Source organism: Oncorhynchus clarkii, chromosome 6, assembly GCF_045791955.1.
Source record: "Oncorhynchus clarkii lewisi isolate Uvic-CL-2024 chromosome 6, UVic_Ocla_1.0, whole genome shotgun sequence".
Taxonomy (NCBI): domain Eukaryota; kingdom Metazoa; phylum Chordata; class Actinopteri; order Salmoniformes; family Salmonidae; genus Oncorhynchus; species Oncorhynchus clarkii.
In genome coordinates this window covers 87,408,707-87,550,486 of record NC_092152.1, presented here as the reverse complement: position 1 = coordinate 87,550,486, position 141,780 = coordinate 87,408,707, and the positions used below count along the sequence as shown (strand labels likewise).

Here is a 141,780-nt window from a genome sequence, read left to right as displayed (position 1 = left end):
CAGGGTCGACGTGTTGGGTAACAGGGTCGACGTGTTGGGTAACAGGGTCGACGTGTTGGGTAACAGGGTCGACGTGTTGGGTAACAGGGTCGACGTGCTGGGTAACAGGGTCGACGTGTTGGGTAACAGAGTTGACGTGTTGGATAACAGGGTTGACGTGTTGGGTAACAGGGTCGACGTGTTGGGTAACAGAGTCAACGTGTTGGGTAACAGGGTTGAAGTGTTGGGTAACAGGGTTCGACATGTCGGGTTACAGGGTCGACGTGTTGGGTAACAGGGTTGACGTGTTGGGTAACATGGTTGACGTGTTGGGTCTCAGAGTTGACGTGTTGGGTAACAGGGTTGACGTGTTGGGTAACAGGGTTGACGTGTTGGGTAACAGGGTTGACGTGTTGGGTATCAGAGTTGACGTGTTGGGTAACAGGGTTGACGTGTTTGGTATCAGGGTTGACGTGTTGGGAAACAGGATCGACGTGTTGGGTAACAGGGTTGACGTGTTGGGTATCAGGGTTGACGTGTTGGGTAATAGAGTTGACGTGTTGGGAAACAGGATCGACGTGTTGGGTAACAGGTTTTGAAGTGTTGTGTTGGATAACAGGGCTTGACGTGTTGGGTATTAGTGTTGACTTGTTGGGTAACAGGGTTGACGTGTTGGGTAACAGGTTTTGAAGTGTTGTGTTGGGTTACAGGGTTGACGTGTTGGGAAACAGGGTTGACATGTTGGGAAACAGGATCGACGTGTTGGGAAACAGAGTTTGAAGTGTTGTGTTGGATAACAGGGTTTGACGTGTTGGGTAACAGGGTTGACGTGTTGGGTAACAGGGTCGACGTGTTGGGTAACAGGGTCGACGTGTTGGGTAACAGGGTCGACGTGTTGGGTAATAGAGTTGACTTGTTGGGTAACAGGGTCGACGTGTTGGGTAACAGGGTTGACTTGTTGGGTAACAGGGTTGACGTGTTGGGTAACAGGGTTGACGTGTTGGATAACAGGGTTGACGTGTTGGGTAACAGGGTTGACGTGTTGGATAACAGGGTTGACGTGTTGGATAACAGGGTCGACGTGTTGGGTAATAGAGTTGACTTGTTGGGTAACAGGGTTGACGTGTTGGGTAACAGGGTTGACGTGTTGGGTAACAGGGTCGACGTGTTGGGTAACAGGGTCGACGTGTTGGGTAACAGGGTCGACGTGTTGGGTAACAGGGTCGACGTGTTGGGTACCAGGGTCGACGTGTTGGGTAACAGGGTTGACGTGTTGGGTAACAGGATTGACGTGTTGGGTAACAGGGTTGACGTGTTGGGTAACAGGGTTGACGTGTTGGATAACAGGGTTGACGTGTTGGATAACAGGGTTGACGTGTTGGGTAATAGAGTCGACTTGTTGGGTAAGAGGGTTGATGTGTTGGGTAACAGGGTCGACGTGTTGGGTAACAGGGTCGACGTGTTGGGTAACAGGGTTGACGTGTTGGGTAACAGGGTCGGCGTGTTGGGTAACAGGGTCGACGTGTTGGGTAACAGGGTCGACGTGTTGGGTAACAGGGTCGACGTGTTGGGTAACAGGTTTGACGTGTTGGGTAACAGGGTTGACGTGTTGGGTAACAGGTTTGACGTGTTGGGTAACAGGGTTGACGTGTTGGGTAACAGGTTTGACGTGTTGGGTAACAGGGTCGACGTGTTGGGTATCAGGGTTGACGTGTGGTGCTCGACCCGTTCAGTTTTCTACCAGAAGATGTCCAAAAGCAGCTCACCTGTTTTACACTGTGATTTGACTATTAGATGTTCAATGTTTATTTAGAAAAACATATTTTAAAAAGAAGAGTTTCACCATTTTAAAATGAGAGTTCAGTTCACTTTACCTTAAAATGAGGGACCGTTTTTAAAAAAAAATTTTTTTTTAAGTGAATCACTAATCACATTAAATAAATAATAGTCTTCAGAAATGACTGTCAAATCGACACAATAATTAGGGCTTTACAATGATGGTGACAACGTTGAGAAATGTTGGAGTTAGGTGTTGAAAATCTTCCTGGGAGTCACAGCCCACTGGGTACAGAACCTCATTTCAATGTGGATAACTGGGAGTCACAGCCCACTGGGTACAGAACCTCATTTCAATGTGGATAACTGGGAGTCACAGCCCACTGGGTACAGAACCTCATTTCAATGTGGATAACTGGGAGTCACAGCCCACTGGGTACAGAACCTCATTTCAATGTGGATAACTGGGAGTCACAGCCCACTGGGTTCAGAACCTCATTTCAATGTGGATAACTGGGAGTCACAGCCCACTGGGTTCAGAACCTCATTTCAATGTGGATAACTGGGAGTCACAGCCCACTGGGTTCAGAACCTCATTTCAATGTGGATAACTGGGGAAATATTTGGTTGAGACGTTGATAAATGAGATTATAACTTATATTCACCTACTCAAAAAGACAGATAAAAGTTAGTACATTGGAAATTCAACTATCACTGTGCTTTCAACCATCTAAAAACATACCGAATTCCAACGGAAAAACAATGTCTGATTTTTAAAAATGTAGTTGTCACCCAAATGTCTATCACTGCACTTTCAACCATTTAAAAGCACAGCAAAGTTCAAACGGGAACACAATGTCAAATATTTGGTTTACACAGGAGGACCTACTTTTCCATCTTCATCCTCTTCATTTTGTACATTAAAAGGCAATCAGAGTAACTGAACAGCTGATGCTTTCCAAAGTACCGATGGAGTTGGGATGCTCTTCAAAATACTGCGGTCTTTTCTGTTCTAAGGACCAATGATTCATTCTTTATTTTTTGATGGATGGATACATTCTCAATTGTCATTTGAAATTACACATAGATGAGGGAAATGGAGAAATAGAGACTATGTCATAAGAGTTATTCCATCTCATTCATCTGTCAATGGGAGGTTTACCGTAAGGTGGACGGAGATTTTTTCTTTAATGAGTCCGATGCAGAGGATAAACTACTTTCCAGAGACCGGACAAATCCTTGTCATTCGATGAAGAAAATGCAGAGATACAGAGGGAGAAGGTCGGATTCAGAGGCGAGTGAGCAAATCGCCACTACCATCGGTTCTATTGGCCAATGTGCAATCACTGGAAAACAAACTCAATGATCTACGGTCGAGACTAGCCTACCAATGGGACATTAAAAAACTGTAATATCATATGTTTTACCCAGTCGTGGCTGAACGACGACATGGATAATATAGAGCTGGCTGGGTTTTCCGTGTATTGGCAGGACAGAGCAGCTACGTCTGGTAAGATGAGGGGCGGGGTGGTGTGTTTATTTGTCAATAACTGCTGGTGCACCATGTCTAATATTAAAAAAGTCTTGAGGTATTGCTCACCTGAGGTAGAGTATCTCATAATACGCTGTAGGACACACTATCTACCAAGAGAGTTCTCATCTATATTTTTCGTTGCCATTTATTTACCACCACAAACCGATGCTGGCATTAAGACCGAACTCAACAAGCTGTATAAGGCTATAAACAAACAAGAAAATGCTCATCCAGAAGCGGCCCTCCTAGTGGCCGGGGACTTTAATGCAGGCAAACTTAAATCCATTTGACCTAATTTCTACCAGCAACCAGAGGGGAAAAAAAACCTCTAGTCCACCTTTACTCCACACACAGTGACGCATACAAAGCTCTCCCTCACCCTCCATTTGGCAAATCTGACTATAATTCTGTCCTCCTGATTCCTGCTTACAAGCAAAAACTAAAGCAGGAAGTACCAGGGACTCGCTCAACTCGGAAATGGTTAGACACTACAGGACTGTTGTGCTAGTACAGACTGGAATATGTTCCAGAATTCATCCAATGGCATTGAGGAGTATACCACCTCAGTCACCGGCTTCATCAATATGTGCATCGATGACGTCGCCCCCACAGTGACCGTACGTACATATCCCAACCAGAAGCCATGGATTACAGGCAACACCCGAACTGTGCTAAAGGCTACAGCTGCCGCTTTCAAGGAGCGGGACATTCATCCGGACACTTATAAGAAATCCCGATATCCCCTCAGACGAAACATCAAACAGGCAAAGTGTCAATACAGGACTAATATTGAATCCTACTACACCGGCTCTGACGCTCGTCGGACGTGACAGGGCTTGCAAACTATTATAGACTACAAAGGGAAGCCCAGACGCGAGCTGCCCAGTAACGCGAGCCTACCAGACGAGCGAAATGCCTTTGTCGTGGAAATTATTACACAGTGACACTCAAACAGTGTTATACAGGGACACTCAAACAGGGACACAGGGACACAGGGATACAGGGACACTCAAACAGACAAGTTATAGTTGCATGATTTAGCATAATTAATTAATCATTACCGTTTTGTTTCATAACATGTGACAGACCAATACTGTTTCATGACATGTGACAGACCAACACCTCACGAGGCTTCTTTCTCTCTAAGCTGAAACCTTGAAACTGAGATATCTTTCGTTTGTTCTCAAAACACGGTTGTTCGTTTTCAAAACACGTTCTGGGCGTACTGCCAAATTGCAGCTACTGTGATAGGTGATTTGTACAGTCAGCCACTTGCATGAACACAGAAATTGCTTTATAGAACAGCACATGAATAGAACGCAGACATTATTTACAAGAAAAGGCAAATGAAGAGAACACAGAAATTAGTAAAAAGTAAAAAGCACAAAATGTAAATGTCCCTTACATTCCATCCTCTTATCACTCGTGTGATAATAATCATAACATTTAAATGTAAGCGTTTAGATTTTAGCTTGATTAGATTTTTTTGATATTAATTAGGATCTCTTTTAGTCCACATTTGGACTAATCTAACCAAGAGTCTTCTATATCAGAATATTCTATACTCTATTAAAGTAAGGGAAATCAACACAGAAAAAACGCAGACACGTCATCATTTCAAACCCTTCATTCTGGGTTGTACAATCCACTTCGTATGGTAATACTATCATCAGAATAAAGGTAATACTTTAATGAATGGGAGTTAGTATTTAAAAAATACACAACAAATCTGTAGATTCAGAGGGGAATACATTTCTTGATGTTGTTACCCATTATTTTCCATATTTCTTACCACAATCGGGTTGCATTGACCTACGTTTTCCCTAACTGTCCCTGGGATATCCACGCAGTCAAAATATAAAACCCAGTTGTTTAATAATTCTGCTAAGACCTTCTAAAGGTTGGTGCTTGCTCATCAGCTCAGTGTTACACATAATGTAAACAGGTTAAGGGTTTAGATGACCTTACCCTCAACTTGTTAAAGGAAAACCACAGGGGACAAAAGGAGCGCCTATGTGAGAATGCGGTTCATTGACTACAGCTCACCGTTCAACACCATAGTGCCCTCAAAGCTAAGTGAAGCACCCTGGGACTAAACACCTCCCTCTGCAATTGGATCCTGGACTTCCTGACGGGCCACCCCCAGGTGGTTAGGGTAGGCCACAACACATCTGCAATGCTGATCCTCAACACCGGGGCCCCTCAGGGTGCGTGCTTAGTCACCTCCTGTACTCCCTGTCCATATCACCAACAAACTATCATGGTCCAAACACACCAAGACAGTTGTGAAGAGGGCACGACAACACCTTTTCCCCCTCAGGAGACTGAAAAGATTTGGCATAGGTCCCCAGATCCTCAAAAAGTTCTACAGCTGCACCATCGAGAGCATCCTGACAGGTTGCATCGCCGCCTTAAAGCGCTACAGAGGGTAGTGAATACGACCCAATACATCACTGGGACCAAGCTTCCTGACATCCAGGACCTACTGTATATACTAGGCGGTGTCAGAGGAAGGCCCCAAAAATTGTCAAAGACTCCAGTCACCCAAATCATAGACTGTTCTCTCTGCTACCGCACAGCAAGTGGTACCGGAGCGCCAAGTCTAGGTCCAAAAGGCTCCTTAACAGCTTCTAACCCCAAGTGATAAGACTGCTGAACAATTAATCATATGGCCACCCGGACTTTGTTTTTACACTGCTGCTATTCGCTGTGTTTATCTATGCATTGTCACTTTACCCCTACCTACATGTACAAATGACCTCGACGAACCTGTACCCCTGCACATGGACTGGGTACCGGTACCCCCTGTATACAGCCTCGTTATTGTTATGTCGTTTTATTGTTACTATTTATTTAAACAATGTACTTTAGTTTATTTAGTAAATATTTTCGTAACTCTATTTCTTGAACTGCATTGTGGGTTAAGGGCTTGTATAAGTAAGCATTTCACAGTAAGGTCTACTACACCTGTTGTATTCGGCACATGTGACAAATAGTTTGATACTGCAGGACATCCTGCATATGATAACATCCTGTATATGATAACATCCTTCATATGATAACATCCTGCATATGATAACATCCTGTATATGATAACATCTGCTGGTTCACTGAGTAAGACATCCTGTATATGATAACATCCTGTATAGGATAACATCCTGTATATGATAACATCCTGTATATGATAACATCCTGTATATGATAACATCCTGTATATGATAACATCTGCCTATGATAACATCTGCATATGATAACATCTGCCTATGATAACATCCTGTATATGATAACATCCTGTATATGATAACATCCTGCATATGATAACATCTGCATATGATAACATCTGCCTATGATAACATCCTGTATATGATAACATCCTGTATATGATAACATCCTGTATATGATAACATCCTGTATATGATAACATCCTGTATATGATAACATCTGCTGGTTCACTGAGTAAGACATCCTGTATATGATAACATCCTGTTTATGATAACATCCTGTATATGATAACATCCTGTATATGATAACATCTGCTGGTTCACTGAGTAAGACATCCTAGACCTGGTTGTGTTCCAGATGGAGCCCTATCTCCTTTACAGGGCACTACTTTTGACCAGGGCCTATAGGGCTATATAGGGTGCAGGGGGCCATTTGGGATGCATCTCTATGCCTACATCAGTCAGAGATACTCGAAAACACAAGCCACATCCGCTGTGATATGTGATTGGAAGGAAGCATTTGTCAGTGATTCCATGAAGTAGCGTTCTGTTCTGTTAAATCACGCCACACCAGGTTTCTTTACCCATGAAGTAGCGTTCTGTTCTGTTAAATCACGCCACACCAGGTTTCTTTACCCATGAAGTAGCGTTCTGTTCTGTTAAATCACGCCACACCAGGTTTCTTTACCCATGAAGTAGCGTTCTGTTCTGTTAAATCACGCCACGCCAGGTTTCTTTACCCATGAAGTAGCGTTCTGTTCTGTTAAATCACGCCACACCAGGTTTCTTTACCCATGAAGTAGCGTTCTGTTCTGTTAAATCACGCCACACCAGGTTTCTTTACCCATGAAGTAGCGTTCTGTTCTGTTAAATCACGCCACACCAGGTTTCTTTACCCATGAAGTAGCGTTCTGTTCTGTTAAATCACGCCACACCAGGTTTCTTTACCCATGAAGTAGCGTTCTGTTCTGTTAAATCACGCCACGCCAGGTTTCTTTACCTAGTTGACATTATTCTCGTCAAACAACATCAGTGTGTCATGTTAGTTTATTTAGTTCACAGAGGGAAAATGAGGAGTGAACGAAAGTTTAATTTACTTTCAACACAGCTTTGTTTGTGTGTGTGTGTGTGCGTGTGTGTGTGAGTGTGTCTGGGTGTGTGTGTGTGTGTGTGTGTGTGTGTGTGCGTGCGTGCGTGTGTCTGTGTGTGTGTGAGTGTGTCTGGGTGTGTGTGTGTGTGTGCGTGTGTGTGTCTGTGTGTGTGTGAGTGTGTCTGGGTGTGTGTGTGTGTGTGTCTGTGTGTGCGTGCGTGCGTGTGTCTGTGTGTGTGTGAGTGTGTCTGGGTGTGTGTGTGTGTGTGTGTGTGTCTGTGTGTGTGCGTGAGTGTGTGTGTGTGTGAGTGTGTCTGGGTGTGTGTGTGTGTGTCTGTGTCTGTGCGTGTGCGTGACCGTCACATTTACCTATTCATCCCAGACAGATAGACCCATGAAGGGGAGAGTGGAAGTGCACTGCACCAGGGCACGTGGAGAGAGGACATCTTTTGTGAAATGAGATGCAGCCCTTGATGTTTATTTAACTGTAGGTGGGAAGGTAGAGAGACGAGCGTTAGTTTCGATGTCAGTCTACGTCAGTACCTTTTAGGGCGGTCTCTATCGGTGGCCCTGTATATATATATATATATATGTCTGTACCTCTGTCTCTTAACTAAACAACACCAGCAGAGAGAAACACTGATCTAACACACTACTGTACACCTCTCAGCTGACAACTCTATTGGTACAAGGATGCAGGCAGAGGAATACAATCATAGAGGTGAGCTGGGCTTCTTCTCCATATAGTGCTGAGGAAAGCTACAACCACCTAGCTAGATTGTAGGTAGTTATTGTAGGTAGTTATTGTAGGTAGTTATTTTAGGGAGTTATTTTAGGTAGGTATTGTAGGTAGTTATTGTAGGTAGTTATTGTAGGTAGTTATTTTAGGTAGTTATTGTAGGTAGTTATTGTAGGTACCGGTAGGTATTTTTGGTAGGTATTGTAGGAAATTATTGTAGGTATTTATTTTAGGTAGGTATTTTAGGTAGTTATTGTAGGTAGTTATTGTAGGCAGGTAGATGGTTGGTGTTGTAGGTAGATAGATGGTTGGTATTGTAGGTATTTATTTTAGGTAGGTATTGTAGGTAGTTATTGTAGGTAGTTATTGTAGGCAGGTAGATGGTTGGTGTTGTAGGTAGATCAATGGTTGGTATTGTAGGTAGTTAGATGGGGACAATGAAAGGCCACTATAAAATATACAGTTTTGTCATACTGTACAACGCAATGCCACAGATGTGTCAGGTTTTGAGGGAGCGTGGAAATGGCATGCAGACTACAGGAATGTACACCAGAGCGGTTGCCAGAGAATTGAATGTTCATTTCTCTACCATAAGCCGCCTCCAACGATGTTTTAGAGAATTTGGCAGTACGTCCAATCGGCCTCGTTAACCACGCCAGCCCAGGACCGTAGGTCCAGCCACGCCAGCCCAGGACCGTAGGTAGTTATTTTAGGTAGTTATTGTAGGTAGGTATTGTAGGTAGTTATTTTAGGTAGTTATTGTAGGTAGGTATTGTAGGTAGTTATTGTAGGTAGGTATTGTAAGTATTGTAGGTAGTTATTGTAGGTATTTATTTTAGGTAGGTATTGTAGGTAGGTATTGTAGGTAGTTATTGTAGGTAGGTATTGTAAGTATTGTAGGTAGTTATTGTAGGTAGTTATTGTAGGTAGGTATTGTAGGTAGTTATTGTAGGTAGGTATTGTAAGTATTGTAGGTAGTTATTTTAGGTAGTTATTGTAGGTAGGTATTGCAAGTATTGTAGGTAGTTATTTTAGGTAGTTATTGTAGGTAGTTATTGTAGGTAGTTATTTTAGGTAGTTATTGTAGGTAGGTATTGTAGGTAGTTATTGTAGGTAGGTATTGTAAGTATTGTAGGTAGTTATTGTAGGTATTTATTTTAGGTAGGTATTGTAGGTAGGTATTGTAGGTAGTTATTGTAGGTAGGTATTGTAAGTATTGTAGGTAGTTATTGTAGGTAGTTATTGTAGGTACCGGTAGGTATTGTAATTATTGTAGGTAGTTATTTTAGGTAGTTATTGTAGGTAGTTATTGTAGGTAGTTATTGTAGGTACCGGTAGGTATTGTAAGTATTGTAGGTAGTTATTTTAGGTAGTTATTGTAGGTAGTTATTGTAGGTAGTTATTGTAGGTACCGGTAGGTATTGTAAGTATTGTAGGTAGTTATTTTAGGTAGGTATTTTAGGTAGTTATTGTAGGTAGTTATTGTAGGCAGGTAGATGGTTGGTGTTGTAGGTAGATCAATGGTTGGTATTGTAGGTAGTTAGATGGGGACAATGAAAGGCCACTATAAAATATACAGTTTTGTCATACTGTACAACGCAATGCCACAGATGTGTCTGAGATGGGTTTTGAGGGAGCGTGGAAATGGCATGCAGACTACAGGAATGTACACCAGAGCGGTTGCCAGAGAATTGAATGTTCATTTCTCTACCATAAGCCGCCTCCAACGATGTTTTAGAGAATTTGGCAGTACGTCCAATCGGCCTCGTTAACCACGCCAGCCCAGGACCTCCACATCCGGCTTCTTCACCTGTAGGATCGTCTGAGACCAGCCACCCAGACAGCTGATGAAACTGTGGGTTTGTCTGACACCAGCCACCCAGACAGCTGATGAAACAGTGGGTTTGTCTGAGACCAGCCATTCAGACAGCTGATGAAACAGTGGGTTTGTCTGAGACCAGCCATTCAGACAGCTGATGAAACAGTGGGTTTGTCTGAGACCAGCCACCTGGACAGCTGATGAAATAGTGGGTTTGTCTGAGACCAGCCACCTGGACAGCTGATGAAACAGTGGGTTTGTCTGAGACCAGCCACCCAGACAGCTGATGAAACTGTAATAAAGCTCTTTTGTGGGGGAAAAAAATATTCTGATTGGCTGGGCCTGGTTTCCCAGTAGATGGACCTGACTCCCAAATGGGTGGGCCGACGTCTCGCTGGTCCACTCATCATGTGGGTAGACCCTGTCATGTGAAATCCATAGATTAGGGCCTAATTAATTTATTTAAATTAACTGATTTCCTTTGGGGGAAAAAAGTCCTTGAACTGTAACTCAACTGTAAAATCATTGACATTTTTTGCATGTTGTGTTTATATATTTGCTCAGTATAATATGCTATCTCATATTGTGTAATCTGTCTGTTGTTTTGTTATACCCTGAAGAAGACCAAAACACAGTGATGTTAATCCTCTTACATCTATTTCTATAGATCTCAAAGAGTGGTTGAACATTGTTTGTGATTGATATCCTATATAATATAATATGCTAACTAATATTGTGTAATCTGACTGTTGTGTGTTGTCCGTCGTCCAGGTAAGGAGATGGTGGATTACATCACTAGGTACCTGACCACCATCAGAGAGAGGAAGGTGACCCCAGGCCCAGAGGTGAAGCCTGGCTATATGAGAGAGCTGCTGCCAGACAGCGCCCCCACTGACCCGGAGGACTGGGACTGTATCTTCAGGGACATAGAGAAGGTCATCATGCCTGGGGTACGTTATGTTCACACATGATAAACTCAGCAAAAAAAGAAACGTCCCTTTTTCAGGACCCTGTCTTTCAAAGAGAATTCGTAAAAATCTAAATAACGTTGGACAGATCATTGTAAAGGGTTTAAACACTGTTACCCATGCTTGTTCAATGCACCATAAACAATTAATGAACATGCTCCTGTCGAACGGTTGTTAAGACACTAACAGCTTACAGACCGTAGGCTATTAATGTCACAGTTATGAAAACTTAGGACACTAAAGAGGCCTTTCTACTGACTCTGAAAAACACCAAAAGAATGATGCCCAGGGTCCCTGCTCATCTGCGTGAACATGCCTTAGGCATGCTGCAAGGAGGCATGAGGACTGCAGATGTGGCCAGGGCAATAAATTGCATTGTCCATACTGTGAGACGCCTAAGACAGTGCTACAGGGAGACAGGACGGACAGCTGATTGTACAGGATCGGTACATCCGAACATCACACCTGTGGGACAGGTACAGGATGGCAACAACAACTGCCCGAGTTACACCAGGAACGCACAATCCCTCCATCAGTGCTCAGACTGTTCGCAATAGGCTGAGAGTGGCTGGACTGAGATCTTGTAGGCCTGTTGTAAGGCAGGTCCTCACCAGACATCACCGGCAACCACGTCGCCTTTGGTGGTGGAGGGTCCGTCATGGTCTGGGGCGGTGTGTCACAGAATCATCGGACTGAGCTTGTTGTCATTTCAGGAAATCTCAACGCTGTGCGTTACAGGGAAGACATCATCCTCCCTCATGTGGTACCCTTCCTGCAGGCTCATCCTGACATCACCCTCCAGCATGACAATGCCACCAGCCATACTGATCGTTCTGTGCATGATTTCCTGCAAGACAGGAATGTCAGTGTTCTGCCATGGCCAGTGAAGAGCCCAGATCTCAATCCCATTGAGCACGTCTGGGACCGGATCGGAGGGTGAGGGCTAGGGCCATTCCCCCCCAGAAATGTCTGAGAACTTGCAGGTGCCTTGGTGGAAGAGTGGGGTACAGTCTCACAGCAGGAACTGGCAAATCTGGTGCAGTCCATGAGGAGATGCACTGCAGTACTTAATGCAGCTGGTGGCCACATCAGATACTGACTGTTACTTTTGATTTTTACCCCCCTTTGTTCATGGACACATTATTCCATTTCTGTTAGTCACGTGTCTGTGGAACTTGTTCAGTTTATGTCTCAGTTGTTGAATCTTGTTATGTTCATACAAATATGTACACATGATAAGTTTGCTGAAAATAAACACAGTTGACAGTGAGAGGACGTTTATTTTCTTGCCGAGTGACTATGAGACATTACCAGGACCATTGTGGATCAAACATTGATTGTTCACTGTAACTTGTAAGGATATTCTGTCCCCCAAAGTATCTTTATGGCACTAATGATGGAGTGTGTGTGTGTGTGTGTGTGCGTGTGTGCGTACGTGTGTTGGACAGGTGGTCCACTGGCAGAGCCCCTACATGCATGCATACTATCCAGCCCTGACCTCCTGGCCCTCCATGTTAGGAGACATGTTGGCTGACGCCATCAACAACATCGGATTCACCTGGGTAACTGTCTTACCACATCAAACTTCATTTACACTTTGTGTGGAACTACACAAAATTAACTCACTTAATCATCCAACTCAACTTTTGGTTTAAAGACTCGAATATCATGTTTGTTTAAAAAATATATATTTCCTGGTAACACATTAACTGTGACATCAAGTTTGTGAGTTTTTTTTTTATCTATTAAGTTACTTTGGATACAATCATCTGCTACAGAAAACCCCTGCAGGAAATCCTATAGTAGTGTGATATTATAATTGTAATTACTATTTATGATAGAATAACATGATGTTGTTGTGTGTTGGGTCCAGGCCTCCAGCCCGGCGTGTACAGAGCTGGAGATGAATGTGATGGACTGGTTGTGTAAAGCTCTTGGTCTCCCCACATTCTTCCTCCATCACCACCCAGAAAGCACCGGGGGAGGAATACTGCAGGTAGGATAGATACACCTGGATACACCTGACCATACTCACCTTACAGTACCAACTAGACAGCACCGGGGGAGGAATACTGCAGGTAGGATAGATACACCTGACCATACCTGACCATACTCACCTTACAGTACCAACCAGACAGCACCGGGGGAGGAATACTGCAGGTAGGATAGATACACCTGACCATACTCACCTTACAGTACCAACTAGACAGCACCGGGGGAGGAATACTGCAGGTAGGATAGATACACCTGACCATACCTGACCATACTCACCTTACAGTACCAACCAGACAGCACCGGGGGAGGAATAGGCAGGTAGGACAGATACACCTGACCATACTCACCTTACAGTACCAACTAGACAGCACCAGGGGGAGGAATACTTCAGGTAGGATAGATACACCTGACCATACCTGACCATACTCACCTTACAGTACCAACTAGACAGCACCGGGGGAGGAATACTGCAGGTAGGATAGATACACCTGACCATACCTGACCATACTCACCTTACAGTACCATCCAGACAGCACCGGGGGAGGAATAGACAGGTAGGACAGATAACCTGACCATACTCACCTTACAGTACCAACTAGACAGCACCGGGGGAGGAATACTGCAGGTAGGATAGATACACCTGACCATACCTGACCATACTCACCTTACAGTACCATCCAGACAGCACCGGGGGAGGAATAGACAGGTAGGACAGATACACCTGACCATACTCACCTTACAGTACCAACTAGACAGCACCGGGGGGGAATACTGCAGGTAGGATAGATACACCTGACCATACCTGACCATACTCACCTTACAGTACCATCCAGACAGCACCGGGGGAGGAATAGACAGGTAGGACAGATACACCTGACCATACTCACCTTACAGTACCAACTAGACAGCACCGGGGGGAGGAATACTGCAGGTAGGATAGATACACCTGGATACACCTGACCATACTCACCTTACAGTACCAACTAGACAGCACCAGGGGAGGAATAGGCAGGTAGGATAGATACACCTGGATACACCTGACCATACTGAGGAATACTGCAGGTAGACATGTACCTGACTGGCTACTGGAGAGAGACATATACTCTCACAGCACCACCTAGTGGTGAATGGGAATACCATTCTCTACACTCCTCTCAGAGCAGGAAATAAGAGCTCTCAGGTGTTTCAGTTCACATAAACGTAGTGCTTTTCTCTCTCCCTCTTTGTCTCCCTCCCTCCCTCCCTCCCTCCCCCCATACCTCTCTCCTCTCAGAGCACAGTGAGTGAGAGTAGTCTGGTAGCTCTGCTAGCTGCCAGGAAGCACAGGATCCAACAGCTGAAGAGGACAGATCCAGCAGACAGAGACCTGGACGACTCAGTGGTCAACTCCAGACTGGTGGCCTACGCATCAGACCAGGTCAAGATGGGATGGGTTAGGGACCCACACACACACGCACATATGCAACGTTTGCAAACACACACACACACACAAATAGTGAGTTCTGCATAATGAGAGATTGTCTGTCTGTCCGTGTGTCCGTCCATCTCTCCGTCTGCTCTCTGCTTCTATCAGGCTCACTCCTCAGTGGAGAAGGCAGGTCTGATCTCCCTGGTCAAGATCAGGTTCCTCCCTCCAGACAACCACTTCTCCCTGAGAGGAGACACTCTGAAACAGGCCATTCAGGAGGACAGGAGGAGAGGACTGGTACCTGTCATGGTAGGTCATGGTAGGGTATATTAGGGGATGGTAGGTTATGGTAGGGTATATTAGGGGGTGGTAGGTCATGGTAGGGTATATTAGGGGGTGGTAGTTCATGGTAGGGGGTATTAGGGGGTGGTAGGTTATGGTAGGGTATATTAGGGGGTGGTTGGTCATGGTAGGGTATATTAGGGGGCGGTAGGTCATGGTAGGGTATATTAGGGGAAGGTAGATCATGGTAGGGTATATTAGGGGGCGGTAGGTCATGGTTGGGTATATTAAGGGATGTTAATCAATGTAGGGTATATTAGGGGATGGTAGGTCATAGTAGGTCATGGTAGGTCATAAACAGTTGTAACCAAGATCGTAACCAAGGTTGTAACCAAACCAAAGATCATGTTAGTTTGTTTGTTTGTTTCAGCTGTGTGCCACTCTGGGGACCACGGGGGTGTGTGCCTTCGACGACCTGTCAGAGCTGGGACCAGTGTGTACGTCTGTACCCCCCTACCTCCTCATTATTATACACACCTGTATGACATACAACATGTACCACACATGACATGTATGACATATGACCTTTGTGGGACTTTGGAGAATCTCAGCGTCCTGGGTCCGTATTCATAAAGAGTCTCAGAGTAACAGCGCTGATCATGAATGGACGGGTTGCTCTGCTCCTGTGAGCCATTCCTGCTCGCACAAGCCAAGATTCCCGCAAGGCTACTTTAGACTTACTCTGAGACGCTGTATGAATACAGATCAGGGTCGCAGGTTCAAGTTCCACTCGGACTCCCACCACCCCCCCAGATTCTCTGCAAAACGTGTTTGTATTCCTCCCCCTGCCTGGCCTAGGTGCAGAGGAAGGTCTGTGGCTGCATGTGGATGCAGCGTACGCAGGCTCAGCGTTTCTCTGCCCTGAGCTGAGAGGACCTCTGGGGGGTATAGAGTACGCTGACTCCTTCGCGTTCAACCCCTCCAAATGGATGATGGTCCACTTCGACTGCACTGCCTTCTGGTGAGAGAGAAGGGAGGGAGGGAGGGAGGGAGGGAGGGAGGGAGGGAGGGAGGGAGGGAGGGAGGGAAGGAAGGAAGGAGAGAGGAAGGGGAGGGAGAGAGGGAGAGAGAATGCGGAGGGAGAGAGGAATGGGAGGGAGAGAGGAATGGGAGGGAGAGAGGGAGAGAGAGAGAGGAAGGGGATAAAGGAAGAGAGAGAGAGGGAGGAAGACCTGGTTGTCATCCCGTCCTGCAGTCTAATGACCAAAACGCCCTCTAGTGGCCTCATGGGTGGAATATTAATAATAATTAAATTAACATTATTTCAGAAAGACAGCCGGAATTCTGGTGATTCTATGTCAAACGGTTGTGTTATATTTAGTCTTCTGTGATGTATATAAAGTGTAATATTGGGATACAAACTCAAAGTGTAATACATTTCAACTCCATATCTGACAGGTGTCTTCTGTTTTTAAACCCATAACCATGTGTGTGAAGTTGAATTTGTTTATTAACACTACCAAGAAACATTGTGTGACCCTGATTTAGCCCACTGCAGTAAAACGTTTTAAAAAGAGAGGGGGGGGGGGGGGGGGGGGTAGAGAGGAGTTGTGACGACCCTCGAGGGCTTTCCAGACACGAAGTGGTGGCGGCGTTGCCCATTCATTAAATCAAATCAAATCAAATGTTATTTGTCACATACACATGGTTAGCAGATGTTAATGCGAGTGTAGCGAAATGCAGGGTATGTAGGGTATGTTAACAAAGTGGCTAGTGATACATGTATTACATAAAGATGCAGTAGATGATATAGAGTACAGTGTATACATATACATATGAGATGAGTAATGTAGGGTATGTAAACATTATATTAAGTAGCATTGTTTAAAGTGGCTAGTGATATATTTTTACATCAATTTCCATCAATTCCCATTATTAAAGTGGCTGGAGTTGAGTCAGTGTGTTGGCAGCAGCCACTCAATGTTAGTGTTTAACAGTCTGATGGCCTTGAGATAGAAGCTGTTTTTTATTGATTGGAGCTAGGCTCGTGCACGTGAAAGCCACTCAGCCAAGGCAGAGAAAATAGGACTGCTCTATTTGGGCTAACTCTGCTCAGCCCCGTGGCATCCTGTCTGGAAAGAGATGTAGTAACATGTTTTTCTACGGTGGTCCTAACAGGGTGAAGGACAAGTACAAGCTCCAACAAACCTTCAGTGTTGACCCGGTCTACCTCAGACACGAAAACTCAGACCAAGCCACCGACTTCATGGTACACACTACCCTACATTTGACTTTTTAGTCATTAAGCAGACGCGCTTATCCAGAGCGACTTGCAGTAGTGAGTGCAGACATTTTCCTACTTTCTTCGGACTGGTCCCCCGTGGGAATCGAACCCACAACCCTGGCGTTGCAAACTGAGCCACGCTCTATACTTATCTACCAATTTGCAGAATTTATTTTTAGCATTTCCTTCACGGTACAACACTATCTACCTTTTTTTATGCTCATGTGATCATCTCATCAACATTGTTGGTCCAACTTCTGCCTTTTAACACAGATCTAGGATCAGCAGTACCCAAATCCTAACATTAACCACTGTTCGGGAAAGCATGCAAAACTTCTTGAAACTGATCTTGAAACTGATCTGGATCTTGAACCTGATCTGGAAACTGATCTGGATCTTGAACCTGATCTGGATCATAATCTTACTATAGATGTTAATGTTGATTTGAATGTTTTAACCTTGATCTGATCCACTGTGTCTGTCAGCATTGGCAGATCCCCCTGAGTCGACGGTTCCGCTCTCTGAAGCTGTGGTTTGTGATGCGCTGCTTCGGTCTGAAGAACCTCCAGGGACACATCAGACACGTATGTAACCTGTCTGTCTGTCTGTCTGTCTGTCTGTCTGTCTGACTGTCTGTGTGTCTGTCTGTCTGTCTGTCTGTCTGTGTCTGTGTGTGTGTGTGTGTGTGTCTGTCTGTCTGTGTGTCTGTCTGTCTGTCTGTCTGTGTGTCTGTGTGTCTGTCTGTGTGCCTGTCTATCTGTGTGTCTGTCTGTGTGTCTGTGTGTCTGTTTCTTTCTCCCTCTGTAATTTGAGATGCTACATTACAGGGACTGACCTCTACGTTTGTGTTTTCAGGGTGTAGAGATGGCTAAGCTACTGGAGTCCCTGGTTAGATGTGACCCTAACTTTGACATGCCTGCTGATAGACACCTTGGCTTGGTGGTCTTCTGTCTCAAGGTATGTGGCCTATACTTGTGTTGTGTTGTATTGTAAATTTGTGTTGTATTGTATTGTAAAGTTGTGTTGTATTGTAAAGTTGTGTTGTGTTGTATTGTAACGTTGTGTTGTATTGTAACGTTGTGTTGTGTTGTAAAGTTGTGTTGTATTGTAAAGTTGTGTTGTGTTGTATTGTAAAGTTGTGTTGTATTGTAATGTATTGTAAAGTTGTGTTGTATTGTATTGTAAAGTTGTGTTGTATTGTATTGTAAAGTTGTGTTGTATTGTAAAGTTGTATTGTGTTGTATTGTAAAGTTGTGTTGTATTGTAAAGTTGTATTGTAAAGTTGTGTTGTATTAATTGTAAAGTTGTGTTGTATTGTATTGTAAAGTTGTGTTGTATTGTATTGTAAAGTTGTGTTGTATTGTATTGTAAAGTTGTGTTGTATTGTATTGTAAAGTTGTGTTGTGTTGTATTGTATTGTAAAGTTGTGTTGTATTGTATTGTAAAGTTGTGTTGTATTGTATTGTAAAGTTGTGTTGTATTGTATTGTAAAGTTGTGTTGTATTGTATTGTAATGTTGTGTTGTATTGTAAAGTTGTATTGTATTGTAAAGTTGCGTTGTATTGTAATGTAAAGTTGTGTTGTATTGTAATGTAAAGTTGTGTTGTATTGTAAAGTTGTGTTGTATTGTAATGTAAAGTTGTGTTGTATTGTAAAGTTGTAAAGTTGTGTTGTATTGTAATGTAAAGTTGTGTTGTGTTGTAAAGTTGTGTTGTATTGTATTGTAAAGTTGTGTTGTATTGTAAAGTTGTGTTGTATTGTAAAGTTGTGTTGTATTGTAATGTAAAGTTGTGTTGTATTGTAAAGTTGTGTTGTATTGTATTGTAAAGTTGTGTTGTATTGTATTGTAAAGTTGTGTTGTATTGTATTGTAATGTTGTGTTGTATTGTAACGTTGTGTTGTGTTGTAAAGTTGTGTTGTATTGTAAAGTTGTGTTGTGTTGTATTGTAAAGTTGTGTTGTATTGTAATGTATTGTAAAGTTGTGTTGTATTGTATTGTAAAGTTGTGTTGTATTGTATTGTAAAGTTGTGTTGTATTGTAAAGTTGTATTGTGTTGTATTGTAAAGTTGTGTTGTATTGTAAAGTTGTATTGTGTTGTATTGTAAAGTTGTGTTGTATTGAATTGTAAAGTTGTGTTGTATTGTATTGTAAAGTTGTGTTGTATTGTATTGTAAAGTTGTGTTGTATTGTATTGTAAAGTTGTGTTGTATTGTATTGTAAAGTTGTGTTGTGTTGTATTGTATTGTAAAGTTGTGTTGTATTGTATTGTAAAGTTGTGTTGTATTGTATTGTAAAGTTGTGTTGTATTGTATTGTAATGTTGTGTTGTATTGTAAAGTTGTATTGTATTGTAAAGTTGCGTTGTATTGTAATGTAAAGTTGTGTTGTATTGTAAAGTTGTGTTGTATTGTAATGTAAAGTTGTGTTGTATTGTAAAGTTGTAAAGTTGTGTTGTATTGTAATGTAAAGTTGTGTTGTGTTGTAAAGCTGTGTTGTATTGTATTGTAAAGTTGTGTTGTATTGTAAAGTTGTGTTGTATTGTAAAGTTGTGTTGTATTGTAATGTAAAGTTGTGTTGTAAAGTTGTATTGTATTGTAAAGTTGTGTTGTATTGTAAAGTTGTGTTGTATTGTATTGTAAAGTTGTGGTGTGTTGTAAAGTTGTGTTGTATTGTAATGTAAAGTTGTGTTGTATTGTAAAGTTGTGTTGTATTGTATTGTAAAGTTGTGTTGTATTGTAAAGTTGTGTTGTATTGTATTGTAAAGTTGTGTTGTATTGTAAAGGTGTGTTGTATTGTATTGTAAAGTTGTGTTGTATTGTAAAGGTGTGTTGTATTGTATTGTGAAGTTGTTTTGTAAAGTTGTGTTGTATTGTATTGTAAAGTTGTTTTGTAAAGTTGTGTTGTATTGTATTGTAAAGTTGTGTTGTAAAGTTGTGTTGTATTGTAAAGGTGTGTTGTATTGTATTGTAAAGTTGTTTTGTAAAGTTGTGTTGTATTGTAAAGTTGTGTTGTGTTGTATTGTATTATAAAATTGTGTTGTGTTGTATTGTATTATAAAGTTGTGTTGTATTGTATTGTAAAGTTGTGTTGTAATGTTGTGTTGTATTGTAAAGTTGTGTTGTGTTGTATTGTATTGTAAAGTTGTGTTGTAATGTTGTGTTGTATTGTAAAGTTGTGTTGTGTTGTATTGTATTGTACAGTTGTATTGTATTGTAAAGTTGTGTTGTGTTGTAATGTAAAGTTGTGTTGTGTTGTATTGTATTGTAAAGTTGTGTTGTATTGTATTGTGTTGTACAGTTGTGTGTTGTATTGTATTGTAAAGTGTGTGTTGTATTGTATTGTACAGTTGTGTTGTATTGTATTGTAAAGTTGTGTTGTGTTGTATTGTAATGTTGTGTTGTATTGTAAAGTTGTGTTGTAATGTTGTGTTGTATTGTAAAGTTGTGTTGTGTTGTATTGTATTGTAAAGTTGTGTTGTGTTGTATTGTATTGTGTTGTAAAGTTCTGTTGTGTTGTATTGTGTTGTATTGTAAAATTGTGTTGTAAAGTTCTGTTGTGTTGTATTGTGTTGTATTGTGTTGTAAAGTTCTGTTGTGTTGTATCAAATACTGTACATCTCCCATTGAAGAACTTTTGAACAGGATTCACCATCTCACACAGAACACAGTATAGAGATAGAACACAGTATAGAGATATAACACAGTATAGAGATAGAGATAGAACACAGTATAGAGATAGAGATAGAACACAGTATAGAGATAGAGATAGAACACAGTATAGAGATAGAGACAGAGATAGAGATAGAACACAGTAGAGTGATAGAGATAGAACACAGTAGAGAGAGAGATAGAACACAGTATAGAGATAGAGATAGAACACAGTATAGAGATAGAGACAGGGATAGAGATAGAGACAGAACACAGTATAGAGATAGAGATAGAACACAGTATAGAGATAGAGATAGAACACAGTATAGAGATGGAGACAGTAGAGATAGAACACAGTATAGAGATAGAGATAGAACACAGTATAGAGATAGAGATAGAGCACAGTATAGAGATGGAGATAGGGATAGAGATAGAGACAGAACACAGTATAGAGATAGAGATGGGTCTCTGCAATGTCCACATAGCTAGTTCTTACATGTCATGGTCACCTGTGAACACACTGTATAGGTCAGAAGTCAGTATGTTGCTCTGAGCTGGATAATGATTGACAAGGCTTGTTCATGGCAATTGGCAACTGCTATTACAGCGAGGAGTTCAAAGGTCATTGCAGGTTTAAGCCTATGAGGTAACAGGTATGTGTGTTATTATGATGCTCAAGGTTTATTTTTTTTATTTAACCTTTAATTAACTAGGCAAGTCAGTTAAGAACAAATTCTTATTTTCAATGACGGCCTAGGAACAGTGGGTTAACTGCCTTGTTCAGAGGCAGAACAACAGATTTTTACCTTGTCAGCTCTGGGATTTGGTTACTATTCCAATGCTCTAACCACTAGGCTACCTGCCACCCCGTAAAGGGCAGAGCACTGATAGAGATCATTCCTTCACGTGGATAACCTGGGTGTGCCCAACCCACCTTTAAGGCTGGGAATCAATCTGAACACAGTCCTTGGACAATGCGCCACTTAAAGCTTATTTCTGGTTGAGTCTACATACGCAGCATTTTAATGAGGTCTCTGCTAACGTGGGAACATTGCCTTAAAAGCAGCATTGTCTCCAACCTGAATAGATTGAATTCCAGCCTAAGTATTGATCCCAACTCCAACCTGATTGGATGGAATCCCGGCCAAAGTATTGATCCCAACTCCAACCTGATTGGATGGAATCCCGGCCTAAGTACTGAACCCAACTCTAGTTTGAATAAAAATTTAAATTTGATCACAAATAAATGGGCCTATTTTAGGATATAAATACTGAGCTTACTTACATAATGTCAATTGAAATCTCGTCGCACTGCCTCTCCTCAAACTTACGTGAATGAGAAAAGGGCCAAACACAAGCTTCTCTCAACTGTCAAATCTCTCTCTCTGTCTCCCCCCACCCCTCTCTCCCCTTCTCTCTCTCTGTCTCCCCCCTCTCTCTGTCTACCCCTCTCTCCCTCTCTCTGTCTCACCCTCCCTCCCTCTCTGTCTCACCCTCCCTCTCTCTCTCTCTCAGGAAGGGAATGCTCTGACTCAGGAGTTGCTACGGCGACTGACGCGGTCCCGCACCATGTACCTTGTCCCCGCCGACATCGATGGGAAACGCATCATCCGCTTCACCGTGACGTCACAGCTGACCACCTCAGAGGACATTATCAGGGACTGGGACATCATTCGCAAAATGGCCGACGACCTTCTGGCCGAGGAGGCCGAAAAACAGGCGGTCAGTAAAATGGAGGAGCAGCAGTCTCCAGTCAGAAAAACTGTTGAGAAGCTGTCAGAGACAAACAGTGATTCGGGGAATCACACAACAACAGCAGCAGAGGGCTTGGCTGCCTCTCTCATGACTAGGAAACCAAAGGAGATTGAAAAGGCCATCAGTGATACAGAGGACGAACCACTGAAAACACCCAAAGAGTTGGAGAACGGCCAGACACAGACCTGCCCCAAGACAGGATCCAAAGAGCTAGAGGTCGACCCGACACAGACCAGCCCCAAGACAGGATCCAAAGAGCTAGAGGTCGACCCGACACAGACCAGCCCCAAGACAGGATCCACACAGAGCTAGAGGCCGACCCGACACACAGACCAGCCCCAAGACAGGACCCAGAGAGCTTGGGACCAGCCTGGCCCAGACCAGCCAGGACCCAGAGACAGGAGCCAGAGACGGTCCTGAGGAGATCCCCTGTACTGCTGCCTTCAGAGTTCAGAGGGTCCAACCACAGCTCCGCTTGGACAGTGATAAGACTGGATTTAGACCAGATCCACCATTCTGGATGGATAAAGAAAAGTCTGGGTCTGAGAACAAGCCGAGGAGGACAGTACGCTCTCTGAGCTGCAACAGTGAGCCCTTACCTGGCCCTATTGGGCCCCTGTTTGGTCATAACACTGACCCCCTTTCTAAGCCTCTCTCTAGCTCTGTCACGGACTCACAGCCTGGACATAAAGAACCAGACCTCATCCACCCCCTAAATGACACCCAGCTCAGACGTCTCTCCTCCAGCCCAAGCCCCTCAGGCCTCTTTCAGATCCCAGAGTGGCCTTCTCCAACCAATTCCAACCAGCTGGGAAAACGGGTCCTGAGGAAGCTCACCAAGTTCTACAGCTTGCCCAGTTTCTGCCACCTGTGGGTGCAGTGTGGGCGCTACCAGGTGTGCTGCCCTGTCAGGGGACTTCAGATCGCCCCAAAGCTCAGATCTCCCCAAAACCCTGGTCCTCCTCTGGGTGTAGGAGACTCCGCTGTTGGTCTTGTTCCTCTGTGACTCCAGTAGATACCGCTAACTTTCCTGCTCTACTGCAGCCAAGGTTAGCGCCTGGGTCGTATTCATTAGGCACAACGTAGCAAAAATGTTTTGCAATGGAAAATGAAAATGAATGTTTCTTATTGTACAAGACCACCTTAGTCAAATCCATTTTCTTCCATTTGGTGCCTGATGCGTACGACCCTGTAGTCTCCCTACCAAATGTTTCCCACAAACACCTTTGTGGTTTCAGGGTGTAGAGATGGCTGAGCTCTTTCATTTATTTTAGATTTATTTATCAGATATCATTTTATTTAAAGTGACACAGCCACACATCTCAGATAGATATACAATATGTTTTGTTTGTATTTATTAGAAAATCAATCTATATTTATTTATTTACAAATGACCCATACAGGTTTCAATTTTCACATTTTTTCTCAATAGTCATAAAATGTACATCAGATGAATAATTTGACAGTTAATTTTAAAATAAGAGATTAACAGTTAGAAAATCTGTTAAAAAAATAAAATCAATCATAAGTGTATCTTTCCATCAGAAATAGAGTGGAACATCTCCTGTGTCATGGGGATGTATCCCTTACTGTCCTCCAGGTAGTATAATCGATCCTGCATCATGGATGGGTTGAATCCCTCTTCGGCTAGCTTCACCTTAATCTGCTTGAACGTTCCAGTCACAGCCAGGGAATTCTGGGATATTTAAAATAAAATAAATTACATTAAAATATATGTTTAATGAATCTTAAGTGGTTTGAGAAAATCTTTAAAAAAAGGTACAACCTGGGATCAGGGAATCTCTTCAACATGTCCCAGACGGTGGCTTTGAGTGCAAATAAAAGGTGACATTATTTCCACGGGATCACCTGTATGCGTATGAAGCGTGGTCGAGCGTAGCTGGGCAGGGAGGTCTTGACGTGCTCCAGCGTGGCTTTACTGTCAAACTCCATGTCATCTTTCAGTTTGATCGCTGCCATTCCAACCCTCCCCTCGTGTCCTGTGGGGGACGTCACAAAGCAGGATCACCAAGAGAGACAGCTGACTTTGATACATTTTCAGAAATGACTATTGATTTTGAATTCTCCCCCTTTAATGTCCTGGTCATTCACAGCCAACATGAAGAAGAACACACTGGGATAACAACTACACAATGATGTGACTGTGAGTGTTGTAGGTGTGTAGTTGTGTATTGTTATATGTAGCTATATATACTATGTCAACTGTGCGTAGTGTATATAAAACATTCTATGAATAAACCTATTCTATAAAAAATAAAATGTTTCAGGAGGTAAGAGTATCTGTTAAATCAACCTAGCTACCTCTGGCTAAGAGAGTCTGGTAAATGAACCTAGCTACCTCTGGATAAGAGAGTCTGTTAAATGAACCTAGCAACCTCTGGCTAAGAGAGTCTGGTAAATGAACCTAGCTACCTCTGGATAAGAGAGTCTGTTAATTAACCTAGCTACCTCTGGATAAGAGAGTCTGTTAATTAACCTAGCTACCTCTGGATAAGAGAGTCTGTTAAATGAACCTAGCTACCTCTGGATAAGAGAGTCTGTTAAATGAACCTAGCTACCTCTGGATAAGAGAGTCTGGTAAATGAACCTAGCTACCTCTGGATAAGAGAGTCTGTTAAATGAACCTAGCTACCTCTAGATAAGAGAGTCTGTTAAATGAACCTAGCTACCTCTGGATAAGAGAGTCTGGTAAATGAACCTAGCTACCTCTGGATAAATCTGTTAATTAACCTAGCTACCTCTGGATAAGAGAGTCTGTTAAATGAACCTAGCTACCTCTGGATAAGAGAGTCTGGTAAATGAACCTAGCTACCTCTGGATAAGAGAGTCAGTTAATTAACCTAGCTACCTCTGGATAAGAGAGTCTGTTAAATGAACCTAGCTACCTCTGGATAAGAGAGTCTGTTAAATGAACCTAGCTACCTCTGGATAAGAGAGTCTGGTAAATGAACCTAGCTACCTCTGGATAAGAGAGTCTGTTAAATGAACCTAGCTACCTCTAGATAAGAGAGTCTGTTAAATGAACCTAGCTACCTCTGGATAAGAGAGTCTGGTAAATGAACCTAGCTACCTCTGGATAAGAGAGTCTGTTAATTAACCTAGCTACCTCTGGATAAGAGAGTCTGTTAAATGAACCTAGCTACCTCTGGATAAGAGAGTCTGGTAAATGAACCTAGCTACCTCTGGATAAGAGAGTCTGGTAAATGAACCTAGCTACCTCTGGATAAGAGAGTCTGGTAAATGAACCTAGCTACCTCTGGATAAGAGAGTCAGTTAATTAACCTAGCTACCTCTGGATAAGAGAGTCTGTTAAATGAACCTAGCTACCTCTGGATAAGAGAGTCTGGTAAATGAACCTAGCTACCTCTGGATAAGAGAGTCTGGTAAATGAACCTAGCAGCCTCTGGATAAGAGTCTGATAAATGAACCTAGCTACCTCTGGATAAGAGAGTCAGTTAATTAACCTAGCTACCTCTGGATAAGAGAGTCTGTTAAATGAACCTAGCTACCTCTGGATAAGAGTGTCTGTTAAATGAACCTAGCTACCTCTGGATAAGAGAGTCTGGTAAATGAACCTAGCTACCTCTGGATAAGAGAGTCTGTTAAATTAACCTAGCTACCTCTGGATAAGAGAGTCTGTTAAATGAACCTAGCTACCTCTGGATAAGAGAGTCAGTTAATTAACCTAGCTACCTCTGGATAAGAGAGTCTGGTAAATGAACCTAGCTACCTCTGGATAAGAGAGTCAGTTAATTAACCTAGCTACCTCTGGATAAGAGAGTCTGTTAAATGAACCTAGCTACCTCTGGATAAGAGTGTCTGTTAAATGAACCTAGCTACCTCTGGATAAGAGAGTCTGGTAAATGAACCTAGCTACCTCTGGATAAGAGAGTCTGTTAAATTAACCTAGCTACCTCTGGATAAGAGAGTCTGTTAAATGAACCTAGCTACCTCTGGATAAGAGAGTCAGTTAATTAACCTAGCTACCTCTGGATAAGAGAGTCTGGTAAATGAACCTAGCTACCTCTGGATAAGAGAGTCAGTTAATTAACCTAGCTACCTCTGGATAAGAGAGTCTGTTAAATGAACCTAGCTACCTCTGGATAAGAGAGTCTGGTAAATGAACCTAGCTACCTCTGGTTAAGAGTGTCTGTTAAATGAACCTAGCTACCTCTGGATAAGAGAGTCTGTTAAATGAACCTAGCTACCTCTGGATAAGAGAGTCTGTTAAATGAACCTAGCTACCTCTGGATAAGAGAGTCTTAAATGAACCTAGCTACATCTGGCTAAGAGAGTCTGTTAAATGAACCTAGCTACATCTGGCTAAGAGAGTCTGTTAAATGAACCTAGCTACATCTGGCTAAGAGAGTCTGTTAAATGAACCTAGCTACATCTGGCTAAGAGAGTCTGTTAAATGAACCTAGCTACCTCTGGATAAGAGTGTCTGTTAAATGAACCTAGCTACCTCTGGATAAGAGTGTCTGTTAAATGAACCTAGCTACCTCTGGATAAGAGAGTCTGTTAAATGAACCTAGCTACCTCTGGATAAGAGCGTCTGTTAAATGAACCTAGCTACCTCTGGATAAGTGGATAAGAGAGTCTGTTAAATGAACCTAGCTACCTCTGGATAAGAGAGTCTGTTAAATGAACCTAGCTACCTCTGGATAAGAGAGTCTGTTAAATGAACCTAGCTACCTCTGGATAAGAGAGTCTGTTAAATGAACCTAGCTACCTCTGGCTAAGAGAGTCTGTTAAATGAACCTAGCTTCCTCTGGATAAGAGAGTCTTAAATGAACCTAGCTCCCTCTGGATAAGAGAGTCTGTTAAATGAACCTAGCTACCTCTGGCTAAGAGAGTCTGTTAAATGAACCTAGCTACCTCTGGCTAAGAGAGTCTGTTAAATGAACCTAGCTACCTCTGGCTAAGAGCGTCTGTTAAATGACTAAAATCAAAAGTCAAATCACCTGGAACCTTGACACCGTAGACGTTGGCTTCTTCGATACATTCCACCATGATCAGGTGCTCAGTCACCTCCGTGGTGGCCACGTTCTCTCCTTTCCACCTGGATGTTGACTCATATCAAATTAATTCAGACAGTAGCCTGGCATAGAACCCAAAGAGCAAGCAGAAGCAGACTGCAAACACTTCCAAGAAGTAAGAAACCTAGAGAAACCCAGCTCATAACTCAACCTGCAGGTGATTCACAGGACAGTAACATTACATCTATAGTATTAAACCCAGCTCATATCTCAACCTGCAGGTGATTCAGGACAATAACATTACATCTATAGTATTAAAACCCAGCTCATATCTCAACCTGCAGGTGATTCACAGGACAGGACAGTAACATTACATCTATAGTATTAAACCCAGCTCATATCTCAACCTGCAGGTGATTCACAGGACAGGACAGTAACATTACATCTATAGTATTAAACCCAGCTCATATCTCAACCTGCAGATGATTTACAGGACAGGACAGTAACATTACATCTATAGTATTAAACCCAGCTCATAACTCAACCTGCAGGTGATTCACAGGACACAGGACATGCAGGTGATTCACAGAACAGTATTTTTTTAACCTTTATTTAACTAGGCAAGTCAGTTAAGAACTAATTCTTATTTTCAATGACAGCCAGTGGGTTAACTGCCTTATTCAGGGGCAGAACGACAGATTTTTTACCTTGTCAGCTCAGGGATTCGATCTTGCAACCTTTCGGTTAAGTGTCCAACGCTCTACCCACTAGGTTCCCTGCCACCCCATAAATAACTTTAACCCAGCTCATTATTAAACCTTTAGTTGATAACTACTAAAGTAAAAACAGCTAAAGCATTTCTGACCTGAAGGTGTCTCCGATGCGGTCCATGAAGTAAACAAAGCCCTCGTGGTCGATCCTCAGCAGGTCTCCACTGTTGAAGTACAGATCTCCCTTAACAAACACATCTCTCAGCTTCTTCCTGTCTGTCTGCTGCTGGTTATTAGCATAGCCACTAAACGGAGCCTGCGCCGTAATCTTGGCAACCAGCAATCCAGTTTCTCCTGAGGACCAAAACAACAAGTAATGAGGTGTGTGTTTGTGTGTGTTTATGTGTGTGTATGTGTGTTCTCACCTTTAGGGACTTTGATACAGAAACCTCTAGAGTCTTTGACAGGTTCCTCTCTTTCTGTGTCATACTGAATCAGAGCGTAAGAGAAGCTTGCCTGCGAACACACATAGAACAGACAGACAGACAGACAGACAGACAGACAGACAGACATACAGACAGACAACAACACACATAACAATTTTGTTGCATTACAATAGCTATATAATACAAGTATCTAATAACAATGAAGATAGTATAGTGCCACCAGAAAACAAAGATGTTCTACTTCTATTTGAGTTTCCATACAAAACAGTGTCCTGACACACTTCATCACACTGATGTAATACATCTCACATAGACTGTCGGGACAAGGTAGTCTTTCTCAGAAGCTGTGTCTGCATCCCAACGGCACACTATTCCCTATATAGTGCACTACATTTGTCCAGAGCCCTAAGGACCCTGGTTGAAAGTAATGCACTAGAAAGTGAATAGGCTGGTATTTGGAACACAACAGCCATTATTGCCCCAGACAGTAGTCTCACTTTATGAAGGAAGTGCTCTTTGCCAATCGCTCCGACTTTCCCGACGTAGTTGATGAAGCCGACGTTTCCCTCTGTGGCTCCGTAACATTCACAGACACGGATGTCACCAAAACGCTGCAGGAACTCTGACCAGGTGTCTGCTCTAAGCCCGTTACCCAAGGCCAGACGTACCTTGTGATGCCTGTCATTATCTTTCTGAGGAGAGAAGAGGACAGCAGAGGAGAGAAGAGGACAGGAGAGAGGTGAGAGGTGAGGAGAGGTGAGAGAAGAGGAGAAAAGAGGTGAGGAGAGAGGAGGAGTGGAGAGGAGAGGGGATAGGATGTACAGGCATTTGGTTTACATTGATTAATGATTTAATACTATCAGCCCATTTATTTAGGGTCTTTAATGGTCTGAATGATGAAAGTAACAGGAGGCGTGTGTTCCAGTACCTTGGGTGAGTTACAGAGGTACCTCATGATCTCTCCTATGTACTGGATCACTGTCACCTTGTGTTTCCTGCAGTCATCCCAGAAGTTAGAGGCAGAGAATTTACGCCTCAGGACAACGGTGCTGCCTGAGAGGAGACGATAAAGCACCAACATTCAACAGAGCTCACAACCTCATGGACAAACAAACTAACTCACTAACTAACTAACTGACTGACAAAATGTTTACCTAACAAACTAACTAACTGACTGACTAAATGATTACCTAACTAACTAACTAACTGACTGACTAAATGATTACCTAACAAACTAACTCACTACCTGACTGACAAAATGATTACCTAACAAACTAACTAACTGACTGACTAAATGATTACCTAACTAACTAACTAACTGACTGACTAAATGATTACCTAACTAACTAACTAACTGACTGACTAAATGATTACCTAACTAACTCACTAACTGACTAAATGATTACCTAACTAACTAACTAACTGACTGACTAAATGATTACCTAACTAACTCACTAACTGACTAAATGATTACCTAACTAACTAACTAACTGACTGACTAAATGATTACCTAACAAATTCACTAACTGACTAAATGATTACCTAACTAACTAACTCACTAACTGACTAAATGATTGCCTAACAAACTAACTCACTAACTGACTAAATTATTTCCTAACAAACTAACAGACTTGCTGACAAAATGATTACCTAAATAACTTACTGACTAAATGATTACCTAACTAACTAACTAACTCACTGACTGGCTAAATGATTACCTAACTAACTAACTCACTGACTGGCTAAATGATTACCTAACAAACTAACTCACTGACTGACTAAATGATTACCTAACAAACTAAATCACTAAGTGACTAAATGATTACCTAACAAACTAACGAACTGACTGACAAAATAATCACCTAACTAACTAGCTAACTCACTGCCTGGCTAAATGATTAACTAACTCACTAGCTAACTCACTGACAGACTAAATGATTACCCAACTAACTCACAGATTGACTAAATGATTACCTAACTAATTAACTGACTGACTAGATGATTACCTAACTAACTAACAAACTAACTGACTAACTAAATGATTACCTAACAAACTAACTTACTGACTGACTAAATGATTACCTAACTAATTAACTGACTGACTAGATGATAACCTAACTAACTAACTAAGTCACTGACTGACTAAATTATTACCTAACAAACTAACTCACTGACTGACTAAATTATTACCTAACAAACTAACTCACTGACTGACTAAATTATTACCTTACTATCTAACTCACTAACTGACTAAATTATTACCTTACTAACTAACTAACGAACAAACTGACTAAAGCAGTCGCCTCTGAATGGTTCTGGTTAGGGCCAGGAGTTGTTCCTGACCATGAGACTGGACCAGGAAGGAATAACTCTGGGCCCTAGTTAAAGGCTACAGCACCACTAAGGCCTAGGAGTTTTTCCTGGTTGATTTGAGAGTCTAAGGTCATTATTGACATAAACAGCTTGGAACTCTGTGTCTCTAATGTAACCCTATTCCCTTTATAGTGCACTACTTTTGACCAGAGCCATATAGACCCTGGTCAAAAAAACAAAAGTAGTGCACGATAAAGGGAATAGGATGCCATTTTGAATGCACTCAGGAACTTTGGAACTGGAAGTACTAGAAGTCACCTCAGAGCCAAGTCACCTCTACTCCAATGCCCAGAGTAAAGAGACACTCCATTAAACAACCCTTAGTAAACCCTGGTCAACATCATAACAACGTTATTACACATGACGGCCCTCAAATAACATGGAACGTGTAGTCAGAGACATTTGCATTTTATATCTTCATCATCAGTGCCAAGTCAGGAGTGATTTTTACAGATAATTTCAATTATTATGTTTTTCTCTCTCCATTTGCATTCCATTTGAATGTAGTCATTGTAATTGCTAGAGATGGCATGGAACCAGTTCTGAAGCAGTTCTGAACCAGATCTAGAGAAGTTCTGAACCAGTTCTGAACCAGATCTAAAGAAGATCTGAACCAGTTCTGAACCAGTTCTGAACCAGATCTAGAGAAGTTCTGAACCAGTTCTGAACCAGATCTAAAGAAGTTCTGAACCAGTTTTTAAGAAGTTCTGAACTAGTTCTGAACCAGTTCTGAACCAGATCTAAAGAAGTTCTGAACCTGTTCTGAACCAGTTCTGAACCAGATCTAAAGAAGTTCTGAACCAGTTTTTAAGAAGTTCTGAACTAGTTCTGAACCAGTTCTGAACCAGATCTAAAGAAGTTCTGAACCTGTTCTGAACCAGTTCTGAACCAGATCTAAAGAAATTCTGAACCAGTTTAAGAAGTTCTGAACTAGTTCTGAACCAGTTCTGAACCAGATCTAAAGAAGTTCTGAACCTGTTCTGAACCAGTTCTGAACCAGATCTAAAGAAGTTCTGAACCAGTTTTTAAGAAGTTCTGAACTAGTTCTGAACCAGTTCTGAACCAGATCTAAAGAAGATCTGAACCAGTTCTGAACCAGATCTAGAGAAGTTCTGAACCAGTTCTGAATCAGATCTAAAGAAGTTCTGAACCAGTTTTTAAGAAGTTCTGAACTAGTTCTGAACCAGATCTAAAGAAGTTCTGAACCAGATCTGAACCAGATATAGAGAAGTTCTGAACCAGATCTAAAGAAGTTCTGAACCAGATCTAGAGAAGTTCTGAACCAGTTCTGAACCAGATCTAAAGACGTTCTGAACCAGTTCTTAAGAAGTTCTGAACTAGTTCAGTTCTTCACACCTCTTCATATCTTTCTCCCATATACTGCACTACTATGTTATCCATTCAGGAATTGAACCCACGACCTGGCGACTGGGAGAACAACACTCTCACCAACTGTGCCATACAGTACAGTAGTGTACCTCTCTCTATGGCTCCAGTCAAACCCATTATGAAGCCGGCGGTGTGGTAGAGAGGCAGGTAGATGTAGATGACATCATCAGAGACCACACCTGAGATGGCCTGCATTGAGGAGGCCATGTACAGCCTCTCATGTGTGATCACCGCAGCCTTCGGCAGACCTGAGGACGAGACAACAGGAAGGGGAGGAAACAGAGAATCAAGGCTGATGAAAATCTCAAATGGTACCTTATATTTTTGACCAATCAGAGTTGTGTAATCTAAAAATATTTACCTGTCTGCCATAAACATCAGTAGTATTCTATTTAATTCACACTACAGGGCCAACCAGAGTCATACTGGTCTGGACATCAGTAGTATTCTATTTAATTCACACTACAGGGCCAACCAGAGTCATACTGATCTGGACATCAGTAGTATTATGTCTAATTCACACTACAGGGCTGACCAGAGTCATACTGTACTGGTCTGGACATTTTATTTCTCACATTGTTCTTTCTAGCAGACTTCCTGCAACTATGCTGGATGCATAACCAGGCCAGTCCAGTCCAGCTTGGTTTGGCCCAGCTTACCTGTAGTTCCTGACGTATAGATGTAGAGGGCAGGGCTCTTTAAGGTGACCTTTGACCTGAGCTGTGGGTCCAGAGGTTGATCTGAGGCCTGGTGTATCCTGCTGCTGCTCAGAGTATTCACTCCCTCCGTCACACACTTCTCCTCCTCCTCACCCAGCACAAACACACTTACACTCTGCTCCCTCAGGGTGGGGAGAACCTCCTCTACCGCTCCACGCAACTCTGGGGGAGGAGAGAGTGAGGGAAACAGACAGAGCAAGCATGAGACAGAATCCTATTAATTCTGGCCTGTGCACTACTAGCACTGCCTCCCACTAGCTGCATAGAGGGAAAGGAGGATACCTAGTCAGTTGTACAACTGAATGCATTGAACTTCCACATTTAACCCAACCCCTCTGAATCAGAGGTGTGGGGGCTGATATAATCAACATCCACGTTTTCAGCATCCAGGGAACAGTGGGTTAACTGCCTTGCTCAGGAGCAGAACTACAGGTTTTTACCTTGTAAATTCGGGAATTCGATCTAGCAACCTTTCGGTTACTGGCCCAACGCTCTAACCACTAGGCTACATATCGGTTACTGGCCCAACGCTCTAACCACAAGGCTACATATCGGTTACTGGCCCAACTCTCTAACCACTAGCCTACATATCGGTTACTGGCCCAACGCTCTAACCACTAGGCTACCTTTCAGTTACTGGCCCAACGCTCTAACCACTAGGCTACATATCGGTTACTGGCCCAACGCTCTAACCACTAGGCTACCTTTCAGTTACTGGCCCAACGCTCTAACCACTAGGCTACATATCGGTTACTGGCCCAACTCTCTAACCACTAGCCTACATATCGGTTACTGGCCCAACGCTCTAACCACTAGGCTACCTTTCAGTTACTGGCCCAACGCTCTAACCACTAGGCTACATATCGGTTACTGGCCCAACTCTCTAACCACTAGCCTACATATTGGTTACTGGCCCAACGCTCTAACCACTAGCCTACATATCGGTTACTGGCCCAACGCTCTAACCACTAGCCTACATATCGGTTACTGGCCCAACGCTCTAACCACTAGGCTACCTTTCAGTTACTGGCCCAACGCTCTAACCACTAGGCTACATATCGGTTACTGGCCCAACGCTCTAACCACTAGGCTACATATCGGTTACTGGCCCAACGCTCTAACCACTAGCCTACATATCGGTTACTGGCCCAACGCTCTAACCACTAGGCTACCTTTCAGTTACTGGCCCAACGCTCTAACCACTAGGCTACATCTCGGTTACTGGCCCAACGCTCTAACCACTAGGCTACCTGCCGATCTAGACACCATAGTTCTCTACACTAGTTATTATAGATATATTAATTATTATTCAAAATAGCTGTATAACAATGATATTGTAAACGGAAACACCAAGGTAAGTGGGCTGGACTTACCTGAAGCAGCCAGGAGCACGTTGGTTCCACAGCAGGTGAAACAGTGCAATAAGGACTTGGACCTGATGTTGTAGTTGAGCAGAGCGGCTCTACATCCAAGTTTAGCCAGGGCCAGCCAGATAAACACATACATGGGCTCGTTACCCATGAAGAGGGCGACAGTGTCCCCTTCCTTCACGCTGGCGTGCTGTGAGAGCGCCCGGGCCAACTTGTTGCTCTGCTTGTCAACATCCCGGTATGTATACGAACTCTTCTCGAATACAATAAACTGTTTGTTGGGGTGTTTTTTGACCTTATCGAGAAAACAGTCCAGCATGCTGTAGAACGGTTTGCTCCTCTTGATTCTGTTAATTCGTAACCCGAGTAAGATGCAAGTTACTGTGTAGCGCAGGTCCTGCGTAAAATAAGGATTTCTGAGATAAAGGAAGAGTGGCAGTATAGCCAATCCTGCCAATATGGTATATAATAACACGTACATATTGAAAGTTAAAGTCTACTTCTTTGTGATTGTCAATAAAATGTGTCTCCTTCTAGGCCGTGCTATTTAAGAAAGTAACAGGTTATTGCAACACCTCCAGTCCACAACTCTCCACGACCTTTGGACGCATGTAGGCGTGAAATCCCCAACAGCCAATGGCGTTGCGAAGAATATAAAGTAAGGAAGTAGTAGTATATTCTATTCTTCTAATTATGACCATGGCAGTGACATGTTACAGACAGACACCTCTAGGGCATTGACCTCCATGGGCAGACTGGCCATCTGGCATGCTTTGCCTATTGGGCCAGTCTAACTTTATTTTTCGGGTCACAAGGAAAATGTTCTGGATAATAATGGTGGGGGGGGGGGGGGGCTGGAGGAGAAAATGGAAAATATGGCCCTATGTTAGAAATGCCGGAGCTGATTTCTGGTCCCAGTTTACCCCTGTTGACCTCTATCCATAGATCTATATCATTTCTCCTTGTTTGAGAGTAGACATTTTTATTGTGTTATGGCCTGTGGGGCTGTAACAGCATAGGCAGGCTACATGCCGGTCCTGTTGGGAGAGTCAGAAGGCTCAAACATCCGTTTTTATTACATTGTAATAAATCTCAGCAACATTTGTTCAATCACTGTCTCTGTGTTTATGGCTGTGGGTTTTACATTAGACCATGGCTTCATGAATACATCAACCAACATATCAGTTTTCATTATTTTATTTCCTATTTGTGTAAAAGGGTTTCATTGTTGACCCCTGTCTTCTACCAGGGGTATTCAACTGCACCAGGGCCAGACTACTGGTGCTTTTCTGTTCCACCTGATCATTCATTGCACCCACCTGGTGTCCCAGGTCTAAAATAATCACGGATATGAACAATAGATTTTTTTTAAAGCAGTGGAACTGTCTTCGATGCCCAGATATGAATTTGAGGGTGGTATACAGCCAATATCATTGCCCTGACCCCTGGTCAAGGTGTAGGCTCTACCTAGTCTATATAGATGGAATATCTGCTCTCTGACCCCTGGACAAGGTGTAGGCTCTACCTAGTCTATATAGATGGAATATCTGCTCTCTGACCCCTGGACAAGGTGTAGGCTCTACCTAGTCTATATAAATGGAATATCTGCTCTCTGACCCCTGGTCAAGGTGTAGGCTCTACCTAGTCTATATAGATGGAATATCTGCTCTCTGACCCCTGGACAAGGTGTAGGCTCTACCTAGTCTATATAGATGGAATATCTGCTCTCTGACCCCTGGACAAGGTGTAGGCTCTACCTAGTCTATATAGATGGAATATCTGCTCTCTGACCCCTGGACAAGGTGTAGGCTCTACCTAGTCTATATAGATGAATATCTGCTCTCTGACCCCTGGACAAGGTGTAGGCTCTACCTAGTCTATATAGATGGAATATCTGCTCTCTGACCCCTGGACAAGGTGTAGGCTCTACCTAGTCTATATAGATGGAATATCTGCTCTCTGACCCCTGGACAAGGTGTAGGCTCTACCTAGTCTACATAGATGGAATATCTGCTCTCTGACCCCTGGACAAGGTGTAGGCTCTACCTAGTCTATATAGATGGAATATCTGCTCTCTGACCCCTGGACAAGGTGTAGGCTCTACCTAGTCTACATAGATGGAATATCTGCTCTCTGACCCCTGGTCAAGGTGTAGGCTCTACCTAGTCTACATAGATGGAATATCTGCTCTCTGACCCCTGGACAAGGTGTAGGCTCTACCTAGTCTATATAGATGGAATATCTGCTCTCTGACCCCTGGACAAGGTGTAGGCTCTACCTAGTCTATATAGATGGAATATCTGCTCTCTGACCCCTGGACAAGGTGTAGGCTCTACCTAGTCTATATAGATGGAATATCTGCTCTCTGACCCCTGGTCAAGGTGTAGGCTCTACCTAGTCTATATAGATGGAATATCTGCTCTCTGACCCCTGGACAAGGTGTAGGCTCTACCTAGTCTATATAGATGGAATATCTGCTCTCTGACCCCTGGACAAGGTGTAGGCTCTACCTAGTCTATATAGATGGAATATCTGCTCTCTGACCCCTGGACAAGGTGTAGGCTCTACCTAGTCTATATAGATGGAATATCTGCTCTCTGACCCCTGGACAAGGTGTAGGCTCTACCTAGTCTATATAGATGGAATATCTGCTCTCTGACCCCTGGTCAAGGTGTAGGCTCTACCTAGTCTATATAGATGGAATATCTGCTCTCTGACCCCTGGACAAGGTGTAGGCTCTACCTAGTCTATATAGATGGAATATCTGCTCTCTGACCCCTGGTCAAGGTGTAGGCTCTACCTAGTCTATATAGATGGAATATCTGCTCTCTGACCCCTGGACAAGGTGTAGGCTCTACCTAGTCTATATAGATGGAATATCTGCTCTCTGACCCCTGGACAAGGTGTAGGCTCTACCTAGTCTATATAGATGGAATATCTGCTCTCTGACCCCTGGACAAGGTGTAGGCTCTACCTAGTCTATATAGATGGAATATCTGCTCTCTGACCCCTGGACAAGGTGTAGGCTCTACCTAGTCTATATAGATGGAATATCTGCTCTCTGACCCCTGGACAAGGTGTAGGCTCTACCTAGTCTATATAGATGGAATATCTGCTCTCTGACCCCTGGACAAGGTGTAGGCTCTACCTAGTCTATATAGATGGAATATCTGCTCTCTGACCCCTGGTCAAGGTGTAGGCTCTACCTAGTCTATATAGATGGAATATCTGCTCTCTGACCCCTGGACAAGGTGTAGGCTATACCTAGTCTATATAGATGGAATATCTGCTCTCTGACCCCTGGTCAAGGTGTAGGCTCTACCTAGTCTATATAGATGTAAAATCTGCTCTCTGTTGCAGACAGATAACACAGGTAGCTACAGTATGTACTTTTGACCAGGGTCCTACTTCCTGTATAGTGAACTACTTTTGACCAGGGTCCTACTTCCTGTATAGGGAACTACTTTTGACCAGGGTCCTACTTCCTGTATAGGGAACTACTTTTGACCAGGGTCCTACTTCCTGTATAGTGAACTACTTTTAACCAGGGTCCTACTTCCTGTATAGTGAACTACTTTTGACCAGGGTCCTACTTCCTGTATAGTGAACTACTTTTGACAGGGGTCCTACTTCCTGTATAGTGAACTACTTTTGACAGGGGTCCTACTTCCTGTATAGTGAACTACTTTTGACAGGGGTCCTACTTCCTGTATAGTGAACTACTTTTGACAGGGGTCCTACTTCCTGTATAGTGAACTACTTTTGACCAGGGTCCTACTTCCTGTATAGGGAACTACTTTTGACCAGGGTCCTACTTCCTGTTTTGTGAAATACTTTTGACCAGGGTCCTACTTCCTGTATAGTGAACTACTTTTGACAGGGGTCCTACTTCCTGTATAGTGAACTACTTTTGACAGGGGTCCTACTTCCTGTATAGTGAACTACTTTTGACAGGGGTCCTACTTCCTGTATAGTGAACTACTTTTGTCAGGGGTCCTACTTCCTGTATAGTGAACTACTTTTGACCAGGGTCCTACTTCCTGTATAGGGAACTACTTTTGACCAGGGTCCTACTTCCTGTTTTGTGAAATACTTTTGACCAGGGTCCTACTTCCTGTATAGTGAACTACATTTTACTATCTGGCCCTTAGGGCTCTGATCGAATGTAGTGCACTATACGTGTATAGGGAAAAGGGTCACATTTGGGATGCAGCCCTACTCAATAATCAAACCGTTATCATCCAGCCAGTTGTTGCTGTGCTGTTGCTGAGAAACTCCAACTGGAGGAATGAGGCCTCCAGTCGAGGACTGCTCAGAAACCCCAACTGGAGGAATGAGGCCCCCAGTCGAGGACTGTTCAGAAACTCCAACTGGAGGAATGAGGCCCCCTGGTTGAGGACCACTCAGAAACTCCAACTGGAGGAATGAGGCCCCCAGTCGAGGACTGCTCAGAAACCCCAAATGGAGGAATGAGGCCTCCAGTCGAGGACTGCTCATAAACCCCAACTGGAGGAATGAGGCCCCCAGTCGAGGACTGCTCAGAAACACTAACTGGAGGGCTAAGATTAAATCATACTACACCGGCTCTGACGCTCGTCGGGTGTGGCAGGGATTACAAACTATTACAGACTACAAAGGGAAGCATAGCCTCAATCTGCCCAGTGACACGAACCTACCAGACGAGCTAAATCACTTCTATGCTTAGAGGCAAGTAACACTGAGGCATGCATGAGAGCGTCAGCTGTTCCGGACGACTGTGTGATCACGCTCTCCGTAGCTGACGTGAGTAAGACCTTTAAACAGGTCAACATACACAAGGCTGCGGGGCCAGACGGATTACCAGGACGTGTGCTCCGGGCATGTGCTGACCAACTGGCAGGTGTCTTCACTGACATTTTCAACATGTCCCTGATTGAGTCTGTAATACCAACATGTTTCAAGCAGACCACCATAGTCCCTGTGCCCAAGAACACAAAGGCAACCTGCCTAAATGACTACAGACCCGTAGCACTCACATCCATAGCCATGAAAGGCTGGTAATGGCTCACATCAACATACATTATCCCAGAAACCCTAGACCCACTCCAATTTGCATACCGCCCAAACAGATCCACTTTTTATGCAATCTCTATTGCACTCCACACTGCCCTTTCCCACCTGGACAAAAGGAACATCTATGTGAGAATGCTATTCATTGACTACAGCTCAGCGTTCAACACCATAGTACCCTCAAAGCTAATCACTAAGCTAAGGAACCTGTGAATAAACACCTCCCTCTGCAACTGAATCCTGGACTTCCTAACAGGCCACCCCCAGGTGGTGAGGGTAGGTAGCAACACATCTGCCACGCTGATCCTCAACACTGGAGCTCCCCAGGGGTGCGTGCTCAGTCCCCTCCTGTACTCCCTGCCTGATCACCGACAACGACGAGACAGCCTACAGGGAGGAGGTCAGAGACCTGGCCCGGGTGGTGCCAGAATAGCAACCTATCCCTCAACGTAACCAAGAGTAAGGAGATGATTGTGGACTACAGGAAAAGGAGCACCGAGCACGCCCCCATTCTCATCGACGGGGCTGTAGTGGAGCAGGTTGAGAGCTTCAAGTTCCTTGGTGCCACATCAACAACAAACTAGAATAATCCAAACACACCAAGACAGTCGTGAAGAGGGCACGACAAAGTCTATTCCCCCTCAGGAAACTAAAAAGATTTGGCATGGGTGCTGAGATCCTCAAAATGTTCTACAGCTGCATCGAGAGCATCCTGACCGGTTGCATCACTGCCTGGTACGGCAATTGCTCGGCCTCCAACCGCAAGGCACTTCAGAGGGTAGTGCGTACGGCCCAGTAGTGTGTACTGCCCAGTAGTGCGTACGGCCCATCCAGGACCTCTACACCAGAAGGTGCCAGAGGAAGGCCGTAAAATTGTAACGACCCCAGCCACCCCAGTCATAGACTGTTCTCTCTACTACCGCATGGCAAGCGGTACCGGAGTGCCAAGTCTAGGACAAAAAGGCTTCTCAACCGTTTTTACCCCCAAGCCATAAGACTCCTGAACAGGTAACCAAATGGTTACCCGGACTATCTGCATTGTGTGCCACCCCCCCCCAACCCCTCTTTTAAGCTGCTGCTACTATCTGTTTATCATATATACATAGTCACTTTAACTATACATTAATGTGCATACTACCTCAATTTGCCCGACCAACCAGTGCTCCCGCCAATTGGCTAACCGGGCTATCTGCATTGTGTCCCACCACCCGCCAACCCCTCTTTTTTACGCTACTGCTACTCTCTGTTCATCATATATGCATAGTCACTTTAACCATGCCTACATGTACATTCCACCGCAATAAGCCTGACTAACCGGTGTCTGTATATAGCCTTGCTACTCTTATTTTCAAATGTCTTTTTACTGTTGTTTTATTTCTTTACTTAACTATACACACCTTTTTTCGCACTTGGTTAGAGCCTGTAAGTAGCATTTCACTGTGACCTGTTGTATTTAGCGCATGTGACAAATAAACTTTGATTTGGAGGAATGAGGTCCCCAGTCAAGGACTGCAGAGGTAGCTTTCCCCCAAATGGCACCCTATTCCCTATGTGATAGTGAACTCCTTTTCACAAGGGTTCATAGGGCTCTAGTCAAAAGTAGTTCACTATAGGAAATGGGGTGTAATATTGGGATGCTCTTAGAACTGTCTGGAAACCAGATAACAGTTATTACAGACTAAAACAGGCTGGACTGGATACCAGATAACAGTCATTACTGACTAAAACAGGCTGGACTGGATACCAGATAACAGTTATTACTGACTCAAACAGGCTGGACTGGATACCAGATAACAGTTATTACTGACTGAAACAGGCTGGACTGGATACCAGATAACAGTTATTACTGACTAAAACAGGCTGGACTGGATACCAGGTAACAGTTATTACTGACTAAAACAGGCTGGACTGGACACCAGATAACAGTTATTACTGACTGAAACAGGCTGGACTGGACAACAGGTAACAGTTATTACTGACTAAAACAGGTTGGACTGGATACCAAGTAACAGTTATTACTGACTAAAACAGGCTGGACTGGATACCAGATATCAGTTATTACTGACTAAAACAGGTTGGACTGGATACCAGATAACAGTTATTACTGACTAAAACAGGCTGGACTGGATACCCGATAACAGTTATTACTGACTAAAACAGGCTGGACTGGATACCAGATAACAGTTATTACTGACTAAAACAGGCTGGACTGGATACCAGATAACAGTTATTACTAACTAAAACAGGCTGGACTGGATACCAGATAAGTCATTAATGACTGAAACAGGCTGGCCTGGATACCAGATAACAGTTATTACTGACTAAAACAGGCTGGCCTGGATACCAGGGAACAGTCATTACTGACTGAAACAGGCTGGACTGGACAACAGGTAACAGTTATTACTGACTAAACAGGTTGGACTGGAAACCAGATAACAGTTATTACTGACTAAAACAGGCTGGACTGGATACCAGATAACAGTTATTACTAACTAAAACAGGCTGGACTGGATACCAGATAAGTCATTAATGACTGAAACAGGCTGGCCTGGATACCAGATAACAGTTATTACTGACTAAAACAGGCTGGCCTGGATACCAGGTAACAGTCATTACTGACTGAAACAGGCTGGACTGGACAACAGGTAACAGTTATTACTGACTAAACAGGTTGGACTGGAAACCAGATAACAGTTATTACTGACTAAAACAGGCTGGACTGGATACCAGATAACAGTTATTACTGGACTCAAACAGGCTGGACTGGATACCAGGTAACAGTCATTACTGACTAATACAGGCTGGACAGGAATTGCAGTTTTCTGGCAGTGATGAGAGTAGTTACTGTGGTTCAGAAATTGCCTTCAAAATGCAAATATTTCTCTACATCTGTCACGCCCTGGTCCTAGTATTTTGTGTTTTCTTTATTAATTTGGTCAGGCCAGGGTGTGACATGGGTTTTGTATGTGGTGTGTTTTGTCTTGGGGTTTTTTCGTACGTATTGGGATTGTGGCTTAGTGGGGTTTTCTAGGTAAGTCTATGGCTGTCTGGAGTGGTTCTCAATCAGAGGCAGTTGTCTCTGATTGGGAACCATATTTAGGCAGCCATATTCTTTGAGTGTTTCGTTTCGTTGAGTGATTGTTCCTGTCTTTGTGTTTGTTGTCACCAGATAGGCTGTTTAGGTTTTCGCACGGTTATTGTTTTGTTAGTTTATTCAGGTATAGTTTTCTTCATTAAAAAACCATGAATAGAAACCACGCTGCATTTTGGTCTGCCTCTCCTTCCACTCAGGAAAACCGTAACAACATCACCAAGATGGGGGCCTCTAAAATTGTCTCCAAAATGCAGCCAAGCCGACGGGCTGATAGCGCTCCCGGTCACGTCCAGCACTTAAGTTCATTTTTGATCCAGATAACCCCCTGATCTCATAACCACAAAAAGAGTCCACGCACCCCGATATGCTCCCACATAGCGTTTTTCAACACGTAGGTTGAAACAAAAGCAAAAAAATGTTGAATCTACTTTAACTTCTTGTTGACAGGTGGGCAGTATTGAGTAGCTTGGATGAATAAGGTGCCCAGAGTAAACTGCCTGCTACTCTGTCCCAGATGCTAATATATGCATATTATTAGTAGTATTGGATAGAAAACACTCTGAAGTTTCTAAAACTGTTTGAATGATGTCTGTGAGTATAACAGAACTCATATGGCAGGCGAAAACCTGAGAATAATCCACCCAGGAAGTGGGAAATCTAAGGTTTGTAGTTTTCAACTCTTTGCCATTCCAATATACAGTGTAAATGGGGTCATATTGCACTTCCTAATGCTTCCACTAGATGTCAAGTGTTTAGAACGTTGTTTCAGGCTTCTACTGTGAAGAGGGGGCGAATGAGAGCTGATTGAGCCAGGTGTCTGGCAGAGTGCCACAGGCTCTGAGGTGCGGTCACGAGAGAGTTCTCTCTCGTTCCATTGCTTTTCTACAGACATAGGAATTCTCCAGTTGGAACATTATTGAACATTTATGATAAAAACATCCTAAAGATTGATTCTATACTTAGTTTGACACGTTTTTACGAGCTGTAATATCACTTTTTGAACTTTCCGTCCGACGTTCGGCTGGAACTGAATGCGCGTTGGATTTGTTTAAGAAACGCGCTAACAAAAGAAGCTATTTGGACATGATGATGGACATTATCGAACAAATCAAACATTTATCGTGGAACTGGGATTCCTGGGAGTGCATTATGATGAAGATCATCAAAGGTAAGTGAATATTTATAATGCTATTTCTGACTAATGTTGACTAAACAATATGGCGGATATCTTTTTGGCTGCTTTGTTGTCTGAACGCTGTACACAGATTATTGCAGGGTTTGCTTTTTCCGTTAAAAAAAATGAAATCTGACACAGCGGTTGCATTAAGGAGAAGTATATCTCTAATTCCATGTGTAACACTTGTATTTTCATCAACATTTATGATGAGTATTTCTGTAAATAGATGTGGCTCTCTGCACAATCACCGCATGTTTTAGAACTACTGAACGTAACGCGCCAATGTAAAATGAGATTTTTTTATATAAATTGTCACGCCCTGGCAATAGAGAGACTTTTATTCTCTATTTCGGTTAGGCCAGGGTGTGACTAGGGTGGGCATTCTAGTTTCTTTATTTCTATATTTTCTATTTCTTTGTGTTTGGCCGGGTGTGGTTCTCAATCAGAGGCAGCTGTCTATCGTTGTCTCTGATTGAGAATCATACTTAGGTAGCCTTTTCCCCATCTGGGTTTGTGGGTAGTTGTTTTCTGTTTTGTGTCTGCACCAGACAGAACTGTTTCATTTTGTTCTACTTCGTTATTTTGTTTCAGTGTTCAGTTGGAATAAATTATCATGAACACGTACCACGCTGCGCTTTGGTCCTCTTCTTCAGACGAGCGTTACATAAATATGCACTTTATCGAACAAAACATACATGTATTGTGTAACATGAAGTCATATGAGTGTCATCTGATGAAGATCAAAGGTTAGTGATGAACCTTTCTCGCCCAGGGGTTCCGCTAGCGGAACACCCACAACATTCCACTGAAAAGGCAGTGCGCAAAATTCAAAAATACAATTTTTTTAAATATATGTAACTTTCACACATTAACAAGTCCAATACAGCAATTGTAAGATAAACATCTTGTTAATCTACCCATGGTGTCCGATTTCAAAAATTATTCAGAGCGAAAGCACAACATATGATTATGTTAGGTGAGAGCCAAGTCACAAACACACACAGCCATTTTTTCAGCCAACGATAGGAGTTACAAAAAGCAGAAATATAGATAAAATGATTCACTAACCTTTGATTATCTTCATCAGATGACACTCATAGGACATCATGTTATACAGTGGGGCAAAAAAGTATTTAGTCAGCCACCAATTGTGCAAGCTCTCCCACTTAAAAAGATGAGAGTGGCCTGTAATTTTCATCATAGGTACACTTCAACTATGACAGACAAAATGAAAAAAAAAATTGTAGGATTTTTAATGAATTTATTTTCAAATTATGGTGGAAAATAAGTATTTGGTCACCTACAAACAAGTAAGATTTCTGGCTCTCACAGACCTGTAACTTCATCTTTAAGAGGCTCCTCTGTCCTCCACTCGTTACCTGTATTAATGGCACCTGTTTGAACTTGTTATCAGTATAAAAGACACCTGTCCACAACCTCAAACAGTCACACTCCAAACTCCACTATGGCCAAGACCAAAGAGCTGTCAAAGGATACCAGAAACAAAATGGTAGACCTGCACCAGGCTGGGAAGACTGAATCTGCAATAGGTAAGCAGCTTGGTTTGAAGAAATCAACTGTGGGAGCAATTATTAGGAAATGGAAGACATACAAGACCACTGATAATCTCCCTCGATCTGGGGCTCCACGCAAGATCTCACCCCGTGGGGTCAAAATGATCACAAGAACGGTGAGCAAAAATCCCAGAACCACATTGGGGACCTAGTGAATGACCTGCAGAGAGCTGGGACCAAAGTAACAAAGCCTACCATCAGTAACACACTATGCCGCCAGGGACTCAAATCCTGCAGTGCCAGACGTGTCCCCCTGCTTAAGCCAGTACATGTCCAGGCCTGTCTGAAGTTTGCTAGAGAGCATTTGGATGATCCAGAAGAAGATTGGGAGAATGTCATGTGGTCAGATGAAACCAAAATATAACTTTTTGGTAAAAACTCAACCTGTCGTGTTTGCAGGATGCTGAGTTGCATCCAAAGAACACCATACCTACTGTGAAGCATGGGGGTGGAAACATCATGCTTTGGGGCTGTTTTTCTGCAAAGGGACCAGGACGACTGATCAGTGTAAAGGAAAGAATGAATGGGGCCATGTATCATGAGATTTATTTATTTTATTTGACTTTTTCTTTTATTATTTTACCCCCTTTTTCTCCCCAATTTCGTGGTATCCAATTGCTGTAGTACCTACTATCTTGTCTCATCGCTACAACTCCCGTACGGGCTCGGGAGAGACGAAGGTTGAAAGTTGTGCGTCCTCCGATACACAACCCAACCAAGCCGCACTGCTTCTTAACACAGCACACATCCAACCCGGAAGTCAGCCGCACCAATGCGCCGGAGGAAACACCGTGCACCTGGCCACCTTGGCTAGCGCACACTGCGCCCAGCCCGCCACAGGAGTCGCTGGTGCGCGATGAGACAAGGACACCCCTACCGACCAAGCCCTCCCTAACCCGGGCGACGCTAGGCCAATTGTGCATCGCCCCACGGACGTATCGTGAGATTTTGAGTGAAAACCTCCTTCCATCAGCAAGGGCATTGAAGATGAAACGTGGCTGGGTCTTTCAGCATGACAATGATCCCAAACACATCGCCCGGGCAACGAAGGAGTGGCTTCGTAAGAAGTATTTCAAGGTCCTGGAGTGGCCTAGCCAGTCTCCAGATCTCACCCCCATAGAAAATCTTTGGAGGGAGTTGAAAGTCCAAAACATCACTGCTCTAGAGGAGATCTGCATGGAGGAATGGGACAAAATACCAGCAACAGTGTGTGAAAACCTTGTGAAGACATACAGAAAACATTTGACCTCTGTCATTGCCAACAAAGGGTATATAACAAAGTATTGAGATAAACTTTTGTTATTGACCAAATACTTATTTTCCACCATAATTTGCAAATAAATTCATTAAAAATCCTACAATTTTTTTTATTTTTTTTATTTTACCTTTATTTAACCAGGCAAGTCAGTTAAGAACAAATTCTTATTTTCAATGACGGCCTGGGAACAGTGGGTTAACTGCCTGTTCAGGGGCAGAACGACAGATTTGTACCTTGTCAGCTCGGGGGTTTGAACTCGCAACCTTCCGGTTACTAGTCCAACGCTCTAACCACTAGGCTACCCTGCCGCCCCACAATGTGATTTTCTGGATTTTTTTTCTCATTTTGTCTGTCATAGTTGAAGTGTACCTATGATGAAAATTACAGGCCTCTCTCATCTTTTTAAGTGGGAGAACTTGCACAATTGGTGGCTGACTAAACACTTTTTTGCCCCACTGTAATTAAGGTCAAAGTTATGAAAACTTAGGACACTACAGAGGCCTTCCTACTGACTCTGAAAAACACCAAAAGAAAGATGCCCAGGGTCCCTAATCATCTGCGTGAATGTGCCTTAGGCATGCTACAAGGAGGCATGAGGACTGCATATGTGGCCAGGGCAATAAATTGCAATGTCCGTACTGTGAGACGCCTATGACAGGGAGACAGGATGGACAGCTGATCGTCCTCACAGTGGCAGACCACGTGTAACAACACCTGCATAGGGTCGGTACATCCGAACATCACACCTGCGGGACAGGTACAGGATGGCAACAACAACTGCCCGAGTTACACCAGGAATGTACAATCCCTCCGTCAGTGCTCAGACTGTCCCCAATAGGCTGAGAGAGGCTGGACTGAGGGCTTGTAGGCCTGCTGTAAGGCAGGTCCTCACCAGACATCACCAGCAACAACGTCGCCTATGGGCACAAACCCACCGTCGCTGGACCAGATAGGACTGGCAAAAAGTGCTCTTCACTGACGAGTCGCGGTTTTGTCTCACCAGGGGTGATGGTCGGATTCTGGTTTCATGTCGAAAGAATGAGCGTTACACCGAGGCCTGTACTCTGGAGCGTGATCCATTTTGAGGTGGAGGGTCCGTCACGGTCTGGAGTGGTGTGTCACAGCGTCATCGGACTGAGCTTGTTATGTATATAAAATCTCAGTTTACATTGGCGCGTTACGTGCAGTAATGTTTTGATTCCAAAACATCCGGTGATTTTGCAGAAATACTCACAATAAACGTTGATAAAAGATGCAAGTGTTATTCACGGAATTAAACTTATCCTCTATACAACCACTGTGTCAGATTTAAAAAAAACTTTATGGAAAAAGAATAATCTGAGAATGGCACTCAGAACCCAAAATAGCCAAAGAAATGGCCGCCATTTTGGCGTCAACAGAAGCTACAAAAAACACTATAAATATTCACTTGCCTTTGAATATCTTCATCAGAAGGCACTCCCAGGAATCCCAGTTCGACAGTAAATGACTGATTTGTTCCATAAAGTTCCATAAAGCTCATTTAGCCACTTGTTGTTAGCATGTTCAGCCCAGTAATCCATCTTCATGAGGCACTGACAATTCCTCCAGACAAAGACTCAAAAAGTTCCGTTACAGGTCGTAGAAACAAGTCAAATGATGCATGCAATCCATATTTAGGATGTTTTTGTTATGTTCTGTTAATTACGGATGTCCCCTTTAAGGATGGAGCACCCTTGGTCATGCGCAGTGTTGTTCTATGTTATTCTGGTACTAACTCGTTTGAGTAAATGTGAAGCTCCAGTTCAATTGTTTGTATTCAGAGTCTTTCTAATTACATAAATAAGTACTAAGTGTTAAGACACTACATTGGCGACGAGGATGATTACCTGCAGTGTGCATCACGAATACAGATGGAGTTCGTAGGAAGAGAGGAAGATTTTGACCCTGTAGCACAACAGCTAGCAAGCAGTAAAGACGAGGGGAGAGCTGACGAGAACGAGGCGGCAGATCAAAGACCCGTGGAGCCGGAGGTAAAGAGAATGGCTAGCATCGGGAAAATAGATGTGTTTGATGACACGCAAGAAAAATGGGCAACTTACATTGAACGACTGGAACAGTACTTCATTGCAAACGACATTACTGATAACAAAAGAGTACCAGCGTTGTTGAGTTTAATTGGCCCAAAAACACAGTTTGCTAAGAGATCTGACTGCCCCTCTGAAGCCCTCAAATAAAACATTCACAGAGATTGTGGAGATATTGCAAAATCACCTATCACCTAAACCACTCCTCATCGCGGAACGTTTTCGTTTCCACAAGAGAGATCAGAATGAGGGGGAGGGTGTTAGTACATATGTAGCAGAGTTGAAGAAACTGTCTGAACATTGCCAGTTTGGAGAGAACCTAAATGACACATTAAGGGATAGATTTGTTTGTGGACTTAAACATGAACACATTCAAAAATGTTTGCTCACAGAATCAGAGCTCAGGTTTGCAAAGGCTGTTGAAATTGCTGTGGCTATGGAAATCGCGACTAAAGATGCATTTGAGTTGCAAAGTAAAAGAAGTACTGACCTGTCACAAATTTCCCTGCACAAGTTTTCACGCAGTCGACAGCGCCCCCGTGTGGCCGAAAAATGCAACAGGTGTGACAGAGATGGTCACAGAGCAGAGGACTGCCGTTTCAAAGACGAAATTTGTCACAAATGCAGTAGAAGGGGGCACATTCAAAGAGCATGCAAAGCAAAATTCAGTCACAACAGGAAAACTGAGAAAATTAAAGGGTCTGTGAATGCACTAGCAGAGAACAGTGGCAGTGATTCAGATGAACGATTAATTGGTACAATGGAGTTAAACACAGTGACTTCTCCCAGCAGTAGCATAATATGGGTGACACCAGATATCGAAGGCAAACCCCTCAAAATGGAGCTGGACACAGGATCTGCAGTGTCTATAATTTCCACTACCGTCTACAATGAGCACTTTAAGGCTATCAAGCTGAAGAACACAAATGTGTTGCTGAAGACATACTCAGGAGAGAGATTGAGCCCAATGGGGGCGTTGCAGGTCAGAGTGCATTATGGGGGGGAAAACACAGCAGTTACAGCTGTATGTGGTGCCTGGAACTGGCCGCCTATTATTTGGCAGGGAATGGCTTTCAAAAATAAAGCTGAATTGGTGTGACTTGAAAATGCTCCACACATTCCAGTCCAAAGAGAAAGGCACAGACCAAACACTGGAACACTTGCGGAAGAAATACAACACAGTTTTCAGTCATCAGATGGGAACAGTAAAAGGCTTCACAGCAAAACTTGTACTAAGAGATGACGCAACCCCAAAATTCTGCAAAGCCAGATCTGTTCCATACTCCCTGAGACCAAAGGTGGAAGTGGAAATCGATCGCTTGCAGGATACAGGGATCCTGACGAAAGTGGACAGAAGCGAATGGGCCACACCCATAGTTCCTATTGTGAAGAAAGACGGGTCTGTTAGAATGTGTGGGGACTTCAAGGTAACTGTGAATTCAATGTTGCATGTGGACCAATACCCCCTACCATGTCTGGATGACATCTTTGCTGCACTAGCTGGTGGGAAACACTTCAGTAAAATCGATCTGAAACAGGCTTACCTGCAGCTACCGGTTGAAGAGAGTTCCAAACAGTACCTGACAATAAACACACACAAAGGTCTATACAGGTATAACCGCCTGGTTTTTGGCATTGCATCAGCCCCAGCCATTTGGCAACAAACTATTGACCAGATTTTGCAAGGAATCCCAGGAACCCAGTGTATCCTGGATGACATGATCATAACAGGACGCACCGACAAAGAGCACCTGGCTAACCTGGAAGAGGTCCTGAAAAGACTGAAAGAGTATGGTCTACAGGCAAACTTACAGAAGTGTGAGTTCTTCAAAGACAAGATTGTCTTCTGTGGACATGAGATTGACTGCAATGGATTGCACAAAACACAGGACAAAATCGAGGCAGTGGTACAGGCACCACGACCACAAAATATCACAGAAGTGAGATCTTTCACGGGACTGATCAATTACTACAGAAGATTCCTCCCAAACCTTTCAGCAGTACTCCAGCCTCTAAATCAGCTCCTGGAGAAGAATAGGAAATGGCAGTGGACAGAGCAGTGTGAAAATGCATTTCTGGAGGCAAAACGGCTCATAACATCTGAACAGGTCCTGATGCATTACGACCCTGAAATGCCAGTGAAGTTGGCTTGTGATGCGTCCCCTTGTGGATTAGGGGCAGTCCTTTCACACACACTGAAAGATGGGTCAGAGAGGCCAGTTGCAGTCGCGTCACGAACATTGAATGATGCAGAGAAAAACTACTCACAAATCGACAAAGAAGCACTGGCACTAGTGTGGGGCGGCAAGAAATTCCACACATACCTATATGGCAAGCGTTTCACACTGGTTACAGATCACCAGCCGTTGCTTTCCATTTTCAGTCCAAAGAAAGGCATTCCGGCAATGACAGCAGCCAGGTTACAGCGATACGCCCTGTTCCTTGCCAGTCATATGTATGACATTGAGTTTAAGCCGTCATCCCTCCACACAAATGCAGATGGATTATGCAGATTGCCGTGTACAAGAGAAAGACAAAGGAGGGTGGATGCAGTGGACATGTTCCATACCGCTCAGCTCGAGGCCCTACCTGTCACAAGCACAGTTATCAAACAGGAGACAAGGAAAGATGTGACCTTGTCAAAAGTGTACACCTACAACAACGTACCAAGGATGTTTGATGTGGGGAATGAGAGTCATGATACCCCAGAAATGCCAACATCTAGTTTTGCAGCAACTACATGAAGGTCATGTTGGAATTGTCAAAATGAAGCTGCTCGCAAGGAGCCACTTCTGGTGTCCAGGTCTGGACCAACAGATAGACAATTTGGAGAAGAACTGTAGTGGATGTTTGGAAACCCTTCACATGCCCGCTCCTGTCCCAGTCCATCCATGGGAATGGCCCGCAGAGCCATGGCAGAGAATTCATGTGGACTACGCTGGTCCCTTTGAAAAGCACATGTTTCTGGTTATAGTTGATGCCCATTCCAAATGGCCAGAGGTGTTTTGCACTGATTCCTCCACCTTAGCTCAGACGATAGAGTGTCTCAGAACAACGTTTGCACGCTTCGGTTTGCCACTGCAGCTGGTAAGTGACAACGCGCAAGCTTTTGTAAGTGACGAGTTTACAAGATTCATGTCAGTAAATGGAATCAAACACTCAACCTCAGCTCCGTACCACCCTGCCACCAATGGGCTGGCAGAACGCTTTGTGCAAACCCTAAAGCAAGGACTCCGTGCAGCAAAACGAGACGAAGGGACTTTGTAAACAAAACTGGCCAAGTTCCTGGCCTCCTACCGAAACACCCCACATGCCACGACAAATGAAAGCCCAGCCGGACTGATGTTCGGGAGGCCTCTCCGCACACAGCTGGACATCATGAAGCCAAACAGGCGTAATGAAGTGCTGAACAAACAAGCCAAGATGCTCTCCGGTGGCCGGGAGCGCCATCTCCAAACAAGACAGGAAGTGATGGTGCGAGACTCCAGAAGAGGAGGGAAATGGACAAACGGGACCCAGAACTTACCAGGTTCAAGTGAGCCCAGACATAATGTGGCGGCGTCACATTAACCAAATGCATTCCACGGAAAACAGCACAAAAATCGAGAGAGAACAGGCACAGAGAGATCCTGAGAGTGACACACAGGGAACTGTAGAGGACGGTGGGGCAGTAAAGAGACCCCAGGCTGAAAGAAGGGAACGTGTTGATGAAGGTGCTGCTATAGCAGAAGCTATAATGGAACAAGCACACACTGAGGATGTTCAGGAGCCTCTAGACAATCCGAGGCGCTACCCAGAACGAAGGCACCATCCACCAGACAGACTTATAAACAAACAAACAAAAACAAACTGTTCAAGTTCAAATTAAAAGATGCAAAATAACTACAACAAGTTCTGGGAAATGTTTCAGTTGTGGTTTGGTAAAAGTAACTCTGATTGTATAAGAGAAGGAATGTTATGTTCTGTTAATTACTGATGTCCCCTTTAAGGATGGAGCACCCTTGGTCATGCGCAGTGTTGTTCTATGTTATTCTGGTACTAACTCGTTTGAGTAAATGTGAAGCTCCAGTTCAATTGCTTGTATTCAGAGTCTTTCTTATTATATAAATAAGTACCAAGTGTTAAGACACCACAGTTTTAAACATTAATCATCAATTAGGTTCCAACCGGAGAATTTCATTGTCTGAAGAAAAGCATTGGAACGAGTGTAATGAGACTGAGGCTTTCTGCAGACCACTCAGTAAAAGAGCTCCTATGAGCCCTTCCTTTATAGTAGAATCCTAAAACCAGAATCCAAAGACGGTGACATCTTGTGGAAGCCCTAGGAAGTACATGCACATCCATAACTAACATGGATTTCAATTGGCACTGTTTTGAAAATCGATTTCTCACTTCCTGTTTGGATTTCTTCTCAGGTTTTTGTCTGCCATATGAGTTATGTTATACTCACAGACATAATTCAAACAGTTTTAGAAACTTCAGAGTGTTTTCTATCCAATAGTAATAATAATATGTATATATTACCATCTGGGACAGAGTAGGAGGCAGTTCAGTTTGGGAACGCAATTCATCCAAAGTGAAAATGCTGCCCCCTATCCCAAAGAGGATTAATTTGATCTCTATTTGTGCTTTTTGTGACTCCTCTCTTTGGCTGGAAAAATGGCTGTGTTAATCTGTGAGTTGGTGGTGACCTAACATAATCGTTTGTGGTGCTTTCGCTGTAAATCCTTTTTGAAAACAGACACTGTGGCTGGATTAACGAGAATTGTATCTTTAAAATGGCGTAAAATACATGTATGCATGAAGATTTAAAAACAAAAAATAATTGGGGTTGGGATTTTACCCCCTTTTTCTCCTCCATTTCGTGGTATCCAATTGTTAGTTGCTACTATCTTGTCTCATCGCTACATTTGGTGAACAATAATGATTTTCTAATTCAAATTCTCATTTGAACAGTCATATAGTGTATTACCATTAGAGACAGGAGTCTGTTCAGTCATATAGTGTATTACCATTAGAGACAGGAGTCTGGTCTGTACAGTCATAGAAACAGGAGTCTGTACAGTCATAGACACAGGAGTCTGTACAGTCATATAGTGTGTTACCATGTAGCCTGTTAGGTTCTTGTTTTTCAGAGCAAATAACTCAGACACTAGAGAACTTTCCTGCTCTACTGTAGCCAAGGGTAGCGCCTGGGTCGTATTCATTAGGCACAACGTAGCAAAAATGTTTTGCAATGGAAAATGAAAATGAATGTTTCTTATTGTACAAGACCACCTTGGTCCAATCCATTTTCTTCCATTTGGTGCCTGATGCATACGACCCTGTAGTCTCCCTACCAAATGTTTCCCACAAACACCTTTGTGGTTTCAGGGTGTAGAGATGGCTGAGCTCTGAGGTCTTTCATTTATTTAAAGTGACACAGCCACACATCTCAGATAGATATACAATATGTTTTGTTTGTATTTATTACAAAATCAATCTATATTTATTTATTTACAAATGTTTCCATACAGTTTTCAATTTTCACATTGTTTTTCTATAGTCATAAAATGTACATCAGATGAATAATTTGACAGTTAATTTTAAAATAAGAGATTAACAGTTACAAAATCTGTTAAAAAAATAAAATCAATCATAAGTGTATCTTTCCATCAGAAATAGAGTGGTACATCTCCTGTGTCATGGGGATGTATCCCTTACTGTCCTCCAGGTAGTATAATCGATCCTGCATCATGGATGGGTTGAATCCCTCTTCGGCTAGCTTCACCTTAATCTGCTTGAACGTTCCAGTCACAGCCAGGGAATTCTGGGATATTTAAAATAAAATAAATTACATTAAAATATATGTTTAATGAATCTTAAGTGTTTTAAGAAAATCTTTAAAAAAGGTACAACCTGGGATCAGGGAATCAACATGTCCCAGACGGTGGCTTTGAGTACAAATAAAAGGTGACATTATTTCCACGGGATCACCTGTATGCGTATGAAGCGTGGTCGAGCGTAGCTGGGCAGGGAGGTCTTGACGTGCTCCAGCGTGGCTTTACTGTCAAACTCCATGTCATCTTTCAGTTTGATCGCTGCCATTCCAACCCTCCCCTCGTGTCCTGTGGGGGACGTCACAAAGCAGGATCACCAAGAGAGACAGCTGACTTCGATACATTTTCAGAAATGACTATTGATTTTGAATTCTCCCCCTTTAATGTCCTGGTCATTCACAGCCAACATGAGAAGAACACACTGGGACAACAACTACACAATGATGTGACTGTGAGTGTTGTAGGTGTGTAGGTGTGTATTGTTATATGTAGCTATATATACTATGTCAACTGTGCGTAGTGTATATAAAACATTCTATGAATAAACCTATTCTATAAAAAATTAAATGTTTCATGAGGTAAGAGTATCTGGTAAATGAACCTAGCTACCTCTGGATAAGAGAGTCTGTTAAATGAACCTAGCTACCTCTGGATAAGAGAGTCTGTTAAATGAACCTAGCTACCTCTGGATAAGAGAGTCTGTTAAATGAACCTAGCTACCTCTGGATAAGAGTCTGTTAAATGAACCTAGCTACCTCTGGATAAGAGAGTCTTAAATGAACCTAGCTACTTCTGGATAAGAGAGACTGTAAAATGAACCTAGCTACCTCTGGATAAGAGAGTCTGTTAAATGAACCTAGCTATCTTGGATAAGAGAGTGTTAAATGAACCTAGCTACCTCTGGATAAGTGGATAAGAGAGTCTGTTAAATGAACCTAGCTACCTCTGGATAAGAGAGTCTGTTAAATTAACCTAGCTATCTTGGATAAGAGAGTCTTAAATGAACCTAGCTACCTCTGGATAAGAAAGTCTGTTAGATGAAACTAGTTACCTCTGGATAAGAGAGTCTTAAATTAACCTAGCTACCTCTGGATAAGAGAGTCTTAAATTACCCTATCTACCTCTGGATAAGAGAGTCTGTTAGATGAACCTAGCTACCTCTGGCTAAGAGTGTCTGTTAAATGAACCTAGCTACCTCTGGATAAGAGAGTCTGTTAAATGAACCTAGCTACCTCTGGATAAGAGAGTCTGTTAAATGAACCTAGCTACCTCTGGATAAGAGAGTCTGTTAAATGAACCTAGCTACCTCTGGATAAGAGAGTCTGTTAAATGAACCTAGCTACCTCTGGATAAGAGTATCTGGTAAATGAACCTAGCTACCTCTGGATTAGAGAGTCTGTTAAATGAACCTAGCTACCTCTGGATAAAAGAGTCTGTTAAATGAACCTAGCTACCTCTGGATAAGAGAGTCTTAAATGAACCTAGCTACCTCTGGATAAGAGAGGCTGTTAAATGAACCTAGTTACCTCTGGATAAGAGAGTCTGGTAAATGAACCTAGCTACCTCTGGATAAAAGAGTCTGTTAAATGAACCTAGCTACCTCTGGATAAGAGAGTCTGTTAAATGAACCTAGCTACCTCTGGATAAGAGAGTCTGGTAAATGAACCTAGCTACCTCTGGATAAGAGAGTCTGTTAAAAGAACCTAGCTACCTCTGGATAAGAGAGTCTTAAATGAACCTAGCTACCTCTGGATAAGAGAGTCTGTTAAATGAACCTAGCTACCTCTGGATAAGAGAGTCTTAAATGAACCTAGCTACCTCTGGATAAGAGAGTCTTAAATTAACCTAGCTACCTCTGGATAAGAGAGTCTTAAATGAACCTAGCTACCTCTGGATAAGAGAGTCTGTTAAATTAACCTAGCTACCTCTGGATAAGAGAGTCTTAAATGAACCTAGCTACCTCTGGATAAGAGAGTCTGTTAAATGAACCTAGCTACCTCTGGATAAGAGAGTCTGTTAAATGAACCTAGCTACCTCTGACTAAGAGAGTCTGGTAAATGAACCTAGCTACCTCTGGATAAGAGAGTCTGTTAAATGAACCTAGCTACCTCTGGATAAGAGAGTCTGTTAAATTAACCTAGCTACCTCTGGATAAGAGAGTCTGTTAAATGAACCTAGCTACCTCTGGATAAGAGAGGCTGTTAAATGAACCTAGTTACCTCTGGATAAGAGAGTCTGGTAAATGAACCTAGCTACCTCTGGATAAAAGAGTCTGTTAAATGAACCTAGCTACCTCTGGATAAGAGAGTCTGTTAAATGAACCTAGCTATCTTGGATAAGAGAGTCTTAAATGAACCTAGCTACCTCTGGATAAGTGGATAAGAGAGTCTGTTAAATGAACCTAGCTACCTCTGGATAAGAGAGTCTGTTAAATTAACCTAGCTATCTTGGATAAGAGAGTCTTAAATGAACCTAGCTACCTCTGGATAAGAAAGTCTGTTAGATGAAACTAGTTACCTCTGGATAAGAGAGTCTTAAATTAACCTAGCTACCTCTGGATAAGAGAGTCTTAAATTACCCTATCTACCTCTGGATAAGAGAGTCTGTTAGATGAACCTAGCTACCTCTGGCTAAGAGTGTCTGTTAAATGAACCTAGCTACCTCTGGATAAGAGAGTCTGTTAAATGAACCTAGCTACCTCTGGATAAGAGAGTCTGTTAAATGAACCTAGCTACCTCTGGATAAGAGAGTCTGTTAAATGAACCTAGCTACCTCTGGATAAGAGAGTCTGTTAAATGAACCTAGCTACCTCTGGATAAGAGAGTCTTAAATGAACCTAGCTACCTCTGGATAAGAGAGGCTGTTAAATGAACCTAGTTACCTCTGGATAAGAGAGTCTGGTAAATGAACCTAGCTACCTCTGGATAAAAGAGTCTGTTAAATGAACCTAGCTACCTCTGGATAAGAGAGTCTGTTAAATGAACCTAGCTATCTTGGATAAGAGAGTCTTAAATGAACCTAGCTACCTCTGGATAAGTGGATAAGAGAGTCTGTTAAATGAACCTAGCTACCTCTGGATAAGAGAGTCTGTTAAATTAACCTAGCTATCTTGGATAAGAGAGTCTTAAATGAACCTAGCTACCTCTGGATAAGAAAGTCTGTTAGATGAAACTGGTTACCTCTGGATAAGAGAGTCTTAAATTAACCTAGCTACCTCTGGATAAGAGAGTCTTAAATTACCCTATCTACCTCTGGATAAGAGAGTCTGTTAGATGAACCTAGCTACCTCTGGCTAAGAGTGTCTGTTAAATGAACCTAGCTACCTCTGGATAAGAGAGTCTGTTAAATGAACCTAGCTACCTCTGGATAAGAGAGTCTGTTAAATGAACCTAGCTACCTCTGGATAAGAGAGTCTGTTAAATGAACCTAGCTACCTCTGGATAAGAGAGTCTGTTAAATGAACCTAGCTACCTCTGGATAAGAGTATCTGGTAAATGAACCTAGCTACCTCTGGATTAGAGAGTCTGTTAAATGAACCTAGCTACCTCTGGATAAGAGAGTCTGTTAAATGAACCTAGCTACCTCTGGATAAGAGAGTCTTAAATGAACCTAGCTACCTCTGGATAAGAGAGTCTTAAATTAACCTAGCTACCTCTGGATAAGAGAGTCTTAAATGAACCTAGCTACCTCTGGATAAGAGAGTCTGTTAAATTAACCTAGCTACCTCTGGATAAGAGAGTCTTAAATGAACCAAGCTACCTCTGGATAAGAGAGTCTGTTAAATGAACCTAGCTACCTCTGGATAAGAGAGTCTGTTAAATGAACCTAGCTACCTCTGGCTAAGAGAGTCTGGTAAATGAACCTAGCTACCTCTGGATAAGAGAGTCTGTTAAATGAACCTAGCTACCTCTGGATAAGAGAGTCTGTTAAATGAACCTAGCTACCTCTGGATAAGAGAGTCTGTTAAATGAACCTAGCTACCTCTGGATAAGAGAGTCTGTTAAATGAACCTAGCTACCTCTGGATAAGAGAGTCTGTTAAATGAACCTAGCTACCTCTGGATAAGAGAGTCTGTTAAATGAACCTAGCTACCTCTGGATAAGAGAGTCTGTTAAATGAACCTAGCTACCTCTGGATAAGAGAGTCTGTTAAATGAACCTAGCTACCTCTGGATAAGAGAGTCTGTTAAATGAACCTAGCTACCTCTGGATAAGAGAGTCTGTTAAATGAACCTAGCTACCTCTGGCTAAGAGTCTGTTAAATGAACCTAGCTACCTCTGGATAAAAGAGTCTGTTAAATGAACCAAGCTACCTCTGGATAAGAGAGTCTGGTAAATGAACCTAGCTACCTCTGGCTAAGAGAGTCTGTTAAATGAACCTAGCTACCTCTGGCTAAGAGAGTCTGTTAAATGAACCTAGCTACCTCTGGATAAGAGAGTCTGGTAAATGAACCTAGCTACCTCTGGATAAGAGAGTCTTAAATGAACCTAGCTACCTCTGGATAAGAGAGTCTTAAATGAACCTAGCTACCTCTGGATAAGAGAGTCTGTTAAATGAACCTAGCTACCTCTGGATAAGAGAGTCTTAAATGAACCTAGCTACCTCTGGATAAGAGAGTCTTAAATTAACCTAGCTACCTCTGGATAAGAGAGTCTTAAATGAACCTAGCTACCTCTGGATAAGAGAGTCTGTTAAATTAACCTAGCTACCTCTGGATAAGAGAGTCTTAAATGAACCTAGCTACCTCTGGATAAGAGAGTCTGTTAAATGAACCTAGCTACCTCTGGATAAGAGAGTCTGTTAAATGAACCTAGCTACCTCTGACTAAGAGAGTCTGGTAAATGAACCTAGCTACCTCTGGATAAGAGAGTCTGTTAAATGAACCTAGCTACCTCTGGATAAGAGAGTCTGTTAAATTAACCTAGCTACCTCTGGATAAGAGAGTCTGTTAAATGAACCTAGCTACCTCTGGATAAGAGAGGCTGTTAAATGAACCTAGTTACCTCTGGATAAGAGAGTCTGGTAAATGAACCTAGCTACCTCTGGATAAAAGAGTCTGTTAAATGAACCTAGCTACCTCTGGATAAGAGAGTCTGTTAAATGAACCTAGCTATCTTGGATAAGAGAGTCTTAAATGAACCTAGCTACCTCTGGATAAGTGGATAAGAGAGTCTGTTAAATGAACCTAGCTACCTCTGGATAAGAGAGTCTGTTAAATTAACCTAGCTATCTTGGATAAGAGAGTCTTAAATGAACCTAGCTACCTCTGGATAAGAAAGTCTGTTAGATGAAACTAGTTACCTCTGGATAAGAGAGTCTTAAATTAACCTAGCTACCTCTGGATAAGAGAGTCTTAAATTACCCTATCTACCTCTGGATAAGAGAGTCTGTTAGATGAACCTAGCTACCTCTGGCTAAGAGTGTCTGTTAAATGAACCTAGCTACCTCTGGATAAGAGAGTCTGTTAAATGAACCTAGCTACCTCTGGATAAGAGAGTCTGTTAAATGAACCTAGCTACCTCTGGATAAGAGAGTCTGTTAAATGAACCTAGCTACCTCTGGATAAGAGAGTCTGTTAAATGAACCTAGCTACCTCTGGATAAGAGAGTCTTAAATGAACCTAGCTACCTCTGGATAAGAGAGGCTGTTAAATGAACCTAGTTACCTCTGGATAAGAGAGTCTGGTAAATGAACCTAGCTACCTCTGGATAAAAGAGTCTGTTAAATGAACCTAGCTACCTCTGGATAAGAGAGTCTGTTAAATGAACCTAGCTATCTTGGATAAGAGAGTCTTAAATGAACCTAGCTACCTCTGGATAAGTGGATAAGAGAGTCTGTTAAATGAACCTAGCTACCTCTGGATAAGAGAGTCTGTTAAATTAACCTAGCTATCTTGGATAAGAGAGTCTTAAATGAACCTAGCTACCTCTGGATAAGAAAGTCTGTTAGATGAAACTGGTTACCTCTGGATAAGAGAGTCTTAAATTAACCTAGCTACCTCTGGATAAGAGAGTCTTAAATTACCCTATCTACCTCTGGATAAGAGAGTCTGTTAGATGAACCTAGCTACCTCTGGCTAAGAGTGTCTGTTAAATGAACCTAGCTACCTCTGGATAAGAGAGTCTGTTAAATGAACCTAGCTACCTCTGGATAAGAGAGTCTGTTAAATGAACCTAGCTACCTCTGGATAAGAGAGTCTGTTAAATGAACCTAGCTACCTCTGGATAAGAGAGTCTGTTAAATGAACCTAGCTACCTCTGGATAAGAGTATCTGGTAAATGAACCTAGCTACCTCTGGATTAGAGAGTCTGTTAAATGAACCTAGCTACCTCTGGATAAGAGAGTCTGTTAAATGAACCTAGCTACCTCTGGATAAGAGAGTCTTAAATGAACCTAGCTACCTCTGGATAAGAGAGTCTTAAATGAACCTAGCTACCTCTGGATAAGAGAGTCTTAAATGAACCTAGCTACCTCTGGATAAGAGAGTCTGTTAAATTAACCTAGCTACCTCTGGATAAGAGAGTCTTAAATGAACCAAGCTACCTCTGGATAAGAGAGTCTGTTAAATGAACCTAGCTACCTCTGGATAAGAGAGTCTGTTAAATGAACCTAGCTACCTCTGGCTAAGAGAGTCTGGTAAATGAACCTAGCTACCTCTGGATAAGAGAGTCTGTTAAATGAACCTAGCTACCTCTGGATAAGAGAGTCTGTTAAATGAACCTAGCTACCTCTGGATAAGAGAGTCTGTTAAATGAACCTAGCTACCTCTGGATAAGAGAGTCTGTTAAATGAACCTAGCTACCTCTGGATAAGAGAGTCTGTTAAATGAACCTAGCTACCTCTGGATAAGAGAGTCTGTTAAATGAACCTAGCTACCTCTGGATAAGAGAGTCTGTTAAATGAACCTAGCTACCTCTGGATAAGAGAGTCTGTTAAATGAACCTAGCTACCTCTGGATAAGAGAGTCTGTTAAATGAACCTAGCTACCTCTGGATAAGAGAGTCTGTTAAATGAACCTAGCTACCTCTGGCTAAGAGTCTGTTAAATGAACCTAGCTACCTCTGGATAAAAGAGTCTGTTAAATGAACCAAGCTACCTCTGGATAAGAGAGTCTGGTAAATGAACCTAGCTACCTCTGGCTAAGAGAGTCTGTTAAATGAACCTAGCTACCTCTGGCTAAGAGAGTCTGTTAAATGAACCTAGCTACCTCTGGATAAGAGAGTCTGGTAAATGAACCTAGCTACCTCTGGATAAGAGAGTCTTAAATGAACCTAGCTACCTCTGGATAAGAGAGTCTGTTAAATGAACCTAGCTACCTCTGGATAAGAGAGTCTGGTAAATGAACCTAGCTACCTCTGGATAAAAGAGTCTGTTAAATGAACCTAGCTACCTCTGGATAAGAGAGTCTGTTAAATGAACCTAGCTACCTCTGGATAAGAGAGTCTGGTAAATGAACCTAGCTACCTCTGGATAAGAGAGTCTGTTAAAAGAACCTAGCTACCTCTGGATAAGAGAGTCTTAAATGAACCTAGCAACCTCTGGATAAGAGAGTCTGTTAAATGAACCTAGCTACCTCTGGATAAGAGAGTCTTAAATGAACCTAGCTACCTCTGGATAAGAGAGTCTGTTAAATGAACCTAGCTACCTCTGGATAAGAGAGTCTGTTAGATGAACCTAGCTACCTCTGGCTAAGAGTGTCTGTTAAATGAACCTAGCTACCTCTGGATAAGAGAGTCTGTTAAATGAACCTAGCTACCTCTGGATAAGAGAGTCTGTTAAATGAACCTAGCTACCTCTGGATAAGAGAGTCTGTTAAATGAACCTAGCTACCTCTGGATAAGAGAGTCTGTTAAATGAACCTAGCTACCTCTGGATAAGAGTATCTGGTAAATGAACCTAGCTACCTCTGGATTAGAGAGTCTGTTAAATGAACCTAGCTACCTCTGGATATGAGAGTCTGGTAAATGAACCTAGCTACCTCTGGATAAGAGAGTCTGTTAAAAGAACCTAGCTACCTCTGGATTAGAGAGTCTGTTAAATGAACCTAGCTACCTCTGGATAAGAGAGTCTTAAATTAACCTAGCTACCTCTGGATAAGAGAGTCTGGTAAATGAACCTAGCTACCTCTGGATAAAATAGTCTGTTAAATGAACCTAGCTACCTCTGGATAAGAGAGTCTGTTAAATGAACCTAGCTACCTCTGGATAAGAGAGTCTGGTAAATGAACCTAGCTACCTCTGGATAAGAGAGTCTGTTAAAAGAACCTAGCTACCTCTGGATAAGAGAGTCTTAAATGAACCTAGCAACCTCTGGATAAGAGAGTCTGTTAAATGAACCTAGCTACCTCTGGATAAGAGAGTCTGTTAAATGAACCTAGCTATCTTGGATAAGAGAGTCTTAAATGAACCTAGCTACCTCTGGATAAGTGGATAAGAGAGTCTGTTAAATGAACCTAGCTACCTCTGGATAAGAGAGTCTGTTAAATTAACCTAGCTATCTTGGATAAGAGAGTCTTAAATGAACCTAGCTACCTCTGGATAAGAAAGTCTGTTAGATGAACCTAGCTACCTCTGGATAAGAGAGTCTTAAATTAACCTAGCTACCTCTGGATAAGAGAGTCTTAAATTACCCTATCTACCTCTGGATAAGAGAGTCTGTTAAATGAACCTAGCTACCTCTGGATAAGAGAGTCTGTTAGATGAACCTAGCTACCTCTGGCTAAGAGTGTCTGTTAAATGAACCTAGCTACCTCTGGATAAGAGAGTCTGTTAAATGAACCTAGCTACCTCTGGATAAGAGAGTCTGTTAAATGAACCTAGCTACCTCTGGATAAGAGAGTCTGTTAAATGAACCTAGCTACCTCTGGATAAGAGAGTCTGTTAAATGAACCTAGCTACCTCTGGATAAGAGTAAATGAACCTCTGGTTAAATGAACCTAGCTACCTCTGGATAAGAGAGTCTGTTAAATGAACCTAGCTACCTCTGGATAAGAGAGTCTTAAATGAACCTAGCTACCTCTGGATAAGAGAGGCTGTTAAATGAACCTAGTTACCTCTGGATAAGAGAGTCTGGTAAATGAACCTAGATACCTCTGGATAAAAGAGTCTGTTAAATGAACCTAGCTACCTCTGGATAAGAGAGTCTGTTAAATGAACCTAGCTACCTCTGGATAAGAGAGTCTGTTAAATGAACCTAGCTACCTCTGGATAAGAGAGTCTTAAATGAACCTAGCTACCTCTGGATAAGAGAGTCTTAAATTAACCTAGCTACCTCTGGATAAGAGAGTCTTAAATGAACCTAGCTACCTCTGGATAAGAGAGTCTGTTAAATTAACCTAGCTACCTCTGGATAAGAGAGTCTTAAATGAACCTAGCTACCTCTGGATAAGAGAGTCTGTTAAATGAACCTAGCTACCTCTGGATAAGAGAGTCTGTTAAATGAACCTAGCTACCTCTGGCTAAGAGAGTCTGGTAAATGAACCTAGCTACCTCTGGATAAGAGAGTCTGTTAAATTAACCTAGCTACCTCTGGATAAGAGAGTCTGTTAAATTAACCTAGCTACCTCTAAATAAGAGAGTCTGTTAAATGAACCTAGCTACCTCTGGATAAGAGAGTCTGTTAAATGAACCTAGCTACCTCTGGATAAGAGAGTCTGTTAAATGAACCTAGCTACCTCTGGATAAGAGAGTCTGTTAAATGAACATAGCTACCTCTGGATAAGAGAGTCTGTTAAATGAACCTAGCTACCTCTGGATAAGAGAGTCTGTTAAATGAACCTAGCTACCTCTGGATAAGAGAGTCTGTTAAATGAACCTAGCTACCTCTGGCTAAGAGAGTCTGTTAAATGAACCTAGCTACCTCTGGATAAAAGAGTCTGTTAAATGAACCAAGCTACCTCTGGATAAGAGAGTCTGGTAAATGAACCTAGCTACCTCTGGCTAAGAGAGTCTGTTAAATGAACCTAGCTACCTCTGGCTAAGAGAGTCTGTTAAATGAACCTAGCTACCTCTGGATAAGAGAGTCTGGTAAATGAACCTAGCTACCTCTGGATAAGAGAGTCTGGTAAATGAACCTAGCTACCTCTGGCTAAGAGAGTCTGTTAAATGAACCTAGCTACCTCTGGATAAGAGAGTCTGTTAAATGAACCAAGCTACCTCTGGATAAGTGGATAAGAGAGTCTGTTAAATGAACCTAGCTACCTCTGGATAAGAGAGTCTGGTAAATGAACCTAGCTACCTCTGGCTAAGAGAGTCTGTTAAATGAACCTAGCTACCTCTGGATAAGAGAGTCTGGTAAATAAACCTAGCTACCTCTGGATAAGAGAGTCTGTTAAATGAACCTAGCTACCTCTGGATAAGAGAGTCTGGTAAATGAACCCAGCTACCTCAGGATAAGAGAGTCTTAAATGAACCTAGCAACCTCTGGATAAGAGAGTCTTAAATGAACCTAGCTACCTCTGGATAAGAGAGTCTGTTAAATGAACCTAGCTACCTCTGGATAAGAGAGTCTTAAATGAACCTAGCTACCTCTGGATAAGAGAGTCTGTTAAATGAACCTAGCTACCTCTGGATAAGAGAGTCTGTTAGATGAACCTAGCTACCTCTGGCTAAGAGTGTCTGTTAAATGAACCTAGCTACCTCTGGATAAGAGAGTCTGTTAAATGAACCTAGCTACCTCTGGATAAGAGAGTCTGTTAAATGAACCTAGCTACCTCTGGATAAGAGAGTCTGTTAAATGAACCTAGCTACCTCTGGATAAGAGAGTCTGTTAAATGAACCTAGCTACCTCTGGATAAGAGTATCTGGTAAATGAACCTAGCTACCTCTGGATTAGAGAGTCTGTTAAATGAACCTAGCTACCTCTGGATAAGAGAGTCTGTTAAATGAACCTAGCTACCTCTGGATAAGAGAGTCTTAAATGAACCTAGCTACCTCTGGATAAGAGAGGCTGTTAAATGAACCTAGTTACCTCTGGATAAGAGAGTCTGGTAAATGAACCTAGCTACCTCTGGATAAAAGAGTCTGTTAAATGAACCTAGCTACCTCTGGATAAGAGAGTCTGTTAAATGAACCTAGCTACCTCTGGATAAGAGAGTCTGGTAAATGAACCTAGCTACCTCTGGATAAGAGAGTCTGTTAAAAGAACCTAGCTACCTCTGGATAAGAGAGTCTGTTAAATGAACCTAGCTACCTCTGGATAAGAGAGTCTGTTAAATGAACCTAGCTACCTCTGGATAAGAGTATCTGGTAAATGAACCTAGCTACCTCTGGATTAGAGAGTCTGTTAAATGAACCTAGCTACCTCTGGATAAGTGAGTCTTAAATGAACCTAGCTACCTCTGGATAAGAGAGTCTGTTAAATGAACCTAGCTACCTCTGGATAAGAGAGTCTGGTAAATGAACCTAGCTACCTCTGGATAAGAGAGTCTGGTAAATGAACCTAGCTACCTCTGGATAAGAGAGTCTGTTAAAAGAACCTAGCTACCTCTGGATAAGAGAGTCTGTTAAATGAACCTAGCTACCTCTGGATAAGAGAGGCTGTTAAATGAACCTAGTTACCTCTGGATAAGAGAGTCTGGTAAATGAACCTAGCTACCTCTGGATAAGAGAGTCTGTTAAATGAACCTAGCTACCTCTGGATAAAAGAGTCTGTTAAATGAACCTAGCTACCTCTGGATAAGAGAGTCTGTTAAATGAACCTAGCTACCTCTGGATAAGAGAGTCTGTTAAATGAACCTAGCTACCTCTGGATAAGAGAGTCTGTTAAATGAACCTAGCTACCTCTGGATAAGAGAGTCTGTTAAATGAACCTAGCTACCTCTGGCTAAGAGTCTGTTAAATGAACCTAGCTACCTCTGGATAAAAGAGTCTGTTAAATGAACCAAGCTACCTCTGGATAAGAGAGTCTGGTAAATGAACCTAGCTACCTCTGGCTAAGAGAGTCTGTTAAATGAACCTAGCTACCTCTGGCTAAGAGAGTCTGTTAAATGAACCTAGCTACCTCTGGATAAGAGAGTCTGGTAAATGAACCTAGCTACCTCTGGATAAGAGAGTCTTAAATGAACCTAGCTACCTCTGGATAAGAGAGTCTGTTAAATGAACCTAGCTACCTCTGGATAAGAGAGTCTGGTAAATGAACCTAGCTACCTCTGGATAAAAGAGTCTGTTAAATGAACCTAGCTACCTCTGGATAAGAGAGTCTGTTAAATGAACCTAGCTACCTCTGGATAAGAGAGTCTGGTAAATGAACCTAGCTACCTCTGGATAAGAGAGTCTGTTAAAAGAACCTAGCTACCTCTGGATAAGAGAGTCTTAAATGAACCTAGCAACCTCTGGATAAGAGAGTCTGTTAAATGAACCTAGCTACCTCTGGATAAGAGAGTCTTAAATGAACCTAGCTACCTCTGGATAAGAGAGTCTGTTAAATGAACCTAGCTACCTCTGGATAAGAGAGTCTGTTAGATGAACCTAGCTACCTCTGGCTAAGAGTGTCTGTTAAATGAACCTAGCTACCTCTGGATAAGAGAGTCTGTTAAATGAACCTAGCTACCTCTGGATAAGAGAGTCTGTTAAATGAACCTAGCTACCTCTGGATAAGAGAGTCTGTTAAATGAACCTAGCTACCTCTGGATAAGAGAGTCTGTTAAATGAACCTAGCTACCTCTGGATAAGAGTATCTGGTAAATGAACCTAGCTACCTCTGGATTAGAGAGTCTGTTAAATGAACCTAGCTACCTCTGGATATGAGAGTCTGGTAAATGAACCTAGCTACCTCTGGATAAGAGAGTCTGTTAAAAGAACCTAGCTACCTCTGGATTAGAGAGTCTGTTAAATGAACCTAGCTACCTCTGGATAAGAGAGTCTTAAATTAACCTAGCTACCTCTGGATAAGAGAGTCTGGTAAATGAACCTAGCTACCTCTGGATAAAATAGTCTGTTAAATGAACCTAGCTACCTCTGGATAAGAGAGTCTGTTAAATGAACCTAGCTACCTCTGGATAAGAGAGTCTGGTAAATGAACCTAGCTACCTCTGGATAAGAGAGTCTGTTAAAAGAACCTAGCTACCTCTGGATAAGAGAGTCTTAAATGAACCTAGCAACCTCTGGATAAGAGAGTCTGTTAAATGAACCTAGCTACCTCTGGATAAGAGAGTCTGTTAAATGAACCTAGCTATCTTGGATAAGAGAGTCTTAAATGAACCTAGCTACCTCTGGATAAGTGGATAAGAGAGTCTGTTAAATGAACCTAGCTACCTCTGGATAAGAGAGTCTGTTAAATTAACCTAGCTATCTTGGATAAGAGAGTCTTAAATGAACCTAGCTACCTCTGGATAAGAAAGTCTGTTAGATGAACCTAGCTACCTCTGGATAAGAGAGTCTTAAATTAACCTAGCTACCTCTGGATAAGAGAGTCTTAAATTACCCTATCTACCTCTGGATAAGAGAGTCTGTTAAATGAACCTAGCTACCTCTGGATAAGAGAGTCTGTTATATGAACCTAGCTACCTCTGGCTAAGAGTGTCTGTTAAATGAACCTAGCTACCTCTGGATAAGAGAGTCTGTTAAATGAACCTAGCTACCTCTGGATAAGAGAGTCTGTTAAATGAACCTAGCTACCTCTGGATAAGAGAGTCTGTTAAATGAACCTAGCTACCTCTGGATAAGAGAGTCTGTTAAATGAACCTAGCTACCTCTGGATAAGAGTATCTGGTAAATGAACCTAGCTACCTCTGGATTAGAGAGTCTGTTAAATGAACCTAGCTACCTCTGGATAAGAGAGTCTGTTAAATGAACCTAGCTACCTCTGGATAAGAGAGTCTTAAATGAACCTAGCTACCTCTGGATAAGAGAGGCTGTTAAATGAACCTAGTTACCTCTGGATAAGAGAGTCTGGTAAATGAACCTAGCTACCTCTGGATAAAAGAGTCTGTTAAATGAACCTAGCTACCTCTGGATAAGAGAGTCTGTTAAATGAACCTAGCTACCTCTGGATAAGAGAGTCTGTTAAAAGAACCTAGCTACCTCTGGATAAGAGAGTCTTAAATGAACCTAGCTACCTCTGGATAAGAGAGTCTGTTAAATGAACCTAGCTACCTCTGGATAAGAGAGTCTTAAATGAACCTAGCTACCTCTGGATAAGAGAGTCTTAAATTAACCTAGCTACCTCTGGATAAGAGAGTCTTAAATGAACCTAGCTACCTCTGGATAAGAGAGTCTGTTAAATTAACCTAGCTACCTCTGGATAAGAGAGTCTTAAATGAACCTAGCTACCTCTGGATAAGAGAGTCTGTTAAATGAACCTAGCTACCTCTGGATAAGAGAGTCTGTTAAATGAACCTAGCTACCTCTGGCTAAGAGAGTCTGGTAAATGAACCTAGCTACCTCTGGATAAGAGAGTCTGTTAAATTAACCTAGCTACCTCTGGATAAGAGAGTCTGTTAAATTAACCTAGCTACCTCTGGATAAGAGAGTCTGTTAAATGAACCTAGCTACCTCTGGATAAGAGAGTCTGTTAAATGAACCTAGCTACCTCTGGATAAGAGAGTCTGTTAAATGAACCTAGCTACCTCTGGATAAGAGAGTCTGTTAAATGAACATAGCTACCTCTGGATAAGAGAGTCTGTTAAATGAACCTAGCTACCTCTGGATAAGAGAGTCTGTTAAATGAACCTAGCTACCTCTGGATAAGAGAGTCTGTTAAATGAACCTAGCTACCTCTGGCTAAGAGAGTCTGTTAAATGAACCTAGCTACCTCTGGATAAAAGAGTCTGTTAAATGAACCAAGCTACCTCTGGATAAGAGAGTCTGGTAAATGAACCTAGCTACCTCTGGCTAAGAGAGTCTGTTAAATGAACCTAGCTACCTCTGGCTAAGAGAGTCTGTTAAATGAACCTAGCTACCTCTGGATAAGAGAGTCTGGTAAATGAACCTAGCTACCTCTGGATAAGAGAGTCTGGTAAATGAACCTAGCTACCTCTGGCTAAGAGAGTCTGTTAAATGAACCTAGCTACCTCTGGATAAGAGAGTCTGTTAAATGAACCAAGCTACCTCTGGATAAGTGGATAAGAGAGTCTGTTAAATGAACCTAGCTACCTCTGGATAAGAGAGTCTGGTAAATGAACCTAGCTACCTCTGGCTAAGAGAGTCTGTTAAATGAACCTAGCTACCTCTGGATAAGAGAGTCTGGTAAATAAACCTAGCTACCTCTGGATAAGAGAGTCTGTTAAATGAACCTAGCTACCTCTGGATAAGAGAGTCTGGTAAATGAACCCAGCTACCTCAGGATAAGAGAGTCTTAAATGAACCTAGCAACCTCTGGATAAGAGAGTCTTAAATGAACCTAGCTACCTCTGGATAAGAGAGTCTGTTAAATGAACCTAGCTACCTCTGGATAAGAGAGTCTTAAATGAACCTAGCTACCTCTGGATAAGAGAGTCTGTTAAATGAACCTAGCTACCTCTGGATAAGAGAGTCTGTTAGATGAACCTAGCTACCTCTGGCTAAGAGTGTCTGTTAAATGAACCTAGCTACCTCTGGATAAGAGAGTCTGTTAAATGAACCTAGCTACCTCTGGATAAGAGAGTCTGTTAAATGAACCTAGCTACCTCTGGATAAGAGAGTCTGTTAAATGAACCTAGCTACCTCTGGATAAGAGAGTCTGTTAAATGAACCTAGCTACCTCTGGATAAGAGTATCTGGTAAATGAACCTAGCTACCTCTGGATTAGAGAGTCTGTTAAATGAACCTAGCTACCTCTGGATAAGAGAGTCTGTTAAATGAACCTAGCTACCTCTGGATAAGAGAGTCTTAAATGAACCTAGCTACCTCTGGATAAGAGAGGCTGTTAAATGAACCTAGTTACCTCTGGATAAGAGAGTCTGGTAAATGAACCTAGCTACCTCTGGATAAAAGAGTCTGTTAAATGAACCTAGCTACCTCTGGATAAGAGAGTCTGTTAAATGAACCTAGCTACCTCTGGATAAGAGAGTCTGGTAAATGAACCTAGCTACCTCTGGATAAGAGAGTCTGTTAAAAGAACCTAGCTACCTCTGGATAAGAGAGTCTGTTAAATGAACCTAGCTACCTCTGGATAAGAGAGTCTGTTAAATGAACCTAGCTACCTCTGGATAAGAGTATCTGGTAAATGAACCTAGCTACCTCTGGATTAGAGAGTCTGTTAAATGAACCTAGCTACCTCTGGATAAGTGAGTCTTAAATGAACCTAGCTACCTCTGGATAAGAGAGTCTGTTAAATGAACCTAGCTACCTCTGGATAAGAGAGTCTGGTAAATGAACCTAGCTACCTCTGGATAAAAGAGTCTGTTAAATGAACCTAGCTACCTCTGGATAAGAGAGTCTGTTAAATGAACCTAGCTACCTCTGGATAAGAGAGTCTGGTAAATGAACCTAGCTACCTCTGGATAAGAGAGTCTGTTAAAAGAACCTAGCTACCTCTGGATAAGAGAGTCTTAAATGAACCTAGCAACCTCTGGATAAGAGAGTCTGTTAAATGAACCTAGCTACCTCTGGATAAGAGAGTCTGTTAAATGAACCTAGCTATCTTGGATAAGAGAGTCTTAAATGAACCTAGCTACCTCTGGATAAGTGGATAAGAGAGTCTGTTAAATGAACCTAGCTACCTCTGGATAAGAGAGTCTGTTAAATTAACCTAGCTATCTTGGATAAGAGAGTCTTAAATGAACCTAGCTACCTCTGGATAAGAAAGTCTGTTAGATGAACCTAGCTACCTCTGGATAAGAGAGTCTTAAATTAACCTAGCTATCTCTGGATAAGAGAGTCTTAAATTACCCTATCTACCTCTGGATAAGAGAGTCTGTTAAATGAACCTAGCTACCTCTGGATAAGAGAGTCTGTTAGATGAACCTAGCTACCTCTGGCTAAGAGTGTCTGTTAAATGAACCTAGCTACCTCTGGATAAGAGAGTCTGTTAAAAGAACCTAGCTACCTCTGGATAAGAGAGTCTTAAATGAACCTAGCAACCTCTGGATAAGAGAGTCTGTTAAATGAACCTAGCTACCTCTGGATAAGAGAGTCTGGTAAATGAACCTAGCTACCTCTGGATAAGAGAGTCTGTTAAAAGAACCTAGCTACCTCTGGATAAGAGAGTCTTAAATGAACCTAGCAACCTCTGGATAAGAGAGTCTGTTAAATGAACCTAGCTACCTCTGGATAAGAGAGTCTTAAATGAACCTAGCTACCTCTGGATAAGAGAGTCTGTTAAATGAACCTAGCTACCTCTGGATAAGAGAGTCTGTTAGATGAACCTAGCTACCTCTGGCTAAGAGTGTCTGTTAAATGAACCTAGCTACCTCTGGATAAGAGAGTCTGTTAAATGAACCTAGCTACCTCTGGATAAGAGAGTCTGTTAAATGAACCTAGCTACCTCTGGAAAAGAGAGTCTGTTAAATGAACCTAGCTACCTCTGGATAAGAGAGTCTGTTAAATGAACCTAGCTACCTCTGGATAAGAGTATCTGGTAAATGAACCTAGCTACCTCTGGATTAGAGAGTCTGTTAAATGAACCTAGCTACCTCTGGATAAGAGAGTCTGTTAAATGAACCTAGCTACCTCTGGATAAGAGAGTCTTAAATGAACCTAGCTACCTCTGGATAAGAGAGGCTGTTAAATGAACCTAGTTACCTCTGGATAAGAGAGTCTGGTAAATGAACCTAGCTACCTCTGGATAAAAGAGTCTGTTAAATGAACCTAGCTACCTCTGGATAAGAGAGTCTGTTAAATGAACCTAGCTACCTCTGGATAAGAGAGTCTGGTAAATGAACCTAGCTACCTCTGGATAAGAGAGTCTGTTAAATGAACCTAGCTACCTCTGGATAAGAGAGTCTGGTAAATGAACCTAGCTACCTCTGGATAAGAGAGTCTGTTAAAAGAACCTAGCTACCTCTGGATAAGAGAGTCTGGTAAATGAACCTAGCTACCTCTGGATAAGAGAGTCTGTTAAAAGAACCTAGCTACCTCTGGATAAGAGAGTCTGTTAGATGAACCTAGCTACCTCTGGCTAAGAGTGTCTGTTAAATGAACCTAGCTACCTCTGGATAAGAGAGTCTGTTAAAAGAACCTAGCTACCTCTGGATAAGAGAGTCTTAAATGAACCTAGCAACCTCTGGATAAGAGAGTCTGTTAAATGAACCTAGCTACCTCTGGATAAGAGAGTCTGGTAAATGAACCTAGCTACCTCTGGATAAGAGAGTCTGTTAAAAGAACCTAGCTACCTCTGGATAAGAGAGTCTTAAATGAACCTAGCAACCTCTGGATAAGAGAGTCTGTTAAATGAACCTAGCTACCTCTGGATAAGAGAGTCTTAAATGAACCTAGCTACCTCTGGATAAGAGAGTCTGTTAAATGAACCTAGCTACCTCTGGATAAGAGAGTCTGTTAGATGAACCTAGCTACCTCTGGCTAAGAGTGTCTGTTAAATGAACCTAGCTACCTCTGGATAAGAGAGTCTGTTAAATGAACCTAGCTACCTCTGGATAAGAGAGTCTGTTAAATGAACCTAGCTACCTCTGGATAAGAGAGTCTGTTAAATGAACCTAGCTACCTCTGGATAAGAGAGTCTGTTAAATGAACCTAGCTACCTCTGGATAAGAGTATCTGGTAAATGAACCTAGCTACCTCTGGATTAGAGAGTCTGTTAAATGAACCTAGCTACCTCTGGATAAGAGAGTCTGTTAAATGAACCTAGCTACCTCTGGATAAGAGAGTCTTAAATGAACCTAGCTACCTCTGGATAAGAGAGTCTGTTAAATGAACCTAGCTACCTCTGGATAAGAGAGTCTGGTAAATGAACCTAGCTACCTCTGGATAAGAGAGGCTGTTAAATGAACCTAGTTACCTCTGGATAAGAGAGTCTGGTAAATGAACCTAGCTACCTCTGGATAAAAGAGTCTGTTAAATGAACCTAGCTACCTCTGGATAAGAGAGTCTGTTAAATGAACCTAGCTACCTCTGGATAAGAGAGTCTGGTAAATGAACCTAGCTACCTCTGGATAAGAGAGTCTGTTAAATGAACCTAGCTACCTCTGGATAAGAGAGTCTGGTAAATGAACCTAGCTACCTCTGGATAAGAGAGTCTGTTAAAAGAACCTAGCTACCTCTGGATAAGAGAGTCTGGTAAATGAACCTAGCTACCGCTGGATAAGAGAGTCTGTTAAAAGAACCTAGCTACCTCTGGATAAGAGTCTGTTAGATGAACCTAGCTACCTCTGGCTAAGAGTGTCTGTTAAATGAACCTAGCTACCTCTGGATAAGAGAGTCTGTTAAAAGAACCTAGCTACCTCTGGATAAGAGAGTCTTAAATGAACCTAGCAACCTCTGGATAAGAGAGTCTGTTAAATGAACCTAGCTACCTCTGGATAAGAGAGTCTGGTAAATGAACCTAGCTACCTCTGGATAAGAGAGTCTGTTAAAAGAACCTAGCTACCTCTGGATAAGAGAGTCTTAAATGAATCTAGCAACCTCTGGATAAGAGAGTCTGTTAAATGAACCTAGCTACCTCTGGATAAGAGAGTCTTAAATGAACCTAGCTACCTCTGGATAAGAGAGTCTGTTAGATGAACCTAGCTACCTCTGGCTAAGAGTGTCTGTTAAATGAACCTAGCTACCTCTGGATAAGAGAGTTTGTTAAATGAACCTAGCTACCTCTGGATAAGAGAGTCTGTTAAATGAACCTAGCTACCTCTGGATAAGAGAGTCTGTTAAATGAACCTAGCTACCTCTGGATAAGAGAGTCTGTTAAATGAACCTAGCTACCTCTGGATAAGAGTATCTGGTAAATGAACCTAGCTACCTCTGGATTAGAGAGTCTGTTAAATGAACCTAGCTACCTCTGGATAAGAGAGTCTGTTAAATGAACCTAGCTACCTCTGGATAAGAGTATCTGGTAAATGAACCTAGCTACCTCTGGATTAGAGAGTCTGTTAAATGAACCTAGCTACCTCTGGATAAGAGAGTCTGTTAAATGAACCTAGCTACCTCTGGATAAGAGAGTCTGTTAAATGAACCTAGCTACCTCTGGATAAGAGTATCTGGTAAATGAACCTAGCTACCTCTGGATTAGAGAGTCTGTTAAATGAACCTAGCTACCTCTGGATAAGAGAGTCTGTTAAATGAACCTAGCTACCTCTGGATAAGAGAGTCTTAAATGAACCTAGCTACCTCTGGATAAGAGAGGCTGTTAAATGAACCTAGTTACCTCTGGATAAGAGAGTCTGGTAAATAAACCTAGCTACCTCTGGATAAAAGAGTCTGTTAAATGAACCTAGCTACCTCTGGATAAGAGAGTCTGTTAAATGAACCTAGCTACCTCTGGATAAGAGAGTCTGGTAAATGAACCTAGCTACCTCTGGATAAGAGAGTCTGTTAAATGAACCTAGCTACCTCTGGATAAGAGAGTCTGGTAAATGAACCTAGCTACCTCTGGATAAGAGAGTCTGTTAAAAGAACCTAGCTACCTCTGGATAAGAGAGTCTGGTAAATGAACCTAGCTACCTCTGGATAAGAGAGTCTGTTAAAAGAACCTAGCTACCTCTGGATAAGAGAGTCTGTTAGATGAACCTAGCTACCTCTGGCTAAGAGTGTCTGTTAAATGAACCTAGCTACCTCTGGATAAGAGAGTCTGTTAAAAGAACCTAGCTACCTCTGGATAAGAGAGTCTTAAATGAACCTAGCAACCTCTGGATAAGAGAGTCTGTTAAATGAACCTAGCTACCTCTGGATAAGAGAGTCTGGTAAATGAACCTAGCTACCTCTGGATAAGAGAGTCTGTTAAAAGAACCTAGCTACCTCTGGATAAGAGAGTCTTAAATGAACCTAGCAACCTCTGGATAAGAGAGTCTGTTAAATGAACCTAGCTACCTCTGGATAAGAGAGTCTTAAATGAACCTAGCTACCTCTGGATAAGAGAGTCTGTTAAATGAACCTAGCTACCTCTGGATAAGAGAGTCTGTTAGATGAACCTAGCTACCTCTGGCTAAGAGTGTCTGTTAAATGAACCTAGCTACCTCTGGATAAGAGAGTCTGTTAAATGAACCTAGCTACCTCTGGATAAGAGAGTCTGTTAAATGAACCTAGCTACCTCTGGATAAGAGAGTCTGTTAAATGAACCTAGCTACCTCTGGATAAGAGAGTCTGTTAAATGAACCTAGCTACCTCTGGATAAGAGTATCTGGTAAATGAACCTAGCTACCTCTGGATTAGAGAGTCTGTTAAATGAACCTAGCTACCTCTGGATAAGAGAGTCTGTTAAATGAACCTAGCTACCTCTGGATAAGAGAGTCTTAAATGAACCTAGCTACCTATGGATAAGAGAGGCTGTTAAATGAACCTAGTTACCTCTGGATAAGAGAGTCTGGTAAATGAACCTAGCTACCTCTGGATAAAAGAGTCTGTTAAATGAACCTAGCTACCTCTGGATAAGAGAGTCTGTTAAATGAACCTAGCTACCTCTGGATAAGAGAGTCTGGTAAATGAACCTAGCTACCTCTGGATAAGAGAGTCTGTTAAAAGAACCTAGCTACCTCTGGATAAGAGAGTCTGTTAAATGAACCTAGCTACCTCTGGATAAGAGAGGCTGTTAAATGAACCTAGTTACCTCTGGATAAGAGAGTCTGGTAAATGAACCTAGCTACCTCTGGATAAAAGAGTCTGTTAAATGAACCTAGCTACCTCTGGATAAGAGAGTCTGTTAAATGAACCTAGCTACCTCTGGATAAGAGAGTCTGGTAAATGAACCTAGCTACCTCTGGATAAGAGAGGCTGTTAAATGAACCTAGTTACCTCTGGATAAGAGAGTCTGGTAAATGAACCTAGCTACCTCTGGATAAAAGAGTCTGTTAAATGAACCTAGCTACCTCTGGATAAGAGAGTCTGTTAAATGAACCTAGCTACCTCTGGATAAGAGAGTCTGTTAAATGAACCTAGCTACCTCTGGATAAGAGAGTCTTAAATGAACCTAGCTACCTCTGGATAAGAGAGTCTGTTAAATGAACCTAGCTACCTCTGGATAAGAGAGTCTGTTAGATGAACCTAGCTACCTCTGGCTAAGAGTGTCTGTTAAATGAACCTAGCTACCTCTGGATAAGAGAGTCTGTTAAATGAACCTAGCTACCTCTGGATAAGAGAGTCTGTTAAATGAACCTAGCTACCTCTGGATAAGAGAGTCTGTTAAATGAACCTAGCTACCTCTGGATAAGAGAGTCTGTTAAATGAACCTAGCTACCTCTGGATAAGAGAGTCTGTTAAATGAACCTAGCTACCTCTGGATAAGAGAGTCTGTTAAATGAACCTAGCTACCTCTGGATAAGAGTATCTGGTAAATGAACCTAGCTACCTCTGGATTAGAGAGTCTGTTAAATGAACCTAGCTACCTCTGGATAAGAGAGTCTGTTAAATGAACCTAGCTACCTCTGGATAAGAGAGTCTTAAATGAACCTAGCTACCTCTGGATAAGAGAGGCTGTTAAATGAACCTAGTTACCTCTGGATAAGAGAGTCTGGTAAATGAACCTAGCTACCTCTGGATAAAAGAGTCTGTTAAATGAACCTAGCTACCTCTGGATAAGAGAGTCTGTTAAATGAACCTAGCTACCTCTGGATAAGAGAGTCTGGTAAATGAACCTAGCTACCTCTGGATAAGAGAGTCTGTTAAATGAACCTAGCTACCTCTGGATAAGAGAGTCTGGTAAATGAACCTAGCTACCTCTGGATAAGAGAGTCTGTTAAAAGAACCTAGCTACCTCTGGATAAGAGAGTCTGGTATATGAACCTAGCTACCTCTGGATAAGAGAGTCTGTTAAAAGAACCTAGCTACCTCTGGATAAGAGAGTCTGTTAGATGAACCTAGCTACCTCTGGCTAAGAGTGTCTGTTAAATGAACCTAGCTACCTCTGGATAAGAGAGTCTGTTAAAAGAACCTAGCTACCTCTGGATAAGAGAGTCTTAAATGAACCTAGCAACCTCTGGATAAGAGAGTCTGTTAAATGAACCTAGCTACCTCTGGATAAGAGAGTCTGGTAAATGAACCTAGCTACCTCTGGATAAGAGAGTCTGTTAAAAGAACCTAGCTACCTCTGGATAGGAGAGTCTTAAATGAACCTAGCAACCTCTGGATAAGAGAGTCTGTTAAATGAACCTAGCTACCTCTGGATAAGAGAGTCTTAAATGAACCTAGCTACCTCTGGATAAGAGAGTCTGTTAAATGAACCTAGCTACCTCTGGATAAGAGAGTCTGTTAGATGAACCTAGCTACCTCTGGCTAAGAGTGTCTGTTAAATGAACCTAGCTACCTCTGGATAAGAGAGTCTGTTAAATGAACCTAGCTACCTCTGGATAAGAGAGTCTGTTAAATGAACCTAGCTACCTCTGGATAAGAGAGTCTGTTAAATGAACCTAGCTACCTCTGGATAAGAGAGTCTGTTAAATGAACCTAGCTACCTCTGGATAAGAGTATCTGGTAAATGAACCTAGCTACCTCTGGATTAGAGAGTCTGTTAAATGAACCTAGCTACCTCTGGATAAGAGAGTCTTAAATGAACCTAGCTACCTCTGGATAAGAGAGTCTGTTAAATGAACCTAGCTACCTCTGGATAAGAGAGTCTGGTAAATGAACCTAGCTACCTCTGGATAAAAGAGTCTGTTAAATGAACCTAGCTACCTCTGGATAAGAGAGTCTGTTAAATGAACCTAGCTACCTCTGGATAAGAGAGTCTGGTAAATGAACCTAGCTACCTCTGGATAAGAGAGTCTGTTAAAAGAACCTAGCTACCTCTGGATAAGAGAGTCTTAAATGAACCTAGCAACCTCTGGATAAGAGAGTCTGTTAAATGAACCTAGCTACCTCTGGATAAGAGAGTCTGTTAAATGAACCTAGCTATCTTGGATAAGAGAGTCTTAAATGAACCTAGCTACCTCTGGATAAGTGGATAAGAGAGTCTGTTAAATGAACCTAGCTACCTCTGGATAAGAGAGTCTGTTAAATTAACCTAGCTATCTTGGATAAGAGAGTCTTAAATGAACCTAGCTACCTCTGGATAAGAGAGTCTTAAATGAACCTAGCTACCTCTGGATAAGAGAGTCTGTTAGATGAACCTAGCTACCTCTGGCTAAGAGTGTCTGTTAAATGAACCTAGCTACCTCTGGATAAGAGAGTCTGTTAAATGAACCTAGCTACCTCTGGATAAGAGAGTCTGTTAAATGAACCTAGCTACCTCTGGATAAGAGAGTCTGTTAAATGAACCTAGCTACCTCTGGATAAGAGAGTCTGTTAAATGAACCTAGCTACCTCTGGATAAGAGTATCTGGTAAATGAACCTAGCTACCTCTGGATTAGAGAGTCTGTTAAATGAACCTAGCTACCTCTGGATAAGAGAGTCTGTTAAATGAACCTAGCTACCTCTGGATAAGAGTATCTGGTAAATGAACCTAGCTACCTCTGGATTAGAGAGTCTGTTAAATGAACCTAGCTACCTCTGGATAAGAGAGTCTGTTAAATGAACCTAGCTACCTCTGGATAAGAGAGTCTGTTAAATGAACCTAGCTACCTCTGGATAAGAGTATCTGGTAAATGAACCTAGCTACCTCTGGATTAGAGAGTCTGTTAAATGAACCTAGCTACCTCTGGATAAGAGAGTCTGTTAAATGAACCTAGCTACCTCTGGATAAGAGAGTCTTAAATGAACCTAGCTACCTCTGGATAAGAGAGGCTGTTAAATGAACCTAGTTACCTCTGGATAAGAGAGTCTGGTAAATAAACCTAGCTACCTCTGGATAAAAGAGTCTGTTAAATGAACCTAGCTACCTCTGGATAAGAGAGTCTGTTAAATGAACCTAGCTACCTCTGGATAAGAGAGTCTGGTAAATGAACCTAGCTACCTCTGGATAAGAGAGTCTGTTAAATGAACCTAGCTACCTCTGGATAAGAGAGTCTGGTAAATGAACCTAGCTACCTCTGGATAAGAGAGTCTGTTAAAAGAACCTAGCTACCTCTGGATAAGAGAGTCTGGTAAATGAACCTAGCTACCTCTGGATAAGAGAGTCTGTTAAAAGAACCTAGCTACCTCTGGATAAGAGAGTCTGTTAGATGAACCTAGCTACCTCTGGCTAAGAGTGTCTGTTAAATGAACCTAGCTACCTCTGGATAAGAGAGTCTGTTAAAAGAACCTAGCTACCTCTGGATAAGAGAGTCTTAAATGAACCTAGCAACCTCTGGATAAGAGAGTCTGTTAAATGAACCTAGCTACCTCTGGATAAGAGAGTCTGGTAAATGAACCTAGCTACCTCTGGATAAGAGAGTCTGTTAAAAGAACCTAGCTACCTCTGGATAAGAGAGTCTTAAATGAACCTAGCAACCTCTGGATAAGAGAGTCTGTTAAATGAACCTAGCTACCTCTGGATAAGAGAGTCTTAAATGAACCTAGCTACCTCTGGATAAGAGAGTCTGTTAAATGAACCTAGCTACCTCTGGATAAGAGAGTCTGTTAGATGAACCTAGCTACCTCTGGCTAAGAGTGTCTGTTAAATGAACCTAGCTACCTCTGGATAAGAGAGTCTGTTAAATGAACCTAGCTACCTCTGGATAAGAGAGTCTGTTAAATGAACCTAGCTACCTCTGGATAAGAGAGTCTGTTAAATGAACCTAGCTACCTCTGGATAAGAGAGTCTGTTAAATGAACCTAGCTACCTCTGGATAAGAGTATCTGGTAAATGAACCTAGCTACCTCTGGATTAGAGAGTCTGTTAAATGAACCTAGCTACCTCTGGATAAGAGAGTCTGTTAAATGAACCTAGCTACCTCTGGATAAGAGAGTCTTAAATGAACCTAGCTACCTATGGATAAGAGAGGCTGTTAAATGAACCTAGTTACCTCTGGATAAGAGAGTCTGGTAAATGAACCTAGCTACCTCTGGATAAAAGAGTCTGTTAAATGAACCTAGCTACCTCTGGATAAGAGAGTCTGTTAAATGAACCTAGCTACCTCTGGATAAGAGAGTCTGGTAAATGAACCTAGCTACCTCTGGATAAGAGAGTCTGTTAAAAGAACCTAGCTACCTCTGGATAAGAGAGTCTGTTAAATGAACCTAGCTACCTCTGGATAAGAGAGGCTGTTAAATGAACCTAGTTACCTCTGGATAAGAGAGTCTGGTAAATGAACCTAGCTACCTCTGGATAAAAGAGTCTGTTAAATGAACCTAGCTACCTCTGGATAAGAGAGTCTGTTAAATGAACCTAGCTACCTCTGGATAAGAGAGTCTGGTAAATGAACCTAGCTACCTCTGGATAAGAGAGGCTGTTAAATGAACCTAGTTACCTCTGGATAAGAGAGTCTGGTAAATGAACCTAGCTACCTCTGGATAAAAGAGTCTGTTAAATGAACCTAGCTACCTCTGGATAAGAGAGTCTGTTAAATGAACCTAGCTACCTCTGGATAAGAGAGTCTGTTAAATGAACCTAGCTACCTCTGGATAAGAGAGTCTTAAATGAACCTAGCTACCTCTGGATAAGAGAGTCTGTTAAATGAACCTAGCTACCTCTGGATAAGAGAGTCTGTTAGATGAACCTAGCTACCTCTGGCTAAGAGTGTCTGTTAAATGAACCTAGCTACCTCTGGATAAGAGAGTCTGTTAAATGAACCTAGCTACCTCTGGATAAGAGAGTCTGTTAAATGAACCTAGCTACCTCTGGATAAGAGAGTCTGTTAAATGAACCTAGCTACCTCTGGATAAGAGAGTCTGTTAAATGAACCTAGCTACCTCTGGATAAGAGAGTCTGTTAAATGAACCTAGCTACCTCTGGATAAGAGAGTCTGTTAAATGAACCTAGCTACCTCTGGATAAGAGTATCTGGTAAATGAACCTAGCTACCTCTGGATTAGAGAGTCTGTTAAATGAACCTAGCTACCTCTGGATAAGAGAGTCTGTTAAATGAACCTAGCTACCTCTGGATAAGAGAGTCTTAAATGAACCTAGCTACCTCTGGATAAGAGAGGCTGTTAAATGAACCTAGTTACCTCTGGATAAGAGAGTCTGGTAAATGAACCTAGCTACCTCTGGATAAAAGAGTCTGTTAAATGAACCTAGCTACCTCTGGATAAGAGAGTCTGTTAAATGAACCTAGCTACCTCTGGATAAGAGAGTCTGGTAAATGAACCTAGCTACCTCTGGATAAGAGAGTCTGTTAAATGAACCTAGCTACCTCTGGATAAGAGAGTCTGGTAAATGAACCTAGCTACCTCTGGATAAGAGAGTCTGTTAAAAGAACCTAGCTACCTCTGGATAAGAGAGTCTGGTATATGAACCTAGCTACCTCTGGATAAGAGAGTCTGTTAAAAGAACCTAGCTACCTCTGGATAAGAGAGTCTGTTAGATGAACCTAGCTACCTCTGGCTAAGAGTGTCTGTTAAATGAACCTAGCTACCTCTGGATAAGAGAGTCTGTTAAAAGAACCTAGCTACCTCTGGATAAGAGAGTCTTAAATGAACCTAGCAACCTCTGGATAAGAGAGTCTGTTAAATGAACCTAGCTACCTCTGGATAAGAGAGTCTGGTAAATGAACCTAGCTACCTCTGGATAAGAGAGTCTGTTAAAAGAACCTAGCTACCTCTGGATAGGAGAGTCTTAAATGAACCTAGCAACCTCTGGATAAGAGAGTCTGTTAAATGAACCTAGCTACCTCTGGATAAGAGAGTCTTAAATGAACCTAGCTACCTCTGGATAAGAGAGTCTGTTAAATGAACCTAGCTACCTCTGGATAAGAGAGTCTGTTAGATGAACCTAGCTACCTCTGGCTAAGAGTGTCTGTTAAATGAACCTAGCTACCTCTGGATAAGAGAGTCTGTTAAATGAACCTAGCTACCTCTGGATAAGAGAGTCTGTTAAATGAACCTAGCTACCTCTGGATAAGAGAGTCTGTTAAATGAACCTAGCTACCTCTGGATAAGAGAGTCTGTTAAATGAACCTAGCTACCTCTGGATAAGAGTATCTGGTAAATGAACCTAGCTACCTCTGGATTAGAGAGTCTGTTAAATGAACCTAGCTACCTCTGGATAAGAGAGTCTTAAATGAACCTAGCTACCTCTGGATAAGAGAGTCTGTTAAATGAACCTAGCTACCTCTGGATAAGAGAGTCTGGTAAATGAACCTAGCTACCTCTGGATAAAAGAGTCTGTTAAATGAACCTAGCTACCTCTGGATAAGAGAGTCTGTTAAATGAACCTAGCTACCTCTGGATAAGAGAGTCTGGTAAATGAACCTAGCTACCTCTGGATAAGAGAGTCTGTTAAAAGAACCTAGCTACCTCTGGATAAGAGAGTCTTAAATGAACCTAGCAACCTCTGGATAAGAGAGTCTGTTAAATGAACCTAGCTATCTTGGATAAGAGAGTCTTAAATGAACCTAGCTACCTCTGGATAAGTGGATAAGAGAGTCTGTTAAATGAACCTAGCTACCTCTGGATAAGAGAGTCTGTTAAATTAACCTAGCTATCTTGGATAAGAGAGTCTTAAATGAACCTAGCTACCTCTGGATAAGAAAGTCTGTTAGATGAACCTAGCTACCTCTGGATAAGAGAGTCTTAAATTAACCTAGCTACCTCTGGATAAGAGAGTCTTAAATTACCCTATCTACCTCTGGATAAGAGAGTCTGTTAAATGAACCTAGCTACCTCTGGATAAGAGAGTCTGTTAGATGAACCTAGCTACCTCTGGCTAAGAGTGTCTGTTAAATGAACCTAGCTACCTCTGGATAAGAGAGTCTTAAATGAACCTAGCTACCTCTGGATAAGAGAGTCTGTTAAATGAACCTAGCTACCTCTGGATAAGAGAGTCTGTTAAATGAACCTAGCTACCTCTGGATAAGAGAGTCTGGTAAATGAACCTAGCTACCTCTGGATAAGAGAGTCTGTTAAAAGAACCTAGCTACCTCTGGATAAGAGAGTCTGTTAAATGAACCTAGCTACCTCTGGATAAGAGAGTCTGTTAAATGAACCTAGCTACCTCTGGATAAGAGAGTCTTAAATGAACCTAGCTACCTCTGGATAAGAGAGTCTTAAATGAACCTAGCGACCTCTGGATAAGAGAGTCTTAAATGAACCTAGCTAACTCTGGATAAGAGAGTCTGTTAAATGAACCTAGCTACCTCTGGATAAGAGAGTCTTAAATGAACCTAGCTACCTCTGGATAAGAGAGTCTGTTAAATGAACCTAGCTACCTCTGGATAAGAGAGTCTGTTAAATGAACCTAGCTACCTCTGGCTAAGAGAGTCTGGTAAATGAACCTAGCTACCTCTGGATAAGAGAGTCTGTTAAATGAACCTAGCTACCTCTGGATAAGAGAGTCTGTTAAATTAACCTAGCTACCTCTGGATAAGAGAGTCTGTTAAATGAACCTAGCTACCTCTGGATAAGAGAGTCTGTTAAATGAACCTAGCTACCTCTGGATAAGAGAGTCTGTTAAATGAACCTAGCTACCTCTGGATAAGAGAGTCTGCTAAATGAACCTAGCTACCTCTGGATAAGAGAGTCTGTTAAATGAACCTAGCTACCTCTGGATAAGAGAGTCTGTTAAATGAACCTAGCTACCTCTGGCTAAGAGAGTCTGTTAAATGAACCTAGCTACCTCTGGATAAAAGAGTCTGTTAAATGAACCAAGCTACCTCTGGATAAGAGAGTCTGGTAAATGAACCTAGCTACCTCTGGCTAAGAGAGTCTGTTAAATGAACCTAGCTACCTCTGGCTAAGAGAGTCTGTTAAATGAACCTAGCTACCTCTGGATAAGAGAGTCTGGTAAATGAACCTAGCTACCTCTGGATAAGAGAGTCTGGTAAATGAACCTAGCTACCTCTGGCTAAGAGAGTCTGTTAAATGAACCTAGCTACCTCTGGATAAGAGAGTCTGTTAAATGAACCAAGCTACCTCTGGATAAGTGGATAAGAGAGTCTGTTAAATGAACCTAGCTACCTCTGGATAAGAGAGTCTGGTAAATGAACCTAGCTACCTCTGGCTAAGAGAGTCTGTTAAATGAACCTAGCTACCTCTGGATAAGAGAGTCTGGTAAATAAACCTAGCTACCTCTGGATAAGAGAGTCTGTTAAATGAACCTAGCTACCTCTGGATAAGAGAGTCTGGTAAATGAACCTAGCTACCTCTGGATAAGAGAGTCTGGTAAATGAACCTAGCTACCTCTGGCTAAGAGAGTCTGGTAAATGAACCTAGCTACCTCTGGATAAGAGAGTCTGGTAAATGAACCTAGCTACCTATGGATAAGAGAGTCTGGTAAATGAACCTAGCTACCTCTGGATAAGAGAGTCTGTTAAATGAACCTAGCTACCTCTGGATAAGAGAGTCTGTTAAATGAACCTAGCTACCTCTGGATAAGAGAGTCTGTTAAATGAACCTAGCTACCTCTGGATAAGAGAGTCTGCTAAATGAACCTAGCTACCTCTGGATAAGAGAGTCTTAAATGAACCTAGCTACCTCTGGATAAGAGAGTCTGTTAAATGAACCTAGCTACCTCTGGATAAGAGAGTCTTAAATGAACCTAGCTACTTCTGGATAAGAGAGACTGTAAAATGAACCTAGCTACCTCTGGATAAGAGAGTCTGTTAAATGAACCTAGCTATCTTGGATAAGAGAGTCTTAAATGAACCTAGCTACCTCTGGATAAGTGGATAAGAGAGTCTGTTAAATGAACCTAGCTACCTCTGGATAAGAGAGTCTGTTAAATTAACCTAGCTATCTTGGATAAGAGAGTCTTAAATGAACCTAGCTACCTCTGGATAAGAAAGTCTGTTAGATGAACCTAGCTACCTCTGGATAAGAGAGTCTTAAATTAACCTAGCTACCTCTGGATAAGAGAGTCTTAAATTACCCTATCTACCTCTGGATAAGAGAGTCTGTTAAATGAACCTAGCTACCTCTGGATAAGAGAGTCTGTTAGATGAACCTAGCTACCTCTGGCTAAGAGTGTCTGTTAAATGAACCTAGCTACCTCTGGATAAGAGAGTCTGTTAAATGAACCTAGCTACCTCTGGATAAGAGAGTCTGTTAAAAGAACCTAGCTACCTCTGGATAAGAGAGTCTGTTAAATGAACCTAGCTACCTCTGGATAAGAGAGTCTGTTAAATGAACCTAGCTACCTCTGGATAAGAGTATCTGGTAAATGAACCTAGCTACCTCTGGATTAGAGAGTCTGTTAAATGAACCTAGCTACCTCTGGATAAGAGAGTCTGTTAAATGAACCTAGCTACCTCTGGATAAGAGAGTCTTAAATGAACCTAGCTACCTCTGGATAAGAGAGTCTGTTAAATGAACCTAGCTACCTCTGGATAAGAGAGTCTGGTAAATGAACCTAGCTACCTCTGGATAAAAGAGTCTGTTAAATGAACCTAGCTACCTCTGGATAAGAGAGTCTGTTAAATGAACCTAGCTACCTCTGGATAAGAGAGTCTGGTAAATGAACCTAGCTACCTCTGGATAAGAGAGTCTGTTAAAAGAACCTAGCTACCTCTGGATAAGAGAGTCTTAAATGAACCTAGCAACCTCTGGATAAGAGAGTCTGTTAAATGAACCTAGCTACCTCTGGATAAGAGAGTCTTAAATGAACCTAGCTACCTCTGGATAAGAGAGTCTTAAATTAACCTAGCTACCTCTGGATAAGAGAGTCTTAAATGAACCTAGCTACCTCTGGATAAGAGAGTCTGCTAAATTAACCTAGCTACCTCTGGATAAGAGAGACTTAAATGAACCTAGCTACCTCTGGATAAGAGAGTCTGTTAAATGAACCTAGCTACCTCTGGATAAGAGAGTCTGTTAAATGAACCTAGCTACCTCTAGATAAGAGAGTCTGTTAAATGAACCTAGCTACCTCTGGCTAAGAGCGTCTGTCAAATGAACCAAGCTACCTCTGGATAAGAGCGTCTGCTAAATGACTAAAATCAAAAGTCAAATCACCTGGAACCTTGACACCGTAGACGTTGGCTTCTTCGATACATTCCACCATGATCAGGTGCTCAGTCACCTCCGTGGTGGCCACGTTCTCTCCTTTCCACCTGGATGTTGACTCATATCAAATTAATTCAGACAGTAGCCTGGCATAGAACCCAAAGAGCAAGCAGAAGCAGACTGCAAACCCTTCCAAGAAGGAAGAAACCTAGAGAAACCCAGCTCATATCTCAACCTGCAGGTGATTCACAGGACAATAACATTACATCTATAGTATTAAAACCAGCTCATATCTCAACCTGCAGGTGATTCACAGGACAATAACATTACATCTATAGTATTAACACCAGCTCATATCTCAACCTGCAGGTGATTCACACGACAATAACATTACATCTATAGTATTAAACCCAGCTCATATCTCAACCTGCAGGTGATTCACAGGACAATAACATTACATCTATAGTATTAAACCCAGCTCATATCTCAACCTGCAGGTGATTCACAGGACAATAACATTATATCTATAGTATTAAACCCAGCTCATATCTCAACCTGCAGGTGATTCACAGGACAATAACATTACATCTATAGTATTAAACCCAGCTCATATCTCAACCTGCAGGTGATTCACAGGACAGGACAGGACCATTACATCTATAGTATTAAACCCAGCTCATATCTCAACCTGCAGGTGATTTACAGGACAGGACAGTAACATTACATCTATAGTATTAAACCCAGCTCATATCTCAACCTGCAGGTGATTCACAGGACAATAACATTACATCTATAGTATTAAACCCAGCTCATATCTCAACCTGCAGGTGATTCACAGGACAATAACATTACATCTATAGTATTAAACCCAGCTCATATCTCAACCTGCAGGTGATTCACAGGACAGGACAATAACATTACATCTATAGTATTAAACCCAGCTCATAACTCAACCTGCAGGTGATTCACAGGACAATAACATTACATCTATAGTATTAAACCCAGCTCATATCTCAACCTGCAGGTGATTCACAGGACAGGACAATAACATTACATCTATAGTATTAAACCCAGCTCATATCTCAACCTGCAGGTGATTCACAGGACAGGACAGTAACATTACATCTATAGTATTAAACCCAGCTCATATCTCAACCTGCAGGTGATTCACAGAACAGGACATTGTATTTTTTTTAACCTTTCTTTAACTAGTCAAGTCAGTTAAGAACTAATTCTTATTTTCAATGACAGCCAGTGGGTTAACTGCCTTGTTCAGGGGCAGAACGACAGATTGTTTACCTTGTCAGCTCAGGGATTCGATCTTGCAACCTTTCGGTTAAGTGTCCAATGCTCTACCCACTAGGTTCCCTGCCACCCCATAAATAACTTTAACCCAGCTCATTATTAAACCTTTAGTTGATAACTACTAAAGTAAAAACAGCTAAAGCGTTTCTGACCTGAAGGTGTCTCCGATGCGGTCCATGAAGTAAACAAAGCCCTCGTGGTCGATCCTCAGCAGGTCTCCACTGTTGAAGTACAGATCTCCCTTAACAAACACATCTCTCAGCTTCTTCCTGTCTGTCTGCTCCTGGTTATTAGCATAGCCACTAAACGGAGCCTGCGCCGTAATCTTGGCAACCAGCAATCCAGTTTCTCCTGAGGACCAAAACAACAAGTAATGAGGTGTGTGTTTGTGTGTGTTTATGTGTGTGTTTGTGGGTTCTCACCTTTAGGGACTTTGATACAGAAACCTCTAGAGTCTTTGACAGGCTCCTCTCTCTCTGTGTCATACTGAATCAGAACGTAGGAGAAGTTTGCCTGCGAACACACATAGAACAGACAGACAGACAGACAGACAACAACACACATAACAAGAGAAGACAATGATACACCATATCAATCAATCAATCAAATGTATTTATTAAGCCCTTATTACATCAGCTGATGTCACAAAGTGCTGTACAGAAACCCAGCCTAAAACCCCAAACAGCAAGCAATGCAAGACTAGAAGCACAGTGGCTAGGAAAAACTCCCAAGAAAGGCCAGAATCTAGGAAGAAACCTCGAGGAACCAGGCTATAATGGTTGTCTAGAAAAGTCTATGGTTGCCTGAAGTGGTTCTCAATCAGAGGCAGGTGTTTATCGTTGTCTCTGATTGGGAACCATATTTAGGCAGCCATATTCTTTGAGTGTTTCGTGGGTGATTGTTCATGTCTCAGTGTTTGTTTGCACCAGATAAGGCTGTTTAGGTTTTCACGTTACGTTTATTGTTTGTATTGTTCGTGTTTATCTTTGATTAAAGATGTATCGAAATAACCACGCTGCATTTTGGTCCTCCTCTCCTTCGACGGAAGAAAACCGTAACAGAATCACCCACCACAACAGGACCAAGCGGCGTGGTGACAGGCAGCGGCAGCAGGAGCAGCGAAATCCAGATTTCTGGACATGGGAGGAGATATTGGATGGTAAAGGACCCTGGGCTCAGCCTGGAGAATATCGCCGCCCCAAAGAAGAACTGGAGGCGGCGAAAGCGGAGAGGCGCTGGTTTGAGGAGGCAGCACGGCGACACGGATGGAAGCCCAAGAGTCAGCCCCAAAAATGTATTGGCACACCGGGAGTATGGCTAAGCCAGGTCAGAGACCTGTGCCAACTTCCTGTGCTTACCGGGGGGCTAGAGAGACCGGGCAGGCACCGTGTTATACTGTGGTGCGCACGGTGTCTCCAGTGCGGGTGCATAGCCCGGTGCGGTACATACCAGCTCCGCGTATCGGCCGGGCTAGAGTAAGCATCGAGCCAAGTGTCATGAAGCCGGCTCTACACATCTGGTCTCCAGTGCGTCTCCTTGGGCCGGCTTACATGGCACCAGCCTTGCGCTCAGTGTCCCCGGTTCGCCTGCATAGCCCAATGCGGGCTATTCCACCTCGCCGCACTGGCAGGGCGACCGGGAGCATTCAACCAGGTAAGGTTGGACAGGCTCGGTGCTCAAGAGCTCCAGTGCGCCTGCACGGTCCGGTCTATCCAGCACCACCTCCACGCACCAGCTCTCCGGTGGCAGCTCCCCGCACCAGGTTTCCTGTGCGTGTTCTCGGCCCAGTACCACCAGTGCCAGCGCCACGTACCAGGCCTTCATTGCGCTTCGCCTGTCCAGCGCTGCCAGAGCCTTCCTCCTCTCCAGCGCTGCCGGAGTCTCCCGCCTGTCCAGCGCTGCCGGAGTCTCCCGCCTGTCCAGCGCTGCCGGAGCCTTCCTCCTCTACAGCGCTGCCGGAGTCTCCCGCCTGTCTAGCGCTGCCAGAGCCTTCCTCCTCTACAGCGCTGCTGGAGTCTCCCGTCTGCAAGGAGCAACCAGAGTTGCCAGTCTGCAAGGAGCAGCCAAAGTTGCCAGTCTGCAAGGAGCAGCCAGAGTTGCCAGTCTGCAAGGAGCAGCCAGAGTTGCCAGTCTGCAAGGAGCAGCCAGTCTGCAAGGAGCAGCCAGTCTGCAAGGAGCAGCCAGTCTGCAAGGAGCAGCCAGAGTTGCCAGTCTGCAAGGAGCAGCCAGAGTTGCCAGTCTGCAAGGATCAGCCAGTCTGCAAGGATCAGCCAGTCTGCAAGGAGCAGCCAGTCTGCAGGGAGCTGCCTTTCTGAAGGGAGCTGCCAGTCTGCAAGAGCCGCCAGAGCCGCCAGTCTGCAAGGAGCCGCCAGAGCCGCCAGTCTGCAAGGAGCCGCCAGAGCCGGCAGTCTGCAAGGAGCCGCCAGAGCCGCCAGTCTGCAAGAAGCCGCCAGAGCCGCCAGTCAGCATGGAGCAGCCAGAGCCGCCAGTCAGCATGGAGCAGCCAGAGCCGCCAGTCTGCCAGGATCTGCCAGTCAGCCAGGATCCTCCAGATCCGCCAGTTAGCCAGGATCCGCCAGTCAGCCAGGATCTGCCAGAACTGCCAGTCAGCCAGGATCTGCCAGAGCCGCCAGTCAGCCAGAACCACCAGTCAGCCTGGATCTGCCAGTGCCATTAACCTGCTTGAGCTTCCTCTCAGTCCTGAGCTTCCTCTCAGTCCTGAGCTTCCTCTCAGTCCTGAGCTTCCTCTCAGTCCTGAGCTTCCTCTCAGTCCTGAGCTACCCCTCAGTCCCGAGCCACCCCTCAGTCCCGAGCTACTCTTCAGTCCCGAGCTACTCTTCAGTCCCGAGCTACCCCTCAGTCCCGAGCTACCCCTCAGTCCCGAGCTACCCCTCAGTCCCGAGCTACCCCTCAGTCCCGAGCTGCCCCTCAGTCCCGAGCTGCCCCTCAGTCCAGTGGGGCCCTTGGTGAGGGTTACTAGGCCAAGGTCGGCGGCGAGGGTCGCCAATCTAAGGACGCGATGCAGGCGGACTGAGACTTTGTTTGAGTGGGGTCCACGTCCCGAGCCGGAGCCGCCACCGTGGACAGACGCCCACCTGGACCCTCCCCTATGGGTTTAGGTGTGTGGCCGGGAGTCCGCACCTTGGGGGGGGGGGGGGGGGGGGGGGGTTCTGTCACGCCCTGGTCTTAGTATTCTGTGTTTTCTTTATTATTTTGGTCAGGCCAGGGTGTGACATGGGTTAATTATGTGGTGTGTTTTGTCTTGGGGTTTTGTAGGTATTGGGATTGTGGTATAGTGGGGTTGTCTAGAAAAAGTCTATGGTTGCCTGAAGTGGTTCTCAATCAGAGGCAGGTGTTTATCGTTGTCTCTGATTGGGAACCATATTTAGGCAGCCATATTCTTTGAGTGTTTCGTGGGTGATTGTTCATGTCTCAGTGTTTGTTTGCACCAGATAAGGCTGTTTAGGTTTTCACGTTACGTTTATTGTTTGTATTGTTCGTGTTTATCTTTGATTAAAGATGTATCGAAATAACCACGCTGCATTTTGGTCCTCCTCTCCTTCGACGGAAGAAAACCGTAACAAATATACTGTATCTATGTAACAAAAAGGAATCTTTCAAAAGTATTCAGCCTTGGCGTTTTTCCTATTTTGTTGCATTACAATAGCTATATAATACGAGTATCTAATAACAATGAAGATACAGTGCCTTGCGAAAGTATTCGGCCCCCTTGAACTTTGCGACCTTTTGCCACATTTCAGGCTTCAAACATAAAGATATAAAACTGTATTTTTTTGTGAAGAATCAACAACAAGTGGGACACAATCATGAAGTGGAACGACATTTCAAACTTTTTTAACAAATCAAAAACTGAAAAATTGGGCGTGCAAAATTATTCAGCCCCCTTAAGTTAATACTTTGTAGCGCCACCTTTTGCTGCGATTACAGCTGTAAGTCGCTTGGGGTATGTCTCTATCAGTTTTGCACACCGAGAGACTGAAATGTTTTCCCATTCCTCCTTGCAAAACAGCTCGAGCTCAGTGAGGTTGGATGGAGAGCATTTGTGAACAGCAGTTTTCAGTTCTTTCCACAGATTCTCGATTGGATTCAGGTCTGGACTTTGACTTGGCCATTCTAACACCTGGATATGTTTATTTTTGAACCATTCCATTGTAGATTTTGCTTTATGTTTTGGATCATTGTCTTGTTGGAAGACAAATCTCCGTCCCAGTCTCAGGTCTTTTGCAGACTCCATCAGGTTTTCTTCCAGAATGGTCCTGTATTTGGCTCCATCCATCTTCCCATCAATTTTAACCATCTTCCCTGTCCCTGCTGAAGAAAAGCAGGCCCAAACCATAATGCTGCCACCACCATGTTTGACAGTGGGGATGGTGTGTTCAGGGTGATGAGCTGTGTTGCTTTTACGCCAAACATAACGTTTTGCATTGTTGCCAAAAAGTTCAATTTTGGTTTCATCTGACCAGAGCACCTTCTTCCACATGTTTGGTGTGTCTCCCAGGTGGCTTGTGGCAAACTTTAAACAACACTTTTTATGGATATCTTTATGAAATGGCTTTCTTCTTGCCACTCTTCCATAAAGGCCAGATTTGTGCAATATATGACTGATTGTTGTCCTATGGACAGAGTCTCCCACCTCAGCTGTAGATCTCTGCAGTTCATCCAGAGTGATCATGGGCCTCTTGGCTGCATCTCTGATCAGTCTTCTCCTTGTATGAGCTGAAAGTTTAGAGGGACGGCCAGGTCTTGGTAGATTTGCAGTGGTCTGATACTCCTTCCATTTCAATATTATCGCTTGCACAGTGCTCCTTGGGATGTTTAAAGCTTGGGAAATATTGTTGTATCCAAATCCGGCTTTAAACTTCTTCACAACAGTATCTCGGACCTGCCTGGTGTGTTCCTTGTTCTTCATGATGCTCTCTGCGCTTTTAACGGACCTCTGAGACTATCACAGTGCAGGTGCATTTATACGGAGACTTGATTACACACAGGTGGATTGTATTTATCATCATTAGTCATTTAGGTCAACATTGGATCATTCAGAGATCCTCACTGAACTTCTGGAGAGAGTTTGCTGCACTGAAAGTAAAGGGGCTGAATAATTTTGCACGCCCAATTCTTCAGTTTTTGATTTGTTAAAAAAGTTTGAAATATCCAATAAATGTCGTTCCATTTCATGATTGTGTCCCACTTGTTGTTGATTCTTCACAAAAAAATACAGTTTTATATCTTTATGTTTGAAGCCTGAAATGTGGCAAAAGGTCGCAAAGTTCAAGGGGGTCGAATACTTTCGCAAGGCACTGTAGTATAGTGCCACAGAAAACAAAGATGTTCTACTTCTATTTGAGTTTCCATACAAAACAGTGTCCTGACACACTTCATCACACTGATGTAATACATCTCACATAGACTGTTTAGGAATAGAAACAAGGTAGTCTTTCTCAGAAGCTCAGTGTCTGCATCCCAACGGCACCCCTATTCCCTATATAGTGCACTACATTTGACCAGAGCCCTAGGGACCCTGGTTGAAAGTAGTGCACTAGAAAGTGAATAGGCTGGTATTTGGAACACAACAGCCATTATTGTCCCAGACAGTAGTCTCACTTTATGAAAGAAGTGCTCTTTGCCAATCGCTCCGACTTTCCCGATGTAGTTGATGAAGCCGACGTGTCCCTCTGTGGCTCCGTAACATTCACAGACACAGATGTCACCAAAACGCTGCAGGAACTCTGACCAGGTGTCTGCTCTAAGCCCGTTACCCAGGGCCAGACGTACCTTGTGATGCCTGTCATTATCTTTCTGAGGAGAGAAGAGGACAGGAGAGGAGAGAAGAGGACAGGAGAGAGGTGAGAGGGGAGGAGAGGGGAGGAGTGGAGAGGAGAGGAGAGGGGATAGGATGTACAGGTATTTGGTTTACATTGATTAATGATTTAATACTATCAGCCCAGTTATTTAGGGTCTTTAATGGTCTGAATGATGAAAGTAACAGGAGGCGTGTGTTCCAGTACCTTGGGTGAGTTACAGAGGTACCTCATGATCTCTCCTATGTACTGGATCACTGTCACCTTGTGTTTCCTGCAGTCATCCCAGAAGTTAGAGGCAGAGAATTTACGCCTCAGGACAACGGTGTTGCCTGAGAGGAGAAGATAAAGCACCAACATTCAACAGAGCTCACAACCTCATGGACGAACAAACTAACTCACTAACTGACTGGCTAAATGATTACCTAACAAACTAACTAACTGACTGACTAAATGATTACCTAACAAACTCACTCACTAACTGACTAAATTATTAACTAACTAACTGACTGACTAAATGATTACCTAACAAACTAACTCACTAACTGACTGGCTAAATGATTACCTAACAAACTAACTAACTGACTGACTAAATGATTACCTAACTAACTCACTCACTAACTGACTAAATTATTAACTAACTAACTGACTGACTAAATGATTACCTAACTAACTCACTAACTGACTAAATTATTAACAAACTAACTAACTGACTGACAAAATGATTACCTAACAAACTAACTAACTGACTGACTAAATGATTCCCTAACTAACTAACTAACTCACTGACTGGCTAAATTATTAACTAACAAACTAACTCACTGACTGACTAACAATTACCTAACAAACGAACTCACTAACTGACTAAATGATTACCTAACAAATTAACTAACTGACTGACGAAATAATCACCTAACTAACTAACTCACTGACTGACTAAATGATTACCTAACTAACTAACTAACTAACTAACTAACTAACTTCCTGACTAAATGATTACCTAACTAACTAGCTAACTCAGTGACTGACAAAATGATTACCTAACTAACTCACTGACTGACAAAATGATTACCTAACTAACAAACTAACTGACTGACTGACTAAATGATTACCTAACAAACTAACTGACTGACTGACTAAATTATTTCCTTACTAACTAACTCACTGACTGACTAAATGATTACCTAACAAACTAACTCACTGACTGACTAAATTATTACCGTACTAACTCACTGACTGACTAAATTATTACCTAACTAACTAACTAACTAACTCACTAACTCACTGCCTGACTAAATGATTACCTAACTAACTAGCTAACTCACTGACTGACTAAATGATTACCTAACTAACTCACTGACTGAGAAAATTATTACCTAACTAACCAACAAACTAACTCACTGACTGACTAAATGATTACCTAACGAACTCACTAACTGACTAAATGATTACCTAACAAACTAACTAACTGACTGACGAAATAATCACCTAACTAACTAACAAACTAACTCACTGACTGACTGACAAAATTATTACCTAACAAACTAACTCACTGACTGACTGACAAAATTATTACCTAACAAACTTACTCACTGACTGACTAAATTATTACCTAACTAACTAACTCACTGACTGACTAAATGATTACCTAACAAACTAACTCACTGACTGACTAAATTATTACCGTACTAACTAACTCACTGACTGACTAAATGATTACCTAACAAACTTACTCACTGACTGACTAACTTATTACCTAACTAACTAACTCACTGACTGACTAAATGATTACCTAACAAACTAACTCACTGACTGACTAAATTATTACCGTAATAACTAACTCACTGACTGACTAAATGATTACCTAACTAACTAACTAACTCACTGCCTGACTAAATGATTACCTAACTAACTATCTAACTCACTGACTGACTAAATGATTACCTAACTAACTCACTGACTGACAAAATGATTACCTAACTAACTAACAAACTAACTCACCGACTGACTAAATGATCACCTAACAAACTAACTGACTGACTAAATTATTACCAAACTAACGAACTAACTAACTAACTAACTAGCTAGCTAGCTAGCTAGCTAACTAACTAACTAACTGACAAACAGTCCCCTCTGAATGGTTCTGGTTAGGGCCAGGAGTTGTTCCTGACCATGTGACTGGACCAGGAAGGAATAACTCTGGGCCCTAGTTAAAGGCTACAGCACCACTAAGGCCTAGGAGTTTTTCCTGGTTGATTTGAGAGTCCAAGGTCATTATTGGCATAAACAGCTTGGAACTCTGTGGGTGCGTCTCTAATGTAACCCTATTCCCTTTATAGTGCACTACTTTTGACCAGAGCCATATAGACCCTGGTCAAAAAACAAAAGTAGTGCACTCAGGAACTTTGGAACTGGAAGTACTAGAAGTCACCTCAGAGCCAAGTCACCTCTACTCCAACGCCCAGAGTAAAGAGACACTCCATTAAACAACCCTTAGTAAACCCTGGTCAACATCATTACAACGTTATTACACATGACGGCCCTCAAATAACATGGAACGTGTAGTCAGAGACATTTGCATGTTTTATCTTCATCATCAGTGCCAAGTCAGGAGTGATTTTTACAGAGAATTTCAATTATTATGTTTTTCTCTCTCCATTTGAATTCCATTTGAATGTAGTCATTGTAATTGCTAGAGATAGCATGGAACCAGTTCTGAAGCAGTTCTGAACCAGATCTAGAGAAGTTCTGAACTAGTTCTGAACCAGATCTAAAGAAGATCTGAACCAGTTCTGAACCAGTTCTGAACCAGATCTAAAGAAGTTCTGAACAAGTTTTTAAGAAGTTCTGAACTAGTTCTAAACCAGTTCTGAACCAGATCTAGAGAAGTTCTGAACCAGTTCTGAACCAGATCTAGAGAAGTTCTGAACCAGATCTAAAGAAGTTCTGAACAAGTTTTTAAGAAGTTCTGAACTAGTTCTAAACCAGTTCTGAACCAGATCTAGAGAAGTTCTGAACCAGATCTGAACCAGATCTAAAGAAGTTCTGAACAAGTTTTTAAGAAGTTCTGAACTAGTTCTGAACCAGTTCTGAACCAGATCTAACGAAGTTCTGAACCAGTTCTGAACCAGATATAGAGAAGTTCTGAACCAAATCTAAAGAAGTTCTGAACCAGTTCTGAACCAGATCTAGAGAAGTTCTGAACCAGTTCTGAACCAGATCTAAAGAAGTTCTGAACCAGTTCTTAAGAAGTTCTGAACTAGTTCAGTTCTTCACACCTCTTCATATCTTTCTCCCATATACTGCACTACTATGAGGTGCATGTTATCCATGCAGGAATTGAACCCATGACCTGGCGGCTGCCAGAACAACACTCTCACCAACTGTGCCATACAGTACCGTAGTGTACCTCTCTCTATGGCTCCAGTCAAACCCATCATGAAGCCGGCAGAGTGGTAGAGAGGCAGGTAGATGTAGATGACATCATCAGAGGCCACACCTGAGATGGCCTGCATAGAGGAGGCCATGTACAGCTTCTCATGTGTGATCACCGCAGCCTTCGGCAGACCTGAGGACGAGACAACAGGAAGGGCAGGAAACAGAGAATCAAGGCTGATGAAAATCTCAAATGATACCTTATATCTTTGACCAATCAGAGTTGTGCAATCTAAGAATATTTACCTGTCTGGCATAAACATCAGTAGAATTCTGTCTAATTCACACTACAGGGCTGACTGTACTGGTCTGGACATTATATTTTCACATCGTTCTTTCTAGCAGACTTCCTGCAACTATGCTGGATGCATAACCAGGCCAGTCCAGTCCAGCTTGGTTTGGCCCAGCTTACCTGTAGTTCCTGACGTATAGATGTAGAGGGCAGGGCTCTTTAAGGTGACCTTTGACCTGAGCTGTGGGTCCAGAGGTTGATCTGAGGCCTGCTGTATCCTGCTGCTGCTCAGAGTATTCACTCCCTCCGTCACACACTTCTCCTCCTCCTCACCCAGCACAAACACACTTACACTCTGCTCCCTCAGGGTGGGGAGAACCTCCTCTACCGCTCCACGCAACTCTGGGGGAGGAGAGAGTGAGGGACACAGACAGAGCAAGCATGAGACAGAATCCTATTAATTCTGGCCTGTGCACTACTAGCACTGCCTCCCACTAGCTGCATAGAGGGAAAGGAGGATACCTAGTCAGTTGTACAACTGAATGCATTGAACTTCCACATTTAACCCAACCCATCTGAATCAGAGAGGTGTGGGGGCTGACATAATCAACATCCACGTTTTCAGCGTCCAGGGAACAGTGGGTTAACTGCCTTGCTCAGGAGCAGAACTACAGATTTTTACCTTGTAAATTCGGGAATTCGATCCAGGAACCTTAAGGATACTGGCCCAACTCTCTAACCACTAGCCTACATATCGGTTACTGGCCCAACGCTCTAACCACTAGGCTACCTTTCAGTTACTGGCCCAACGCTCTAACCACTAGGCTACCTTTCGGTTACTGGCCCAACGCTCTACCCACTAGGCTACATATCGGTTACTGGCCCAACGCTCTAACCACTAGGCTACATTTCAGTTACTGGCCCAACGCTCTAACCACTAGGCTACCTTTCAGTTACTGGCCCAACGCTCTAACCACTAGGCTACATATCGGTTACTGGCCCAACGCTCTACCCACTAGGCTACATATCGGTTACTGGCCCAACGCTCTACCCACTAGCCTACATATCGGTTACTGGCCCAACGCTCTAACCACTAGGCTACCTTTCAGTTACTGGCCCAACGCTCTAACCACTAGGCTACCTTTCGTTTACTGGCCCAACGCTCTAACCACTAGACTACCTGCCGATCTAGACACCATATGTCTCTACACTAGTTATTATTAATTATTTTTCAAAATAGATGTATTAACAATGATATTGTAAACGGCAACACCAAGGTAAGTGGGCTGGACTTACCTGAAGCAGCCAGGAGCACGTTGGTTCCGCAGCAGGTGAAACAGTGCAATAAGGACTTGGACCTGATGTTGTAGTTGAGCAGAGCGGCTCTACATCCAAGTTTAACCAGGGCCAGCCAGATAAACACATACATGGGCTCGTTACCCATGAAGAGGGCGACAGTGTCCCCTTCCTTCACGCTGGCGTGCTGTGAGAGCGCCCGGGCCAACTTGTTGCTCTGCTTGTCAACATCCCGGTATGTATACGAACTCTTCTCGAATACAATAAACTGTTTGTTGGGGTGTTTTTTGACCTTATCTAGAAAACAGTCCAGCATGCTGTAGAACGGTTTGCTCCTCTTGATTCTGTTAATTCGTAACCAGAGTAAGATGCAAGTTACTGTGTAGCGCAGGTCCTGCGTAAAATAAGGATTTCTGAGATAAAGGAAGAGTGGCAGTATAGCCAATCCTGCCAAAATGGTATATAATAACACGTACATGTTGAAAGTTAAGGTCTACTTCTTTGTGATTGTCAATAAAAGGTGTCTCCTTCTTGGCCGTGCTATTTAAGAAAGCAACGGGTTATTGCAACACCTCCAGTCCACAACTCTCCACGACCTTTGGACGCATGTAGACGTGAAATTCCCAACAGCCAATGGCGTTGCGAAGAATATAAAGTAAGGAAGTAGTAGGATATTCTATTCTTCTAATTATGACCATGGCAGTGACATGTTACAGACAGACACCTCTAGGGGACTGACCTCCATGGGCAGACTGGCCATCTGGCATATTTTGCCTATTGGGCCAGTCTAACTTTATTTTTCGGGTCACAAGGAAAATGTTCTGGATAATAATGGGAGAAAATGGAAAATATGGCCCTATGTTGGAAATGCTGGAGCTGATTTCTGGTCCCAGTTTACCCCTGCTGACCTCTATCCATAGATCTATATAATTTCTCCTTGTTTGAGAGTTGACATTTTATTGTGTTATGGCCTGTGGGGCTGTAACAGCATAGGCAGGCTACATGCCGGTCCTGTTGGGAGAGTCAGAAGGCTCAAACATCCGTTTTTATTACATTGTAATAAATCTCAGCAACATTTGTTCAATCACTGTTTCTGTGTTTATGGCTGTGGGTTTTACATTAGACCATGGCTTCATGAATACATCAACCAACATATCAGTTTTCATTCTTTTATTTCCTATTTGTGTAAAAGGGTTTCATTGTTGACCCCTGTCTTCTACCAGGGGTATTCAACTGCACCAGGGCCAGACTACTGGTGCTTTTCTGTTCCACCTGATCATTCATTGCACCCACCTGGTGTCCCAGGTCTAAAATAATCACGGATATGAACAATAGATTTTTTTTAAAGTAGTGGAACTGTCTTCGATGCCCAGATATGAATTTGAGGGTGGTATACAGCCAATATCATTGCCCTGACCCCTGGTCAAGGTGTAGGCTCTACCTAGTCTATATAGATGGAATATCTGCTCTCTGACCCCTGGACAAGGTGTAGGCTCTACCTAGTCTATATAGATGGAATATCTGCTCTCTGACCCCTGGTCAAGGTGTAGGCTCTACCTAGTCTATATAGATGGAATATCTGCTCTCTGACCCCTGGTCAAGGTGTAGGCTCTACCTAGTCTATATAGATGGAATATCTGCTCTCTGACCCCTGGACAAGGTGTAGGCTCTACCTAGTCTATATAGATGGAATATCTGCTCTCTGACCCCTGGACAAGGTGTAGGCTCTACCTAGTCTATATAGATGGAATATCTGCTCTCTGACCCCTGGACAAGGTGTAGGCTCTACCTAGTCTATATAGATGTAAAATCTGCTCTCTGACCCCTGGTCAAGGTGTAGGCTCTACCTAGTCTATATAGATGGAATATCTGCTCTCTGACCCCTGGTCAAGGTGTAGGCTCTACCTAGTCTATATAGATGGAATATCTGCTCTCTGACCCCTGGACAAGGTGTAGGCTCTACCTAGTCTATATAGATGTAAAATCTGCTCTCTGACCCCTGGTCAAGGTGTAGGCTCTACCTAGTCTATATAGATGTAAAATCTGCTCTCTGACCCCTGGACAAGGTGTAGGCTCTACCTAGTCTATATAGATGTAAAATCTGCTCTCTGACCCCTGGTCAAGGTGTAGGCTCTACCTAGTCTATATAGATGTAAAATCTGCTCTCTGACCCCTGGTCAAGGTGTAGGCTAGCCATGGATGGGCCTAGGAGGGCATAGGCCCACCCACTTGGGAGCCAGGCCCAGGCTGTCACGGAAATTATGTTCTCAATGTTCAAAACCCAATTCAATGAAACTACTCAGTCTGCAACCCAGAATTTGTAAGATACTGGTTGAATGAAACAGACAGAGGCCCAGCTATGATAGTCAAAATGTTTATTCATGAGAGCGCTAGTCCGTTGTACAAAACCATTCACTTTATACTGGCTCCTTATGCACTTACATTCACACACAAACAGTTGGTATCCTACGCACATACTTCCACACACAAACAGTAGGTATCCTACGCACATACTGTATCATTACCCAGCCGACAAAGATTAGGGAGACCTTGAGAAGTACTCCCTGTCCTCTCCCAAACCTCTAGCCAGGTCGAATTTTGCTCAGTCTGTGTTTAAGATACTACAAAGACATATTGTACAGATAATATTGTTTAACCCTAATTCTGACTAAAACTACACTCACAGATATATAATGTTACTGACTAAAACTACACAAAACCATCAGCTATTAATTGTATGATTCTAATCAATTTCATACAGTTATAAGGTTTCAGAGTGGAATTATTTCATCATTATGGTTCAACATTTATATCACTTTAACACAGGCCCAGCCAATCAGAATGAGATTTTCCACACAAAAGGGCTTTATTACTGACAGAAATACTCCTGAGTTTCATTAGCTGTCCGGGTGGCCGGTCTCAGACGATGCCGCAGGTAAAGAATGAGGGCTGGCGTGGACTAAAACAGGGAGGGACTAAGTAATACTCATTTTTGTTTTCCGTTGCAAAACATTTTTGAAACGTTTTCAATTGCATGCCCTAATGAATAGGACCCAAGAGTAGTATCACCACAGATCTGTTCACAGCTTGATGATGCCTGCCACTATGGAGCCGTAGATCTGGCCAGTCAATGGTGTGTAACTCTGATTTCTCTCCTGTAGGATGTACAGAGGGTCTGTGATGCCTGCCGGGTCGAAACCTTCCTCCACTAACCTCACCTTCATCTGCTTGAAGGTCCCCGTCATCTCCACCGCATTCTGGATGGGGGGGTGGAGACAGACAGACAGACAGACAGACAGACAGACAGACAGACAGACAGACAGACAGAAAGGAGAGAGAGGGGGCGTAGAGAGACATGTAAACACAAACAGGCTTTTGGCTCAGTGGACTATTCACTATTCATCTCCAGGGATTTTTCTGCCATTGAAATCCTTGGGCGGGCCGCCTAAGCGTTACTTCTAGTCGACTAAGTCCAAACACTGTAAAAATGTATTTTTAAATACCTTTTTGGGGTGAAAAAACATTTCAGTGTAAACTTAAACGACTAAAATATATATTTTTAATAATATAATCTTTGAGAACTAACAATAAGCAAAATAAAAGCTAGACAGTCAGGGAGAATAGAACATTACAAAAACAATGAATTTTGCGTTATAGATTTGTTTTATTTTTACATGTAAGATTTATTTAAAGAAGCAAGTCAGTTAAGAACAAATTCTTATTTACAATGAGAGCCTACCCCGGCCAAACCCGGATGACACTGGGCCAATTGTGCGCCCCCCTATGGGACTCCCAATCACGGCCGGATGTGATACAGTCTGGATCGTATAGATTTTGTTTTTTAGGTTGAACAAAAGAACACAGTATCGAACATGGCTAAATGCCTAGAATTGAAGGAAATTAGCTTTAAAACTGCAAAAACTTGTTTCGGTTCCATTGAGACGTGTAGAATTGTAGGAAATTGACTTAAAAATGCACATATTTCTCTACATCACCAAGATGGGGGCCTCTAAAATTGTCTCCAAAATGCAGCCAAGCCGACGGGCTGATAGCGCTCCCTGTCACGTCCAGCACTTAAGTTCATTTTTGATCCAGATAACCCCCTGATCTCATAACCACAAAAAGTGTCCACGCACCCCGATATGCTCCCACATAGCGTTTTTCAACCGTTTTTCAAAAGCAAAAATGTTTTGATTCTACTTTCAAATAAATAATAACATGAATTGTCTACAATTAATGATGTAATACAAGGAAGAAAGACTTTTGAATAGTTACCTGGATGCGTATGAAGCGTGGCCGTGCATACGCCGGTAGGTAGCTGGCTACATGGCTGAACGTTTTGTTGCCATCAAACTGTTCTCCCCCCTTCAACGTGACGGCAGCCATTCCTATCCTCCCCTCGTTGCCTTGGAGACAGAATACAACAATCCCTCATTCCAACAACTAAACAATCAGAACGCATCATTCGGTGACGACACTTCCTGTATTCCAGTCCTTGAAAACTTTAATGTTGACATGCAAAACATTTTGGGACTGTATCAACAGTGGACGAATGAAAACAATACCAAAAGATCGTTTTTGGAGGGGAATTTTCCTTTCACTTTTATTAAGAAGTTTGAAAGTTTGAAATGATGATCATGTGGTGAGTGGAACTGTACTTTTTATACCAGCTCGCTTGCTGTGTGAAACATTGTTTTAGTTCATCTTTAGATCGCTGGTTACTTTTTAGTGCTGAATGTGAAAAAGATGTTTGCAATGGGAAGCAATAGTACATTTAAATTGGGAAATACTTATAGTAATGGTTGTGTTTTTGTATTCGTATGATTGGGACCTACTGGTTAATTACATGTCAGAGTGAATGGACTGTTAAACCCTTTAAAACCCCCTACAGTCTAAACCCTGTCTAAGCCGGGGAGGGGGGAGGGGGGCGTTCTACTAAACTATATGGAATTGTTTTAAGAAGGTCATACCAAGGATCATTTACCTATTTCATTTAGAATTCTAAGACCCCTTGAAGTATAAAAAAAAGATAGAAAACACTGATTTGATGTCAAAGGGAATTTGTCCTTACTGCTATTAGCCCATTCAAACACATTGAATAACAAGTTTGTTCTGAAGTGCCTGTCCTATTGGTCTGACAACACCGCTCCGTCACCGATCACTGCAGATGCAGAAGTGCGACACTGGTGGATGTGGTGGATTGAGACGCCAATGCAAGATATCTCTAGTTTAAACTGACAGATTATTATGGGGATTATTGTACTGTTTGATTTTAAGGTAAAGGTTAGGGTTCCCTGCTACTTGGATTAAGGTTAGTGTTAGATTTACCTGGTCCTTGGATTAAGGTTAGGGTTAGATTTACCTGGTACTTGGATTAAGGTTAGGGTTAGATTTACCTGGTACTTGGATTAAGGTTAGGGTTAGATTTACCTGGTACTTGGATTAAGATTAGGGTTAGATTTACCTGGTACTTGGATTAAGGTTAGGGTTCCCTGCTACATAGATTAAGGTTAGGGTTCCCTGCTACTTGGATTAAGGTTGGGGTTAGATTTACCTGGTACTTGGATTAAGGTTAGGGTTAGATTTACCTGGTACTTGGATTAAGGTTAGGGTTAGATTTACCTGGTCCTTGGATTAAGGTTGGGGTTAGATTTACCTGGTCCTTGGATTAAGGTTGGGGTTATATTTACCTGGTACTTGGATTAAGGTTAGGGTTAGATTTACCTGGTACATAGATTAAGGTTAGATTTACCTGGTACTTGGATTAAGGTTAGGGTTAGATTTACCTGGTACATAGATTAAGGTTAGATTTACCTGGTCCTTGGATTAAGGTTAGGGTTAGATTTACCTGGTACATAGATTAAGGTTAGATTTACCTGGTACTTGGATTAAGGTTAGGGTTAGATTTACCTGGTACTTGGATTAAGGTTAGGGTTAGATTTACCTGGTCCTTGGATTAAGGTTAGGGTTAGATTTACCTGGTACTTGGATAAGGTTAGATTTACCTGGTACATATATTAAGGTTATGGTTAGATTTACCTGGTACATAGATTAAGGTTAGGATTAGATTTACCTGGTACATAGATTAAGGTTAGGGTTAGATTTACCTGGTACTTGGATAAGGTTAGGGTTAGATTTACCTGGTACATAGATTAAGGTTAGGATTAGATTTACCTGGTACATAGATTAAGGTTAGGGTTAGATTTACCTGGTACTTGGATAAGGTTAGGGTTAGATTTACCTGGTACATAGATTAAGGTTAGGGTTAGATTTACCTGGTACATTGATTAAGGTTAGGGTTAGATTTACCTGGTCCTTGGATTAAGGTTAGGGTTAGATTTACCTGGTACTTGGATAAGGTTAGATTTACCTGGTACATATATTAAGGTTATGGTTAGATTTACCTGGTACATAGATTAAGGTTAGGGTTAGATTTACCTGGTACTTGAACACCGTAGACATTTGCCTCTTGGACAAAGTCTATCAGGGTGAGGATGTCAGCTACTTCAGTTGTGGCCACATTCTCTCCTTTCCACCTGTAGGGGTAAATATAACTCAACTAAATATAATAGATTCTCTCCCTTCCACCTGTAGGGGTCAATACAACTCAACTAAATATAATATAACATGTTCTCTCCCTTCCACCTGTAGGGGTCAATTCAACTCAACTAAATATAATATAACGTGTTCTCTCCCTTCCACCTGTAGGGGTCAATACATCTCAACTAAATATAATAGATTCTCTCCCTTCCACCTGTAGGGGTCAATACAACTCAACTAAATATAATATAACATGTTCTCTCCCTTCCACCTGTAGGGGTCAATTCAACTCAACTAAATATAATAGATTCTCTCCCTTCCACCTGTAGGGGTCAATACAACTCAACTAAATATAATATGTTCTCTCCCTTCCACCTGTAGGGGTCAATTCAACTCAACTAAATATAATAGATTCTCTCCCTTCCACCTGTAGGGGTCGATACAACTCAACTAAATATAATATGTTCTCTCCCTTCCACCTGTAGGGGTCAATTCAACTCAACTAAATATAATAGATTCTCTCCCTTCCACCTGCAGGGGTCAATACAAGTCAACTAAATATAATATATAATATGTTTCCATATATTTGGAATGCCATACTGTAAGTCAGAATACGTACCTGAATGTATCTCCGACTCGATCCTGAAAGTAAATAAAGTTGTCCTGGCCTATCTTCAGCAGGTCTCCACTGTTAAAGTACAGATCTCCTTTCTGAAACACGTCTCTCAGTCTCTTCTTCTCTGTCTGCTGGCTGTTAGCGTATCCAACAAAAGGAGTGATGTTCGTGATCTTGCACACCAACAGTCCTGTTTCATCTTCAGGAAGACACACACACACACACACACCATAATGTATACCCACACCAACAGTCCTGTCTCTTCCTTAGGGAACGGGCCGAACACCCAAACATGAATAGCATAATGTACATTGAGATAAGTGTGATTTTGAGGTCATTATTGTACAATAATCTCCCAGGTTAAATAAAGGCCAATACTAACACACCTATGAAAGAGCATCTCACCTTTAGGAGCTTCTACACACAGTCCGGTAGAGTCTCTGATTGGTTCATCTCTCTCTGTGTCGTATTTAATCAGAGCATAAGGAAACAGCTTCTATAAGAGACAGGAAAGACATTGTGATCAGAACATAGTGAAACAGATTCTATAACAGAGACATCATGATCAGAACATAGTGAAACAGCTTCTATAACAGAGACATCATGATCAGAACATAGTGAAACAGATTCTATAAGAGACAGGAGAGACATCATGATCAGAACATAGTGAAACAGATTCTATAACAGAGACATCATGATCAGAACATAGTGAAACAGATTCTATAACAGAGACATCATGATCAGAACCTAGTGAAACAGATTCTATAAGAGACAGGAGAGACATCATGATCAGAACATAGTGAAACAGATTCTATAACAGAGACATCATGATCAGAACATAGTGAAACAGATTCTATAAGAGAGACATCATGATCAGAACATAGTGAAACAGATTCTATAAGAGACAGGAGAGACATTATGATCAGAACATAGTGAAACAGTTTCTATAAGAGACAGGAGAGACATCATGATCAGAACATAGTGAAACAGATTCTATAACAGAGACATCATGATCAGAACATAGTGAAACAGATTCTATAAGAGACAGGAGAGACATCATGATCAGAACATAGTGAAACAGATTCTATAAGAGACAGGAGAGACATCATGATCAGAACATAGTGAAACAGATTCTATAAGAGACAACAGAGACATCATGATCAGAACATAGTGGAACAGCTTCTATAACAGAGACATCATGATCAGAACATAGTGAAACAGCTTCTATAAGAGACAGGAGAGACATCATGATCAGAACATAGTGAAACAGATTCTATAAGAGAGACATCATGATCAGAACATAGTGAAACAGATTCTATAACAGAGACATCATGATCAGAACATAGTGAAACAGCTTCTATAAGAGACAGGAGAGACATCACTGTGATAAAGACACAGCATTTCAGTTGATGTTCGGATCCCAACCCTGGTAAAATGTCCAATGTAAGAAGTATAACCTTTACCAATTAAATACAAATACAAGTATCTAGCTATGTTAAGATAAATGCACTGACTGAGTCTGGATAAGAGCGTCTTCTAAATGATTCAATTGACATGTCAATGTAGAGGGAAGCATGATATCTCAGTAGAGTTGGAGTCAATTCCATTTCAATTCAGTAACTGAAATTAAATGGATTTGTCCCCAACCCTGGTTCTTTAGGAGTCAGATCTTCAGGCCCCTTAGTCATAAAGTGTCTCAGAGTAGGAGTACTGATCTAGGATCCAATTTAGCCTTTTAGATCATAATGAATAAGGTTTCATGAACAGGGGGGGGGGGGACCTGATCCTAGATCATCACTCTGTGAGACATTATGAATCCGGGCCCAGGAGACAGGGCTGTTCAGGAGTCAGTCCTTACCTGGTGTAGGTAGTGAGACATTATGAATCCGGGCCCAGGAGACAGGGCTGTTCAGGAGTCAGTCCTTACCTGGTGTAGGTAGTGAGACATTATGAATCCGGGCCCAGGAGACAGGGCTGTTCAGGAGTCAATCCTTACCCGGTGTAGGTAGTGAGACATTATGAATCCGGGCCCAGGAGACAGGGCTGTTCAGGAGTCAGTCCTTACCTGGTGTAGGTAGTGAGACATTATGAATCCGGGCCCAGGAGACAGGGCTGTTCAGGAGTCAATCCTTACCCGGTGTAGGTAGTGAGACCTAATGAATCCGGGCCCAGGAGACAGGGCTGTTCAGGAGTCAGTCCTTACCAGGTGTAGGTAGTGAGACATTATGAATCCGGGCCCAGGAGACAGGGCTGTCCAGGAGTCAGTCCTTACCCGGTGTAGGTAGTGAGACATTATGAATCCGGGCCCAGGAGACAGGGCTGTTCAGGAGTCAGTCCTTACCCGGTGTAGGTAGTGAGACATTATGAATCCGGGCCCAGGAGACAGGGCTGTCCAGGAGTCAGTTCTTACCCGGTGCAGGTAGTTGACTCGTCCGATAGCTCCTATCTTCCCGGTGTAGTTGATCAGTCCCACATTGCCCTCCGTTGAAGCATAAAACTCCCTCACGTAGATGTTGCCAAAGCGGTTCAGGAATTCCTTCCATATCTCTGCTCTCACACCGTTACCAATGGCCAGCCTGACTTTGTGCTCTCTGTCGTTGTCTCTCTGGAATGTTGGGATAAAACAAAACATTCTTCTTTTTAAATATTTTTATTTTGGTTGTATGTCAATCATGTTATTGTGAAGTCAAAGACGAATGCACACATTTGGTGAACAATAATGATTTTCTAATTCAAATTCTCATTTGAACAGTCATATAGTGTATTACCATTAGAGACAGGAGTCTGTTCAGTCATATAGTGTATTACCATTAGAGACAGGAGTCTCTACAGTCATATAGTGTTTTACCATTAGAGACAGGAGTCTGTACAGTCATATTGTGTATTACCAATAGAGACAGGAGTCTGTACAGTCATATAGTGTATTACCAATAGAGACAGGAGTCTGTACAGTCATATAGTGTATTACCAATAGAGACAGGAGTCTGTACAGTCATATAGTGCATTACCAATAGAGACAGGAGTCTGTACAGTCATATAGTGTATTACCAATAGAGACAGGAGTCTGTACAGTCATAGAGACAGGAGTCTCTACAGTCATATAGTGTGTTACCAATAGAGACAGGAGTCTGTACAGTCATATAGTGTATTACCAATAGAGACAGGAGTCTGCACAGTCATAGAGACAGGAGTCTGTTCAGTCATATAGTGTATTACCATTAGAGACAGGAGTCTGTACAGTCATAGAAACAGGAGTCTGCACAGTCATAGAGACAGGAGTCTGTACAGTCATATAGTGTATTACCATTAGAGACAGGAATCTGCACAGTCATAGAAACAGGAGTCTGTACAGTCATATAGTGTATTACCATTAGAGACAGGAGTCTGTACAGTCATATAGTGTATTACCAATAGAGACAGGAGTCTGTACAGTCATATAGTGTATTACCATTAGAGACAGGAGTCTGTACAGTCATATAGTGTATTACCATTAGAGACAGGAGTCTGTACAGTCATATAGTGTATTACCAATAGAGACAGGAGTCTGTACAGTCATATAGTGTATTACCATTAGAGACAGGAGTCTGTACAGTCATATAGTGTATTACCAATAGAGACAGGAGTCTGTACAGTCATAGAGACAGGAGTCTGTACAGTCATATAGTGTATTACCATTAGAGACAGGAGTCTGTACAGTCATATAGTGTATTACCATTAGAGACAGGAATCTGCACAGTCATAGAAACAGGAGTCTGTACAGTCATATAGTGTATTACCAATAGAGACAGGAATCTGCACAGTCATAGAAACAGGAGTCTGTACAGTCATATAGTGTATTACCATTTAGAGACAGGAGTCTGCACAGTCATAGAAACATGAGTCTGTACAGTCATATAGTGTATTACCATTAGAGACAGGAGTCTGCACAGTCATAGAAACATGAGTCTGTACAGTCATATAGTGTATTACCAATAGAGACAGGAGTCTGTACAGTCATATAGTGTATTACCATTAGAGACAGGAGTCTGCACAGTCATAGAAACAGGAGTCTGTACAGTCATATAGTGTATTACCAATAGAGACAGGAGTCTGTACAGTCATATAGTGTATTACCATTAGAGACAGGAGTCTGCACAGTCATATAGTGTATTACCAATAGAGACAGGAGTCTGTACAGTCATATAGTGTATTACCAATAGAGACAGGAGTCTGTACAGTCATATAGTGTATTACCATTAGAGACAGGAGTCTGTACAGTCCATATAGTGTATTACCAATAGAGACAGGAGTCTCTACAGTCATATAGTGTGTTACCAATAGAGACAGGAGTCTGTACAGTCATATAGTGTATTACCATTAGAGACAGGAGTCTGTACAGTCATAGAGACAGGAGTCTCTACAGTCATATAGTGTGTTACCAATAGAGACAGGAGTCTGTACAGTCATATAGTGTATTACCATTAGAGACAGGAGTCTGTACAGTCATAGAAACAGGAGTCTGTACAGTCATATAGTGTATTACCATTAGAGACAGGAGTCTGTACAGTCATATAGTGTATTACCATTAGAGACAGGAATCTGCACAGTCATAGAAACAGGAGTCTGTACAGTCATATAGTGTATTACCATTAGAGACAGGAGTCTCTACAGTCATATAGTGTATTACCATTAGAGACAGGAGTCTGCACAGTCATAGAAACATGAGTCTGTACAGTCATATAGTGTATTACCATTAGAGACAGGAGTCTCTACAGTCATATAGTGTATTACCAGTAGAGACAGGAGTCTGCACAGTCATAGAAACAGGAGTCTGTACAGTCATATAGTGTATTACCATTAGAGACAGGAGTCTGCACAGTCATAGAAACAGGAGTCTGTACAGTCATAGAGACAGGAGTCTGTACAGTCATATAGTGTATTACCAGTAGAGACAGGAGTCTGCACAGTCATAGAAACAGGAGTCTGTACAGTCATATAGTGTATTACCAGTAGAGACAGGAGTCTGCACAGTCATATAGTGTATTACCATTAGAGACAGAAGTCTGTACAGTCATATAGTGTATTACCATTAGAGACAGGAGTCTGTACAGTCATATAGTGTTTTACCATTAGAGACAGGAGTCTGTACAGTCATATAGTGTATTACCAATAGAGACAGGAATCTGCACAGTCATAGAGACAGGAGTCTGTACAGTCATATAGTGTATTACCATTAGAGACAGGAGTCTGTACAGTCATATAGTGTATTACCAATAGAGACAGGAGTCTGCACAGTCATATAGTGTATTACCAATAGAGACAGGAGTCTGTACAGTCATATAGTGTATTACCATTAGAGACAGGAGTCTGTACAGTCATATAGTGAATTGCCATTAGAGACAGGAGTCTATACAGTCATAGAGACAGGAGTCTGTACAGTCATATAGTGTATTACCAATAGAGACAGGAGTCTGTACAGTCATATAGTGTATTACCATTAGAGACAGGAGTCTGTACAGTCATAGAGACAGGAGTCTGTACAGTCATATAGTGTATTACCATTAGAGACAGGAGTCTGTACAGTCATATAGTGAATTGCCATTAGAGACAGGAGTCTATACAGTCATAGAGACAGGAGTCTGTACAGTCATATAGTGTATTACCAATAGAGACAGGAGTCTGTACAGTCATATAGTGTATTACCATTAGAGACAGGAGTCTGCACAGTCATATAGTGAATTACCATTAGAGACAGGAGTCTGTACAGTCATATAGTGTATTACCATTAGAGACAGGAGTCTGTACAGTCATAGAGACAGGAGTCTGTACAGTCATATAGTGTATTACCATTAGAGACAGGAGTCTGTACAGTCATATAGTGTATTACCATTAGAGACAGGAGTCTGTACAGGCATAGAGACATGAGTCTGCACAGTCATATAGTGTATTACCATTAGAGACAGGAATCTGCACAGTCATAGAAACAGGAGTCTGTACAGTCATATTGTGTATTACCAGTAGAGACAGGAGTCTGCACAGTCATAGAAACAGGAGTCTCTACAGTCATATTGTGTATTACCAGTAGAGACAGGAGTCTGCACAGTCATAGAAACAGGAGTCTGTACAGTCATATAGTGTATTACCATTAGAGACAGGAGTCTGTACAGTCATAGAAACAGGAGTCTGTACAGTCATATAGTGTATTACCATTAGAGACAGGAGTCTGTACAGTCATATAGTGAAAAGAAAACTAACATCGTAAGCTAACATTATATTAGGTTCTATAACATTCTAACCTAACATTCTATAACATTCTAACCTAATGTTCTATTACATTCTAACCTAACATTCTAACCTAACATTCTATAACATTCTAACCTAACATTCTATAACATTCTAACCTAATGTTCTATTACATTCTAACCTAACATTCTATTACAGTCTAACCTAACGTTCTATTACATTCTAACCTAACATTCTATAACATTCTAACCTAACATTCTATAACATTCTAACCTAACATTCTATAACATTCTAACCTAACATTCTATAACATTCTAACCTAATGTTCTATAACATTCTAACCTAACATTATTTTGAACTATCCACTAAAAGGTTTGAAAATATGACCCGCCATACGTGATTACATTCCCCTTCCCTGACCCAGATATATCCCAGCCTAAGCCCCAGCCCTCAGCCCCAGCCCACCACTGACTGTCATTACACATGGTAGAGTTCCTAAGTAAAGGCCACTAGCTATTCTGAGAGGACCACCAGATCAGAACCACGAGGGTGTGTCCTAAATGGCAACCTATTCCCTTTATACTGTAGTCCACTACTGTTGCCCTGGTGAAACTATAGAGGGAATTGGTTGCCATTTGATATGTAGCTGTAGACCACTAGGCTGTGGGAGGGTCACATGGTGTGTCTGTACGTGGAGAGGGGTTCAGTTTCAATGGTGGGAACACAGAATGTTTACATTGCTCTCCAGGCCACGCCTTCGAGGGCCCTGAAATATGACGGCCATAAAAAGTAAGGAGACGTGGATGACGTGCAAACCAATATTTAATTTCTGAATTGGTTACCATTAGTTCAGGGTTAGGGTTAGGGGTTGGGTTAGGGTTAGGGTTAGAGGGTTAGGGTTAGAGGGTTAGGGTTAGGGGTTGGGTTAGGGGTTGGGCTAGTTGGGAGGGTCAACGGGTTAGGGTTAGGGGTTGGGCTAGCTGGGAGGGTCAACGGGTTAGGGTTAGGGGTTGGGCTAGTTGGGAGGGTCAACGGGTTAGGGTTAGGGTTAAGGTTAGGGGTTGGGCTAGTTGGGAGGGTCAACGGGATGCTGGTCAGAAGAGTCTTATAAAAGTCTCTCCACATTAATTCTGGGGAAAGGCTCCTTTTGGGAGATTTGGTGTTGAGAAGAAGACAGAACTATCTGCATGTAGCCTAGTCCAAAACTGTCTGCATGTAGCCTAGTCCAAAACTGTCTGCATGTAGCCTAGTCCAAAACTGTCTGCATGTAGCCTAGTCCAAAACTGTCTGCATGTAGCCTAGTCCAGAACTATCTGCATGTAGCCTAATCCAAAACTGTCTGCATGTAGCCTAGTCCAAAACTGTCTGCATGTAGCCTAGTCCAAAACTGTCTACATGTAGCCTAGTCCAAAACTGTCTGCATGTAGCCTAGTCCAAAACTGTCTGCGTGTAGCCTAGTCCAGAACTATCTGCGTGTAGCCTAGTCCAAAACTGTCTGCATGTAGCCTAGTCCAAAACTGTCTGCATGTAGCCTAGTCCAAAACTGTCTGCATGTAGCCTAGTCCAGAACTGTCTGCATGTAGCCTAGTCCAAAACTGTCTGCATGTAGCCTAGTCCAGAACTATCTGCATGTAGCCTAGTCCAAAACTGTCTGCATGTAGCCTAGTCCAAAACTGTCTGCATGTAGCCTAGTCCATAACTGTCTGCATCTACTGTAGCCTAGTCCAGAACTATCTGCATGTAGCCTAGTCCAAAACTGTCTGCATGTAGCCTAGTCCAAAACTGTCTGCATGTAGCCTAGTCCAAAACTGTCTGCATGTAGCCTAGTCCAAAACTGTCTGCATGTAGCCTAGTCCATAACTGTCTGCATGTAGCCTAGTCCATAACTGTCTGCATGTAGCCTAGTCCAAAACTGTCTGCATGTAGCCTAATCCAAAACGGTCTGCATGTAGCCTAGTCCAGAACTGTCTGCATGTAGCCTAGTCCAGAACTTTCTGCATCTACTGTAGCCCAGTCCAGAACTATCTGCATGTAGCCTAGTCCAAAACTGTCTGCATGTAGCCTAGTCCAGAACTATCTGCATCTAGCCTAGTCCAAAACTGTCTGCATGTAGCCTAGTCCAAAACTGTCTGCATGTAGCCTAGTCCATAACTGTCTGCATGTAGCCTAGTCCAGAACTGTCTGCATGTAGCCTAGTCCAGAATTGTCTGCATGTAGCCTAGTCCAGAAAATAAAAGGTGATAGCATCTTCCATGAAATGGCATCTCCCAACTGCCTGCATATTTTACCTCCAAAAAGAGGTAGAAACATCTACTATCATAATATCCTGATTGAAACCTAACCTATCAATGACCTTTTTAACTCTGTCAATCGTCTGGATTCAATCCAACTCAATTGAAAATGTCACTTTAGAACATTCCAGGTCAGTGACATCACAGTAAGGTGACACTGGGAATCTTAATGATTCTATTTCTGACGCTACAGCTGTGGCCGGGTTGTAAAACAACCTCGGCTGGAGAGATTAAGAAGTGGCTGAGAGGGTCTCGGTCTGATTGGACACACAGAGGGAGCAGTTCGCGCCACAAAGCCTGGGCATAAACCACACCTGGCTTCAAGTAGTATTTGGAATCTTTTGAATAGTTTAGATGTGCTTGATTGAACATGCCTGATGCAATGGAACCAAGTCCAACAGGTCCAAACCCCGCCCATCAGCCTGTCCAGGAAGGCTCAGTCAGAAAACACTGACTCAAAGTATTTGAACATTTCAAATGGTATTTGAACATGCAGAAAAAGCTCTCTGTGACACTCTGCCTCGGGTGTAACTTAACTTCATCTGTCTGAATACTGGGAAGAAGATCACTTGACTTGAACAATCTGGATTCCACTATTCTGTTAACGCCAGTCTGTAACGCCAGTCTGTAACACTAGTCTGTAACACTAGTCTAACACTAGTCTAACATGTGGGTTCACCATAGCTCAGTGTGTTAGAGCATGGATGATGCCGGAAACACCAGAGATGTGGGGTCTTATTCCAGCATGGCCCCGCATTGAAACACCAGAGATGTGGGGTCTGATTCCAGCATTGAAACACCAGAGATGTGGGGTCTTATTCCAGCTTGGCCCCGCATTGAAACACCAGAGATGTGGGGTCTTATTCCAGCTTGGCCCCGCATTGAAACACCAGAGATGTGGGGTCTTATTCCAGCTTGGCCCCGCATTGAAACACCAGAGATGTGGGGTCTGATTCCAGCATTGAAACACCAGAGATGTGGGGTCTTATTCCAGCATTGAAACACCAGAGATGTGGGGTCTGATTCCAGCATTGAAACACCAGAGATGTGGGGTCTTATTCCAGCTTGGCCCCACATTGAAACACCAGAGATGTGGGGTCTTATTCCAGCATTGAAACACCAGAGATGTGGGGTCTTATTCCAGCATTGAAACACCAGAGATGTGGGGTCTGATTCCAGCATGGCCCCGCATTGAAACACCAGAGATGTGGGGTCTGATTCCAGCATGGCCCCGCATTGAAACACCAGAGATGTGGGGTCTGATTCCAGCATTGAAACACCAGAGATGTGGGGTCTTATTCCAGCTTGGCCCCACATTGAAACACCAGAGATGTGGGGTCTTATTCCAGCTTGGCCCCACATTGAAACACCAGAGATGTGGGGTCTTATTCCAGCATTGAAACACCAGAGATGTGGGGTCTTATTCCAGCATTGAAACACCAGAGATGTGGGGTCTGATTCCAGCATTGAAACACCAGAGATGTGGGGTCTTATTCCAGCTTGGCCCCACATTGAAACACCAGAGATGTGGGGTCTTATTCCAGCATTGAAACACCAGAGATGTGGGGTCTTATTCCAGCTTGGCCCCACATTGAAACACCAGAGATGTGGGGTCTTATTCCAGCTTGGCCCCACATTGAAACACCAGAGATGTGGGGTCTTATTCCAGCATTGAAACACCAGAGATGTGGGGTCTTATTCCAGCTTGGCCCCACATTGAAACACCAGAGATGTGGGGTCTGATTCCAGCATTGAAACACCAGAGATGTGGGGTCTTATTCCAGCATGGCCCCGCATTGAAACACCAGAGATGTGGGGTCTGATTCCAGCATTGAAACACCAGAGATGTGGGGTCTTATTCCAGCTTGGCCCCACATTGAAACACCAGAGATGTGGGGTCTGATTCCAGCATTGAAACACCAGAGATGTGGGGTCTTATTCCAGCATTGAAACACCAGAGATGTGGGGTCTGATTCCAGCATTGAAACACCAGAGATGTGGGGTCTTATTCCAGCTTGGCCCCACATTGAAACACCAGAGATGTGGGGTCTTATTCCAGCATTGAAACACCAGAGATGTGGGGTCTTATTCCAGCATTGAAACACCAGAGATGTGGGGTCTGATTCCAGCATTGAAACACCAGAGATGTGGGGTCTGATTCCAGCATGGCCCCACATTGAAACACCAGAGATGTGGGGTCTGATTCCAGCATGGCCCCGCATTGAAACACCAGAGATGTGGGGTCTGATTCCAGCATGGCCCCGCATTGAAACACCAGAGATGTGGGGTCTGATTCCAGCATTGAAACACCAGAGATGTGGGGTCTTATTCCAGCTTGGCCCCACATTGAAACACCAGAGATGTGGGGTCTTATTCCAGCTTGGCCCCACATTGAAACACCAGAGATGTGGGGTCTTATTCCAGCATGGCCCCGCATTGAAACACCAGAGATGTGGGGTCTGATTCCAGCATTGAAACACCAGAGATGTGGGGTCTTATTCCAGCTTGGCCCCGCATTGAAACACCAGAGATGTGGGGTCTTATTCCAGCTTGGCCCCGCATTGAAACACCAGAGATGTGGGGTCTTATTCCAGCTTGGCCCCGCATTGAAACACCAGAGATGTGGGGTCTGATTCCAGCATTGAAACACCAGAGATGTGGGGTCTTATTCCAGCATTGAAACACCAGAGATGTGGGGTCTGATTCCAGCATTGAAACACCAGAGATGTGGGGTCTTATTCCAGCTTGGCCCCACATTGAAACACCAGAGATGTGGGGTCTTATTCCAGCATTGAAACACCAGAGATGTGGGGTCTTATTCCAGCATTGAAACACCAGAGATGTGGGGTCTGATTCCAGCATTGAAACACCAGAGATGTGGGGTCTGATTCCAGCATGGCCCCACATTGAAACACCAGAGATGTGGGGTCTGATTCCAGCATGGCCCCGCATTGAAACACCAGAGATGTGGGGTCTGATTCCAGCATGGCCCCGCATTGAAACACCAGAGATGTGGGGTCTGATTCCAGCATTGAAACACCAGAGATGTGGGGTCTTATTCCAGCTTGGCCCCACATTGAAACACCAGAGATGTGGGGTCTTATTCCAGCTTGGCCCCACATTGAAACACCAGAGATGTGGGGTCTTATTCCAGCATTGAAACACCAGAGATGTGGGGTCTTATTCCAGCATTGAAACACCAGAGATGTGGGGTCTGATTCCAGCATTGAAACACCAGAGATGTGGGGTCTTATTCCAGCTTGGCCCCACATTGAAACACCAGAGATGTGGGGTCTTATTCCAGCATTGAAACACCAGAGATGTGGGGTCTTATTCCAGCTTGGCCCCACATTGAAACACCAGAGATGTGGGGTCTTATTCCAGCTTGGCCCCACATTGAAACACCAGAGATGTGGGGTCTTATTCCAGCATTGAAACACCAGAGATGTGGGGTCTTATTCCAGCTTGGCCCCACATTGAAACACCAGAGATGTGGGGTCTGATTCCAGCATTGAAACACCAGAGATGTGGGGTCTTATTCCAGCATGGCCCCGCATTGAAACACCAGAGATGTGGGGTCTGATTCCAGCATTGAAACACCAGAGATGTGGGGTCTTATTCCAGCTTGGCCCCGCATTGAAACACCAGAGATGTGGGGTCTGATTCCAGCATTGAAACACCAGAGATGTGGGGTCTTATTCCAGCATTGAAACACCAGAGATGTGGGGTCTTATTCCAGCATTGAAACACCAGAGATGTGGGGTCTGATTCCAGCATTGAAACACCAGAGATGTGGGGTCTGATTCCAGCATGGCCCCACATTGAAACACCAGAGATGTGGGGTCTAATTCCAGCATGGCCCCGCATTGAAACACCAGAGATGTGGGGTCTGATTCCAGCATGGCCCCGCATTGAAACACCAGAGATGTGGGGTCTGATTCCAGCATTGAAACACCAGAGATGTGGGGTCTTATTCCAGCTTGGCCCCACATTGAAACACCAGAGATGTGGGGTCTTATTCCAGCTTGGCCCCACATTGAAACACCAGAGATGTGGGGTCTTATTCCAGCATTGAAACACCAGAGATGTGGGGTCTTATTCCAGCATTGAAACACCAGAGATGTGGGGTCTGATTCCAGCATTGAAACACCAGAGATGTGGGGTCTGATTCCAGCATGGCCCCACATTGAAACACCAGAGATGTGGGGTCTAATTCCAGCATGGCCCCGCATTGAAACACCAGAGATGTGGGGTCTGATTCCAGCATGGCCCCGCATTGAAACACCAGAGATGTGGGGTCTGATTCCAGCATTGAAACACCAGAGATGTGGGGTCTTATTCCAGCTTGGCCCCACATTGAAACACCAGAGATGTGGGGTCTTATTCCAGCTTGGCCCCACATTGAAACACCAGAGATGTGGGGTCTTATTCCAGCATTGAAACACCAGAGATGTGGGGTCTTATTCCAGCATTGAAACACCAGAGATGTGGGGTCTGATTCCAGCATTGAAACACCAGAGATGTGGGGTCTTATTCCAGCTTGGCCCCACATTGAAACACCAGAGATGTGGGGTCTTATTCCAGCATTGAAACACCAGAGATGTGGGGTCTTATTCCAGCTTGGCCCCACATTGAAACACCAGAGATGTGGGGTCTTATTCCAGCTTGGCCCCACATTGAAACACCAGAGATGTGGGGTCTTATTCCAGCATTGAAACACCAGAGATGTGGGGTCTTATTCCAGCATTGAAACACCAGAGATGTGGGGTCTTATTCCAGCATTGAAACACCAGAGATGTGGGGTCTTATTCCAGCATTGAAACACCAGAGATGTGGGGTCTGATTCCAGCATTGAAACACCAGAGATGTGGGGTCTTATTCCAGCTTGGCCCCACATTGAAACACCAGAGATGTGGGGTCTGATTCCAGCATGGCCCCACATTGAAACACCAGAGATGTGGGGTCTGATTCCAGCATGGCCCCGCATTGAAACACCAGAGATTTGAGAATTGATTCCAGCTTGGCCCCGGCATGGAAAACACCAGAGATGTGGGAATTGATTCCAGCTTGGCCCCGGCATGGAAAACACCAGTGATGTGAGAATTGATTCCAGCTTGGCCCCGGCATGGAAAACACCAGTGATGTGGGAATTGATTGCAGCATGGCCCGGCATGGGTTCCTCATGGCCCCGGCATGGGTTCCTCATGGCCCCGGCATGGGTTTCTCATGGCCCCGGCATGATCCCTGCATGCTGCCCAGTGGCCTACCATCATGTTGTTACTATTAGTGTGTACTCTACAGTCCTGGGTCAAAAATATAATGTCAAGTACTTTCAAATCCTTGTCTGAAACATGGCTGAAAACATGCCTGGTTAGTCATATACCCTATACCAGAGAGAATATGTAAGCCTTTTCTGAGCCAGAAAGGGTCCATACCTCCTGCTTATGTGGCATGAGGTACAAATAAACCCCCTGGACAGGATGCTGCGAACCATAGCAACTACGATGTCATTACCATGTCATAAACCTCCTGGACAGGATGCTAGAGACCATAGCAACTACTATGTCATAAACCCTCTGGACAGGTTGCTAGAGACCATAGCACCTACTATGTCATTACTATGTCATAAACCCCCTGGACAGGATGCTAGAGACCATAGCAACTACTATGTCATAAACCCCCTGGACAGGATGCGAAAACCATAGCAACTACTATGTAATAACAATGAATGACAAAATGAAGGTGACCTTGTATAAAGCTTGCAGCTGAGGTTGCTTACCTTGGGTGTGTTACAGAGGTAGCGTAACACCTCTCCTATGTACTGGACCACGGTAACGTTGTACTTCCTGCAATCATCCCAGAACTGAGAGGCTGAGAACTTCCTCCTCAGAATGATGGTGGAGCCTGGGATGGACAGATAGAAGAGATGAGAGAGGAACAATGAAAATATCAGTTTTAAGAACATGCAGGTGATATCGCTATCATTATCAACCAATGGCAGACCTGAAATGCTGACAAAACTGTTATGTTAAATCAGCAGTGTGCATCATCATCATCATCATCATCATCATCATCATCATAAAAAACCCTAACACCCAGGTACAGGTATTAGTTCAGGAACAGGAACGAGCAGGACAGCGCTCTTATAAATGACCTTGCAATGGCCGTGAGAGCAGAAAAGTTGTCACATATGCTGTGAACCGGTTGTATTCACTTCAGTACTAAATGTCCCTTAAATATGCACCCATTAGAGGAACAAGTGCCCTTTTTTGTGTGGACCAAAGAAAGTACTAAGCTGGTACTGCATGTGCATCATAATCAGCTTGGAGTTTTTCCTAACCACGTGACCTGACCGGGACATTTCATTGGTCACATGCACATCTACAGCAGATGTCATGGCGGGTGTAGTGATAATGCTTGTGCTCCAAGCTCCAACAGTGCTGTAACATCTAACAATACAAACAAATCTAAAAGTAAAAGAATGGAATTAAGAAATATATCAATAATAGGACAAGCAAAGTCGGAGTCCCGAGTGTATATATATATATATATATATATATATACAGTAAGTTTGGACACACCTTCTCAAGGTTTTTTTTTTACAATTTTCTACATTGTAGAATAATAGTGAAGACATCAAAACTATGAAATAACACATATTTAATCATGTACTAAACAAAAAAATTGTTAAACAATCTATAGCCACCCTTTGCCTTGGTGACAGTTTGCACACGCTTGGCATTCTCTCAACCAGCTTCACCTGGTCACCTGGAATGCATTTCAATTAACAGGTGAGCCTGTTGTGAGTTAAAAGTTCACTTGTGAAATTTATTTCCTTCTTAATGCGTTTGAGCCAATCAGTTGTATTGTGGGGGGTGGTATACAGAAGATAGCCCTATTTGGTAAAAGACCAAGTCCATATTATGGAAAGAACAGCTCAAATAAGCAAAGAGAAACGACAGTTCATCATTACTTTAAGACATGAAGGTCAGTCAATGAGGAACATTTCTAGAACTTTGAAAGTTTCTTCAAGTGCAGTTGCAAAAACTATCAAGCGCTATGATCAAACTCTCACGAGGACCGCCATAGGAAAGGAAGCCCCAGAGTTACCTCTGCTGCAGAGGATGAGTTCATTAGAGTTACCAGCCTCAGAAATTGCATCCCAAATAAATGATTCACAGAGTTCAAGTAACAGACACATCAACATCAACTTTTCAGAAGAGACTGTGTGAATAAAGTCTTCATTGTCAAATTGCTGCAAAGAAACCACTACTAAAGGACACCAAGAAGAAGAAGAGACTTTCTTGGGCCAAGAAACACGACCAATGGACATTAGACAGGTAGAAATCTGTCCATTGGTCTGAGGAGTCCACATTTGCGATTTTTGGTTCCAACAGCTGTGTCTTTGTGAGACGTAGAGTAGGTGAACGGATTATCTTTGCATGTGTGGTTTCCATCGTGAAGCATGGAGGAGGAGGTGTGATGTGTGGGGGTGCTATGCTGGTGACACTGTCAGTGATTTATTTAGAATTCAAGGCACACTTAATCAGCACAGCTACCACGGCATTCTGCAGCGATACTCCATCACATCTGGTTTGCGCTTAGTAGGACTATAATTTGTTTTTCAACAGGACAATGACCCAACCCACCTCCAGGCTGTGTAAGGGCTATTTGATCAAGACGGAGAGTGATGCAATACTGCATCAGATGACCTGGCCTCCACAATCACCTGACCTCAAACCAATTCAGATGGTTTGGGATGAGTTGGACCGCAGAGTGAAGGAAAAGCATCCAACAAGTGCTCAGTATACAGTAGGTGGGAACTCCTTCAAGACTGTTGGAAAAGTATTCCAGGTGAAGCTGGTTAAGAAAATGCCAAGAGCGTGAAAAGCTGTCATCAAGGCAAAGGGTGGCTACTTTGAAGAATCTCAAATATATCATATATTTTGATTTGTTTAACACTTCTTTGATTACTACATGATTCCATATGTGTTATTTCATAGTTTTGATGTCTTCACTATTATTCTACAATGTAGAAAATTGTAAAAAATAAAGAAAACCCCTTGAATGAGTAGGTGTTCTGAACCTTTTGACCGGCAGTGTATACACATTATGGACAGTATATGGATAGAATATGTAGTATTGCTGAAGAATAGTATATGTACAGTAATAGTTGAATAGGATGGCCTTAACTGGAATACAGTATAAGGGAAAGGAAAGGGGGATACCTAGTCAGTTGTACAACTGAATGCATTCAACATATGGGTAAAACAGTATGTAAACATTAAAGTGCCCAGTGTTCCATTACTAAAGTGCCTAGTGTTCCATTACTAGTGCCCAGTGTTCCATTACTAAAGTGCCTAGTGTTCCATTACTAGTGCCCAGTGTTCCATTACTAAAGTGCGTGGTAGAGTAACCGAATGATAGCCAGCTAGTGACAGTGACTAAAGTCCAGGGTAGGGTACTGGGTACGAGCCAGATAGTGGGGACTATTTAACAGTCTGATGGTCTTGAGATAGAAGCTGTTTTTCAGTCTCTCGAGCTCAGCGTTGATGCTCCTGTACTGACCTGGCCTTCTGGATGGTAGTGAAGTGAACCGGCCGTGGCTCTGGAGGCCCAGACACATTTCTTCAGCCTCCTGAGGTTGGAGAGGTGTTGTTGCACCTTCTTCACCACACTGTCTGTGTGGGTGGACATGTTCAGATTGTCTGTGATGTGTAAAACTTGAAGCTTTTCACCCTCTCCCGTCGATGTGGATGAGGGTGTGGATGTGGATGAGGGTGTGGATGAGTGTGTGGATGTGGATGTGGATGAGGGTGTGGATGTGGATGTGGATGAGGATGTGGATGAGGGTGTGGATGTGGATGAGGGTGTGGATGTGGATGAGGGTGTGGATGTGGATGAGGGTGTGGATGAGGGTGTGGATGTGGATGAGGGTGTGGATGTGGATGAGGGTGTGGATGTGGATGTGGATTAGGGTGTGGATGTGGATGTGGATGAGGGTGTGGATGTGGATGTGGATGAGGGTGTGGATGTGGATGTGGATGAGGGTGTGCTCTGCTCCCTCTGCTGTCTCATTTGACATTTTAGTCGTTTAGCATCAAACATTATTTCCCAGAACAATTACAATCATCCCCTGGACAACCTCCAGGCCCCATTTATACATTAGACCATAACTAGAGCCTTGTTTAGAATCTGTCCTGGTCAGATTACATGGTGAGGGAAAACTCTGGACCCTAAACATAGTCTCTAACTAGAGCCAGGAGCTTTTCCTGGTCATGTTAAGTGGTGGGGGGGGAAACCTGGGCTGGCTTTAAACCAACCCTGACATTCCAGAACCATAGTTCTCTCAGACAAGGTAAAAGAGGCTGTTTTGTTTTCGCTACAGGATTAAATATCCCTTCAATTAGTACCTCTGCTCTGCTTTGCTCTGAGGTCAAACAGAGGACTCAAATGAACTATAGCCCACTTGGAGAACTCAGGAAAGCGGTCTCACTAAGAGAGTTGGTATCTCAGATGGCACCCTATTCCCTACATAGTGCATGGGCCTTGGTCAAAAGTAGTGCACTATGTAGGGAAAAGGGGGCCAGTTGGGGCGGAGGAGAAAAGGAAGAAGGGACAGACTAACCTATTTTCTGTTTAGTTTTCTTCCACCCAGTGGCTTTGGCCGTGTTCAGACTACCGGGTTTACGCTCACAAAGACCTCTTTCATTTTATTTCCCATTGGGGGGAGGAGGGGAGTAAATGGATAAGTAAAGGCTTTAACTAGAAAGGCCAAGCCACATAATTACCCCCTACCTACTACCTCAACATGAACCCCCTACCCACCTACTACCTCAATATTACCCCCCTACCCACCTACTACCTCAATATTAACCCCTACCTACCTACTACCTCAATATTACCCCTACCCACCTACTACCTCAACATTAACCCCCTACCCACCTACTACCTCAATATTACCCCCTACCCACCTACTACCTCAATATTAACCCCCTACCTACCTACTACCTCAATATTAACCCCCTACCCACCTACTACCTCAACATTAACCCCTACCTACCTACTACCTCAATATTACCCCTACCCACCTACTACCTCAACATTAACCCCCTACCCACCTACTACCTCAATATTACCCCCTACCCACCTACTACCTCAATATTAACCCCTACCTACCTACTACCTCAATATTACCCCTACCCACCTACTACCTCAATATTACCCCTACCCACCTACTACCTCAACATTAACCCCCTACCCACCTACTACCTCAATATTAACCCCCTACCTACCTACTACCTCAATATTACCCCTACCCACCTACTACCTCAACATTAACCCCCTACCCACCTACTACCTCAATATTACCCCCTACCCACCTACTACCTCAATATTAACCCCTACCTACCTACTACCTCAATATTACCCCTACCCACCTACTACCTCAATATTACACCCTACCCACCTACTACCTCAACATTAACCCCCTACCCACCTACTACCTCAATATGAACCCCCTACCTACCTACTACCTCAACATTAACCCCCTACCCACCTACTACCTCAATATTAACCCCCTACCCACCTAATACCTCAATATTAACCCCCTACCTACCTAATACCTCAATATTAACCCCCTACCTACCACCTCAATATTAACCCCCAACCTACCTACTACCTCAATATTACCCCCTACCTACCTACTACCTCAATATTACCCCCTACCCACCTAATACCTCAATATTACCCCCTACCTACCTACTACCTCAATATTACCCCTACCCACCTACTACCTCAATATTAACCCCCTACCTACCTAATATGTCATGTATTGTCATATTATGTCTTGTTCCTGTTCTTTCTCTTCACTCCGTCTCCCTCTGCTGGTCGTATTAGGTTACCTTCTCTTCCCCTCTTTCCCCCAGCTGTTTCTCATCTTCTCTAACTACCTCGTTCACCCTTTTCCCACCTGTTCCCTTTTTTCCCTCTGATTAGGTCTCTATTTCTCTCTCTGTTCCTGCTTCTGTCTTTGTCAGATTCTCGTTTGAGTTTCTCATGCCAGAACCAAACTATCGTCTCGTTTGCTTCAACCTAGTCCTGTCCTGTCGGAATCTGCCTGTTCATCTGAGGCTACGTGTGATCAGGTACCTCTGTCCTCTACAACCCAGCTAATCTCCTCTGCTGCTAGAAGGGGACTCTACCCAGCTATTCTCCTCTGCTGCTAGAAGGGGAACTCTTCTGTGATCTTCAGAAGGACTTTATGTTTCATTTGTCGCCCTCTCTGCGGGTTGTTTACTTTGCCATCATATACATTTGAAGAGGATCTATGTCTTACCTGTGTTTTGACATTAAAGGACTCTGTTTTTGTTAAACCGCTTTTGGGTCCTCACTCACGTGCATAACAGAAGAATCTGACCAAGAATGGACCCAGCGACTTCGGATCCTCTCCACTCAGCCGTCGAGATCCAGGGAGCGATGCTAGGCAGACACGAGCAGGAATTGTCTGCTGCTCGACATGCCGTTGAGACCCTGGCCACCCAAGTCTCCAACCTCACAGAACAGATTCACCATCTCCGCCTCGATCCACCGGCCACTTCCAGGGCTTTCGAATCTCCGGAGCCCAGAATCAATAACCCGCCGTGTTACTCTGGGGAGCCCACGGAATGCCGCTCGTTCCTCACCCAGTGTGATATTGTGTTTTCTCTCCAGCCCAACACTTACTCCAGGAGCACAGCTCGTATCGCCTACCTCATATCTCTCCTTACTGGACGGGCTCGTGAGTGGGGCACGGCAATCTGGGAGGCGAGGGCTGAGTGTACTAACCAGTATCAGGACTTTAAGGAGGAGATGATACGGGTTTTTGATCGTTCTGTTTTTGGGGAGGACGCTTCCAGGGTCCTGTCTTCCCTATGTCAAGGTAATCGATCCATAACAGATTACTCTATTGAGTTTCGCACTCTTGCTGCCTCCAGTGACTGGAACGAGCCGGCTTTGCTCGCTCGTTTTCTGGAGGGTCTCCGCGCGGAGGTAAAGGATGAGATTCTCTCCCGGGAGGTTCCTTCCAGCGTGGATTCCTTGATTGAACTCGCTATTCGCATAGAGCGACGGGTTGATCTTCGTCACCGAGCTCGTGGAAAGGAGCTCGCGTTCTCCGTTGCCCCCCTCTCCGCATCACTACCATCTTCCTCCGCCGGCTCGGGTGCTGAGCCTATGCAGCTGGGGGGTATCCGCATCTCGACTAAGGAGAGGGAACGGAGAATCACCAACCGCCTCTGTCTCTATTGCGGTTCCGCTGGTCATTTTGTCACTTCATGTCCAGTAAAAGCCAGAGCTCATCATTAAGCGGAGGGCTACTGGTGAGCGCCACTACTCTGGTCTCTCCTTCAAGATCCTGCACTACCTTGTCGGTCCATCTACGCTGGACCGGTTCGTCAGCTTCCTGCAGTGCCTTGATAGACTCTGGGGCGGAGGGCTGTTTTATGGACGAGACCTGGGCTCGGGAACATGACATTCCTCTCAGACAGTTAAGGGAGCCCACGGCCTTGTTCGCTTTGGATGGTAGTCCTCTCCCCAGGATTCAGCGTGAGACGCTACCTTTAACCCTCACTGTCTCTGGTAATCATAGCGAAACCCTTTCTTTTTAAATTTTTTGTTCACCTTTTACACCTGTTGTTTTGGGCCATCCCTGGCTAGTTTGTCATAATCCTTCTATTAATTGGTCTAGTAATTCTATCCTCTCCTGGAACGTCTCTTGTCATGTGAAATGTTTAATGTCTGCTATCCCTCCTGTTTCCTCTGTCTCTTCTTCACAGGAGGAGCCTGGTGATTTGACAGGGGTGCCGGAGGAATATCACGATCTGGTGCACGGTGTTCAGTCGGTCCAGGGCCACCTCTCTTCCTCCACACCGGTCGTATGATTGTAGTATTGATCTCCTTCCGGGAACCACTCCCCCCCGGGGTAGACTATACTCTCTGTCGGCTCCCGAACGTAAGGCTCTCGAAGATTATTTGTCTGTAGCTCTTGACGCCGGTACCATAGTCCCCTCCTCCTCTCCCGCCGGAGCGGGGTTTTTTTTTGTTAAGAAGAAGGACGGGTCCCTGCGCCCCTGCATAGATTATCGAGGGCTGAATGACATAACAGTGAAGAACCGTTATCCGCTTCCTCTTATGTCTTCAGCCTTCGAGATCCTGCAGGGAGCCAGGTTTTTCACTAAGTTGGACCTTCGTAACGCTTACCATCTCGTGCGCATCAGGGAGGGGGACGAGTGGAAGACGGCGTTTAACACTCCGTTAGGGCACTTTGAATACCGGGTTCTTCCTTTCGGCCTCGCTAACGCTCCAGCTGTCTTTCAGGCATTAGTCAATGACGTCCTGAGAGACATGCTGAACATCTTTGTTTTCGTTTACCTTGACGATATCCTGATTTTTTCACCGTCACTCCAGATTCATGTTCAGCACGTTCGACGTGTCCTCCAGCGCCTTTTAGAGAATTGTCTTTTTGTGAAGGCTGAGAAGTGCACTTTTCATGCCTCCTCCGTCACATTTCTCGGTTCTGTTATTTCCGCTGAAGGCATTAAGATGGATCCCGCTAAGGTCCAAGCCGTCATTGATTGGCCCGTCCCTAAGTCACACGTCGAGCTGCAGCGCTTTCTCGGCTTCGCAAATTTCTATCGTCGTTTCATCCGTAATTTCGGTCAGGTGGCAGCTCCTCTCACAGCCCTTACTTCTGTCAAGACGTGCTTTAAGTGGTCCGTTTCCGCCCAGGGAGCTTTTGATCTCCTCAAGAATCGTTTTACATCCGCACCTATCCTTGTTACACCTGACGTCTCTAGACAGTTCGTTGTCGAGGTTGACGCGTCAGAGGTGGGCGTGGGAGCCATTCTTTCTCAGCGCTCCCTCTCTGACGACAAGGTCCACCCTTGCGCGTATTTTTCTCATCGCCTGTCGCCGTCGGAACGTAACTATGATGTGGGAAACCGCGAACTGCTCGCCATCCGCTTAGCCCTAGGCGAATGGCGACAGTGGTTGGAGGGGGCGACCGTTCCTTTTGTCGTTTGGACGGACCATAGGAACCTTGAGTACATCCGTTCTGCCAAACGACTTAATGCGCGTCAGGCTCGTTGGGCGCTGTTTTTCGCTCGTTTCGAGTTCGTGATTTCTTATCGTCCGGGCTCTAAGAACACCAAGCCTGATGCTTTATCTCGTCTCTTCAGTTCTTCAGTAGCCTCCACTGACCCCGAGGGGATTCTCCCTGAGGGGCGTGTTGTCGGGTTGACTGTCTGGGGAATTGAGAGGCAGGTAAAGCAAGCACTCACTCACACTCCGTCGCCGCGCGCTTGTCCTAGGAACCTTCTTTTCGTTCCCGTTCCTACTCGTCTGGCCGTTCTTCAGTGGGCTCACTCTGCCAAGTTAGCCGGCCACCCCGGCGTTCGGGGTACGCTTGCTTCCATTCGCCAGCGTTTTTGGTGGCCCACCCGGGAGCATGACACGCGTCGTTTCGTGGCTGCTTGTTCGGTCTGCGCGCAGACTAAGTCCGGTAACTCCCCTCCTGCCGGCCGTCTCAGACCGCTTCCCATTCCCTCTCGACCGTGGTCTCACATCGCCTTAGATTTTATCACCGGACTGCCTTCGTCAGCGGGGAAGACTGTTATTCTTACGGTTGTCGATAGGTTCTCTAAGGCGGCTCATTTTATTCCCCTTGCTAAGCTTCCTTCTGCTAAAGAAACGGCACAAATCATCATCGAGAATGTTTTCAGAATTCATGGCCTTCCGTCAGACGTCGTTTCGGACAGGGGTCCGCAATTCACGTCTCAATTTTGGAGGGAGTTTTGCCGTTTGATTGGGGCTTCCGTCAGTCTCTCTTCCGGCTTTCACCCCCAGTCTAACGGTCAAGCAGAACGGGCCAATCAGACTATTGGTCGCATCTTACGCAGTCTTTCTTTTCGTAACCCTGCGTCTTGGTCAGAACAGCTCCCCTGGGCAGAATACGCCCACAACTTGCTTCCTTCGTCTGCGACCGGGCTATCTCCTTTTCAGAGTAGCCTCGGGTACCAGCCTCCGCTGTTCTCGTCTCAGTTCGTCGAGTCCAGCGTCCCCTCCGCTCAGGCTTTTGTCCAACGTTGCGAGCGCACCTGGAAGAGGGTCAGGTCTGCACTTTGCCGTTATAGGGCACAGACTGTGAGAGCCGCTAATAAGCGTAGAACTAAGAGTCCTAGATATTGTCGCGGTCAGAGAGTTTGGCTCTCCACTCAGAACCTTCCCCTTAAGACAGCTTCTCGCAAGTTGACCCCGCGGTTCATTGGTCCGTTCCGTATTTCTCAGATCATTAATCCTGTCGCAGTGCGACTTCTTCTTCCGCGATATCTTCGTCGCGTCCACCCGGTCTTCCATGTCTCCTGTGTTAAGCCCGTTCTTCGCGCCCCCGCTCGTCTCCCCCCCCCCCCCCCCATCCTTGTCGAGGGTGCACCTATCTACAGGGTCCGTAAGATTTTGGACATGCGTCCTCGGGGCCGTGGTCATCAGTACCTAGTGGATTGGGAGGGGTACGGTCCTGAGGAAAGGAGTTGGGTTCCCTTTCGGGACGTGCTGGACCGTTCGCTGATCGATGATTTCCTCCGTTGCCGCCAGGTTTCCTCCTCGAGTGCGCCAGTAGGCGCTCGGTGAGTGGGGGGGTACTGTCATGTATTGTCATATTATGTCTTGTTCCTGTTCTTTCTCTTCACTCCGTCTCCCTCTGCTGGTCGTATTAGGTTACCTTCTCTTCCCCTCTTTCCCCCAGCTGTTTCTCATCTTCTCTAACTACCTCGTTCACCCTTTTCCCACCTGTTCCCTTTTTTCCCTCTGATTAGGTCTCTATTTCTCTCTCTGTTCCTGCTTCTGTCTTTGTCAGATTCTCGTTTGAGTTTCTCATGCCAGAACCAAACTATCGTCTCGTTTGCTTCAACCTAGTCCTGTCCTGTCGGAATCTGCCTGTTCATCTGAGGCTACGTGTGATCAGGTACCTCTGTCCTCTACAACCCAGCTAATCTCCTCTGCTGCTAGAAGGGGACTCTACCCAGCTATTCTCCTCTGCTGCTAGAAGGGGAACTCTTCTGTGATCTTCAGAAGGACTTTATGTTTCATTTGTCGCCCTCTCTGCGGGTTGTTTACTTTGCCATCATATACATTTGAAGAGGATCTATGTCTTACCTGTGTTTTGACATTAAAGGACTCTGTTTTTGTTAAACCGCTTTTGGGTCCTCACTCACGTGCATAACATAATACCTCAATATTACCCCCTACCTACCTACTACCTCAATATTACCCCCTACCTACCTAATAAATAAACTCACCTGTCTCTATGGATCCTATATAAACTCACCTGTCTCTATGGATCCTATATAAAGTCACCTGTCTCTATGGATCCTATATAAAGTCACCTGTCTCTATGGATCCTATATAAAGTCACCTGTCTCGATGGATCCTATGAAGCCGATGAGGAAGCCGGCTGTGTGGTAGAGGGGCAGATTGAGGTAGATGACATCACCTGGTGTGATACCGGTGGAGTCCAGCACGGCCAGGGCTACCAGCAGCCGGTTCTGAGTAATTACTGCTGCTTTAGGCAGACCTACAGGAGTAACAGACAGAGGAGAGAGATGAGTTACAGCAGTAGAATGGGCCCTGGCAGAAGACAGGGGGAGGGGTCATATACAGTGGCTGCTTCAGGCAGAAGACGGGGGGGGGGGGGGGGGGGGTCATATACAGTGGCTGCTTCAGGCAGAAGACAGGGGGGGTCATATACAATGGCTGCTTCAGGCAGAAGACAGGGGGGGGGTTCATATACAGTGGCTGCTTCAGGCAGAAGACAGGGGGGGGTCATATACAGTGGCTGCTTCAGGCAGAAGACAGGGGGGGTTCATATACAGTGGCTGCTTCAGGCAGAAGACAGGGGGGGGGTTCATATACAGTGGCTGCTTCAGGCAGAAGACCGGGGGGGGGGGGGGGTTCATATACAGTGGCTGCTTCAGGCAGAAGACAGGGGGGGGTTCATATACAGTGGCTGCTTCAGGCAGAAGACGGGGGGGGGGGGGGGTTCATATACAGTGGCTGCTTCAGGCAGAAGACCGGGGGGGGGTCATATACAGTGGCTGCATTAGGCAGAAGACAGGGGGGGTCATATACAGTGGCTGCTTCAGGCAGAAGACAGGGGGGGGGGGGGGGGGGGTCATATACAGTGGCTGCTTCAGGCAGAAGACAGGGGGGGTCATATACAGTGGCTGCTTCAGGCAGAAGACGGGGGGGGGTTCATATACAGTGGCTGCTTCAGGCAGAAGACAGGGGGGGTCATATACAGTGGCTGCTTCAGGCAGAAGACAGGGGGGGGGGGGTTCATATACAGTGGCTGCTTCAGGCAGAAGACAGGGGGGGGTTCATATACAGTGGCTGCTTCAGGCAGAAGACAGGGGGGGTCATATACAGTGGCTGCTTCAGGCAGAAGACAGAGGGGGGGGGGGGGGTTCATATACAGTGGCTGCTTCAGGCAGAAGACAGGGGGGGGGGGTTCATATACAGTGGCTGCTTCAGGCAGAAGACAGGGGGGGTTCATATACAGCGGCTACTTCTTTCTGTACCCCTCCCTCTCCCTTCCCCTCCATCCTCCCCCTCACCTGTGGTGCCAGAGGTGTAGATGTAGATAGCAGGGCTTTTGAAGGTGATGTCTGAGCGGAGGGCCTGAGGGAGAGGTGTGTCCGATGCTTCCTCCACCTGGTCAGAGAACCCCTCCACGCCAGGTGTGTCACACTGTTTAGTCATCAGGTAAACACACACACCCTGCTCCCTCAGGGATGGAAGCACCTCCTCCACCGCTTCCTGCAGCTCTGAGAAAACAACTCAATATTCAATATTTCATCAAAACTGGACTGCAGAGAAATGTTTTTTAATGCTTTTGCCCCCATGTGATTGAATGATTGTTTGATTATCATTATCATTTGTGTTCCAATAGGCTATGACACACGTTTGTCTTTTTCATTCCATCAGTCTGGATGTGCACGTCTCTGATAAACTAATACCTATTGTCATAATGTAGTAATTTCAACCAGACACTTCCGCCTATGAGGAATTAGCCTCGGGATGAGTTTCTCTGCCTACTGAACCAGTGGTACTGGTCACTTACCTTCGGCTGCTATGAGCAGCTTGGCGCTGCAACAGTTGAAGCAGTGCAGCAGAGATCTAGATCTGATATTATGGTTGAGAAACGCTACGGGACATCCCAGTTTGGCCAGGGCCAGCCAGGTGAAGATGAAGGCAGGTTCGTTTCCCATAAAAAGAGCCACGGTATCCCCCGGTCGCAGCGTCGAGTGCCTCTGTAAAGCATTGGCTATTTTGTTGCTTCTTCTGTCCGTGTCCAGATACGAATAGGTTTTATTTTCAAACACGATGAACGGTCTGTCGGCATGCGCGACCGACTGCTCCAAAAATCGGTCCAAAACCAAAAATAACGGTTTTCTTCTCCTCCGTAAAACAAGCTTCAGCAAAATACGAACCAAGTTCGCGAGGTACCATGCATCTTTCCAGAAGTAAGGGAAGAACGTTTTAAGAACTAGCGGTGTGATGGCCAAACTGGCAAAAAGGATAGAAACCAAGTACATTGTTGAGCACAACGTCGAGCTCCTATGCTTCTGGGTGAATTGTAGATTCACAGCGTACAGTATTGTCTTTGCAGGCAACGTACAGTATTGTCTTTGCCTTAACTCGACTAAACATTTTTTTTTTTTAAGTGAGGGCGTGGCATTGAGTATTTAATAATTCAGGAGGCCCACGTTTTTCATTCTTTCTTCTGAAATCTCATATTAAACATCCTCCTTCAGCTCAAAATAGACACACAGAGCCACACACACAGAGCCGCTTCTAGCGTTTTGGGGGCCCTACACAAGATTTGGTTGACCACTGTTAGATTTGCGTCAATTCGAATCTGGTATCAGGATAAATATGACAATGAGTCACCGATTGTATACTATGTATTTTTTATTAGCTAAGCAATAAGTGGTATATGCAATTTTCGTATATCGGGCTCTCTGTCCCACCTCGCAGGGCAAACAGAGAACTGACTTGTTCCTGACAAAGATATTATAATATACCCTGATGACAGTAGTAGTTCCGGCTTCCGAGCCGGCCTGTCAGAGTAGAGACTGGGCGTGGTTTAAACTTGCTCAGCCTATTGCAGGCGCTCAGGCGGGTCCCCGCCTCTTGGCGCTTCTGTTGATAAATGTAACTGTTGCTGTGAAGAACATCCATGCGCTCATGCTCGATACCGTTCTCGCACCTGGCTCCTGTTATCTTACAAAAGACCGCTTGTTCTCGCAACACCCCGCTCTGAATGTGCCCCCTCCAACTCATTGAACAGTTCCTGTCTTCTGTATTTTTCCATCATGAGAAAGGCCCATGGCCTTGAAACTGTTAACAATGTTTCAAGTCAGCTATGTTGCATAACACATACATCCACACAAGCCAACAGCAGATAATATTCAATCACATATATGGTAACGGGCTATAGTGCATAACACAGAAACCTCATACCACCTCATGGCTGCGAAGATAACATTTGTGACCGACCGCCTGGTTCTTATGCAGCAACATTTTACATTGGATAAAAGCAGAGACACTGAGCTACAAAATTGTATATCATGCACTGCATTCGATGAACAATGGCAAAGTAATTCTGCTTTGAAAGTTGATTAAACTGTAACCTCACTTTTGAGAAAATGGCCCTTGAATGTTTTGGTACCTACTGGAGAGCTCTTTGTCTACACCCATTCAGTATCGTTCACAAACTCTTAAGCTTTAGCTCCACCAATCTCTTTAAGGGTTGATCCGAGCTTTCTGACCTAACAAGAGCAGTCAAGCACACAAGCTAACTGGCTAACCGTTGTTGCAGTATTAAAATGGACGCTTGCAAAGTGCAGGTAGCTAACCAACCAGGTTCAATGTTAGCTAGCTAAAGTTAGGCTATAACAAGCAATGCAAATGGCTCTGTGATACAAATAAGATCATACGCTAGTTAGCTAGCTGACAGTACACTTTAACTTGAAATTAAAATACTTTCTGTCAAAATTAGAAATGTGTAATATCTGAAAATGTTGCTAGATAACCAGAGCAGTTTTAAAGCACATTTCATGCCGATTCTACTCAATTTGCCATGGGATGCAGAGAAAAATTAGTATTTTTAAAGGTAATTCCCTGCAGTTCTACACATTTTGCCATGACTGTCACGGTCGTCCTCCTCTTCATCTGAAGAGGAGAGGCGAAAAGGATCAGAGGACCAATATGCGGCGTGGTAAGTGTCCATGGTAGATCTTTAATAAAGAAAGACTGAACACTATACAAACGAGTAACAAAAACAATAAACCAAATTCGACCGTGAAGCTACAAAATGAGACCTGTGCTGACACAAGCCACTAACATAGACAATCACCCACAAACAAACAGTGCAACCCAGGCTACCTAAGTATGATTCTCAATCAGAGACAACCAATGACACCTGCCTCTGATTGAGAACCATACTAGGCCGAAACATAGAAATGCCCCAAAACATAGAAAAACAAACATAGACTGCCCACCCCAACTCACGCCCTGACCATACTAAATAAATACAAAACAAAGGAAATAGGTCAGAACGTGACAGTACCCCCCCCCCCCCCCCCCAAAGGTGCGGACTCCGGCCGCAAAACCTTGACCTATAGGGGAGGGTCTGGGTGGGCGTCTGTCCGCGGTGGCGGCTCTGGCGCGGGACGCGGACCCCACTTCGCCATTGTCTTAGTCCGCCTCATTGTCCGCCTCCGTGGCTTCCTAACCATGGCCACTCCTCTCAAATGACAGAGGGGCGGCAGCTGCTCGGGACAGAGGGGCAGCTGCTGCTCGGGACAGAGGGGCAGCTGCTCGGGACAGAGGGGCAGCTGCTCGGGACAGAGGGGCAGCTGCTCGGGACAGAGGGGCAGCGGCGCCGGACAGGCGGGAGGCTCCGGCAGCGGCGCCGGACAGGCGGGAGGCTCCGGCAGCGGCGCCGGACAGGCGGGAGGCTCCGGCAGCGGCGCCGGACAGACAGCCTGGTGCGTGGGGCTGCCACAGGAACCACCAGGCTGGGGAGACCTTCAGGAGGCTTGGGGTTAGGAGGCACCTGAAGGACCGGGCTGTGGGGGAGCACTGGAGCTCTGGTGCGCAACCTTGGCACCACTTCCCCAGGCTGGATAACCACTCTAGCCTGGACCCTCCAGAGTGCAGGCACAGGTTGAACCGGGCTGTGGTTCAACCTAGGCTCCATTCCCACATTCGCCCGGCACGAGCGGAGCGCAGGCAGAGGACGCACTGCACCCTCCCAGCGCCCCGGAGACACAGCACGCAGAGCCGGCGCAGGATACCCTGGACCAAAACTGCGTACCGGCGACCAGACCCACTGAGCAGGCACCCTACGCCCTTGCTCGATGCCCGCGCTCGCATGACACTCTCGGGGGGCTGTCCTATAGCGCACCGGGCTATGGACACGTACTGGCGACACCATGCGCTTAACCGCATAACACGGTGCTTGACCAGTAACGCGCTGCTTATAATAAGCACGAGGAGTGAGCGCAGGTCTGATACCTGGCTTAGCTCCACCCCTCGTGTGCCCCCCCCCAAAACAAATTTGGGGCTGTCTCTCGTACCTGTCGCACTGCCGTGCTGCCTCCTCATATCGCCGCCGCTCAGCTTTCGCTGCCTCCAGCTCTGCTTTGGGACGGCGATATTCCCCAGCCTGTGCCCAGGGTACCTCTCCGTTCAGTATCTCCTCCCATGTCCAGGAGTCCTGTGATACCGGCCGCTGTTGTTGCTGCTGCTGCTGCTGCTGCTGTCGTCGCTGTTTTCTACCACGCCGCTTGGTCCTTGGTTGGTGGGTGATTCTGTCACGGTCGTCCTCCTCTTCATCTGAAGAGGAGAGGCGAAAAGGATCAGAGGACCAATATGCGGCGTGGTAAGTGTCCATGGTAGATCTTTAATAAAGAAAGACTGAACACTATACAAAAGAGTAACAAAAACAATAAACCAAATTTGACCGTGAAGCTACAAAATGAGACCTGTGCTGATACAAGCCACTAACATAGACTATCACCCACAAACAAACAGTGCAACCCAGGCTACCTAAGTATGATTCTCAATCAGAGACAACTAATGACACCTGCCTCTGATTGAGAACCATACTAGGCCGAAACATAGAAATGCCCCAAAACATAGAAAAACAAACATAGACTGCCCACCCAACTCACGCCCTGACCATACTAAATAAATACAAAACAAAGGAAATAGGTCAGAACGTGACAATGACTTACAGCACCAGTCAAAAGTTTAGACACACCTACTCATTCAAGGGTTTTTCTTTATTTTTACTATTTTCTACATTGTAGAATAATAGTGAAGACATCAAAACTATTCAATAACACATATGGAATCATGTAGTAACCAAAAAAGTGTTAAACAAATCAAAATATATTTTAGATTCTCCAAAGTAGCTGCCCTTTGCCTTGATGACAGCTTTACACACTCTTGGCATTCTCTCAACCAGCTTCATGAGGAATGCTTGTCCAACAGTCTTGAAGAAGTTCCCACATATGCTGAGCACTTGTTGGCTCATTTTCCTTCTACCTGCGGTCCAAATCATTTCAAACCATCTCAATTGGTTTGAGGTTGGGTGATTATGGGAGCCAGGTCATCTGATGCAGAACCATCACTCTCCTTCTTGGTCAAATAGCCCTTACATAGCCTGAAGGTGTGTTTTGGGTCATTTTCCTGTTGAAAAACAAATGATAGTCCCACTAAGCGCAAACCAGAAGTGATTGCGTATCGCTGCAGAATTCTGTGGTGCCATGCTGGTTAAGTGTGCCTTGAAGACTAAATAAATCACAGACAGTATCACCAGCAAAGCACACCCACACCATCACACCTCCACCTCTATGCTTCATGGTGGGAACCACACATGTTGAGAGCATCCGTTCACCTCAGAAAGAGACGGCGGTTGGAACCAAAAATGGCAAACCAAAAACAAAGGACAGATTTCCACCGGTCTGATGTCCATTGCTCGTGTTTCCTGGCCCAAGCAAGTCTCTTCTTATTATTGGTGTCCTTTAGTAGTGGTTTCTTTGCAGCACTTCGACTATGAAGGCCTGATTCACACTGTCTCCTCTGAACAGTTGATGTTGAGATGTGTCTGTTACTTGAACTCTGTGAAGCATTTATTTGGTCTGCAATCGGAGGTGCTGTTAACTCTAATGAACTGATCCTCTGCATTAGAGGTAACTCTGGGTCTTCCTTTCCTGTGGCGGTCCTCATGAGAGCCAGTTTCATCATAGTGCTTGATGGTTTTTGCGACTGCACTTGAAGAAACTTTCCCATTTCCTAAAATGCTCCTGATTGGCTGACCTTCATGTCTTAAATGAATGATGGACTGTTGTTTATCTTTGCTTATTTGAGCTGTTCTTGACATATTATGGACTTTGTATTTTACCAAATAGGGCTATCTTCTGTATACCATTTTTATCTTGTCACAACACAACTGATTGGCTGAATCGCATTAAGTAAAGAAATTCCACAAATGAACTTTTAGCAAGGCACACCTGTTAATTGAAATGCATTCCAGGTGACTACCTCATTAAGCTGGTTGAGAGAAAGCCAAGAGTGTGCAAAACTGTCATCAAGGCAAAGGGTGGCTACTTTGACGATTCTGAAATATAAAATATATTTAGATTTGTTTAACACTTTTTTGGTTACTACATGAGAGCATATCTGTTATTTTATAGTTTTCATGTCTTCACTATTATTATACAATGTAGAATATAGTAACAATTTAAAAAAAAAACTTGAATGAAAAGGTGTTCTAAACCTTTTGACAGGTACTGTATGTCATGATCATATGATATCTGAGTGACTAACAAAATAAATGCTGGCCCAATGGAGGTCAGGGCCCCTGGGCACGTGCCTTGTGTGCCTGGTCAATAATTCAGCCATTGTTTCTACAAGGTTTAGATAACTGGCAATCTATAAAATGTTAGCTGACATGGGTAATTGATTGACTGTCAGTAACTGACATAACAAGAGGGAAACTGCTGATGCACAACCACATTTAAAAATGGCACATTGTGTATTCTACTATGTTATCTCTCAACGGTAAGTTGAGACGCCCGACTGACCCCGACGGTCAGCACGTAGTCTGCGTATAGGCAGAGGCGGCTCTGCCTGAGATAGAAGGAAAATTAGCAGATGGCTCCTAACAGGACGCTTTATGTCCCTTAGAGTCCTACCTGCTGATCCCTAATGATTGACACCACAACAGGACAGTGAAGAATGTAGGTTACAGTCAGTGAGTCAGGATGTGGGGTTGAAAGGGCTTATTTACTAGACTGAGACCCTTTACCTTAGTCACAGTACACCATGGTCATGTTAATGCTATTGACCCAGGTGCCACGCACGCACGCGCGCGCGCGCACACACACACACACACACACACACACACACAGCATAGCAGGCTGCAGGGAGGGAGCAGAGTTAGCCTGCTTTCAGACTACTCATATTAACAGGATCTAGGATAACCTCGTGGTGGTTGAGCTAATGCGCTCAGAGTGGGATTTCCAAATGGTCACGCAGGGGCCGTGCCCCAGGGGCCCCAACCTCTCTTTGCGTGGGGCCCTAGGTAGCATGTGATAGAAAAATGGGTAGAAAAGCAGGAAATTTGCTTTAAATCTGCACAATTTTCTCTCAACATCATGTCAATATGTGTAATAGCAGGAAAACAGCTTTAAAACAGTGAAATGTTCTCTCAGCGTCATGACAAAATGTTAACTAAAGCATGATATGAGCTATAAAACAGCAACCTGACCCATGGCAAAACATGTTGAATTGCTGGAAATGAGCTTTAAAACTTTAAAACAGAATGTGTATAACAGTATTATAAAACCGCACATTTTTATCTCTGCACCATGGCAAAATGTGTTGAAATGCAGGAAGTTCACTGACCCCCCCCAATAAACTATGAAGTAACAGAAGTAACAGATCAAATGGCATTGTATTCACAGGGCCTTTGGGCTCTAGTCAAAGTAGTGCACTATATAGGGAACAGGGCTCTAGTCAGAGGAGTGCACTATATAGGGAATAGGGCTCTAGTCAGAGGAGTGCATTATATAGGGAATAGGGCTCTAGTCAGAGGAGTGCACTATATAGGGAATAGGGCTCTAGTCAAAGGAGTGCACTATATAGGGAATAGGGCTCTGGTCAAAAGAGTGCACTATATAGGGTATAGGGCTCTAGTCAAAGTAGTGCACTATATAGGGAATAGGGCTCTAGTGGAATCATGTAGTGACCAAAAAAGTGTTAAACAAATTTTTATATATTTGAGAGATTCTTCAAAGTAGCCACCATTTCCCTTGATGCCTTGATGACAGCTTTGAACACTCTTGACATTCTGTCAACCAGCTTCACCTGGAATACTTTTCCAACAGTCTTGAAGGAGTTCAAGTATGCTTGTTGACTGCTTTTCCTTCACCCTACGGTCCAACTCATCCCAAACCGTCTCAATTGAGTTGAGGTGGGGTGATTGTGGAGGCCAGGTCATCTGATGCAGCACTCCATCACTCTCCTTCCTGGTCAAATAGCCCTGCAGTAGTCTGCCTCTACATGCACTGCTTGGATACCTATAAATACAATCTTACACTTTGACAGGCAAGTAACCAATGCATTCAACGTGGTTGACCTATCTATGTTATCATAATACCTAATTATATATGGTCCTCCTAGAGCCAAGTTTCAACATTTCCTAATTTCCAACTTGTAGTCCATTGGCCTCTATAGCCTCTAATTTCCCTGATTGGAAATCTGCCCAGAGTGTTGAAGCTCCAGCTCCTCCCTGGACCCTACGCACAAGGAGCTTGACGCTAGTAGTGAGCAATGGCATGGGAATGATGTGCTTCTCAGATCAGGTTTAAAGCACCATATCATGGCCAGTACAGTACTATGTAGGGTACTTCTAGGATTGATACTCTATACCTGTAGTACCCTCCATTTTGTTCAACTGTAAAGTGTGGGGAGGGGGGGGGGGGGGTTGTCTGTGGATTTGGGATGTGTCTCAAATGGCATTGTATTCACAGGGCCTTTGGGCTCTAGTCAAAGTAGTGCACTATATAGGGAATAGGGCTCTAGTCAAAGGAGTGCACTATATAGGGAATAGGGCTCTAGTCAAAGGAGTGCACTATATAGGGAATAGGGCTCTAGTCAAAGGAGTGCACTATATAGGGAATAGGGCTCTAGTCAAAGTAGTGCACTATATAGGGAATAGGGCTCTAGTCAAAGGAGTGCACTATATAGGGAATAGGGCTCTAGTCAAAGGAGTACACTATATAGGGAATAGGGCTCTAGTCAAAGGAGTGCACTATATAGGGAATAGGGCTCTAGTCAAAGTAGTGCACTATATAGGGAATAGGGCTCTAGTCAAAGGAGTGCACTATATAGGGAATAGGGCTCTAGTCAAAGTAGTGCACTATATTGGGAATAGGGCTCTGGTTTATAGTAGTACCACTATATAGGGAATAGGGCTCTAGTCAAAGGAGTACACTATATATGGAATAGGGCTCTGGTTTATAGTAGTACCACTATATAGGGAATAGGGCTCTGGTCTATAGTAGTACCACTATATAGGGAATAGGGCTCTGGTCTATAGTAGTACCACTATATAGGGAATAGGGCTCTGGTCTATAGTAGTACCACTATATAGGGAATAGGGCCCTGGTCTATAGTAGTACCACTATATAGGGAATAGGGCTCTGGTCTATAGTAGTACCACTATATAGGGAATAGGGCTCTGGTCTATAGTAGTACCACTATATAGGGAATAGGGCTCTGGTCTATAGTAGTACCACTATATAGGGAATAGGGCTCTGGTCTATAGTAGTACCACTATATAGGGAAAAAAAGCTCTAGTCAAAGTAGTGCACTATATAGGGAATAGGGCTCTAGTCAAAGTTGTACACTAAATAGGGAAAATGGTGCCATTTGGGATGCAATTTGGAAACACATGACTCAAACCAGTAACCGAGCCAAATCAAAATAAAATCAAATCCAATCAAGCCCTGGGCAATGAGAACATTCCCATATAACCAGCTGTGCCAAACAGGCTCAAACCTCTTGGCAGAACTAGCCCAGCGCAATGAGGACATGCCCATATAACCAGCTGTGCCAAACAGGCTCAAACCTCTTGGCAGAACTAGCCCAGCTCAATGAGGACATGCCCATATAACCAGCTGCGCCAAACAGGCTCAAACCTCTTGGCAGAACTAGCCCAGCTCAATGAGGACATGCCCATATAACCAGCTGCGCCAAACAGGCTCAAACCTCTTGGCAGAACTAGCCCAGCTCAATGAGGACATGCCCATATAACCAGCTGCGCCAAACAGGCTCAAACCTCTTGGCAGAAGCTGTAGTGTGTTTTAAAGGGCAGGGATGTTATACTTTATAGACTCTTGG

At 43.5% G+C, this 141,780-nt stretch overlaps 5 protein-coding genes across 5 annotated transcripts in view; 2 read left to right on the top strand and 3 right to left on the bottom strand.

Moving 5' to 3' along the window:
* Window positions 1-8,293: 8,293 nt before the first annotated feature.
* On the top strand, window positions 8,294-22,809 carry LOC139412473 (histidine decarboxylase-like). The gene is made up of 12 exons (XM_071159262.1): window positions 8,294-8,321; window positions 10,930-11,108; window positions 12,575-12,688; window positions 13,000-13,122; window positions 14,395-14,538; window positions 14,695-14,838; window positions 15,242-15,308; window positions 15,670-15,832; window positions 16,990-17,080; window positions 17,581-17,679; window positions 17,951-18,052; window positions 22,258-22,809. The coding sequence occupies exons 1-12, from the start codon at window positions 8,294-8,296 to the stop codon at window positions 22,807-22,809; spliced, it is 1,806 nt and encodes a 601-aa protein (XP_071015363.1).
* A 1,028-nt stretch (window positions 22,810-23,837) lies between these two features.
* LOC139411764 (long-chain fatty acid transport protein 2-like) lies at window positions 23,838-35,207 on the bottom strand. The gene is made up of 10 exons (XM_071158491.1): window positions 34,508-35,207; window positions 33,075-33,296; window positions 32,505-32,663; window positions 29,582-29,706; window positions 29,151-29,345; window positions 28,633-28,723; window positions 28,363-28,561; window positions 27,483-27,580; window positions 24,367-24,497; window positions 23,838-24,193 (listed from the first exon to the last, which is right to left on the bottom strand). Exons 1-10 carry the CDS (start codon window positions 34,983-34,985, stop codon window positions 24,020-24,022), a joined length of 1,872 nt encoding a protein of 623 aa, XP_071014592.1. The 5' UTR covers window positions 34,986-35,207; the 3' UTR covers window positions 23,838-24,019.
* An 18,962-nt stretch (window positions 35,208-54,169) lies between these two features.
* LOC139411765 (long-chain fatty acid transport protein 2-like) lies at window positions 54,170-99,167 on the bottom strand. Its single transcript, XM_071158492.1, has 10 exons — window positions 98,599-99,167; window positions 97,483-97,704; window positions 97,045-97,203; window positions 93,843-93,967; window positions 93,439-93,633; window positions 88,239-88,329; window positions 87,969-88,167; window positions 86,521-86,618; window positions 54,699-54,829; window positions 54,170-54,531 (listed from the first exon to the last, which is right to left on the bottom strand). The coding sequence occupies exons 1-10, from the start codon at window positions 99,074-99,076 to the stop codon at window positions 54,358-54,360; spliced, it is 1,872 nt and encodes a 623-aa protein (XP_071014593.1). The 5' UTR covers window positions 99,077-99,167; the 3' UTR covers window positions 54,170-54,357.
* Window positions 99,168-100,958: 1,791 nt separating this feature from the next.
* On the bottom strand, window positions 100,959-132,986 carry LOC139411762 (long-chain fatty acid transport protein 2-like). Its single transcript, XM_071158490.1, has 10 exons — window positions 132,422-132,986; window positions 131,916-132,125; window positions 130,718-130,876; window positions 120,047-120,171; window positions 108,165-108,359; window positions 106,160-106,250; window positions 105,758-105,953; window positions 105,037-105,134; window positions 102,874-103,004; window positions 100,959-101,855 (listed from the first exon to the last, which is right to left on the bottom strand). Exons 1-10 carry the CDS (start codon window positions 132,894-132,896, stop codon window positions 101,679-101,681), a joined length of 1,857 nt encoding a protein of 618 aa, XP_071014591.1. The 5' UTR covers window positions 132,897-132,986; the 3' UTR covers window positions 100,959-101,678.
* A 5,914-nt stretch (window positions 132,987-138,900) lies between these two features.
* Window positions 138,901-141,780, top strand: part of LOC139412472 (fibronectin type III and SPRY domain-containing protein 2-like) — a 10,928-nt gene continuing 8,048 nt past the window's right edge. Inside the window, exon 1 of the mRNA XM_071159261.1 lies at window positions 138,901-138,958. Within this exon, the coding sequence (XP_071015362.1) occupies window positions 138,901-138,958 (58 nt within the window). The remainder of the gene's footprint in view (window positions 138,959-141,780) is intronic.

What these genes read in the sequence shown, in the direction of transcription:
- LOC139412473 (XM_071159262.1), top strand. Translation starts at nt 8,294, where the DNA reads ATGCAGGCAGAGGAATACAATCATAGAG. An exon ending in TGGCCTACGCATCAGACCAG is followed by an intron (nt 14,539 to 14,694) that starts GTCAAGATGGGA and finishes TGCTTCTATCAG; the next exon opens with GCTCACTCCTCAGTGGAGAA. An exon ending in TGGTGGTCTTCTGTCTCAAG is followed by an intron (nt 18,053 to 22,257) that starts GTATGTGGCCTA and finishes TCTCTCTCTCAG; the next exon opens with GAAGGGAATGCTCTGACTCA.
- LOC139411764 (XM_071158491.1), bottom strand. Translation starts at nt 34,985, where the DNA reads ATGTACGTGTTATTATATACCATATTGGCAGGATTGGCTATACTGCCA. An exon ending in GACTGGAGCCATAGAGAGAG is followed by an intron (nt 29,707 to 32,504) that starts GTACACTACTGT and finishes GTCTCCTCTCAG; the next exon opens with GCAGCACCGTTGTCCTGAGG. An exon ending in CTACGGTGTCAAGGTTCCAG is followed by an intron (nt 24,498 to 27,482) that starts GTGATTTGACTT and finishes CGTCCCCCACAG; the next exon opens with GACACGAGGGGAGGGTTGGA.
- LOC139411765 (XM_071158492.1), bottom strand. Translation starts at nt 99,076, where the DNA reads ATGTACGTGTTATTATATACCATTTTGGCAGGATTGGCTATACTGCCA. An exon ending in GACTGGAGCCATAGAGAGAG is followed by an intron (nt 93,968 to 97,044) that starts GTACACTACGGT and finishes TTCTCCTCTCAG; the next exon opens with GCAACACCGTTGTCCTGAGG. An exon ending in CTGTATCAAAGTCCCTAAAG is followed by an intron (nt 88,168 to 88,238) that starts GTGAGAACCCAC and finishes TTTGGTCCTCAG; the next exon opens with GAGAAACTGGATTGCTGGTT.
- LOC139411762 (XM_071158490.1), bottom strand. Translation starts at nt 132,896, where the DNA reads ATGTACTTGGTTTCTATCCTTTTTGCCAGTTTGGCCATCACACCGCTA. An exon ending in GCTGCTCATAGCAGCCGAAG is followed by an intron (nt 132,126 to 132,421) that starts GTAAGTGACCAG and finishes TTGTTTTCTCAG; the next exon opens with AGCTGCAGGAAGCGGTGGAG. An exon ending in CACGCTTCATACGCATCCAG is followed by an intron (nt 101,856 to 102,873) that starts GTAACTATTCAA and finishes CCCCCCATCCAG; the next exon opens with AATGCGGTGGAGATGACGGG.